The 119,937-nt window shown below is 40.8% G+C and overlaps 1 protein-coding gene, 1 non-coding gene and 1 pseudogene across 2 annotated transcripts; all 3 read left to right on the plus strand.

The window, feature by feature from the left end:
* Positions 1 to 5,137: 5,137 nt before the first annotated feature.
* Positions 5,138 to 114,947, plus strand: LOC119540550 (prolyl endopeptidase). Its single transcript, XM_037844642.1, has 16 exons — positions 5,138 to 5,435; positions 5,467 to 5,864; positions 10,998 to 11,072; positions 30,201 to 30,334; positions 31,624 to 31,754; positions 34,263 to 34,472; positions 36,478 to 36,599; positions 51,316 to 51,421; positions 68,035 to 68,226; positions 71,906 to 72,103; positions 76,143 to 76,246; positions 102,737 to 102,873; positions 105,666 to 105,760; positions 109,207 to 109,338; positions 112,529 to 112,685; positions 114,370 to 114,947. The coding sequence occupies exons 1-16, from the start codon at positions 5,138 to 5,140 to the stop codon at positions 114,662 to 114,664; spliced, it is 2,784 nt and encodes a 927-aa protein (XP_037700570.1). The 3' UTR covers positions 114,665 to 114,947.
* LOC119539592 lies at positions 48,491 to 50,025 on the plus strand (annotated as a pseudogene).
* Positions 70,612 to 70,704, plus strand: LOC119541030. The gene has a single exon (XR_005218166.1). It is a non-coding gene; the product is annotated as a small nucleolar RNA SNORD88 (small nucleolar RNA).
* Positions 114,948 to 119,937: the final 4,990 nt, after the last annotated feature.

The following is a 119,937-nucleotide window of genomic DNA, read 5'->3' on the forward strand; positions in this document are numbered from 1 at the left end:
ATTTATTTAATTAATTTTAACTCGTTTTTCTTTCTTTCATTGGGGGATGTTTTGCTGTCCATTTCTGATTTCATGAAACTATGCATAAATAACTCATTAACCTGCAGCTTTTCTTCTTTTATAATGTAAGTATGTAAGGCTATACATTTCTCTCTAAGATCAGCTTTGCCTACATACCACAAGTTTGGATATAGTTTTTCAATGTTGTTCAGTTCTAAATATTTTTTAACATTCTTTTTTTTTCTTTGATCCATGAGTGTGTAGAATTTTTTTCCTAATTTCTAAAAATGTTGGGCTTTTCTAGTTAAAAACTCCAGCTTAATTTCATTGTGGCAAAAAAAAAGTCTATATTATTTCAGTTCTTTGAGACATTTTGAGACTTGTCTTATCGTCCACATGTTTTAAAAAAATTTCTAGTTGTGCTTAAAAGGAAAATGTAATTTGCAGTTGGTAGGGAGAACCAGTAAATCAAGTTGGTCAGTCATTTTTTTCAACTCTTCCACATTTTTACAGACTTTCTCTTCAATTACTGAGAGATTAATAACTCCTGTGATGATGGTAGATATACCCATACTTTTTTCTTCATAGATAAAGATATTTTTGCTCACTCTTTATTAAGTAGATCCTCATTTCCCACTAATGTGCAATATCACCTCAGTCACATATCAAAGTTTCCTGTATTTGTGAATTTGTCTTTTGGCTGTTATGTTAGTCAATTTTTCTATCCTTGTTCATACCATATATTAATCCTTAATAGGACAAATTAATTCCCTTTCATTCTTCAGAAATGTCTTGACAGTTCGTAGTCTTTTACTGTTCCATATAAATTATAGAATCAGTTTGCCAAATTCCACTTTTTAAAAAAGTGTTGAAATTTTAACTGAGGTTGCCTTGTATCTATAATCAATTTTTGGACACTTGGCATATTTTCAGTATTAAATATCACAATCCATAAATGTGGGATATCTCTCCATTTAGGTTTTATTTAATGTCTTTCAGGAAAGTATTCTAAGCTTCTTTGTTCTGGCCTTGCACATTACTTTTTAGATTTATTCCTAGATACTTTATCTTTTATTGTTATTTTAAATGGGTCTTTTTAAAAATTAGTTTTAAATTGTTTGTTGATGGTGTCTAGAAATGCAATTGACTTTTATATGTTGATCATAGATCTAGCCACCATGTGCAATTGCAACCAAGAACTTAAGAATAATTATCATGACTGAGTCATTATAAAGCATATTACTTTCTAGTATATTGTAGAATAGGCAGAAGGAAATATCTGAAATCACTGAACTATAACCCAACTGTCTTGATCTTTGATAATGATTGTATAACTACATAACCTTTATCTTGTGATTGTATAAACCTTGTGACTAACCCCACCTGTACCCCCTTATCCTGTTTTACAACTTTAGAGTCTTATGATAATAAAAGAAAGCCCCTAATGTTTATTAATGAAGGAACTTGATTCACCCAGAACTAACCCACCCAGATTCCTGAACTATCTTACTAGATGATGCTATATTTAACCAAAATTGGTACACACCTGACATGTGCAGTAGCTTAAACTTTAACCTGTAAGTGACCTATACCTCTATAGGTATATACATATTTTATAATACTAAAAATCGTGTTCATCATCATATTAAGTCTGCCATTTTCTTACATAGGTTCTGTGACTAAGCATGTAATCAATACGCAATGCTCAATAATTAGATTATCTCTAACTTTGCCATCTCAAGCCATTAAACTCATTATCCTAAAACCTGCCCATCTTGTGATATATAAAACTATCAGAGTTATAGCAGTTCGGGAAGACAGATTTTAGGCCTATAAGATATATCTGTTCTTGCTTCGCATTGCAATAAACTCTTTCTCCCTTTGAAATCCCAACATCATAGATTGGCTGTTACATATTTCAGGCTGAGAACCCTGGGTTTGATCAGTATCACTAATAAGTGAGTTATCTATGACAGGGAAAAAAGATTCCTCTATGACAGGGAAAAAAGATTCCTCTTTCCTTATCTAGAAACACTCATAACTAGGGAACTTCATTAAAAATGGTAAAAATAAGTTCCATGAGCTGAGGCGAAAAACACTCCAGATGCATTCTCTATCTACTTGCTCTATTCAAATTCCTTCTTATCTGGATTGAATTAGTTCTGTCCTCTTGCTCCAGTTTTTAATTCAACCAGTCGGAATTAAGTTGATGGGAAGGAGGAGGTGGAGACCTAGATTTCACAGCTGTAATTCCAGACACTTCACATATCCTTTTAACCATATGCCTATAGTGAGAGATGGGTATTAGAATTCAGATCTATGAATTCAGTATGCATAAGACAACAGACCCAGAAATGGCTGTGAGGGCCCATCTGCCCTTGTAGATGGTTTGAAAACAGAAGAACAGTAGGAAAAAGTCCTTACAGTTGACAATCACCCCCTACATTCATATCTGTCTGTCTATCTCCTTCCTTCATCACTATCTGTCGATTGCCCTGAGGATAGCACTCCCCAGGGCAATTTCATTCTTAATACCAGAGTCAGTTGTGAGGCTGTTTACTAACACTTCCACTTTAGTTCTCACTTAGGACAAAAGAATCTTAGAGTTCCCTGAACTCACGATCCAACTCTCATTTGATAGTTTCAAATACTGATGATGTAATGGATTCATTCAAAGTTAGGGAATCAGTTAGTAGAAGAGCCAGGAAGAGAACCTCACTCTTATTTCAGGTGCTATTTCACACTTCCTGATGCTTCTCAGAGACCAAAATACAGAAATAAGTTAAGAATTTTGATGAAAAAAAAAAAAAGTCACACTGGAAAAATATAAGTCTTGGGAGAAAGTAGTCTGAAATGACTGTTCTCCAGAAGTTAGTCAGTAGGTTAACTGGCTATCTGAAAATCTAATTGAAATTAAAGGTGGATTATACAGAAGCAGCACCAAAGGGATCAATCTCTAAGGGGAGCCAACAAGTTGGCACTTTTGTGTGAATTACAGAAATATACCTCTTCTGGGCAGAGGCAGCCCCACCCAATGTAGGATTTGGCAGTGGACAAGGCAAAGACACCCCTTCTTCCAGATAGATGCAGCCAATGTCCCTGTGCAGTGTTACAGGTAGACAGTGGAATGGATTTCTGTCCCTGCTTGCTTCCATAGCTGAGCATCCCTGCGCATTTAACAGAAATCGTCTCCCTTACAACAGGGGTTGAGACAGCCAAAAAGCAGTAAACGATCACAAGCCTGCTTCCTTAGGAGATTACTCTGATTAACTAAATTAGTGTACAGTTTGAAATCACTGCAATAGAGGAGAGGTTGTAGGCTGCCCTGGAGGTCCTTCTGTGTCCCTCCCACCCACTGTCCCAAAGTTCTAGGAGTGGGTTGTTCTAAATTAGAGCAGGAGATCTCACAGTGCTAATACTATAATTCCCCTGGAAATAGTCTGCTGTGACAGAGGTCAAAGAGCCCTCTGGTGTTTATTCCAGAGGTTGCATTCCCATTTTGGAGATGGTTCAAATATGTGCACAAGGTAGAGAATGGGCTTTGGATCAACTGATGAGTTTGAATCTTGGCTCTGTCACTTATTACCTGACTTTGTGCAAATTCTATAAGGTCACAGGGATTCCTCATTTATAAAATGGGCTTTGTTATGAGGATTAAAGGAGACCAAGAATATCAACTACTTGGCAAACACAGGAAGTGCACAGTTACCGTGGCCAGAGGGAAGGGAATGGGTACTATCTTAGTTTTCCTCCCCACTAATCCTCAGGCCCAGTTGTGGACAATCTATTGCGAGTAGCCTATTACAGTGTCTGTGTCACATACATTGCTTTGGCTTTTAGGGCCAAAAAGAGCAGGACACCAGGTCTGACTAAAGAGGAACACAGGATGGTACCTGAGGTTTGTTTTGTACTGTGGGTACAACGCCCATAATTTCTTCTCAGGTCCTGCTAAAATCGAGTCCTGAGGAAGTTCCAACAACTAATGGGTACCCTTGTAGACCATAGAGTCCCCTGACTTTTCTATGAGGAGGCTGACTGTCAGAGTGGTTAAGAATGAGCATTGGCATCAGAGAGATCTGGGTTTCAATTGTTGCTCTATTTTTCACTAGTTGTGCAGTTTTGGGCATGAGTCTCTTTAAGTCCCAGTTTTCCTTACCTGCAAAATGGGGATAATTTTAGTTCTTATCTCAGAGTGTAAATAGGAAACTTTCCTGGCACATAATATGCACTTAATAAACATTAACTATTCTTATTATTAGGAGGTCTGCTGGATCAAGTGTCCAGGGTTGCTCTTAAAGAAACCCCCACAAGTGGCAGAAGGAGGAAGCAATGTCTGGCAATCCCTGTGGCAGGTGATGGCCAGGCAAGACAGGAGGGTGGCTGAGATCAGGAATGCTGGGCTGCAGTGTAACATGTCCCTGTGTTTGTTTGCACCAAGTGTGGCACCAGTATGGGTAGCTCTCCTAGAACTGAGGATTCTCAGGTGGCCCAAGGAGGGTGATCCAGGGACAGATGTGCAAAATGATCATCAAACATCTCACCATGAACAGAAACACTGGACCAAATGTGGGACATGGGTTTGGGACAATAAAAAACAAGAGAAGACACACGTTTACAATAGTTACTGTGTCCACTTAAAATTCAGGACAAAAAGGACTTTCTGGCCACACCCATGCCGTCTCCCAAGACTTTTAAGAGGCCAGAGGTAAGAAACATTCTGAGCACACACTACAGCTCTGATGATGGGACTATATATAAAGCCTCTTTCAGATGGTCCCAGAAAGCAAGACTAGAACACATACTACCACTGGCTCTCGGATGAAGTCGCATTACTATCAAATTTTCATGAGCTTAAGGTCAAGCATCTTGTCTAATATCTTTATTACCCACAGGCACAAGAGTAGATACTCAATAAACAAACATGCTGACAGGAGGGTAAAACGAAAGAGGCAGGGTAAATAAAAGACACTAAACTATTTCCAGCCCACCCGATTTAGCAGTTGATAAATCGCAAATAAGGACGTATTCATTATCCTATCGACACTCCAAAGCACCTTCAAAATCTGGATGCTGAACCACCCGATGCCCACTAGGGGTGTTGGGTGAAGGGAGATGGTTTCCTTCATCGCCGGTCAGCATGACCCATTATTTCTTCCCTTCCAAGTCCAGAGGCGCAGGCAGTGGAAATGGGGCCACCTCAAGCTTCCTGCTCCTAGAACTAGAGAGAGGCAAGGTCTCTCGTTGCCGCCCGTACCCAGCACCGCAGCAGCAAGGCTGGACAAGATGGAGAAATCAATTAATAGGCAACCCTCCAATGTTACTTCTGGAGGGCGGCCCCTGGAGCGCGGCGGTGGCGAGGCGGTCCGTGGAAGGGCTCGGGGGAGAGCGGGAGGGAGGAGGCGTGGTGGCCCTGGCCGGCTTGACTCGGGTCTCCGGTGTATACCGGGCGCTGGGACGCGGCTCCAGCGTGGGTGCGGCGCCTGTGCGGCCTGGCCCACGTGTGCCCGGCCGGCGCGGGCGGAACCGGCGCTCCTGCAGAGGGAGCTGTGCGCCCAGGCTGGCGCACGCAAGGCGCCGCCCGCTCCCTCTTGCCGCCGCCGCGGCCGCTGGGCCCGCCCGCCGGGGAGGGGCTCCCGGCTTCGCCGACAGCTGCTTCCTGCTTCCCGCACGTCCTCGCCGCGGCGCCGCCGGTCCAGTCGTGCGAGCCTTGCTTTCCCGAGAGCCGCCAGCCGCCGCCGCACGCTCGGCCCCTGCGCGCCCGCTCACATCCGTACCCGGAGCCCCGCGCCCTTACGTTTCTCCCTGCCCGCCGTGGCCATGCTGTCGTTCCAGTACCCCGACGTGTTACCGCGACGAGGACCGCCGTGAGTACCCCTCCCGTGCCCACCCCGGCTTCACGCCGCGGGCACCACGCCTGCCTCGCCGGTCGCCGCCTACAGTTCCTCTTCCCGCAGCCCCTCGCCCCCCCGCGCTGCCTCCCTTCCCCCCCACCCCGGCCTTTGTTTGCGAGAAACGGGCCGGGGTCGCGGGGGCTCCTCCCCAGCCGCGGGGCTCCCGGGGGCCGTCACTGCCTCTGCTAGTTGGAGCCTGTGGTCAGCTGTCCCTTGGCCGCTGTTTAATATCAATGAGGTCAAGGGCAGACGCCCTGGTAAGAATGGGCATCTTAAGGGAGTGGGAAGACGGAATGTGTCACTGCTTTTTGACTAGCAGTGGTGGAGGCTCATGCTTAAATATAGTGGTAGGAGAAAGTATGCCTGCTGGTATGTGCAATTGTAGGTGATGTAAAATTTAAAAACACAAGCAAACTTTTAAAACTTCCAATTTTAAAGCCCTTAGGATTCAATCTCATTCATTCGTTATGGAAGCGTTAATTGAGCGCCTGCTTTCCCCTAGGCCGGGTGCTGGGCTTGGGGCACGGGGGATGTCGTGATGAAGACAGAGCCGCTACCCTATGGTGTGGGGAGTGCTGATCCAAGTTTTCTTAAAGGAGAAGAGGAGTTGATACGGGGTGAGGGGAGGCCTTCGACGGAAGAGGGGGATAGCCTTTTTCAGAGTGAGTTTTGACTAGGAGGGGTTAACCGTCTTGTACCCAAGCTGCAGATGAACTCTGGGTAACCTTTGAGATCCGCTGGGTGGAATGCTGGGCAAACACCTTTTATGTGTAAAAATTAATTTGGCATCTTAAGAATTGGATTGAATCCAGATATTGCAGGGGCATGATTCTCTTACTAGTAGCCAAATTCTCAGATGACTTGGAATCAGAATAAAAATATTTTTGTATAATGTAGTTTCAGTTTTTCTGTTTACCTTGACCCGATTCATGCCAGAAACTCTGTGCTTTATAAAGCACATCTCACTTTGGGTTAAAGGTGCTGAGGCCTTACTGTAAAGGACATGATGTTTTAAATTAAGACTTCCAAGTGGCACTTCTGCATTCATAGCTTCTTTGACCAGTGGCCATCTGGTAACCACGTTTTCTCAGTCTGTTCAGCTTCTTGCTTGTTAAATTTACCCGAACAGCACAAGAAACCTTATACCTATGTTTCAAAAGGTTGCTTCCTTTATGTATGGGAGTAAAGTGATGTTGCTGGAGTGGAAAAGAGGATAGATTAAGAAGACCTAAGTGCTAGTTGTGGTTTTGCCACTCATTGGCTGGGTGACTTGGTGATCACTTACCTGATATAGGCCTTTTTGCTCATATATGAAATATTAGGGCTGGCTTGGCTGACCATAGACATCCCTACTACAATAAAAATATTTTCATTCATTCATTCACACAACAGTCTAGCTCTGCAGTGTGCCAGGCTTAGTAATGGGGATACATGCAAATATCTTGGTTTGGGCTTGAGAAACTTAGAGCTTTCAGGATAGACAGAATATAAAAATTACCCATTATGTGGTTTGATAAGTGCATATTTCATTTTTGCTTTGTTTTGTTTTTTAGGAGGGGTGCTGCTTGCTTAGCTTTTCCCCACTGGCTACCAAAATTCTGTAGTTCATTTATCTATTTTTAACAGTTCCTGAAAGGAGTTAAGTGGGGATTTTTATGAAGACATCAAAAAGATTAGCAACAATTAACTCTAAAGGGGATACCATGGATTTTCATCTTCTCCAGTTCCTTGTCACCAAAGAACTTGAGCTAGCCCTAAGCCAGGATAGCCAAGGAGATGTAGCCCTGGTCCAGACTGGCTCTTTCTCTGTGGGATCAGTGCACCTACCCCAGCACTGATAGCTAACTGGAGTATTTTTTTCCTGCTCCAAACACCTGATTTCTAGGTCCTAGGCTTGGCTTATGTATTCGCTCAATCCATGGCCTTGGATTTCTGGGAGGGGCTTGTTTCCAGCATGTCCTGAAGATTGCTGTAGCTCTCTGTCTCTCTTGTTTGAGTATCTTTCAGGCACATGCTCAGCAGTCTCCTGCTGAATTGTGAGGTTGGAGCAGAAAACCCTTTTGGTGGATACTGGGCTGAAATTTGGAAGCCATGACACTTATATAACACCATTGACCATCTGCTGAGAGCGTTGTTGTCAGGAAATTCAGGCTGCTTCAGGGAACTCCCCACTCTGACAGAAGGGTTGTATAGGATGAGATGAGAGCACCGAAGAGAAGGGGTTTCATTTCTACCAGGAAGAGATGAAATATGTAAATAAAGCCTGGATATGACCAGTTGAATAAGGGCCTTGTGACTAAATAAAGCCATGATCTGCAGGCTTGGATGGTTGTGGAATTCCATTTGTTTGTAGAATGGCAGGAAGGCCAGTGTGACCAGAGCGTCCTTTGGAGTGAGGCTTGGCTGGGGGCTGGAAAGATGCGGCCCTGCCCGCTGTGTGTAGGTGTCTGTACTTGATCCTGGATGCAAAGGGGCAGCCCTAGAAAAGTACAAGTAAATATTGAACAGTATTAAACAATACAGTGCTGATGAGGGCTCTATTTTTTAAAGGCCCTTGAGGTTGCAAACTTAAATCAGATGGAAGTATTAGGTACTGCATAACTTGAATTCAGGGGATGTCACCATGAGAACACACCATTTGTAGGGCATGGTTCTGTAAAAGGTGGGGGCGGCTCTTGGGATTATCTTTGGGAGACTCAATTTCTTGTCCTGGTTAAAAATGTCTGGTCAGTCTGCTTCAGATGGTTAGTGCCAGTTCTGGAAAGATGGGACTGTTTCCTTGGGGGTGAATGCCATTCAGGAGGTGGCATGGCGAGGACATACTGGATTCTGGAGTCAGAGTGGGGTGCACCAGCTGTGCACCTGCCGTTTTACACCTGGCCCTGCCCGGCTCGGCTGAGTGATCTGATACAAGGTTAAATCCACAGGCTTTGGGATTAGGTAGAAGTGGGTTACAGCTCTACCACTTTTATTAACTTTGTGACCTTTGTCAGTTGCTTTAGCTCTCTCCAGCTTCAATGTCCTCATCTGGAAAATTAGTTAATAATAACCTCAGGGAGAGAGGCAAATGAGCCAAAGTGGATGAAATCTAAACTGCAATGTTTAGCTCCTGGGGCTTTTGGAGTAAAGCAGATCTGTTGGCCTTTACCCTTACTAACCTCTCTGAGCTGCATTTCCTAATCTGTAATAGGGGAATGTCAACAACCTTCTTTAAAGCATCAGGCACCATGTGGATATTCAATAGATGTTCATTGCTTTGAGTTTAGCACCTGGCAATACCGTCACGTATTCATATGATTGCCATGATTTTTGGTTAATCTGCTTCCTTTTGTAAAGTTAAATTTCTGGGTATACCTCTTTGAGTTTTAGTAATAGTACAATCCAGGAGCATTTTTAAAGTGTCTAATCTGTCCCCACTAGAGGACTATTTGGTTTGGAAAGCAATGGGCAGATTCTTTTGAGTCCCAGATCTGGTTCTGAACAAGGTCTGACTGCAGACATAGTATCCAGTCGTGTCCTTGCCATGACTCCTAAAAATGTTGGATTGGGATATCCTTTGCAATTATACATTTTTCTGATCCTTTGTTGCTTGGGAAAGGAAAGTTGTTACTTTAAGCATTTTTATTACCTTCAACGGTGTGTAAAATGTAAAAGACTTACAGGTGAGAAGGAAAAATAAAAAACTTTTATTCAGTGGTGATATTGAGCTGAAACTTAAAGAAGATTTAGGTAAGGATTGAAAAATATTAACTTTATGAAGACCCATCAGGAGAGGCTTTAGTCTGGTTTTATTTACCCTTGTTCTCATCAGCCCATTGTTTAATAACAGCAATTCCCGAATGTTCCACCTTAATTCCCATTTAGCCAGTTGTGCTTTCCAGGTGTTCTCCCACCTAGCACCAGGTACAGACAGATGCAGACCCCTTATGGAATACCTGGTGTTTTCCATACAGGGAGATTGTTCTCACTTGGGCAACAGCCACACTGAAACTCTGACTAGCCCCAGAGGCAATGTTCAGTTTTTCCATTTCCGAGACAGTGTTTTCTTTCCTCAGGGAATAGCCCCCACCTTCTGGTATTATAGAACAAAGCAAGAAGGAGACTTTAAAAATTCATCTGAGGTGGAGGCAGTCTTCCTGACAACCCACAGGAGAAGCCTTAAACTTGGATGATAGTTGCTGTTTGGAGGAGACGATTGATTGGAAAGATGTGTCTATGTGGTTTCCATTAATTATATTAAGCTTGATGGTATAAGATGGACAGGTTTTGTAACATTTCTACTTTGGGATAATTTCTGTAATCACTTGGAGAGTGGTGAAAAACTGGTTCCCAGATCTCTTTCCAGCTCAGTCACCCAGTCTCTAGGTCCGGTGTCCAGGAGTTTGTGCTTTTGAGAAGCTCCCCAGGTATTTTCTGTTGTCACCCTCTCAGCCAGCCTCTGCTTAGCATACACTGAACTATTTTATTTCTTCAAATATCATGTTAGTCCAAAAGGGTGGTGCTTTCATGCCTTCTTATAAAAAGCGAGAGAAAGCATTTCATAGGATGTTCTTTGCATTCAAGTCAACTTTTTCAGCTGGATTCAGTTAGAGTCATTATACTGGACATTAGTGACTTGATTTTTTGGCAGTTTAAACTTAAAAATACAGTTGATCATCTGATATATCGTCGGATTGTTTCCTAATCGTTAAGCTTAGAAAGAACAGGAAAATAAGTATGTGTGTGGTGGGTCCCTCACAAACAGGGCATTCGTGCATCTCCACTGCATTGTGTAATTCTGTGCTTTGTCCTGACAGCACATTTTCAAGTTTCTTTAGCGCAGCAGCAGGTCTTTGTTTTGTGCTGTACAAACAGAACAGTTTCCTCTTCTGACCTTTCATCTTTCTTCGCTCTCCAGCTAAAACATTCTTTTCATGAAGGGTAGCTTAACACCTTTGGGAACCTGCCAACTTTGGTTCATGTGGTAATTTGGATAGATGTGCTGCCAGTGAGCCAATTGCAGTTTTTTTGTCTGTACCTTTCCTATTTTTCCAGCACATGCAGAAAATATTAATTTCGGTTGGAGTTGGACACTAATGGTCTCATGCTTCATTTTGTCTTTTGCAGGTGCAAGATTATCATGGCCATAAAATCTGTGACCCCTACACTTGGCTTGAAGACCCAGACAGTGAGCAGACAAAGGTTTGTGACTTATAATTAAAGTTTAGTCAGCTTTAGTAACTAAGGCCAAGCCCTAGACATCAGTAACTACCTGCAACTTTTCCTCCTTGGTGTCCTCCTTTTCCACCAAATGATGGTGAGTGTACCTGTTGGTGCCACAACTTTTTGCCAAATGACTTATGGGAAAACAGTGAAAATAGTTTAAGTACCGGAGAAGATCAAGTATCTGTTTTTTGTAATGTTTATGGCTTATAGTAAAACTGATGGACCAACTATTGGACATGAAAGTATTAGAAAGAGAGAGGAGGAGAACTGATTTTTACCAAAGAAAAATGAAAATCTAGACAAAATTAATGTAATGGAAAAAATTGCCAAAAGCATTTTTTTCCCAAATAAAAGAAAACTTCATATACTGAACAAATAAATATCAGGTCATGAAAAACAAATGTTGGTTCTAGATTACTTATTGATTTTAAAGGAATAATGAAAAAAACAGCTAAATTATTTTTTAGAAGTAGTGGGGAGAATTTTCTTCTCTGTCTAAAAACCTAAAGCATCCCTGTTCTTTTAGAGAAAAAGTATTTTGAGGACCCAGGTGAAGTCTCATTTCATTTATGGAGCTATCCTTAAGGGCTGTGTCCCTTGGATATTTTTCCCTTTTAGAGTGCCCAGGTCTTTTTTTGACATTTGGGGCTTGTCATTGATATATGCTTGGTGTGGTTGATTAATTTCCCTTGGGAGAAGGAATAGTGTTTCTCAAGTTTACCTTAAGTTCTTTGACTCTTTTATTTATGTAATCATACTTGCATATTACTTAGTCCATAAGAACATACACACATACACATATATATAAAGTTTCTAGTATGCTTACTATTCCAGAAGTTTATTTGAGCATCTTTAGAATCCCAGAGTACATTTTCCATTAAAGAAAAAAAAAAGTTAAATCCATTCTGAGTAGTTTTCCAGGGCAGCCTCCAAAAGCCTGTATCTAATCTCTTTCTGTACCTTGTAGTTCCTTGCTACCATATATGTCAGTGTTTCTTTGGAGAACTGAATTCAGATTTCCAAATTATAATGCCAAGAAAACATTTGCTCCTGATGTGGACTTGGCAAACGGGATTTGGACTCTTACCTCCTCTCCCCCACTTCCTGGTCAGTAGGGTTGCAGATCCTATCACCTTTATATCCTTGGGAAAGAGCTTGACAAGAGAAGAGCTTATCCAGGGCACAATGCTCTATGCAGGAGGGGAACATGGAAGGAGGAGGAGGTCTCCTGCTCAAGTATAATCCTCCGTCCCCACTTGCTGGCTGGCCTGCTTCCTTTCTACCCTCTGTGACCTGCTGTTTTTGGGGTTTCTCTCCTGCAGAAGCGCTTGCAACAGCGTCGTGCCCTATCCTTTAGATCACCTGAAGCAGGCAACAACGCCACCTCTGAGATTTTTTCCCTCATGGCTTTTACTTCTTGCACAGTCCTACTTTTCTCCCTCTTCCTAATTCCCTTCGAGTCAAGACAAAGGTTTCATGGGTGAAAATGATTGGCATTTGAGTTTTCCCTTTTAAGAAGCATTGAGTTATTAAAGTGTATGACGGGTAGAGATTCAAAATGAGAACCATGGGTAGCTTCGGTCGGGAGCAGGCAAAGGCTTATGTAGCACTCCTCAGATAAGGTAGGAGGAGCGAGGCGCTGCCTTCCCTCCTCAAACTCTGCTAACAAGACTGACTTAACAAATCACTCAGCATTGGGACGGAGCTGAGAAATGAGGGATTGAGCCTGGGAGTGGGAAGTCACTAGCAACTGCATAGACTCTAATGGATAAAAAGCACCAGGAAAGGGAATGAAATTCCTGTGCATCTGTTGGAAAAACTGTCTGCAAAGGCGATCTGATGATTACTTTGTCTGAGGTATTGGATGCAACCTGATTTCTTCAGCCTTTGATGGTGATTTTCTGAGTAATACAGCATGTCAAATGACCCAGCTTTGTTGACGTATTAATAAATGGACACTGTGTTGTCGTTGATTGATAATAATTGGTCCCATGGGTGACAAGCCATTTATTAGTGGATGCCAAGCTCCTAGTTAGTGATCTTACAGTTAGCACTTGATAGAAGCTAATAACATTGGCACATATACTATTTTTTCATGGTATACATTTATTAGAGGCTTGCTATGTGCCAGAGAGCTTATTTTAACCAAGAGCTTTGCCTACCGTATCTCATTTAATTCTCAAACTCTGAAATAGGTAGTTTTATATTCACCCCCATTTTACAGATGAAGAAATTGAGGTACTGAGTGATTGAGAACTTATCCGAGGTCACTTAGCTAGTAAGTGCGGAGCCAGGGGTAGAACCCCAGTAGCCCAGGTAGTTATCATCCTCACCGTTAAATATAAATAAAAGAACAAGGACTGCAGTGTAATAGCTTTAGGGATGCAAGCTCTAGGGCGTTATTCATGTCCGTGCTTTCGTGTGACTCTGTAGGCCCTCGTGCATGGACCGTGAGCTGGCCCCCTACTCCTACCCCAGCCTGTTCAGACAACATTCCTCAGCTGTCAGAGGGGGTGTGAAGCTTATGCCTTCCGTCTGCATTCTGGATACATTCCTTTCTTACTCCTTTCTAAACAGGCTTATAATTGACAAGGGCCAGTTTATCATCTAGGAGATAATGAATTAAATTTTGGTCTCATGTTGAAAAGGTAGTGTGTGTTTTTCTAATAAGATGAAAAGCTGCATGAATATTTTCTACTCATATATATAATATACACAAGGGCATATTAATCATACCTTGGTATAGGAAGAGAAGCTTCATGTAGCCTCCAAGAACAAAGAAAATTCTGCTTGTTACACTGTCGATAAAAACCAGTCAAAAAGTAAGAAATATCTGTGGCTCTTTGATACTAAGATCTAAAATGCTATCTTTGATTTAATCTGGTATTTAATATAGGTTATCCAATTCTGACAGTGCCTGGCATTTAAGGTTTTATCCTTTATAAAAGAATGTCAGAGCAGACTTGTAGTTTAGAAAAATCTCAGAAACGCAGATGGAAGAAGAATTGAATCTGGGTGGGTCCTTTCAACCTGTCAAGGTCCATATAACCCTGCTTCATAGCAAATGTTCCAGATTGTAGAAGATCACACATAGCTCAGTTGATTCTCTGAGGTAAATCCATCCCTGATGTGAAAACAGAGATACTGTTGAGCTATCTTCCCAATAGATATATGCTGCAAGCCACGTATGCAATTTAAAATTTTCTAGTTGCCACATTAAGAAAAGGAAACAGGTGAAATTAAATTTAGTAATGTATTTTAAAATCCAATATATTAAAAATTTACTGCCATGTCAAGATGTAACCAACATAAAATATTGTTAAGATATTTTGCATTCTTTTTCTTGAACTAAGTTTTTTGAAATCTAGTGTATATTTTACACTTACAGCACATCTCAATTCAGACCAACCACATTTAAGTTACTCAATAATCGTATGTGGCTAGTGGCTATCTGATTGGACAATGAAGATATGGACCAACCTTTCTTGTGAATATAGACATAAAAAATAGAAATAAATATTAGCAGGGAAAAAAAGCAGAATTTATCACAGGAATTCAAGAACAGTTTAATATTAATAATTAAATACAGCTATATAATTACTCTAGTTGATATTAAAAAGACATCGGAGAAAAATCCAAAACTAAAAGTAGGAATAATGTTTTAATGTCTTGGCACATCTTCAAAACAGCTTAAACACTAGGCTCGAATATTCTCTGTTGCTACGCTACTATTTTTATATCTTTTGCAAAGCTTTGACCAATACAATAAAACATGACTCAAAATTTGGTAGAGAAGAAAATAGCATTATCATTAATTGTAGCTTATTTGATTATGTATCTAGACAACCTAAGGGAAACAAATGAAAACTTATTAAAATTAATGAGTTCAGTGAAGTGACAAGGTACAGAAAAAATGTAAAATCAGTAGCAGCCATTTGTCCTGTCAGTACTGAGATAGGAACTCATTTGGTAGCAACAACAAAAAGAGAATGAAGAGGAGATTTCAAGCCTACTGGGAGATTAATAATGTCACTGTCAGGAATATGGAGGTGTAGAAAAGAAGCAGCATGGAGTATTATTTGTAATAGTGAAAATTGGAAATAATATGCATTTTCAGCAAATATGAAGTGATTAAGCAGAATATGAGTCTGCTTGATGAAATATCGTGTGTCTATTAAAATGATGGATTATAAAGATTGCTTACTAGCATGAAAATCTGCTTATGGTAGAATAGTAAACAAGAGAAGGATCACAGTGCTTCAAATGATTACAACTTGAAAAAAAAAGTCTTTATAGAAACTATTCTGGAAGAATCTTCACTGTATGAAAATTCAAATTGAAAAAAAAAGATTAAGGGAAAGCTCTGGGTTAAAAGCAACTCTAGTTGTCTATTAAGTATGGTAAGGACCAGAGTGAAATCTCACTGATGTACATGGGACATCAGGGTAACTCTGGAAGTTTTTTCAGCATAAAGTGCCTGAGAGGGAGATTTGCAGTCATTAAAAATGACTGTGGAGATGAGGTGTGATGGTTTTAAGCTGTGTGGACCCCAGAAAAGATCATGTTCTTAAATTTAACCCATTTCTGTGGGCGTGGACCCATTGTAAGTAGGATCTTTGGGTGAGTAGAATCCTAAGTTGAGATGCTACCCAACTCATTCAGAGTGAGTCTTAATCTTCTTACTGGAATCCTTTATATGAGGATAAAAGACAAAGAGAGAGAGGAAAAAAAAAAAAACACACCCAGAGAAGCTGAGAGGACACACAGGAAACAGAGAGGAAGCCACTGAAGCCAGAAGCTGGACTCAACAAATTCCCAGGGAAAAGAGAGACCAGCAGATGTCGCCACGTGCCTGGCCATGTGACAGAGGAGCTGAGGCTTGCCAGTAGCCAGTCTTCAGTCAGAAAGCATCGCCTGTTGATGCCTTCATTTGGACATTTTCACCGCCTCAGAACTAAACTTGTAAAGTCATAAATCCCCATTGTAAAAGCCAACCCATTTCTGGGATACTGCATTCCGTCAGCTTCAGCAAACTAAAACACTAGGCAATAAAACAGGCAGGTCCTGACAGCCATTTAGCCCACATTTCCCATTTAGCAAGCATTTCCAGCTTGTCCTTTGCAGAGTTCAGAAGGAAGTTGGCAGCAGTCTGGCTGCACCCCGACATTTTGACATTATGGTAACTTAAGCCTTCAGTCTACTAATAACAAGGCTCTGCCCACCCCACCCCTACTGTATCCCCCACCCATTGGCATTCACCTGTGCATGTAGACTTCCTAATCTCTAGCTTCCTAAATTTCCCTCTAGTGCATGTACCAGTTTCCCATGGCAAACAAACCTGCGAGCCCCAAGTCCCCACGGTATGCCTTATCTCTTCACAGCCTTTTCCCCTCACAGTCTCCTGGCCTCTTCGAAGATTCCCTGCTCAGATCTTATTTTATCATGGCCTCTCCCTTTGCCTGTCGTAAGCCACTCTACGTGACCCTCAACGTAGCTGAAACTTCCTCTCTCTCATATCACCACTCTCCAAAAGAGCTCCCATCTCTGTGAACGGTTCTCTTTGAGATCAGCAGTGCCCAATTGCCAAATCCAGAGACTTTCAAAAATCAGTGTATATTCTTTGTTGGGAAATGGACTCCATGTCCAGAGGGAAACTTTGGTGTTTAGTGGCAAGGGGGCTGCTCTTCCCTCCAGCCCTGCACTGACCCTCAGGTCCTTGGAGTTTGCTTCAATGCTGAGGCAGCAGTGCTCTCACTCAGATCTCTCTGAGAACAGTAATATCAGCATTATTCTTTCCTGGTCTCTTCACCCATTGTGCTGCCAGTCAGCCCACATTATACCAGTTGCCCCCTTCCTGATTGTTTTAGTTTCCTGGCTTCTGAAACAGATAGCATGCAGTGGGTTGGCTTCAGTAACAGGAATTTATTGACTTACAGTTTTGAGGCCAGACGTCTAAAATCAAGGGATGAGTAAGGCCATGCTTTCTCCCTGAAGACTGTGGCGTTCTGGGGCCAGCTGCCGATGGACGGTCATTGACTCTTCTCTCACGTGGTAATGCACATGGAAGCGTCTTCTTTCTCTTCCGGGTTCCACTGATTTCCAGCTTCTGGCTGTTCCCTGTGGCTTCTCTCTCTTTCTGCCCCATTTCCTTTGCTTATGAGGACCTCAGTCATATTGGATTAAGGCCCACCCTCGTTCAGTTTGGGCACATCTTAACTAACAACATCTTCAAAAACCCTGTTTACAAACAAGTTCATACCGTTGGGACCAGGGGTTGGGCCTGAACATGCCTTTTGTGGGGGGCATGATTCAGTCCCCAGTAGTGATAAATTCTCTTTACCTCTCTGAGCTTAGTTTTCCAATCCCAGGGTCCTCCTGTTATAAAGCAATGTCCTTGAGACCTCCTGAAGAATCTCCCCGTGTTATCCTGTCTTATAATGGCTTCAACTTATTAGCTGAATATTCTGGAAGTTGTTACTGAATTACTGAAGGGAAGGAAGATAAAGAAAGGAAAAATTTACACTTTTCATGGGATAGTTGTCTTAATTGTCCTTAGTTTTCAAGTCTGGCTTTCACAAAAGCTCTCTCTCCTGGGGCCTTGGTACATGAGTTAACCAAATACAGACTATCAGCTTCATATGTATCTAATGATTAAATTTATTTCTTTTTTCTGAGCACTTCCCTGGGCAAAATGAGAGTAACAGCAGCTCCATTTTCCCTTTTGAATCTTGAGAGAAGAACTCTAAGAGGAACCAGCAAAAAAAAAAGTATTCTGTGGATGTTCATTCCTTCTAAAATAAACATAAAATCACCATTTCAGAGAGGATCAAAGGAATACATAACAAAGGTATTCTTTTCTAAGGCATTATTTGCCCTCCTTCCCATTCTCCCATTGGCTGCCTGGTTAGAAGTAACCCATTCATTCCACCTGCTGATTAAGGGCTCTAAAGGGTAGAGAGAACAGATGTCCTTCGTTCTCACAGGGCAAGAAACCTAGAAATGTCACATTCCTTTTCTGTCCCAACATTTGACTTCCTTCCTTTGCAGGAAAGATTTAAATCCTAGTCAATTTCTAGCCATTTCTAGGATACTTTAATATCCTAGGATTTCTCTGGAGATATTTTTTTAAATTCATTTTTATTGAGATATATTCACATACCATGCAGTCATACAAAGCGTACATTCAGTTGTTCACAGTACCATTATATGGTTGTGCGTTCATCACCAAAATTAATTTTTGAACATTTCCATTACCACACACACAAAAATAATAAGAATAAAAATGAAAGTGAAAAAGAACAATTAAAGTAAAAAAGAGCACTGGGTGCTTTTTTTTTTTTGCCTCAATTTTTTTACTCACTCATCCATACACTGGACAAAGGGGAGTGTGGTCATATGGCTTTCCCAAACACATCCCTCATAAGCTACATCTTTATACAATCGTCTTCAAGATTCAAGGGTTCTGGGTTGTAGTTTGATAGTTTCAGGTATTTACTGCTAGCTATTCCAATTCATTAGAACCTAAAAAGGGTTGTCTATATTGTGCGTAAGAGTGCCCAGCAGAGTGACCTCTCGGCTCCTTTTGGAATCTCTCAGCCACTGAAGCTTATTTCATTTCCTTTCACATCCCCCTTTTGGTCAAGAAGATGTTCTCCATCCCACAGTGCTGGGTTTAGATTCCCCCTGGGAGTCATATTCCGCGTTGCCAGGGAGATTTATGCCCCTGGATGTCAGATCCCACGTAGGGGGAGGGCAGTGATTTCATCTTTCAAGTTGGCTTAGCTAGAGAGAGAGGGCCACATCTGAGCAACAAAGAGGCATTCAGGGGGAGACTCTCAGGCAAAATTATAGGCAGGCCTAGCCTATGTCTCTGGAGATCTTTTAATGTCACAGTGGTCAGTGGAGAACAAAGTTTGGAGAGTTAAGCACCAGTTTCCCTGGTGCCCTTCCTTGTCTATCTGGAAATCAGATGGTTTGTTTTTGTTTTTTAAGGTTAACCCTAGAAATGTGTAGCATGAGGCGTTTCCACTCCATTCTGGTGTTACCCTGGCCTCGCTCTACCTGAACAATGTACTTTCCCTCATGTGGATCCAGAGCCAACCTCTGGGAGAACTAGTGGGGAGTGAGGTGAGCAGGGGTTCACCTCTCTGCTTGCATGTCCCCAACGGGCCACCATGTTGTTAGGCCAAAGAAGATACAACAGAGGGAAAGCTTGCTCCCAGGACTTGCAGAATCTTGGCATCTAGGCAAATGCCTCTAAGCAAAAAGTCAGCATTTATAACTTACTTCTGGAGCTGAGGAACATCTGGAATAAATTGATGGTATGAAAGGCTGTTTTGGGTTTGTGGTGGTCTGTGAAGACTTTGGGGTAAACTGGGAACATCTTCTTTGTGGGTATTCCCTTCTATGTGTGAGTTCACAGGCACTTCTGATGTGTCTTCCATTGGGAGGCAGCAAGGAGGAATGGGATATTAGCCAAATGAGACTAGAAGTCAGAAGATACAGATTGTCATCCTTGGTCTTCCATTTTCTTGTATGATCATAGCAAACTACCTAGCCCAGGCCTCAACATCTTCATCTATAAAATGAGTAAAATCATACCCAGCTCTTCTAGCTCCAAGGTTGTAATTGCATCCAAGTGAGGAAATGCATGTAAACTTCATTCTACACATATGGCAAAGCTCTATGCAAAGATGATGCAGTTGGGTACTGATGCTTAAATGTATTGGGACACAGGAATTTCAGTTCTAGTCCTTTAAGGAGTACTTAACTTTAAAGGCACTCTTTTCTTTATTTCCATCCACAAACTAAGCAGAATTTCTCTTTTGAACTCTAGGTTGTTTGTTTGTTTGTTTCCTCAGAAAAAGATACATTCTAAACATTGAATTTCAGCAGAACTGTGGCATCTAAGTGGTTTCATTGTTCTAAAGTGCAAGGATTAAACTGGGCCAAAGATTACTTTAAAGCCATTTGGTAGCATCCCTTTTAATTGGTGCCTTGTGAACCTCACTGGTAAAACTGGCCTGGGAAATGACTTTCCACCCATTCATTAATGTTTCATGTAGGGACCTGGCTTGAGAATTAAGACTGTAGGCTATCCCTTCTCTAGGGAAAATGGGAAATGCTTTAACGAAATATATTACCACATATTGACTTAGTCTCTAAGACTGCTGAGGTCTTAAATGTCTCGCTCCTCCTATGGAAATGTTTAGCCTTATTACAGTTTATGGACATACTTCTCATAAAGCCATAATTGAAGTAGGTCTTAAGGAAATGACCTCCTTTTGATCTCTGGATGGGATCAACATCACGAAGTATGAGGAAGTTGCGGGAACCAGGCCACCCCTCTTTTCTAAGTGCCATCTTTCCCTTTTCTTTTTCTACCTCTTTTCTCTTGCTTTCGGTAAAAGTTGGTGTTTTTGATCCAAGCAACAGAAATTGATTCTGGTTAAGTTAAGCAAATAGGGAATTTATGACAAGGATGTCAGGGCAGGACTGCTACCTGGAGTTTCCATCCCACTAAGAAGGGAGGACACTGGGGAGAGAGAAAGGGCTCTGGCTCCCTAAATGCCCAAGACCCACTGTGGTTCTATTCTCTCTTCTCTCTCCATATGTGCCCTTCCCTTCCCTGCCTGCCCTAAGTTTGCCTGGGTGCCCCCTGTGTCAAATAGCAGGTTAAGTGAGGGGACATGTTGTCATAAACAAGGCAGATGTGGTTCCTGCCTGAGGAATTTACATTTCATCGGGGAAGGACCAGAGATTGGAGGTGGGCAAGCCACTTAACCTTTGAGCAGCTAGAGGTCAGGGCCCAAGAGGAGGCTGAGCCACTTGGAGGCTGGGACTTAGCTCCCTCTGTTTACTACTAGAGAAGACTCCGTTTTAGAAAAGAAGAGTCTGTAAACCATTTGAAATGCTTAAGTACTTGTCTACACTTATCATTGAGGTTTAACTTGTCCACAGTTACTCAGCTTTGGTTTCAGTCATCTACAGTTTTTCTATGAGAAATGCCCTGCCAGACGATCCCTGGGGTGTCAACCAAATCTTCCCTGCCCCTGCCAAGAGTGAAACACATATCAAAAGCTTGGCCAATCAAGACTCACTTTCCTGGGACTCAGTCTCCTGAACGAGTGACAGAGGGTTGAATAACCGGAAATCAAAGGTACCATTAGCAGTGCTAGGTGAAACGTGGAAACTCCTGCCATAGAGACCTGACATCAGATATGGTATCTTTGGGAAAAACAGTTGTTAAAGAACTAACAACTGGAGAACTAAGATAACTGAGTTCTCCAAAGCTGTCCCCCCACCCCTTTTTCATACTTTGGTACCTAAAATCTGTTCATCGCCCCCATTCTGCGATATCCAGAGAGAAAGCTCACAGTCAAAAAAACTACCAAGGGCACTTGTTAATTCAAGTTTTGAGGCACTTCTGGATCTCTATTTCCCAAGCACTGCAGGTGATTGTTAAGAACTGGGAGGTTTGGGAAACTTCTCTAGAGAATGCTTAGGCACAATTAGAGAATGATGATAACGGTTTTAATTTATATAAGTCTCACTCTCAGGGAACTTAAGTTCTGCTAGATGCCTCAGTGTTGTTGATAGCACCTTTGTGAATTGGAGGGACAGTATTTGTGGTTCTACTTTTTCTTATTGCAGGAAATCAAGCTACACGTCATCATAAAGGTGTCTGGGACTCGTCTCCATAATCCTGTGTGGTGCTCTGACCATTTAATCCAGTTCTTTATGTACTCAATCATGTACACAATTCCCTGGAACTCCAGTTCTGCTTCTGTAAAATCTCTTATACTTTTCTCTTGGTTTCCATTCCTGCTGATGCTTCCTTGGCTCAGGAATGCATTGGTCACTGAGCTAGACTTTCAGGTACTTCTTAACTTGTCTCCCTTCTTTTGGCCTCTCTTTCTGTCCAATCATCTCCAGCAACTCATGCAACCCCTTAGAGATCTTGGAACCTGTTTATTCACGGGACGTCACTAATATATAGTCAGTTAAATGAGTGGCTTTCAAGTTAGAAATTTAAGTTTGAATCTTGGCTCCCCAATTTTTCTAGATGTGTGACATTGATCATGTTTTTTAACCCCTCTAAACTTCAATTTTCTGATTTGTAATTTGATGAAAACCATCTTATATGGTTGTGGTGAAAATTAATAACTGTTTTTGAACCATTCAGCAAAGTGGTAGGCACACAGTAAGTGCTTAATAAGTACTAGCCGTTGCACTTACTATTGAACAGTTTAAATAGCATGAAAATTACCTGCTTCTTGAGAGTTTGAAAGAACTCATCTTTAGAATTGTCTAGTACAGTTTCATGTTTTGCAATTAATTCTTGAATTCTTTTCCCGTTTTCTTTCATGGCTATTGTTCTGTTCAGAAATTCTCTCTTCATAGATGTTAAAATTTATTAGCATAAGGTTATGTGTAATATGCTCTTATAATGACTTTACTCTTCCTGTCTGTGGTTTTTTTTTTTTAATCATTTCTCATTTTGACTATCTGTATTTTCTCTCTTTTCCTTCATTAGTTTAGCCAGAACTTTGGTTGAATGTGCGCTTTTTTTTTTTTCTTTTAAAGAAGCACTTCTAGGATTTATGTTATACTTTAAAATTTTTCTAGTTTTTTTTTTTTTTTTTTAACTTTAAAACCTTTTCATTTGAACTTGTAGTTTGATTTCACTCCTTGTTATTCAACAATAAAATACCTGCTGGGAAGATACCTTCTTTGGGCTTCCCTGGCTAGCCCTTGAGCAAGCTTCTATCACCTCCTCCTCTTGCCAGCCTGATCATGTTCAACCAACTTCACCTCTTTGCTCAGCAAACTGAAGAAGAGCTGTATTAGTCAGGACTCTTGATTGGTGGTGCCTGAAACTCAACTCAAACTAGTTGATATAAAAGAAGGAGTTGATAGGCTCATGTAATTAAAGCCCAGGGTATGTATGTGTCTCAAGGCACAGCTGAATCCAGGCGTGCACATGGTATTCTTGGGAAGCTCTCTTTTTATCTCTTAGGTCATCTGCTTTTCTCTGTGGGTTTTGTTTTCCAGCAGCTTCTCCCTTTTGGAACTTTATAGACCCAAATCTCCAATGTCACCTTCCAATGTCATCTCTGTCCTTGAAAAAGGATCACCCTACTTGGATACACAACTACTTTGTTGACTATTGCCTATGCATAAGAATCAAGGGAAAGATGCCACTTATGGAAATCAACAGTTTACTTATATTAAGGAGGTTAGAAGGGAGTTAGCATAGCTAGTTTACAGACAGAGGCGTCAATAACATTATCTATGACTGAGGAAGGTGCAATCTACCTGTTTCTAGAATCCTTACTGGGAATGCATGATTATAGAAGATAAAATCTGACTGAGAGAGAGGGTGACCCCAAACTTTCTGAACCCTGTCACTTTCAGACCTACCCTTTTCATTTAGATATAAAGCCCTTCACCTGGGCTAGACATGCTTCATCAGTCCTGGTGTGATTGCTGTCCTTCAGGACATGCCTCTCCCAGGCACCAACATTCAGTCTCCCAAGCTGACATAGCCTTTTCCAGGTGCACTCCTGAACTCAGTGCTGCAGAACTGGAACAGATCAGTTACCCTGGTGTGTGGGAGTCAGGCTAGCAAGTCCTTAGACTGGCCATGGACCACTTTCTGCCCTGGGTCTGGGTGGAGGAGGGGAGATGGAAGGGATGTTCCTATTCCAACTACTGTCACCTGCCCACCCACCCTCTCTCTATCAGTGGCACTTCCCAAAGGTACCAAAAAGAAACAGATGTCAACTCCCAACAGTTTTGTCACATCCCGTAAATTTTAGTGGATAATTTGTCTTGTTTTTCTTATTTTCTAAATATTCTTGTTGTCATTCGGATTCTCCCATTGATGTAAGAGTTATTCGGGAGAGGGTGTGTGTGCGTTTGATTTCTGCATGGTTGGGTTTTTGACTGGGTTTGGATTTGAGATGCAAATCATCCCTCTCCTCCCTAGGTTTCCGGTCAGTAGGGTGGACACCAGAGAACTGAGCCAAATGGGGTTAAAGTTTTAGTTTTGTACAGGCTCTCTGATAATGACTAGATTTGAGAGCAAGGCTCGAATCTAAGGTAAAATGTGGTTTCTGCTTTTTTCCCCTTTGGGTAACCATATAACCAGCCCCAGTGAGGACCCAAGTTGATTTACCCATACAAGGGCTGGCAGGTGTCTGGCTGGGCCTCTAGAAGGCTCTGCTTGATTGTGCACACAAACAGGGATATGTCTACAATTCCTTAGCTTCCACTGAGCAGTCACTCTTTGCTAGGAAAATATGTTCAGATTAAAATCTAAAGTGTTGATCCTCTTTAAAGGCTCAGTTTCGTGTACCATTAATAGACTTTCATGTTTTAGTCATTTTAATAACACCCTGCCTGGAGTGTCACTCTGGATGCTGAAACTTCTTGAAAAAGAAGAGAATTTGATTTCTCCCCACCCTGCTTCCTTATCATTGTGTAATTCCTCCAGTGTTTTGTTTTGTTTTGTTTTGTTTTTCTCTGTCTTTGCCTCTCTTCTCCCTTTGTCCAAAATCTGTTCTAAATTTTAGGCCAAGAAGCCAGAGCTGGTAAATCCATAAATGATCAAAAAAGTATTTTCTGGGGTAAAATATCATAAACATTATTGGCATTCTGCCAAAACCTAAATTCAACAAAGCCTCTCTACAGAAAATTTACCACCCACTTTCATGAAAAGAATTTTCTCAAGTTACTAAGATGTGTGTTACAAAAGAACTTGAGACTTTTAGGAATTTGAATATTTTTGGTATTTGCATCTCAATATTTGACTTGGAAGGGTGCAGTCCTTCAGTATTGCTCTATTTGAAGTAATTCACTAACAGTTCTCAGGTGGGAGGTGACAACATTGGATGTATATTAGTCCTAGAATTATTTAGTAGCGTTATTAGGCCTGGGGTTTTATGAACATTTTAAATGAGGAAAGCCAGTTGTGTCTGCTTTAGTGTGAGATAGATTCTGCTGTGGGTAGTTGTGATTGCACCATGAGAAATCTAATAGAAGCAAAGCAAAATAGAAAAACAATTAGAGGACACAATTCTACCTCTTTATAAGAAGAGTGAATTGAGCAATCTGTTGAGCAAACTGTAATGCTTGAGCCCACCATGGGCCTCCTAGAACCAACATAAGGCCTCAGTAAAGAATTTATTCTGATACAAATCAGAAGGATTATGGAAGTGAAGTCTTCACAGTGAACTCCTGAAAAATACAAAAAATAAATAAACTAAAAAGAAAACAAAGTGACCTCCTGAGAAGGACCACCCAGTGGAAAGGAAGAGACCAGCCAAAACCCTCAGCATGCTGGGGTCTCAGGCTGGGAACCCCTACTAGCTAGAAATAGTAGTGAGGCCCTTCTGGGAAATTGCCATCAAATCTGCAAACTAACACACACCATACCCATTTTCTCTACTCCCACTACCATGGACGTGTCCCTGCTCCCTGTAGAGGCCAACCACTCCCCTGGTGGCCACCTGGTAAAGCCTCCACTGCTGCAGTTTCTGCAGTTACCAGCTTTGATTAGTTCTTCACAGGTATCTTCCTCAGCTGGCTGGTTCTCATCAGCTTCCAGCCCACGGCTTCCTTTACCATATTCCTCCAGAGGCCATCACTCTGCTTCTCTCTTCCTTTGGCTTTAAAGAAAGAGTAGCCCATGCTCATTGCCCCCATTTCCTCACCTCACTCTCAACCCCACTCCTGGCTGGTGTTTGGCCCAGCCCATCACCAATATCCTTCTTCAAAAAGGCACAGATAATTTGCATGTTTTCAAATCTTGTGCTGTTTCTTTGTCCTCATCTCACGCATTTCTCAGTGCAGTCTCATCACTAACATTTGACACATTTTCTTTCTCTTTCTAGAAACATTTCTTTCCTGGCTCCTCTGATACCACACATTTCTGGTGTCTCTCCTGCCTGCTGGCCTCCTCAGGCTTCTTTTCTTCTCTTCTTTTCCTGTTGAGCTCAGTTACAGTTTTCCTTTGCTGGCTGTGAAACAAATTACCATCAAATTAGCAGCTTAACACACACAAACTCTGTCGCACTGTCTCTGGGAGCACACCTTAGCTGGGTCGTCTGCTTAGGGTCTCACCAGGCTTTAGTCTCAGCATCTGCTGACTGTGTTCTCATGTGGAGGCTCAACTGGGGAAGCATCTGCTTCCAAGCTCATTCAGGTTGTTGGCAGAATTCATTTCCTTGTTGCTGTATGAACTGAAGACCCAGCTTCTTGCTGGCTGGAGGCCACCCTCAGCTCTTTGCCATGTGGACCTCTCAATATGGCCACTTATGTTTCAAAGCCACCCAGAGTCTCGAGCATGAATCTAGCTCTACCAACCATATTCTTGTGGTTAGAAGCAAGTCACAGGCCCATCCTCAAAAAAAGGGAATGGTATGTGGGTGTGAATCCAGAAGGCAAGAATCATGTACCACTCCAGGGTAGTTGGAGGGCTTGAGCTTGAGCCCCCATCTCATCTTTATCAACACTTTTCCCATAGGCAGTTTCATCCAGGCTCTGGCTCCAAATGTCTGTATGATGGTGACTACCACATTGCCAACACTGACCCTTCTAGTTTCCTGTGTATCCATCTGCTTGTCCAACTTAACAGGTTCAAAATGGAACTCTTCATTTCCTCCTTCCCCCTACCCTCATTCCAACTTGTTCCTTTCCTTCTATTTCCTGTGTGATAAATGGCATCAGCATTTATCCAGTTGTGCAAATGAAAACCTAGGAATCTTCCTTCCTTCTTCCTTTTAACTCATCCCCCACATGTACCATATAGTCAATCAACAAGCCTTTTTGATCAGTTCTTTCCCCAAAATACACCTTGTCTCCACCCCCCCCTTTTTTAATGAAAGATTATATGAGTATATTAATCTTAGGAAGCAAAAATGGTAGGTATTTAATGGAACATACTTAAAGGCTCAATCCACAGTTTCAAATTTTAAAATCCCCAGTTTCTGTAACCATTTATATCCTTGGAATTTAACATTGATCAAGTATACAATTTCTGAAATATCACAAAATCTGAATTAATAGAGACTGTATTTTCAAGTATGTTTTAAAGGTTTAAGTCAAGCCCAGGTCCTGCACTCAGTTTTCCATCATGTGATTAAAGCATTGTCTGTTTCCTGATATCCCCACTGCCACGTGTGGCCCCATCTCTTGCCTGGACCACTGGCCTCCCTGCTTTCATTTTTGCTCCCCTACTCTCCATTCTCTGCCCAAAGCAAGAGTAATCTTTTAAAAACTTAAATGAGATCATATAATTGTCTCCTTATCCAGTCATTTCTTATTTGCACCTAGAATAAAGATTCAAGCTTCCTATCTGCCTAGCTGGTGCTGTAGCCTGATTCTCCAACTTCAGCTGGTGCTTCTTCCTAATCATTCCCGGCCACACTGACCTCTTTACTCTTCTTCAGTCCTGTGGAGCTCCTACCCCTACCCAGGCCCCAGTGCTGGTTGTTTTCTCTGCCTGGAATACTCTTCCCTGGTCTTTGCCTGGCTGCTCCCTCTCAGCTCTCAGGCTTCTGCTGAAAACCTCAGAAGGACGCCTCCCTGACCATCCTACTTAAAGTGAGGTCCTCTATCCCAGAGCTTTCCAGGATCTGTGGCAAATAACCAGTTTTACATTACATTCACAGTCCACACCAGAATGGATTGATATTTTGGGAAAATATATTAAAAGTGGTCGTGGCAATGTGAAATTGCCATAAAGGTTTTAGACCCTGACTCTCAGTTTTTGTACTTGTGTCATCATGAGCTGGTAGCAAACAGTTTGGGGACCAGCACTGGTTGGCAAATGCTACCTTGAGTAGCATCACTGCTCCAGCCGATTATCCTGTGCTCATCCTCAGCACTAATCTCTCTGCAATCCTCTGGTGTGTCTCCTCGTTTTGTTTTTGGTCTCCCGCTGTAGGATGTTAACTCCATGGGGGCAGGGATTTTTGTCATGGCCTATTCCCCTCTCTAGCCACAATGCCATGGCCAATGACTAACGTACACCAGGTTCTTATTAAATCTGTTTTGATGCCCCAGCCACCTGACTTGCCTGACCTGCTCAGCCCAAGCTGGAGGAAATCAAAGAGGCCCCCAATTGCCCACATTTCTCCTCCAGGTGGATCCAGTTTGTCTCCATGTTTACTATCAGGCATGGAGCCAGCCCTCAGTCAGGTTGCAATGACTGAATAAAGTAATTGCATTCTCAGTGTTATTACCACCCCATTGCATTATCTTGATCAGGTGATGTTCCCACCGTTTCCATATCTGGAAAGTGGGTGTGGTGTTACCTTCAACCCCAGAATGACATCAAGCTCTTGGACACAGTTGGTGATTTCCGGAATGCTGCTCTGGATAGCTTCTAGACATGCGTCAATTTTCTAACTAAAAATCAAAAGCCAGTTGCCTCGTTGACCATTCTTTTTAACTTTTAGGTAGAGTAGGGTCAGCAAACTTTCTGTAAAGGGCCTGTATAGTAAATACTTTAGGTTTTGCAAGCCACATAGGTCTATGTTTCTCCCCCCACACTTTAAGAATGTAAAAACTATTTTTAGCTTCAGGACTGTAGGAAAACAGACCAGGGTGAAGTTTGCCAACCCCTAGAGCTAGGCAGTTGGAATTGTATTTCTGTGGGATTCAAATTTTATTTTCTGTTTGAATGAAATAAGAATGTGACTCATACCAGTTTTATTTTCTTGAATTGGTCCTCTTAGAAAAAAGGCTGTTCATTGCTGTCTTCATATGTTATACTCTTGTTTGCTTGTTTTCAAGTATGTTATACACATTATTGAGTTGTAGAACAGCTTCCTCTTTAACACAAAATCATAGTTCTCCAGAGCAGGGTTGGAGGTTGGGGTATAGGGGAGGCCAAAGCATATGACATCTTACCCATTTAAAAACCATTCTTAAGCTTCATGGGCCCTTAGACTTGATGATACATCCATAAGTAAACTCTGACAGTAATGCATCTTTATCTGCCCTTCAAAATATATTATGTCCTTCATTTCCTGACATTTTCCCTGAGATTTCACCTGCATGTACATATCTGATTAAATCTTTGATTGAATTTAGAGCTGGATTAAATCTTTGATTTACCCACACAAGGGCTGGCTGGTGTCTGGCTGGGCTTCTCGAAGGCTCCACTTGATCACGCACACAAACAGGGATTAAGAGTACAATTCCTTAGTTCCCGCTGAGCAGCCACTCGTTGCTGGAAAATGTGTTCAGATTAAAGTCTAGACTGTTGATCTTCTTTAGAGGATTGAATTTAGAGCTGATACACTTATTCTTGTTTCATTACTTACTAATAGCCAGATGTGAATTACCATGAGGCCAAGTTTTTCTAACTGCTTTGTTATAAATAGGGTGTGTTTGGATACAGCTGATCTTTCGTTAAAAAATGTCCCTTTCCCTGCCTGTGCTACCAAGCCCTCCTGACTCCCTGCAAGCCATCTCTTGGCCTTCCTGATCAGCTACTCTTGATGTTCTTATTCATTGCCATCCTTGTTCCAAATTTTTTTTATCTTTTTTAATTCCAAAGTTTAGCAGAATTCTCTGAACTGAAATTGACAAGATGATAGGTGTTAGAAAGATAAGAAATCTTAGAAAGATAACAAGTCAAAAAACAAATTGACAAAATATTGCCTAGGTATTTTTAACTTTATTTCTTTAAGCCTGACATCCTTTGGGACCACTAGCTACTGGATAAGAAGCCTAGAACCTTGGCACTATAGATGACTAACGTTGCTTGATTGGAGTGGCAGTGGAATGTGTTTGCTAAAAGCATAGATTTGGGAGCCAGCTCTACAACTTACTAAGCTGTATGCTGGGCAGATTTTAACTACTCTGTGCCTCGGTTTACCCATCTTTAAAGTTGGGCTAATAAAAGAACCTTCTCATACAGTTATTCTGAGTTTTAAACAAATTAATACTTGCCTAGTACACAGTGCCACATATACATTAGTTTTTATTTATTAAAGGAAAATATGCTTTCCTGATACATATTAGCAAGTGACATTTCTCGTGGAAAATTCTATATTTGACTTGCTTTTTCCATTTTAATTTTCTGCACAGGCTTTCGTGGAGGCACAGAACAAGATCACTGTGCCATTTCTTGAGCAGTGTCCTATTCGAGGTTTATACAAGGAGAGAATGACTGAACTGTACGACTATCCCAAGTATAGTTGCCACTTCAAGAAAGGGAAACGGTATGTGAGTTTACTTTCATTTACTTGTCTTTTTACTTTTTAAATGAAATACTTTCTTAAATTATACAAATTCTAGCTAACTTGGTTTATAAAATTGATTCATTACAAGATTAATTCATTTCTTTGCTTAACTATGTACAATAGTATTTTTTGGTCTTATTGACTATTATCCAAATTCTTAAATAAGTGTTGAGAAATATGATAGCGTGATATAGCTGATGAAGAAATCTAGATCTGTAGGATGTCATTGACTTATGGCTAGTAATTGGCAAGCTAGGATGATTCCTAGACAGCTGTGGAGATCTGTTTGGCTCTAAAATGCATTATCTTTGGCTTATACTACTTGAAAACGTTTCGATATATGCATATCTTCCATCCAAGAATGGAAATGGGCAGGAAGTGACTTCTGTGGATTCACCTCTCACTTTAACGTCCACTTAAACATTTTTTTCATCTTTTCTTCCTTTTAAAAAGTCTCTTTGAAGCCACTATCACAAATTTATTTTAGAATTTCACAGATTTCCTAACACAGGGATGAGCAGACTGCAGTCTGTGGGCCAAATTGCTTGCTGCCTGGTTTTTGTTTATAGTTTTTTGTTTTTTTGTTTTTTTTTTTACTTTTCAAAAATAATTTTTAATGAGAAATTTGAACTTGTTTTCATGAACTTTTCTTTTTAATATCAGATTTTCTATTTGAAAAGAATGCATATCCTTTTTTTTCCTTTCCTTGCCTGTTTTTGTTAGCACACAGCCACACCCATTCATTTACATATTGTCCATGGCTGCTTTCCTGCTACAAAGGCAGAATTGGGTAGTTGCAATAGAAACTGTATGACCTGCAAAGCCTAAAATATTTGCAGTCTGGCTTTCTGCTGAGAAAGTTTTTTGACCCCTTGCCCTAGCAGCCTGGCAAGGAGAGGAAACCAGCATTTTGTGTTAGAAAATTTGCTTTCTTCATTTAAAAGAAAAAGTTACAGCTTGATTTGAATATCGGCTTTAATTTTAGCAAGCAAAACTATCTCTATTTGTCTTTATTTAAAGCCAATGTGCATAATTACAGTAAATTATTCGAAGACAGAAGACAAATCCAGTAGCAAACTCTAGGTACCTTGCTCCCTAAACAGACAGCTGGCAGGACCTGACCCTCCACCCTACTCCTCTGTCCCTGTCGGGGCCTGATTGTTGTACCATTGTTTGGCTTTTTTTCCTTTCTGCTTATATATGTTTGGTTTTACTCCACAAATTAAAAAAAACTCCACAGCTAAATTAAGACCATCTCTGTTCTCCAGGTATTTTTATTTTTACAATACAGGTTTGCAGAACCAACGAGTATTATATGTACAGGATTCCTTAGAGGGTGAGGCCAGAGTGTTCCTTGACCCCAACCTACTCTCTGACGATGGCACAGTGGCACTGCGGGGTGAGTGTTACACACCCACGGGGGTCCCAAGGCCCTCACTCAGAGCTCTGAACTTGGTGACCACCACCTCTGACACCTCTGAACTGCCGGGCAAGGCGTGGACCATATTGTAAAACAGATGCACATGCAAGATCAGGAAAGCTAATTTTTGCACTGTATAATTAGAGCACATGCATAGTCACATCCCTCTTCTACTCAGATGGCATGAAGCAGAACTGGAGAATAATTCACACTGGATCCAAATTAGCTTCTAGGGCTTCTGGAATCTCGAAGTATCATCATCATTCCCTGGTAACATCCCTGAGACCTATCTGTGATTGGGGGGAAAAAAAAGTCCTCTTCTAAAAGATATTTAAGCTGTACAAAGAATGTTCCAACTATGAATATAAAACAGGAAAGAATGTTTATGAAATCTATTTTTTCCTGGGGGGAAAAAAAAAGATCAGAGTTTTAAAATCCAATTAATTGTCTGTATATTATAATTAAAAGTACAAAGCAGAAACAATCCTGTAGAAGTTGGGTAACTGGATACCTTGTCCACTGGGGATGCAGGTTTAAAAGTTGAATACGTTTTGCCTGCAGTTGCCATACATCTCTTAAATAATGCTGTCCCCAAGATAACTTCCTCTGCAGGCCATAGAGAAGATTATCCCAGGCTTGTACCATAAGAACCAGTTCTAGGTTAAGGCAGTAAGTTCTTCTCCAGTTTTATGGGTTAATAATTGTGTACTCTGAGAATTATCTCTTGACAACATCCTGGATGTTCCTTGGGAAGCTGGGACATCATTTTCTGTTTTGTAGAGTAAGCACAGACATAGGTTTGGTGCTCCAGAATTAGGACTTGGAACACTGAAATTCTCTAATTGATTAGCTGGGCATTAAAGAGCCCTGTTCAATCAGATCTATGCACAGTCATCTCCCTGCCCCCCATAAGCTGTGCAGATATGTACGGGATGATCCTTTATTTACCAGTCAGTATTGGAAGTAAGGTCCCAGCCAGCTTGATAAGAGCACTCTTCCTTGAATTTGAGCCCAGAGTTTTCATGAATTTAATGCATTGTTTCTGTGCAAAAACATACCCTGTTGTAGTAATGCACTTAGTTTTAATAGCGATCTATCATGCAACCCATTCAGAAGGTCTTCATTATAACATGGTCTCACCTCTCATCCTGATAATTCATTCCAGTGACTTCTTTATGGAATGCTTACCCTTATACAAGGCCCTGATGGATGAAAAGGTTAGTTAGGTATGGAACTGGGCCTCCGATAGTCCTTGGATTTTCTGAGAATTTTTGTATAGGGAAAATACAATAAGGTAAACATTCAGCTTCTTTTGATGGTTATAATTTTTTAAAATAAATATTTCCGATCAAAATGGTTTATTTAATGTTTTCCTGAAATAATTCTAATTTTATATAAACAATCCAAATACTACAGTTCCATATAGAGTAAAAAGTGAATATCTTTCTTCCTGTCACCTTCCCGACTCTTTTTCTGCATTTATACACATATCAGCCTGGATATGTTATAGGAGTTACAAGTGGTTAATAAGTAGGTTTTGTGCAAATTTAAACTATTTTCCCATTAATAGAAATTCCATGTGAAATAGCAGAAAGTCTCTGAAAATAATGAGATTTCTTAGGATATTTTTCAACTTCCAGTAGACTTTAGCAAACCTTTTAAGAGGAGATCTGTGTTATCAGAGCTCTAATGAGAGGTATGGTGTCAAATGTTCTGCATACTTCATATTTATAAAAGCCAAAATTCAGTATGTAAATTTTTGTCAAGAAATTCCATAGTGATTAGAACATTCTATCTGTCATGACCCTAAAGAATTGGATGTCATATAACAGTCTATAGATAATGTTACTTTATTTTCTTTTTCGTGGTCACTTTTGGTTTGCACACTCTGTGAGCATTCATTGTAAACCTTCAGGCTTTACCTTGGGCCTGTGGTGGTCAATGAATGTCAATCCTTGAGTGCCAGTAATGCTCTGAAAATGAGTTTGCAACAAGGGATTTCAAATAGTTTGGAATCCATTCAAGAAATTACTTAATGACTATCATTTCTTTCTGTTGCTTGGTATGTGTCATAATTCAGTCATTACTCTAAAAGCCATTTCCTTACTTCTTCTTCCCCTTATTCCCTTTAGAATATAAATAAAATATGTCAAAAGTCCCAGATGAGCTCTGCTTTTAACCGAACTGCCTGTTGAATCATAGAAATTTCAAAAGGGAAGCATCTTGGTGGTCATATAATCCAATACTACATATTACAGATGAAGCAATTGAGGCCTAGAGAGAAGAGGACATTTGTTCAAGGTCTTAGGACTAGTTCCTATAAGATGTGGGCTGAGCTTCCAGGGTTCCTCACTCCTGCTCCGTCTGTTGCCACACTCTGCCTCCATGTATGAACAGAGCTCTGTCAGTCAGCACAGACGGCAGTGGGCAAGGCTGGGAGTTGTGTCCCCATGTTCATTTGTTGACAGTTTCTCTGTGGGCCCATAGGCTATGCATTCAGTGAAGATGGTGAATATTTTGCTTATGGTCTGAGTGCCAGTGGCTCAGACTGGGTGACGATCAAGTTCATGAAAGTTGATGGTGCCAAAGATCTTCCAGATGTGCTTGAAAGAGTCAAGTTCAGCTGTATGGCTTGGACCCATGATGGGAAGGGAATTTTCTACAACTCATATCCCCAACAGGATGGAAAAAGTGATGGTAAGTTAAGACTTCAGAAGAAGCACTTCTTTCACAAAAGGAGGTATGACTTTACATGCCTAGAGAGAGAAGCTAAATCCTACATAGAGGTTGTTTGATCCAGAACCAGGGTTCCTCAAAGAGTGTTGTAACAGTTAGCTCTGCTGTGTAACAGGCTACCCCAAAATGTAGTGACTTAAAATAATAACCATCTGCTTTTTTCTTATGGGTCTTTGGGTTGCAGTTGTTTTGGACTTAACTGGGCTCTGTCACATGTTTGTGATCAGCTGTGGATCGGTTGATTGATCATGGCTTGGCGCTCTCACATGTCTGGGGCCTCGATTGGGACAGCTATGCTGTCTCAGCCCTGCTCCACATGGTCTCTCATCTTCAAGGAAGCTAGCCTGGGCTTGCTCACGTGGCAGCTCAGCCGAGTTCCACACCTCTTTGAAGCCTAGGCTTGTTACTGGCACAATATCTTTTCACTGCGTTGTTCATCAAAGCAAGTCACAAGGCCAGTCCCAATTCAGAGCTGGGGGAATAGATTCTGTGAAAAATTGGGGCCATTACTGCCCATGTGTTGTGCCTCCAAAGGTAATCATGGGGAAGATGGATTTTTTTACAAAACCAACCTATTTGCTGATGGTGTCAAGTGACCCCACTTTCCTACTGCAGTAATCACATCTCATCCCCTGATCAGAAGTTACAGGTGACCTATTGTTCGCAGTTAACTTGTCACTTTTCTCCTTGTTCCTCCCTGGACACATCTTTGTTCTTTTCCCTTTCACATGCATGAAGCTCCTGTTGTCTTCAAGTGGTCCCCTTTTTCCCCTCTTTACCCTCCATCCTCCCAAACAGGAAGGGCCATGGCTTTGTCCCCTTACTGTGTTTCTGGCATCTTCAGCATCTTCCTCTGCCTCCCCATTTTCCCACAGGGTGTATATAGCATTTTCATGTTATCATGTTCAGTATTCACAGGCTGGTTTTCACTATCCCTGGGTTAGAGATGAGGAACTGGCATGCAGAAGAGAGTCTTGGTAACCTGCTGGAGGGCCTGGGGTTGGCAAGAAGCAAAGCTCCTCCAGTGCTTTTACTGCACATGCTGTCTCATCATGACTTGCTGTACCTTTGTTGTCTTTAGATGTTCTTTCTTTTCTGCCTCCCTCTCCCCGCTCATTTGTGTTGGGAGTAAAGCTGTAATGTTTTTGATAGCTTTTGTCTTTATTTAGCTTTTGCTGCCCTTTGATTAGACTACTGCAATGCCTTTTTCTTAAGTCACCAATGAACTATGAGAGGAGCTGATGGTAGGATTTTCATTCAAAGATATTGGCTAAAAAAATACATCCATGCTCTGTACATTTAAATAGCTGCCTGTGTTAAAAAGTACACCAGCATTAGAAAATGTTGGCTGATTTCAAGTTCTGGGAGATAAAAAACTGTATGATGGGTCAATTCTTGTTAAAAAACAGTGTTATTAATTATTAAGTTAACTTGTGAAAAATATGAGTTATTGTTTACCACCAGCTTTAAGTGATAGAAGTAGTAATGATTAGTAATTGTGATTGATTGATTTAAGAAAGCCAGTATCTCCCAGCCATAATTATGCTGCCCTCTTCTTGAAAAGACCTCAGCGGTCTCTCAGGTGTGTGATGGAGGGCTTATGAACTAAGCTAAGCAATTCAGACAGTATGCTTTTTACCCATGTTTCTGGAAGCCTCAGTAAAGATCAACAAGGGTTGTAAAACTTTTTACATCATGGCATTATCTTTTTTCCTTCATTGTCCTGAAAACTTGGTATTTTTTCATAATTAAAAAAATTGAATCAGCTCAATCTCATAACAATCTCCAAAACCAGGAGATATATGTGAATTATTTCTAGGGTGATAACCTGTTACTAGCTTTTCAAATGTTTCCAACATTGTACACTATGGGTGGAATGGTTTGGGGTTTTCTTGTTTGTTTGTTTTTTGTTTTGTTTTTTTTCATTTTCAACTGCATTTCAGTATAAATTTTTTAACTCCTTCAGGCACGGAGACATCCACCAATCTCCACCAAAAGCTCTGCTACCATGTCTTGGGGACTGATCAGTCAGAGGATGTTTTGTGTGCTGAGTTTCCTGATGAACCTAAGTGGATGGGTGGAGCTGAGGTATTGTACAACTGTGAAATTTTACCCACAAAGACTGTGTCTCATGGGTAGAGTACACAAATATTCTTATGTTATATGATGATCTTTATGGGTGGTAGGAGTCCTTTGAGTGAATATTCTTGCATGAAAAGTACCAGTTTTTAAATTGACTCATAATAATGAGGGTGATAAACTGCAACCTCAACATACAATTTTTTAATACTAAAAACAACACATACTTATGGTAAAAGAAAATGTAGAAATATATAGAATAATATAAAGTAAAACGTGAGCACTGCAAAACTCTTGAGAACTACTTCTCAGAGCTAAGAACTGAGTGTCCTTCCAGAAATTTTCTTTGTATATACAAATGAGAATGTGGAGAGAGCAGTATGTGTGTGTGTGTCTTCTTTTCCTTTTTTACACAAATGTGCTCTTTTCATATATATTGTTCACTTGTTTTTTTGCATTAAAATAAGTATCTTTTATACATTTTCCCCATCTTATAATTCATACATTCCTTAGGGGTTTTGTAAATAACCAACCTCTGCTGAAGTAATGCTTCTTTGAACTTATTGACCCAAATTTTCTTCTGTGTCCTGATAATCAATTTTCTTTACAGGTTCTTGGAGTAAGAATTTGACTCTTGCTAGTTCATTTCTGGCTACTAAAAAATATTTTTTTTAGAGAGAAACATTTGAATGTTTTAACATAGGTGAAATTTCATCCTGTTTTTAGTGGGAATGGGGGGAATCTAATTAGAAACTTTGTATCTCATTGAGCCAATTACCTTTTCTCTGAGAGACTTTGTAGAAAAGGAACGTTTGTTATTTTAAATTTTGTTCATGGGTCTGGTTCATTAAGGGGCAGAACAGGAATCCATGGTCTATTAGTCCATGTGCATTGACACACCCTATTCCGATTGTCCTTTTATTTATTTATTTTGTTTCTCTAGACCAGAGGTCAGCAAACTATAGCCCTCAGACCAAATCCAGCCTGCTGCCTGTTTTTGTAAATAGAGTTTTATTGGAACTCGGCCACACTCATCTGTTTACATACAGACTGTAACTGCTTTCCTTCAACGACAGCAGATCGTATGACCCACAAAGCTAAAAATACCTACTTTCTGGCCCTTTATAGAAAAAGTTTGCCAGCCCCTGGTCTACTCCTTACTAGAGTGTGTCTAAAATGAATGTATAGGCCTTATATTTTATTACCTGACAATGTGGCTGTTTTCATGTTTTCCCTCCTCCTAACTCCTCACCCTGCTTACTATTATCATTTTCCTCACATAACCTGTTTTTTGATGGTTTTTCTCACTCTATAGTTTGCGTTTTGTAGATTATTTCTACTAAGTTTTCCTCCTAGGTCAGCTTCTCCTCATACCTAGTGCTTATAGGTGTTTATATCTAAAGTAATATACAATTTTACCTTTACCTGAATGGAATATAATTAGGGAGATAAAAACGTTACTGGTAAAACCCAAAACAGTCACTTCTTTATACCTTTTTATTGGGGGAGGGGAGTTGTGGATGGGGAAAGCCTAAAATAGTACATTTTAATAATCAAATTTTATTCCCTCTGGATTCTTCATAAAACCAAAGACATTTTCTCATAGAGAAACGTTTATGCTTCAAAAGCTAATAATTTTGTTGGAGCAGACTTATTTTAATCAAGGCAAAATTATTTAGATGAGAGAATGACATATATACTGAAAATATATACCAGAATATCAATACATTTTAGCATTTAGGTGTAAAAGAAAGACAGCTTCGTCCGGACTTTTTCAGCTCTGAAAGTGTCTGGATGGAGGATTTATCACAGCATCTTGTAGCTCCCGAAGCAGGCTTCCAGGGTGAGGACACATTTGCTGGAAGTGAGGGAAGTGGAACGTGGAGTTTAGATCTGAGAGAGGATATGGTTGGAGGGGCACAGTGGGGGCGAGCACCTGGATATGTTTGGGTCTGTTTCCCTGCTTGCTGCTGTCCTCCACCCCTTCGGTTGCCACATGTCCAAATTCACCAAAGACTTCCCTTTATATCCTAGATGCTATCTCCTTGTGACTCATCTCTTTCCTTCACTGATCCTTCCTCTGCCTTCCTGCATGAACAGGTCTTTCTTGCCTTGGTTTTTGGAATAGCAGAGCTCAGTAGGTTACAGTCAGGAAGCAACTGTAGTTTTCCTACCATCACGTTGAGCTGTGCCTGCCAATGAGAGCACCGGTTCCTACCCAGTAGAACTTATAGCTGTTTGGACTTTTTGCAGTGTTAAAACTGTTATTAAATGTCCTTTTCAGTCCTAAGCAAAATATCAGTCTCTCTGATTCACGCCGTCTTTCTTCTCCCCAGCTGAACTTTGGCGAGTGCCTGGAGAGCCAACAGGTGGGGTGGGGACTCTGTTCACTCCCCCTCCTTGGTCATTCTGCCATTTTGGTTTCTCCAGTGGCCATGCAGGGGGAGAAGCCGGAGAAGGGGTAAGGGATTTTTCTTCATCTAGAGCTGTTTGTCCTTCTCTCCTGGATACCTGCAGTCATGGTGTGTGCCCAGATGCCAGCTCTCTTGTGGTATCCCTTTGTAGTGAGGCCCCCCCTCCACTGGGAACCTCTGCCCTGTGTTGCTTCCTGATGTGGAACATGAATTCTCTAGCTGACCTTTTTCACTCTCCTTCTGCCCCAGAGCTTCCCAGCAGCACTCTCTTGAGATCCAGTCCCCTCCCTGCACCCCATCTCCTCCTTTTTCGGTAGGGACCTTTCGAGATAATTCAAGGGCAGCTACCTTCCTAGTGCCTCTCGGCCCAGGGGACACCACATCATTGGGTTGCCACATCCTGGAAGTACAGGCTTTGTTCACCACTGCCCTTCTCACCTGCCACCCAAGCGTGTCGGGCCAGCCTCCTGCCCTCAGTCCCTCCCATGCACCTCCAAACTACTGGGCTTACAAGAGCAAAAGAGCTGTCTCATTTTCCTGGGTGTAGCATGAGACAGAGCTCTGCCTTTGGCTTGGATGGTCAAAGATGATAATTATCATTTCATATAAACAGTTAGACTTCAGTTGAAGGGTAGGATTGTCAGAGAACAGAAATCACCATGCTCTAGAAAGTACTATTGCTCCGATAGACAAAAAAACACCTCACAAAACTCTTTATTTTAAAGTGAATTGTAGAGCATTTGAATGAAACCCACAAAGCAACATTTTGAGGCACTTTTCCCAGCAGAGGGTGCTCTAGAATGAAGAAACTGAACATGTATCAAGTCCGTTTATAAAGGATTGAAGAGGAAATGCTCAACCACTTCTAGCTGAATCCAATATTGAGAATGTCATTTTACTATACCTAATTCTTTACAAAAGGATTTTTTACAAAGGTAATCCTAAATCTTAAAATTTATCACATATCTCTATGAGCCATTTTTCTGATTTCATTTGAGATCCCTAGTAATGATATACTTACATCTCTGTGTATGTATATATACAATGTAAATGCATTGCCTGAGGCTTGACTCACAGTCGAGCAATAAATGTGACTTTCCTCCCTCTCCCACCTTGCACGGCTGAAGTTCACACACATGAGCACCAGCAAGGCCTCAGATGCGTGCCCCCTCACCTCACAGAACACATACAGTCGCTCACGTCCAGTGTCGTTCCCGAAGGAACTCTGCCTCATCTGCCCCTTCCTTGTTGGATATTTTTGAGTTGGCACAGTTATTACTCACAGCCCTCTTCCTGGTAAGCACAGTTCATGCATCCATGTGTCAGACTCTGACCCTTACGGAGGATGTTTCTTGTCACAGTAAACTATCCTATCTAAATATTTCTAAATGATACATAGAGGCGTGAGGCTCATGACAGAATCTCCCTCGTTCACTTTGCCTGTCATTTTTAAGATGCTGTCGTCCTCTAGAGCTTTCCTTCAGTAATTAGCCCGAGGCTGCCGGCATTCGTTCCGCTTGGTGGCCTTCAGTTCCTTGTGCTGTCCAAGTGAGGCCTGCATTTTCCACTGGCTCCTGGAGACTGATACCCTCTGTTCATCACGGAAGTGGCCTAGTGGCTTTCTCTACAGTGATCCTGGAGGACCCATTGGCATTGATTGCCCAGAGCTCATCGCGTGTGACTTCTCCTTCCTTAGCACTGCATGAAGTGATAATACTCATCATGCTAATTAGCATCCAGGAAAATCTCCAAGTGAAAAACTGCCTGGCTGGGAAGGCAGAAAAGTCAGGGAGGCAACGTAGAGACCCGGATGTGAGTAAAGCCAGGAGGCTGTGCTGCTCTTTGCACAGAAAACAGCTCCTGGCTGGGGAGCGTTGTTCTTGAAGTCGTAATGATGGATTTACTGATCAACCACATAGCTCATCTGACCCTTCTCATTGCTCAGCAGAGGAGAAAGGAAAACAAACAGCTATTTGAATAACCAAGTTTATCAGCCACAGAAGGAGCCTGGTAGAGTAGGAGCAGTAGTTGTTACATCATGTAAAGAGCTACATTATTTATTTTACTTTGAATGGGTTTTCTTTTCCTAAATTTTTTTATTATATCTGTTTCTGGCATACCAAGCAATACATCATATAGTGTTTGGATTGATTTCTTTTTTCCTTCCGTTGCTGAGGTACAATGCTATATTGGGAAAGCTGCGTAGTTTGATTTAATGGCTGCCTGTTAGAAATGCTTATGTTCACGCATGCTATTACATATGCTTATGGCTACCCTCTCCTTGTGTTACTGAAACTGTCTCTTATTTTAATCACAAACCCATGAATGAGTCCCATAAATGAAAAAAGCCACCATTGTAGGTGATTAGTTTGACATTTAAAAGTTTTCCTAAATTAACTTTTTGCAGTGTACCCAATATTAAGGAACATTGTTATGATTCACAACAGTTATGAAAGAAATCCAAAGAAGTATATGAAATACATTTGATAACACTTCCTGCTCCGAGAGTAACATGATTAACTCGCAAAGCAATTAAAATTCATTTTTGCTCCTTTTGTTAATAATCAGGACAACTTCAAGTGCCACTGGTCTTTTCATAGACATTTTTATACACAGTTAATTCTTTTGTCCTAATGTGTAAAAGGAAATACTTTCTTTACTTTGGAGAAATGCATGTAGATTCAAATTACGAAGAAATTTCCTCTGCCCTCTTCTTTTTGGTTTAGAAGTGAAAAAAATTATATATATATATATGAGGTTTCATGCCTGGGAAGTTTTGTTTATTAGCAGAAGACCCTCTGGCTCTGCATTTCATTAGCTCTGGCATAAAACAGCTTATGGAATTTTCATTGAAAATGATAATATCCCTGATGAAAGTTCTTTATTCTATGTACATATAAGTATGGATTATGTATCCTGTCATTTTAAAAGACATGTATCTATGTAGATAGTTACAAATGATTGGGAGTTTTAAAATTTAATAAACATTGTTAATTTTCTCAATATGATATTCATGAATAGAGTCTGCTTATTTAGGTCATTTGGAATGCCTAGCTATCCTTATCAGTATTGAGACTGAGAATTGCCAAAGTGATGTGCTTTCAAATTTTTATTATGCTGGTAATAATAAATATAATGTTATGTTAGTAATAATAATAATATAGGTTTATTGTTAAAAGTAAAATCAAATGCAAAATTCCCAATCTCCAGAAGAACTGCTGTTGTTAACATGTTAGCATCTATTTCACACTCACTTATTTTTGTAGATTTATATATTCTTTAAAACATCAAATGAACTGATGGTAGAGCTGACAATCTTTTGGCAAATGGAGTAGCTTGGCCAAAACTCTGCTCTGAATGGATCACCCTCACACCTACCTGTGCTGTTAACTGGAGACATTTTATAAAAAATGTATTATTTGGAACTGCATCCCTTGAGATGTTCTCTGGTTGCTACTTATCTCATAAAATTTTGAGATAAGTTTTTATGGTTTTTGAGATAAGTTTTATGGTTTTATAAGTTTTATGGTTCCTGGGTTCCTAGGTGTAATATTCCAGAATATGCTATGTCACATGAATTATGTATTTGCTGGACAAGCATGTGAACACAATAGAATAAATATAAAATATACACACAGTATAATACTTTAACATCTATGCAATTTCTGTATAAATATCATCTCGTAGCTTAATAATGCAATATGCACAGTTTAATTTGTTATGAATTAATATGGCTTCTTTAATGAAAGTATAAAATACGATACCCCCATACCTTATACCCTACCTTTGATAAATGTAAATGAGTATGGTAGCTGCTTTTGGGTGCCCTCTTCAAAAATAGAAGCCATCACTTACAAAGGTTTTTCAGGTTAGTATAAAATATGCCAAGGTAAGAAACCACGAAGGTTACAGGAAGCACTTCTTCCCCACTCCTCTCGTCTCCCTGGGAAGGAATTTTCCACACTCGGGGTTCCTCAGTGGTTAGACACAGGGGAGACTGGGAGTCCACAAGCCAGCCTAGAAATGAACTCGTGCTTCATTTCTATTTTTCTCAGTGCTCGGGCAAGGAGAAATACTATTTCTTGGGTTCTCTCAGAAGACTGAGTGGAAGAACCATAGCCGTGGGCTGTGCCATTCAGTACACTGCATATTTGCCAGGCATTTTTGGCAGCTGGAGTGCTGTCACAGATCGGGTTCCCTGGGAAGCTGTCTCTGAGATAGAAATTTGTGTTTAGGAAGTGTGATGGGAACGCCTTCCAAATCTCCACCCTGCGGTGGGGAGTGAAGGAAGGAGGCTCAGAAGTTAACCTTGATGCCATCACTACCAAAGCCTCAGCCAGTTGTACAGGGCACTCTCAAGCTAGGATAACCCTTCAGAGCTGTCTTAACTGGGAGTGAGGGTTCCAGACTGTGGATGTGCCATGACCTCAAAAGAATAGGTGACTTGGGGGCTCGTGGCTCTCTTCAGCTTGAGGATACAGCCCCAGGAGGGACTCAGCTGAGAGCAGTCTACTGCCAACACCCAGCAGCTGGGGGAGTGAGTGCTTCAGTCCTATAGGACAGTACACCACAGTCTCCACTGCACATGCTGGTGAGCTGCATACATAAGATTGAATATATTAGTTTGAGTTTATGTTAGACATAGCTCTCTATACCAGATACCCATACTAACACAGCAGTTTTAAGAATGGAAATATTCATGTAACTATTTTTTGAGGAATTCTACTTCTTTAAGAATCAGTTAGGGGCCATCTCTTCCCAAAAGCTTTCTGAGATCTCATTCTTTCTCCTGGCTTCCCTCCCATTTAGAGGACCCTCTCTGGCACTCCTATCACACTTTGTACTTCTTGCTGTTAATGTTCTACAATATTGCTTTATCTGTGTATGTGTGCTTGTGTGCATCTGTCTCTCTCCCACCTCAGGACGAGCTCCTGAGGGCTCTGTCTGTGACAATCTATGTGTTTCAGAACCTAGTTCAGCAAGAGGCACTTGCCCCTCAGTAAATGTTGGTTGAATAAATAGCCTCAGCTCTGACTCCCCCCAAATAGTGAACATCTGTCTTTGGTGACACATGGTAAGTCAAGTCTTCATTTGAGAATTTGGAGAGTTTGCTGGCATCTACATTCTCCTGTTACAGCCAGCCACTTTGGTGGCAGTAGCCGTCCTCAACCTCATGCACCCCAAGGGAAAGGAATGCACTTCATTATTGAAAGGCTTTTGCCCCAGAGCCTATGGTAGTTACTTCTTCTGGTGGACTAGGCTGTACTGCCTAGAGGATCCATTTTGCCAGGACTGGTGGCAGGCCCAAGTAGCCTTGACTAAAGCAAGCTGAGCAGCCTTTCCCTTTGCACTCTGGACCCTCACCCAAATGCCCAGATGGAGATGGAAGAAAAGCTTGCTGAAGGAGAGAGAAGACTGGATTACTCCCTAAACTCTGGAGATGAGCACTCTGCCCCTTTCACACCCCAAGGAAACAGGCCTTTTTGGCAGCCATGACAGGAGCACGGCGGGGAGGAGGGGACCTCTGGCTTTGTTTTTTGTTTTTTTTAATCTATATCCAGATTGGTTGTGGATAATGAAAAACTAAGTACCAGTGAATTACCAAATGTTATCTAGCTCATCTGTAGAATAAGACATTCTTTGTACATCTACATTTCTTCTGTTCCAGAATACTTTCTGTCCCTTTAATTAACAGTTTCCAATTAATATCTATCAGCAAATGATTTCACTGAATTAAACTGTCAAAGTAACCTGTATCTAAAGGGAAATACTTTTTTTTTTTAAACGCATAATAATAATAATGGTAAAAAGTTTTAGCTTTCATCCCTGTTGGTATTATTAGAAATGCAAGTAATGGATTTCACATCAGGAAATTTAGATGTTTCATTTACAGTAATTCTTCAAATTTAATTAATGTTTATTTACATGAATAGATTTTCATCAAGTCAACTCATTTTGACTTGAGGAATATTTGTTTGAAATAATAGAGGCATAAAGTAGAAGGAAGCTGTGAAAAGCAGATTTAGGAATTACATATTTCATTATTGGTCAGATTGATGTTATTGCAGTGCTGGCACAAAAAGTCGGGGCTTTTGATTCAGATTAATTGCTTCCGGAGAGCACAGTTATTCCAGCTGATGTCATGTTGCCTAAAGGAAAAACAACAGTATTTTGCAAACTGGAATTTATACTGTTTCATGAAGGCCTGATGGGCCCTTGGCTCTCCTGCTTTCCTGTTTTCCTTTTGTCTGGCTTCCAGGAGATTCAAATGTCATCATCATCAATAGGATATTTGTCCTCACCTCCCAGTGATTTTCAAAATTCATCTTTAAAATTGCCTTTTAATCTGAGTATGAGGCTGTGGTTAAATATGTGTTGTTATTGGTTACATTTTCATGAGAAAAGGTGTGTTTCTAATTTATTTGGGGGGGGGTGTGTGATGACTTATAAGTGATTTTGAGATTTGACACCATGAGCGCTTGAAAATTCAGAGTTGTTTCCAGTATAGCAATTTTTGTTTCATGGCTATGGAATATCTCTGGGTTTTGATGAAGAGAATTATAGTGAAACAGACTGACTTAATTGGCTTCCCAACAGTAATGGATCTTGGGAATTCCTGCCTTAGATTAAATAGAAACTGCTACAACTCTTCAGTCCAGCCAGAAGTGCTGAGAAAAACTCATTAGATTTGCTTGAGACAGCTGTCATCAAAGGTTTGGTGTGACTCTTGCAGTACATGTTACTGCCTTATCTTTCTGTTGGCTGAATCACTACAACTGAATTAACCATCATTTATGATTGACGTGGCATGACTTTAAACACTGAACTGTAAAGATTCTGTCTTTGTTTAAAAGAGAAGAGAACAAAAGTATAAGGGATTACTAATGAGATTGCTTCCTATTATATTTAATGAAATTATAATTTTGAGGTTGCTAATGGTACTCTTAATTTTAGAAGATTTAAAAATAGGGTAGAATTAGAATTCTAAACATTGATTTATTAGATATGTATATTAAAAGTTTAGGGAAAATATAAAAGAAGACTAGAGATAAAATGGATAACTGCCAAATCAGTCAAAAAAGAAAAAAAGGTTATAAGGAAAATTAAATTAATACAATACAAAAAGGAAAGTAGAAGGAAAAAGCAAGGTGAGTAGAAAATTGTAAATTAAGAAGGTAGAAGCCAGTATATCAGCAATAACAATTAACGAAAATGAGACAGAGACTCGGATTGGATTTAAAAAACTAAATCAAGTTATGTTTGTTTGCAAGAGACCCATGTACACTTTAAAACATAATGATAGATTTCTGCCTCTGGCCATGATGGCACATCTGGTACTGGACAAGCTCTCCTGCCATAAACAACTAGAAAATTGTACAAAATAGATGGGGCAACTATTTTCAGACATTGGTCAACAGGTGGTGCAGGACTCTGATCCCTCAGAGAGATGAGTCCTACGGTTGTCCCAGCTTCCTTCCTGGAGGTATTTACTGGACCTGGCATGTAAAGGATCCAAAAGAGCTAAGGATCCAAAGACCAGAATTCAGGGAGGCCCAAACAGCTGGAATTTACTGGGCAGAATATCAAAAGGAGGGAACTACATGCAGGAAGCGTTCTGGAAATCTGCGTTAGGATTCCCTTGAGTCATTGGCTCACTGTTAAGCAGTGCATGCATTGGGTGAGACTCCATGATTTCTGCAAAAAACTACCAGGAAGCTGTAAACTGACAACCACCAGAGGTTTAACAAGGCTGGGAGACTCATTTTCTGATCAGTATGGAAAGACCTTATTAGGTTATCAGTAGAGACTTCAGAAAGGCCATGCCCTAGCAGAGGGCTGTAGATATGACTTAACAAAACTTTAAAATAGCTTTTGAATGGGACAAGCTGATCCACCAATAAATTAACTGCCTGACAGAATAAAACTCAGAACATTTTAAAGGAAGATACAAGCAAAAAACACGAGACAATGTACAAAATGCCAAGAATCAAATAAAAAAAAATTACTAGATGTGTAAAGAAGCAGGAAAACGTAACGTAAGTATGAGAAAAAGTAGTCAACAGAAACAGATCCAGAAATGATAGAGATAGTATAATTAGCAGACAAGGACTTTTAAAAAGCTATAATGATTCTAAAGGGTTAGAAAACATTAATGAGCAAGAAACAGAAGCTATAAAAATATACTGAATATTTTTCTAGAGCTAAAAAATATACTCTCTGAAATGAAAAAATTCCCTGCATGCATTTAACAGCAGTTTAGACTCTGTAAAAGAAAGGATCAGCAAACTTGAAAACAAGGGAATAAAAACTATCCAGACTCAATAGAAACTATCCATCCTGCTGAAGCACAAAGAGAAAAATTAAAAGCTGAAACAGTAATGAAGACAGTCTTGTTGAACTGTGGGACAATACCAAGTGATCTAACATGTATTTGGAGTCTGGGATAGAGAATGAGGGAACAAAATCATAGATATAAGGAAAAACAATGACCAAAAATGTTACAACTTTGATAAAGTCTTTAAGCCCACAGATGCAAGAAGCTGAAGTGGGCTAAACACAAAACAACACCAAAGCCCATTATAATCAATTTTCAGAAAGATAGCAAACCAAAGATAACAAGAGAGTCTTAAAAGCAGCCGGAGAAGAAAACACATTAGCTATAGGGAGACAAAGATGAGTAATGGTGCCAACTTCTAATCCAAAACAATGCATGTCAGAAGACACTGAAAACACACCTTCTTTATAGGGTCCACCTTGAATGCCCCATTTAAAATTATAGTCCCTCCCCATACATCCTGTCTCTCTTACCCAGGCATGTTTATTTTCCCCATGGCATTTTCACCTTCTAATATATTATGTCATTCCATACTTAAAAGTCCACTAGATTTTTTTCCCCTGATTTGTTCATTGATGTACCTTCAACACCCAGAAAAATGTCTTGTGTATCATGGCTGTTCAGCAAATATTTATTGAATGAACAAATGAAAGAAGAACAGTGAGAATGCAGAAGAACAGGAACCTTCATACACTGTTGCTGTGTAAGAGTGTAAATTGGTGCAACCACTTTGGAGAACAATTTGGCAACATCTAATAAAGCTGATTATGAGCATATCATACCACCCAGCAATTTTGCTTCTAATTATATATCCTAGGTATGTCTTACATAATGTTACAAGTAAATATGTTCAAGAATGTTTACTGAAGTGTTTGTTATAGAAAAAAAATGGTAACAATCTAAATTTTGGGGGGGAGGAAAATGGATAAATTAATTGTGGTATATTGCTAGACTGGAATACTGTACAGCAGTTTAAATGAATGAACTAGATTTATATGTATCAACATGGATTAATTTTTAAAATATTGATTAAAAAATCAGTAAAGGATACATATGGTTTGATAATATTTATATAAATTTTGACAACTGAAAACAAGTTATTGGTCTCCAGAGACCTACTCTAGTCATGCCTTGCAGGGGTTCAAGTGGAACTGCCTTAACTTCATTGCCCCCTCCCCCACAAATCTCCATCCTCACCCTCCTCCTGGACCAGGGGGCCATTGCCATCCTTGGCTGGAGTGGCCCCTTTTCTCAGAAGAGTGGCTGCTGGGAGGAGTGGAAGGTGGCTCTCTGATATCCGAGGTGGGGCTTTGGAGGGTAGTAGGGAGGGGGTGGTGGGAGGATGGGCTCCTCAGATGCCCGAGAGTTCAGGAAAAAGCCTGTAGTACCTGTGGACCATCTGCTGAGCGTCGTGGAGACTAAACTGCAGGTGGGCAGCGAGAAGGGGTATCCCCACAGAGTGTGAGCTGCATGTCAGCCTGGCAGAGAGTGATCTGTGACCGTGCTTCAAAGGAGCTCACTAGTGAGATGATCGTCACCAAGAAAGGCTGGAAGATGCGCCCAGTGCTGAAGGTGAATGTGTCTGGCTTGGACCCCAACACCGTGTATTCCTTCCTCCTGGACTTCATGGCGGCTGACAGCTGCCGCAGGAAGTTCATAAATGGGGTGGGGTGCTGGGGGACAATCCCGAGCCACAGGTGCCCAGCTATGTCTACATTACTCCGACTCGCCTAACTTCACACTGGATGAAGGCCCCTGTCTCCTTCAGCAAAGTTGAACTCACCAACAGTCTCGACGGTGGGGGCCAGATCATGTTGACCTCCTTGCCTAAATATGAACCCCACATTCATATAGTGAGGGTTGGGGGTCCACAGCAGATGATCACCAGCCATTGCTTTCCCAAGACCCGGTTCATAGCAATGATAGCTTACAAGAACGAGGAGATCACAGCTCTTGAAATTAAATATAGTCCATTTGCAAACTCTTCCCTTGATGCAAAGGAAAGAATTTTGTCACAAATGTGTGCTGAAGAACCTGGATATTCTCAATCAAGGGGTTGGCTTATTCCTGGAACCGGTCCGCTCCAAACCACCTGTCAGCCCCCACCCTCAGTTCGGAGGTTCTCTCACACTCCTCCTCACATGGCTGTGTAAGACACCCCACCCTAAGGAACAACCTCTCACCACCCTACCTCGGTCCAGTCCATATTCTCATCAGAACAACTCCCCTCAACTTATTCTGACAGTTCATCTGCATGTTTATCCATGCTCCAATCTCATGTTAATTGGTCCAGCCTCGGGATGCCTGCCCATACCAGCAGGCTACCTGTGAGTCATAACCTGGGTCCACTGCTGGTTCTCGTCATTTCTCCAGCCTGTGGTCTGTGGGTGACAGCAGTGTCACTCCTGGCTGCCAGACGCCAGGATGACCAGTGGCTGGGAGCCCAGTTCTTTCGAGATGCCACTGTACAGTATGCACCCCTCACCCACACAGAGTCAACTTCCTCCTTCTTGGGGTCTGCACTGTATGAAGGGGGTGCCACAGCCACAGACATTCCTGACAGCCAGTACAATGCGTCAGCACAAGTTCCCCTCATAACCTCACAGATGCCCATGTCGCCACCTTCCATGTAAATTATGGCCCTTTTCTTAAAAGATGCACTGACATTTTTTTTTGCAGTGGCAACCAACTATTGATTTGATTGATCTAGTGAGGTACAAAACGGCAGTCTCATGGGCAAGGGAAGGAAATAAAGCTTTTTAACTCAGCTTCAATAAGTGGAGGAATACACGCTCTATTTATCAAACACAACAGAACAAAAACCACCACCACCACCAATTTCTCCATCATCTGCAATCTCAGTTTAGTCCTGAGTTGTTTATATGCTACAGGTGAATTTAGGTTTGAAAACAATATAGTTGACCTAATTCACCATAATTCATAATAAAATAAATTGTTTGCTAGGTTCCAGAAACTTAATTTTTGTTTCATACAGCATATAGATGACTGTGGCACACCCGAATTTATAAACTCCTCTGATCCTACTTTAGGGAGATAAAAAGCACACTTTCAGTTCTCTTCCTTGTTGCTTTGGAGTCGTTTTCAGATTCCCTTTTGTGGAATTTACCATAGTTAGAGGTGAGCTGTTATAAGTAGAACAAATCTGAAGACAACAGGTATTAGTTGAAATGACAATTTGCTCTGTCTACTAGAAAGTGTGCCACTTTAAATAGTTGTGGTTATTTTCTTGTGTTGTTAGACATAGAACTGTTCATATTTTTTTCGGACAAAGTAGCCAAAGATAATCAGCAGAAAGCATTTTCTGAAAAATCAAGGCAATATGAAAAATGTAAAAAAAAACAACAACAACAATTTATTGCATTTGTTTCTTTACATCAGTTAGGATTCTTTTTGCTGTCCAAGATTCTACTCTTTAATACTGAAAAAGAAATCCACAAAAGCACACACCTCTCCTCTCTAATACTTTTTGGTAGAGATGAAGATATGAATGAAGAGGTTTTCAATAAATACTTGTTAATGCGACCACTGGGAACCACAAGGAACTTCCTTTCATCCACGTCCATTTTACTAATTCTTATTCATCATTTATAACAACCATTAAAAAATGTGACCCATGAAGAAATTCTAAAGTCAAGGATATTAATTTTCAAAATGACGGATTGTGTGTATAGACTAGAAATCATGTTGAAGTTATGATGACATTCATTAACATCTGCTGCATTTTCTAATTAAATGTTTCACAATGTTCTGTTAAAATAAACTGCTTTTGAGAGTGAAATAGGCAAGGCAATTAAAATTGATGTTCCTCTTCTGTTAACTTTCTGATCAGATCTTAAGTTTGGTGCAAAGATACTGCACTTGAGGTTCGTCTTTATCTTTCACTTAATAGTTAACAGTACTCTCACAAAGAATATGTTCTAATCAGCCCCTTGCCCTGTTTTTATTTCCTCCATAGTTATCTGACGATGGTCGCTATGTCTTGTTATCAATAAGGGAGGGCTGTGATCCAGTAAATCGACTCTGGTACTGTGACTTACAGCAGGAATCAAATGGCATCACTGGTAAGTTATCTTTCAAACATAGATAATTATTCCAGGAAGCTCCATTAAAAAGCAATTATTTTGGTCTTCTAATTGATTTCCCAAGAAACCTCCTTCTATCCTACCACATCATCTCACTTCATGTGATTTCTTTTTCAGTTCTATTCCATGCAATGAAGGAAAGTTGAATGAAGCTAATTGTAGGCTTTAGCATTTTCTTTGTAGACTAAGGTTAACCAAATTTTTTGCGCACAGATATGAAAATATCCTGTGAATGTTGCAGATGAATGTTAAAGAAAAGCTGGACCTTTGGTCTGTAAGCATTATAATGATTTAGATGTAGTGGAGCACACTGCCATTTGAAAGGGTTATTAGGCCAGTGAGAATTTACCAGATTAATGGGTGCCTGTACAACAGCTCCTCATTACTGAGCCATGTGCACAAGAGCTGATTTTGCTTTCTGAAGCCTTATAATATATCGTGAAGGTAAGCAAAGAATCAGCCAGTTAAAAATTCTGCAGATGGCTCATTTTAAATGCTGTTTTATTCCAGTGCTTGGATTATACCAGTTCAAGAGTACTTCTTTGTTTAAAAAAAGTACTCATCACCATCATCCAGCATTAGAGCTATACAGCTGCACAATTCCTTATGTTAAAAATCCCCAAGCCCAAAAACTATCAGAGATCTGCTGGCACCCAGATAAGAACAATGAAGTAAATATACCATGATCTGGTTAGTATAAAATAAGTATATTTTAGAGACTGTTGGCACAGGTTTACAGAATATACAGTATCAAATGCAATTTTCTAATAATTAATATACCTTGTTAGATGGTTATGAAAATGTCTGAATGGGAGTTACATCAATTTTAAACGTTTCTGAGCAAAGTCCACATCCTAGCATTCTTAGATACTACAAGCACCACCAATTTTTATTCTGGTATAAATATATATCCATTTAATGAAGTTTTGTGGGGTTTTTGTTTTGTTTTGTTTTGTTTTTTCTGTTTATAAAAAAGAAAAGCACCCATTTTGGTCTCAGGAAAACTGCACCAACCACATCAGTGTTTATCTTCTCTGACAGGAGTAAACCACCACCCAGTTAACTTTGAGTTGCAGCTCTAGATGTATGTAGAACTGAGCAAACCCCTTAAAATTCCATCTGAAATCAACAGTGACAGCAGTTGTCATGGTGCTCTGATCACGCACACTTGGCCCTTTGTCTTTCTAAGATGGTGGAAATCACTTTTTTTTCAAGTTTATTAAAAATTCCAATTACAGTGTCTTTCCTAAAGAGAGTGCTATTTTCATTTTTCTATTTGTTGCCTCATTGTGTATTTAAATTATTAGGTAGGCTTCTCTTACTCAGGTTTTATTTTGCTTAATTCAATCCAAAGATAGAGAAGAAAATTTCATTCACATATTCATATACTGAACTGTTATTGCGTGTGTCCACTTTAATAATAGATAGTCACACTTTGAATAAGACTCACAAGTGCCAGCAGAACTCGAGAAAACTTCTCTGCTTTCTCCCTAACCTCTTGGTCCTCATCTTTCCTTTTGTCCCCCCAATTTACATTTCATTGTCAGTGAGCAATGGAGAAGAGGGTATGATTCTCAGAGGTTGGGATTCCAAAAGGAAGAGTTTACTAGGCCTTCAAAAAAACAAAATTCTGAGTAGCACAGCCATGAATAAATATGAAGAAGAAAAAAAAGGAAAGCATCTAAGAAACCCTCATTTGCTATGATAAGTTCAGATTATAAAATTATTTACAAAATAAGCCAGGTCCTGGCCTGCCTTCCCAACTTGATCTTTCCTTGAGTTACTTGACTCTTGTCTTCACGTCCCTCTGCTGTCAAACTCTGGCGTCTGCCTCCCAGAGCCATGGTTGTGCATCTCAAGTGTTAAGAGCCAGGCACGGAGTAAGCACTCAGTAAGTGTTAATTATTATTTTCCAAAATGTTCTCTTCTTTTCAATATTTATTCTCCAAGAGGAACTGAAAAATATCCAACTGTACATTTGACCAGGACTTTGTGGAAATCTAAACATTTATTTGGGACACTATCTCAGAGTCATACAGTTTCCACACATTTCTAATTAAAGTTACTCCTAGGTGTTTTATGTTTGACAAAAATATTAAACTGATGGTTTGTGAGTATATCAGTTCAGATTTTAACCAGAGAATCAGTAGGAGATATATGTATATATTAAGAGATTTATTGCAAGGAACTGGCTTTCGTGATTATGAGTGCTGGCTAGGCAAGTCCAAAAGCCATTGGGCAGGCCACCTGTAAGGGCAGATTGGAATGTTTCATCATGAGTGGAAGGTGCGGTTCTCAGGTTCTTAGCTTTGCCCTAAGGCCTTTTAACTGATTGAGTCAGGTCCACTCACATGATGGAGCATAATTTCCCTTACTTGAACTCACCTGATTAAGGACTTTAATTGTATTCGCAACATGCTGCGACAGCAAAACCTAGATTAGTATTTGATTGAATAATGGAGCCTGTTGACATATCCAGAAGGCCATCACAGTGAGCTCATGGAAAGCCATATGGAGATCAATAGAGCAAACAAGTCTTAAACTCTACTAACTAATTTCATTGTCTCATATGTTTACTAAACCGATCAGTGTCTGGAAATCATTCAAGCCTTAGGAAAAGTATGTCATCGTATCACGTGGACAAGAGAGCAGAATGTGCAGTAAATGACTGGATAGGTAGATTGGAAGCTGTTGAGCTTAGATTCAAGGCCCTGAGGGATTGGGATCAGCCTGGAGAGCCTCCTCCTGGTGTTGCTGCTGGGTGGAGCACTGGGCCTGTCATCTTTTTATTAATCATTGTTTTTCTGGTGTTAGTAAATCTGTGGATTACAAAAACCTCAGAGTAGCTATTCTTTTGAACAGCAGTCCTAGGATTCTGAAAGTTCTTGACAATTGTGGTGACTGACCAGTACTAAAAAGATGAAATGGATATTAATTTCCACCCTTGGGTTCAAAAGTCAGATGCATAGGACAAGATTATAGAGATCTTGTTTTTCTTTAATTGATCACAGATTCATTGTGAGCCAATAATATGATACGGCCACTTGAAGAAATGAGTATTGTGTGTGAGTTTAACTGTTGAGGATGTTGAGTATATTTAGTGTCCCAAAGGAGAGGGACATAGCAGATTGAAACGGTTATTTTTAAAGTTTTTAGAACGGTTCCTAATAACTAATTGCAGTTGGTTATGATGAGAAAATAACCATGAGACTTTCAAACAGATTGGAATTGTAATTTCAGCTCCATCACTAGAAATAACTGGTGACCCTGAGAAAATTATTTTCTAATATCACCACATCTCAAAATGGGAAAATAATATCTACTTCACAGGGAATTGTGAGGAATAATGAAAATGTGTGGAAAAGGGCTTAGCAGAATCCCTAGCATAGCATGGGTTTTCAGAAGTATTTATTGCTTTTTTCTTTTTTCCTTTGTTTCTTGACTGAGAGAGGAATATTTTGAATCACCACACTTTGGTAGCATAGAAAAGCAGATTCAGGGCATGCTAAATATTTATCTTCAGAGTCAAAGCTGTTTAAACATAAATTTTGGTATTGGCTTGTTTTCTGGAAAATCAGATTCATAATCAGAAAAAGAGCCCTTTCACTGAAGAAAACATAAACTTGTGCCTTGAGTGGTAGACTTGAAGAAAAAATGTTAATTCTGCTGGTTAATAATAGAAAATTCAGGGGCTTGTATGTCCAATTGGTGACCATGACTCCTTCATCCTATGTTTATTCTTTTTAAACAAATGGGAAGAATAATTAAATGTACTAGTTAGCTTAAATGTTAGATGAGTTAGACCTGAATACCTGGCCACTAGGAAATTAAATACAATGTTATGAAACCTCTCATTTTTTGTTACTGAAATGTAAACCCCTTTCTTTCTGCTAGTTTTAATCTTTCTTTCCCTTGAAGGTAGAGAAAATTATCAGCATTTTTCATATAAATGAATTCTTTGTTTATATAGGCACCACTAAATTGCCTTCCTTGAGAAATAATTTCACCCAGGAGGCTCTCTTTTCTAACATTTCTGTCATCTTTGTCTCTCAAGAAAACCTGCCTGTGTGTGTTTTGAAATGAAAAGCACAAAAAAGTGGCCAATGGCAATTTAATATAGTAGAAAAAGAAAGAAAGTGCATGGGGAAACAAAACTACAGAAATACAGGATGGAAAAAAGTCTTAAGAATCTCGTGAGTTGAAAGAGATCGCCACAAAACTTGATTCTTTTGTCATTTAAGTGTGAATTTCTGTTCTCTGACTTGCTGACCTCTTCCTACTTACTGCTTCTTGAGCATGATATCTCTCCCTTTATCCTTTTTCTCTTTTTGGAGAACCTCAATTCCTCCATTTACATTTGCACCATTTTTACTTAAGAATAACTTGAAACACTTTTGTTACAAATTACCCAATTACAGACCAAACACCGTCCTCCCGCCCCATAACTGCAGTCAGAGCTGGTGGTTGCTTCTTTTCCTTACTCTCCCTTACCTTTTGGGAACATGACTCACCACCGTGGAGAAGAGGCGTATCATCTGTGCCTTAGAAGTTTGTATAAAACTGTTCAACTGTTCGAAATAGCTAAGCAGGCCCTCTCCAAAGAACATCACACCCTCCTCTCCACTGGCTACCGGAGAAACAGGCTCAGAGTCCCCTCTACTTACCGGGAGAAGAGGAATTTCTTCCCCACCTGTGACATTTCCTGCTTCTTTTCTACAGTTGCCCTTTCTGCTCCTTTCCTCTATTCTCATTTCTTTTTCTCTCTATGCAAAAAGCAACAACACTTTGTGTGAGGATTTGTATGCTGCCTGTGGGTGGAGACCTTGTCTGTCTTGGTCTCTGCTGAGTCCCCATTACCAGCTTGTCTTGAATGACTTCCAAACTTCATAGATCCTCGTGCCCACGTGGCCCTGCTTGATAAGCCATACTTGTGGGCATTGCACACCTTTTCCCTCCTCTGGGCCCTAACCTTTCTAAATTAAATTTTTATCCTTTATAAAACACTGAGATTCATAAATGATTACCATCTTTCTTCTGGCCTCTATATTGTATGAGCAGAAGATTGCTGCTTCTCTTTTTGTATTCCATCTTTAAAATTGAAAATGAAAAGATGTGGGGTTATCATTAAGGACACCAGGCTAGCATGACATTTTATTAGTTCTCCTGTAGAAAAGACAGCTGCGTCTAGAAGCCTGTGATTCTTATATGTGATTCATGCCTGCAGATTAGTTGAAAGTAACCATCCTGAACCTTGCAAGAAAATGATTTACGCATAGATATTTTTAGTTACATTTTCTAAACTTTTCTAAATCAAAACTATGTCTTTTGAATTATATGTATATATACTTTGTTTCATAAGTTTGCTGTACATAACCCCGTTTTGAAGATATGTAAATTTGCTTCATATAGTTAGACTACATTTTGATTAAATGTTCATATATTTTCTGCATTATAGTTAAATATCAGGCTTGAGAGCTGACTCTTTTCTCTCAAATATGGGGACTTCGAAAACTTTACCTGAAAACTTAAGTGAGTTTATATCCTAAAACATGTAAACAATGGACTTCAACATATATTTATGCATATTCATTTAGTGATACGTTTCTAAATTTTTCTATTGCCAAAGTAGAGGTGACCTCCCATTTTTATATATTCTGAGTCAAATTTTAATTTGGTTTCTTTGGTTGTGAAGATATTTAAGGCTCAGTTTAAAATGTAGGATTACGTAAAGTTTATATTCGATTATGTAAAGTTTATATTCAGCTATGAAGTGGACATGCATTGGTGCCCTGCTCTGGCCTAGGCACTGGTCGGGTGACAGAGGTGAAGACAGCCTGCTGCCCCTGCCCACAGTGTGTGCCTAGCCTGTTGGACGATAGACATGGAGATTAACAGTGCATGACCCAGGACAGTGGCCCAGTGCTGGGACAGAGCACGCAGACCCTGGCTCAGAACGTCTGTCGAGTTTGACAGTTCTCAACTCTGAATTCCCTCCCTCTCCTTTCTGTTTCCTTCATTGGTTTCCTTCCCTTTTCTCTTTATTTCTTTCATTTTCTGTAGAAGTTCAGATATATTATTCCCTCCTTTACAGGATAATCAGTAGCAAAAGAGAAACTAACTGCTCGGCTTATTCTGAATAAATTTAAATTTATGTCAGAGGTTTTAAAAATAGAACTCTTAAAGTTATTTTTAGTCCAGGGAAAAGAACTATAAACAAGTCTACAGTCCTTGTTGTTAGTAACTTGACATCTTTCTTCTTCAGTGTAGCCAGCCTTGAAACGGGCCTGAAGGGTGTCTCAGCTCCTGTCACGGCCTTGGGGGAAATTTTAAGTGGGTAGTGCTGATGTATTGATTTTTTTAAGGGACTGTCAGCTTACCCTGTACCTCACCCATACTAACATACATGTACATGTCTTTGTATGTTTTCCTTTTTTTTTTTAAATTCAATTTTACTGAGATTATTCACATACCATACAGTCATCCAAAGTGTACAGTTGGTTCACAGTACTATTATATATTTGTGCATTCATCACCAAAATTAATTTTTTTTCAATTTTAGAACATTTTCAGTACTCCAGAAAAGAAATAAAAAGAGAAAAGAAAACTCAAATCCTCCCGTACCCCAACCTCACCCCACCCTCGTTATTGACTCATAGTATTGGTATAGTACATTTGTTACTGTTGATGAAAGAATATTAAAATATTACTAACTGTAGTACATAGTTGGCAATAGGTCCATTTTCCCCCATATACCCCTCTATTCTTAACTAATAGTAATAGTGTCATACATTTGTTCTAGTTCATGAAAGAAATTTCTAATATTTGTATAGTTAATGACAGACATTGTCCACCACAAGATTCACTGTGTTATACATTCCCATGTTTTAACTTCCATCTTTCCTTCTGGTGACATACATGACTCTAAGCTTCCCCTTTCCACCACATTCACACACCATTCAGCACTGTTAGTTATTCTCAGAATAACATGCTACTGTCACCTCTGTCCACTTCTAAATGCGAAAGTTCAACCTACTTAAACATTCTGCACATATTAAGCAACCACTCCCATTCTTTACCCTATTCTATATCCTGGTAATCTGTATTTCATGTCTATGAGTTTACATATTATGATTAGTTCATATCAGTGAGATCATACAATATTTGTCCTTTTGTGTCTGACTTACTTCACTTAACATAATGTCCTCAAGGTTCATCTATCAACCCTTTTTTTTTAAGATGGTTTTATTCATCCACAATACATTCTGTCCTAAGTAAACAATTAATGGTTCCCTGTATAATCACGTAGTTATGCATTCCCCCCACCACCACTATCTATACAAGGACATTTCCGTTTCTTCCACAAAGAAAGAGGAAGAGTCAAAAAAAAATAGAAAGACAAAAGAAAAAGAAAAAAATGACAGCTAAAAAGCAACAAAAGAAATGATAAAATTAAAATAAAGTACAATAAAAAAATCAGACATCACCAATGCCAATAATCCCTTACCCCTCCCTTATATCCACTTCTAATAGGCATTTAGCTTTGGTATATTGCCTTTGTTACATTAAAGGAAGCATAATACAATGTTTCTGTTAACTATAGACTCTAGTTTGCATTGATTGTATTTTTTCCCCAATACCACCCCATTTTTAACACCTTGCAAGGTTGACGACATTCATTTGCTCTCCCTCATGTAAAAATTTATTTGTTCATTTTATCACAGTTGCTGAATACACTACGTTTTACTGAGTTATACAGTCCCAGTCTTTATCTTCCCTCTTCTGGTGTCCCATATGCCCGTGACCTTCCTCTTTCAACGATACTCACGGTCATCTTTGTTCAGTGTACTTACATTATTGTGCTACTGTCACCCAAAATTGTGCTCCAAACCTCTCCTGTCTATTCCTATCTGTCTGTAGTGCTCCCTTTAATATTTCCTGTAGAGCAGGTATCTTGTTCACAAACTCTCTCATTGTCTGTTTGTCAGAGAATATTTTAAAATCTACCTCATATTTGAAGGACAGTTTTGCCAGATATAAGATTCTTGGTTGGCGGTTTTTCTCTTTCAGTATCTTAAATATCTCACACCAGTGCCTTCTTGGCCTCCATGGTTTCCACTGAGAGAGCTGCACATGGTCTTATCCAGTTTCCCTTGTATGTGATGGATCACTTTTCCCTTGCTGCTTTCAAGATTCTCTCTTTGTCTTGATGTTTGATAATCTGTCTATTAAGTTTCTTGATGTAGGTCCATTTGGATCTATTCTGTTTGGGGTACACTGCACTTCTTGGATCTGTAATTTTACGTCTTTCATAAGGGATGGGAAATTTTCAGTGATTATTTCCTCCATTATTCTTTCTGCTCCTTTCCCCTTCCTTCTAGGACACCCATGACATGTACATTCACACGCTTCATGTTGTCATTTATTTCCCCAAAATGTTGCTCATATTTTTCCATTCTTTTCCCTATCTGTTCTTTTATGTGTGCAATTTCAGGTGTCTTGTTCTCCAGTTCCTGAATGTTTTCTTCTGCCTCTTGAATTCTGCTGTTGTATGTCTCCATTGTGTTTTTCATCTCTTGTGTTGTGCCTTTCATTTCCATAGGTTCTGCCAGTTGTTTTTTCAAACTTTCGAGTTCTTCCTTATGTTTGCCAATGTTTCCTTTATATCCTTCATCTCTTTTGCCATATCTTCCCTCAGCTCGTTGAATTGGTTTTTTAATTGATTTAGCATATTTATTTGAAGATCTTAATTAGTTGTTTGATTTCTGTATCTCAGTTGAAGTGTAGGTTTGTTTGTTTGACTGGGCCATATCTTCATTCTTCCTAATGAACCATAGGTTTCTGTTGTTTAGGCATCTGGTTTCCTTGATTACCCCAGTCAGATTTTCCCAAACCAGAATGGGCTCATGTCTCAGGAGGAGGCTGTATTCAGTATCAGGTTTCCCTGAGGGTGTGTCCTAAAAGATTGACAGACAGACTTTCCCGTGAGGCCTCTAGATGCTGTGCTTTTCCTAACCTGCCCAGCAGGTGGTGCCTGTCAGCCCATCGTGCCCCACTGGTGTAAAGAGTTGCTGTCCTTTAAATTCTCAGCAGACCTTGTCCTGGCCAGAGACCAAGGGTGTCAGAAGCCAAGCTTAAGTTGTTTCTGGTTTGATTGTTTCCCCCTAGGCCCTGGGGTCTGAGTTCTGAAGGGAAGGCAGCCACTTGAGCTGGGCCCTGCCCCCATCCTCTTAGGAAAGACACACCTCCTAGGGAGTTATCTTCTGCACTTGAATTATCCTTTGTCTTTCTGACTCTATTAATTCTACCCCTGCCTGGATCAGCACTGAGAACTGAAAATGGCTTAGGCTTTCTCCACTGAGCCACTCAGATTGAGAGAGACAAAAAGGAGAAAGAGAGAAAGCCCTTTTCCACAGCCAGTCCCTGGCCCCCCGGTTTCACCTTTCAACCAGAGATAGTACCCAGTTCTCTGTGCTCCTTTTCTTGGGACACAGCCATTTTCCAGTATTCTAAGCTCAGTCGTCTCCAAATCCTCTGCATTTTTTTCTGTCAGCCCTACCTCCTCTCCTCTGGGAGCGACCTCAGGGTACTTTGCTGCTTGTTAGGGGTTATCTGTACTTGTAGCTGGTATTCAGCAGTCCACATTTGTTAATTAAAACCCCAGCTGGAGTTTGATTGAGCTGTATTTGCTTGCTCCCAGCAGGGACTGCTTCTTCTCCCAGAGTGAAGTTTTGCAGCTCAGGCTACCATGGGGGGAGGGGCTCCGGTTCCATAGTTTTAACTTACAGCTTTTATGCTGCAATCTCAGCCATTCCACCCACTCCAGGCTGGGGTACGATGTTTGGACAGTCACGGTTGTCTCCCAGCAGTTGTTACAGACTACTTACTGGTTGTTCCTGGCTATTTACTAGCTGCTCTAGAGGACTAACTAAATTCCACACCTCTTTATGCTGCCATCTTGCCCCGCCTCCTCCACGTTTTCCTTTTTTGCTGACAGTTAAATCATTTTAGGTTGATGTTGTTTTCATTGCTCACTGTGTCTTCATTTTAATGCTTTTATGTCATTAAGGAAAATTGGTTTTCTCCTGCATGAGAAATTAATCTATACTATATAATAGCATATAACTATAAAAGGAAACTCAGTATTTTTTTGGATACTTAAATTGTTCATTCATCCATCTCTGGCTAATGTAAAGGGAATAATCTCTTATTTCTGAGTAGCTGAGACCATGTTCACGTGGGGTGGGGTGGGGAGGGCGGTGCAGGAAGAGATAAACATTTGAGAAACTTCCAGCAAATGAGTTGCCTCCAAATTAGCAAAGCCATCAGAGTATTTAAAGCCAGGCCAAGAAGGGAGGGAGTCATTAGAAAATAGTGAAGAATGCAAAGGAAAAAACCAAAACAAAGGAATTAGAACATCAAAATGTAATATAGAAAATAAGAAGCAAGAAAATTAGTTTTGAATTAAAATTAAAAGTGGCAGTGATAAAATTAGTACTTATACTAATTTTAAAATTAGTGATCATAAAGGCTTATTCTGGAAAATGGTCATATACCATGAGGATGAAAATTAGTTATTTTTAAAGTCCACTAAATCTTACTCTTCGGAGGCCACGTTTGGTTTGTGATTTGAAGAACTCTGAAATTCTTTGAAATAATAATAAGGATGGTTTATTTAGCATCTGCTGGGTGCCACTTTCTAAGTATGAATGTAATAATTTCATTCACCCTTCTCCACAGACTCTGAGGTGCACATGTTGTTATCCCCAGGAAACCAAAGCTGGTGAGGTCAGTTAGCTCTCCAAATGCCATTTAAAGATTCACATCAGTTTACCTCCCAAGCCTGGGTTCCAGCTCTGATTCTGCAGCAGAATGGGATGAAAAGAAGCCGTTCAGGCCAAATGGAGCAACCGCCTCTGCCCCTTCAATGTTGGAGCTTGGCGTGCACCTCACAGTCCTCATCCTTGTAAAGCCCTTAGTGTTTTGTAAAGTATAAAAATACTTTAACACCTATTATTAGAGTGCTTATGAAACAGTTTCTATGAAACGTGTTAATATTAATGATTTTCAAAGAAAGCCATGTCTTGGTTCTAGCGAAAGCGTAAAATGACTTATTTTAATCTCATTTTTATTCTATAAACAAATCATTCCCCACCAAGTAGCAAGTTTTTATAAAAAGTAATTTAAACGTCAATGTGGAATTGAATTCTGTTGGCTTTATAGTAAATAATGCCCCTTTCAGACAAAAGAATCTCAGAAAAGGTGGGCAAAAACCAAAATGATTAATGCATTTGGCAATGTTTCTTTTTTAAAAGTAGTTTCCTTGCTTTGCAGTTGAATCAACATAATTCTCATTTATGAATAGCAAAAATGAAGGAGCCTGCTGTACAAGTGAAATGTCTTTTCTCTTGAATTGTTTCTTGACCATAGCCCTGAAGAGCAGAAGGAGTTTATGGGCTCCCTATTTTAAACAGGCTGCCCTGCAAGGGCCTGTACTTTGAACTGGTTTTCAGAGTTTTCAGGTGGATTTGTACAAATCCAGCCTCATTCCTTATCCTGAATGAACTTATGAGTTATAGTATGTATTTATATAGTATGTATTATAAAGATTAATGCTTTAGCACTGAATGAAATTTCTACTGAGTTTGGCTTTGGTGGCTACTTCAGTGACTTTCTTTTTTTGATCATAATAAATACCACCAGCTGCAGAACCCTTTCAGGCAGAAACCATAAGATGGTTACATTGAGAAATAAAGGTTTCACATCAGGAAATGCTTTATTGCCAGGAGGACATTTAAGGAGTTTGACATTTCGCCAAACCAAGATTTTGAATCTACAAATGTCATAGTCCAGAAATTGTGTTTCAACCTTCTTATAATAGACAGATGGACCTTTCTGGGTACTTTATTTCTGATTATCCAAAAATTTTGCATTGCCAGCTAATTTTTAACTTATTCCTGTCTAAGGAATGGTTATTTTTATTGTTGTTGCTACTGTTTTCCTATTAAAGTATTGTTTTATGTAAACTAAGATACAATTACCTTTGAATGGATCACCTGCTGACTAGTCTATTGGGGTTAGCAGTTTATTGCTATAGGAAAAAGAAACCTTAATAGTAACTCAGATGAAGAGCCTAACCTTTTATGAAAATTAATTTTAAGGACTTCTATTTCTGGATATTATATACACTGAAGCATCTGAAATTCTGTAAAAATTTATAAAGCATGTTTGTAAATACATTGCTAAGGCACAAAATAAGGGTAACAGAGGCCAAAGACAAAATGAAGCAGTAATGTAAGCTGGATTGTCCCTGAATGTTTCTGCTGAATCTTGAATTCTGAGCTTCTTGTTCATGGTTGCCTGGGGCAAGGGGCATGAAGATAAAGCCTAGGGTTCCCCAAATAAGAAGACACCCTCAGTATAAGGGTGACTGAGAAATAAAACTACCAACGGTGGGGGCAGACAGAGGGGTACATCGAGGAAACCTGCCTTTTTATCTTGGCATTGGTGAGGGTTGGGGGGAGGCAGTCTGTGAATTCCCCTCCTGGAGCACGAGAAAAGCTGAACACAGGAGTGCAGGTTGAATTAATTATACCTATGAAGTCCCAAAATCCTCATGCCAAGGATTGAATTTATATGGCTCCCAGGTTGGTTGTATCCCAGGAGGCAAACAGAAACAAATACACATCCTCTCTGAAAGAATGCAACCTCAAACCAGTCCTCAGGGAACGCCCACAGATGAAATTTCCAAGGAGATCATCGGCCCACAGTCAAAAATCATAAGGCAGGTGAAGAAATTCACCAGCATGAGAAATAGAGCCAGCAGAAACATCAGAGTGGAATTATCAGACTCCTAATGTAGAATAAGTATGTTTAATATACTTTTTTTTAAAGGTTACCATGATGCTGCTTTAAAAAAAAAAAATGAGAAGCTTGAAAACATAAGTAAGAAATAAGATACTGTAAAGAATGACCAAACAGGTTTGGAGAAGGACTAAGTAGAACTACTAGAAATCAAAAATGTACTTATTAACATTAAAAATTCAGTTAAGTTAAAGAGGAGATTAGACACAGCTGTAAAGAGAATTGGTGAAATATAATGTAGATACAGGAAATTACCTAGAATCCCACCCACCAAAAGATGGAAAATATGTGAGAAGAGACATGGAGAAGAATAAACTTTTTCCAGAAAGGATAAACTACATAATTAGGACCAACTCCTCTTCAGGGAACAACTAGAAAAGCTGGGAAAGATATCTACTTGAAGGCATCACAGAGCTAATAAGGAAGTAAATAGTAACTGTTCTAAGATATTACCACGAAAATATGATGTAGCTATCTTAATATCAAAATTGACTTTAAAGCAAAATACATTGCTAGAGACAAAACTTCATAATCATAAAAGGCTCAATTCACTTTTATGTAGACATCAGAATTCTAAATTTGTTTGTATCTAATAACAAGATTTCAAAATATAGGAAATAAAAATTAACAGAAATACAAGGAAAAATAGACAAACCTCAGATCATAGAGGAACATTTCAACATACCTGTCTGTAACTGACAGAACAAGTGACCAAAAAATTCAGTAAAGATACAGAAGTTTGAATACGATGATTAAATAACGACCTAATGGACATATTTAGTATAGCACACCCAACAGCTGCAGAATACACATTCTTTTCAGTCACATCCAGGAGCACTGAAAAAAAAAATTTTTTATTGGGCCATAAAGCTTGTCTCAACAAATTTAAAAGGATTGAAATCATGCAGCGCATGGCATTTGAGCACAACACAATTTATCTAGAAGATGTGAATAACCCCACATCATGTCAAGTGAAGCCAGGCACAAAAGACAATGTTTTGTATGATATCATTTATATAAAGTTTAAAAATCAGGCAAAAGTAGACTAATGTTTATGAATGCTTATTAAGGCAGAAAAAGTAAAAAGAAAAACAAGGAAGTGATTACCATAAAAGTCTTACTAGTGATTTACCCTCGGGATGAAGTGGGGCTTGTTCAGAGCGTATTAGGGCAAGAAGTTCCTTCTTACTCTTTTATCAAACACGTATTGGCTTTCCTTATGCGGTTGTCTTTCCTGAATGAACTTTAGAGTGATTCTGTCAAATTCCCAAAAAATCTCATTTGAATTTTGATTGGAATTGTGTTAAATTTATAGATTGTTTGCATTTTTGAAATATTGTGGCTTCCCAATATAGTATATGTTTCCAGTTATTTGGGTTTTGTTTTGTTTTTTAGGTTCCTTAAAAAAATTTTAGAGTTTTCTTCATATTAGGCTCCACATTTCGTGTTGAATGAATTCTGAAGTATTTTATTATTTTTGCTTCTCTTATGAATGAGAGTTTTTTCCCCTTTTCTAACTGCACATTATTGGGATGTAGGAAAACTATTGATTCTTTTTAACTGTTTATCGTATCAGTTTTCATTCCAGTCATTTATTTTAAAACAGTATTTTGCAAATTTTTGTTGTGGGCGAGACTAGTGGGCATTTTATAATAATTTTCACATTTATTTATTCCTAGTTTACAAATGAGAAAATGAGGCTTAGGGAATATAAAACACTTGCTCCCAGTCACATAATTAAACAGTGATGGAGCTGGGGTTTTAATCCACATAGATCTGACCACAAAACTCACTCTCTTCTACCATGGGATTATATTTTCCCTAACAAATTTAATTCAGCAACAAATTATATAAGGACATGCTATGAAGATGAATGAGTCACAATGAATGCAAACTACTTTAAAAGAGTCAAGGAATATAAATGAACTACCCAAATTCATGTAGCAATTTCTCTGTGAAATTGATAGTAGATGATTGGAGAATAGTTAATACCTGGTGTTGCCTTTCAGTAGTGTGGAAGTCATAGACCTGTCTTATTTATAAAACTTTTGAACTTTTCTCAGAATACATTGTGAAAAAGATGTCTTCCCGGTTTTGTTACGTTTTGTTTTTAATATTTAAAATGTGCGTTTGTGAGCCATTTAAATGATAATGGGGAACATATTTAAGATTTTTTAAGTGATGACCATCTTCAGGCTAATTCTTAGGACTAAAGGACTGGAAAGAGTTCCTTTTTTTCATTCAACACACTTATTTTACACATTCGAAGTACCTGACACTCGGTTTAGGTGTTATGTATGAAACAGTGAGTAAAACAGACAAATGACAAACAAATAAATATGTAATTGTATCTTGAGAGAAGTGATGTGAGGAAATGAACTGGGTGCTGATTAAAAGTGGCTAGCCATTGGAGAGTGGGTTAGGAAGAGGACGCAGCCTGTGTCAGACCCTACAGCATGTTTTAAGGAAGCTCATGGAGGCCAGGGCTGCACAAGAACAGGTAGTGAGCCAAGAGGAACAGCTGAAGTTGCTTAAATGGAAAATGGCTGTAACATGCCAGGCCTTGGATGCCATGGAAAGGAATGTAGATTTTATTCAACGTGTAATGGAAAAATCATTGAAGGTCTCTAAGACGAGCACTTACATGGACCAGCAAAGTATATTAAAACATTGTGGTGGCGACTTGTCTTAGTCTGCCAACTGCTATGACCAATGGCACACACAGGGTTGGCTTATCAATAGAAATTCATTGGCTCACAATTCGCAAGGCTAGACGTTCAAAATCTAAGCATCTTCAAGGCCATGCTTTCTCCCCAGAGTCTGTAACATTCTGGTTCTGGCTTGTCACAATCCTTGGCTTGCATCTCTGTCTCTCATCACATGGAGATTTCTCTCTCATTGGGTTGGCTCTTCTGGTTTCTGCCTACTTCTGGCTTCTTCTTTTGTGACCTTCTTCAACAATTGGCTTCTGGTTTCTTCTCCTTGAAAGTCCTCCAGTAATCTGAATTAAGCCCCAGCCTCATTCATTTGGGCCATACCTGAACTAAAAATAATACCTTATGAGGTCCTATTCATAATGGGTTCACACAGGAATGCAGATTAAGCTTAAAGACATGTCTATATTAGGGTCCATAATTAATCTACCATACTGATCTACTGAGATTAAGAGTGGGGTAGTGCAGGTCAGAAGCTGATGCTGTTTCTCACTCTCGTCATTATTGGCATTTGGAACCAGATAATTCATTATTGTGGGATGTTTAGCAGCATCCCTGGCATCTACCCACTCAGTGTTAGTAGCACCGAACATCTCCAGACATTGCCAAATGTCCCCTGCAGGGGAAAGAATTGCCCCCAGTTGAGAGCTGCTGCTCAGGAAGCACCAAGGTGGATGACATCATGGAGGTAGTGGTGGTGAAAGATATGCTCAGATGTAAGTCAGGCTCAGGTGTAAGAGGCTTTACCAGAATAGATGCGGCTGTGGGTCAGGAAGAAGAGATCCTTCACCTTCCCCTCATTGTCAGGGTTTTTCAGGGCTCCTTAGCATTCTTTAAAAATCTTTTAATTCACCCACACTGTCCTTCTTGTATACTTTCTTATGTCTCGGATCTTCCAAATGCAGTGTCTGCTCTATGTTCTATAAATTGAAAAGATCCTCCCTACCTCTCCCTACCCACAAACCAGTGCCACTTTGAACACTGGAGAAGTGACAAGCATACTTGTTCTCTTACCAGGAATCCTGAAGTGGGTAAAGCTGATTGACAACTTTGAAGGAGAATATGACTACGTAACCAACGAGGGGACAGTGTTCACGTTCAAGACAAATCGCCATTCCCCCAATTATCGCCTGATCAACATTGACTTCATGGATCCTGATGAGTCTAAATGGAAAGTGCTTGTTCCGGAGCACGAGAAAGACGTCCTAGGTAAGATTACATGTTACTTGAAAACTGTGCTTTTGTTTTTGGTGAGAACATCAGTAAGTTGGTACATCTCTCATTCTGTGATGACCAGTTTAAACTGCTGCATGAGGTCAAGAACCTTCAACCTCTGTTCATCAGGAGTGAAGTGTCCAAATAGTGCAACTGAGTATTTACTGCATGACATCATTGTAGCTTAGTGTGATATCATGTAGAAATGCAGGATCTTCTCAAAAATTGGGGAGGTATGACTTCAGACTTTCAAAGGTACTACTTTTTGATATATCTGTCATCTTTGTGCAGTTATTGCCTGATAATCACCAACATTTAATTTGTTAAATTGCTTAGACTCAGAATCCTTAACATTAGGTTTTCGAATAACTTTGGCTGTTTGCATTATACCTATTGTAGATCTTAGGATGGATTTTTGGTCTTCTTATTAGAAAAGAGAGTAGACTATTGTCAAATTTAATTGAAAGCCTCTGCAATTGCCACAGTGTGCACTGACTGCATTAACCTCTTGAGAATCTAACTCCCATATCAGTTGTGTTTCAGAGGGCCTTTAAGTTCCGTTTTATTCATTTCTCAGTAATTCTTCCAAAAATGTTATGCTGCTTTATACATTATTTATTGCCTGAACATTTTTTTTTTTTTATTAGAATAGGACCCATTAATTTTGCTACAGGATTTTACACAATAGAAGAGTTTAGACCTTCAAGCCAATGAAGAGTTTACTTGTCAGAGGTGAACTTCTGCTGATGGGTTGCATCAGACACCAGTACTAGTCTCTCTCAGGCTGGGGTCAGAGGGTAACAGCCCTGTCATCCTCTCCCAGTAGGGAGGGAGTTTACAGCGTGCCAGGAGCTCTTTCCAAGGAAATCTCTTCACCTGTTATTCTAGTTTGCTAATGCTGCCGGAATGCAAAACACCAGAGATGGATTGGCTTTTATAAAAGGGGGTTTATTTGGTTACACAGTTACAGTCTTAAGGCCAGAAAGTGTCCAAGGTAACACATCAGCAATCGGGTACCTTCATTGGAGGATGGCCAATGGTGTCCGGAAAACCTGTTAGCTGGGAAGGCACATGGCTGGCATCTGCTCCAAAATTCTGGTTTCAAAATCGCTTTCTCCCAGGATGTTCCTCTCTAGGCTGCAGTTCCTCAAAAATGTCACTCTTAGTTGCTCTTGGGGCCTTTATCCTCTCTTAGCTTCTCTGGAGCAAGAGTGTGCTTTCAACGGCCGTCTTCAAACTGTCTCTCATCTGCAGCTCCTGTGCTTTCTTCAAAGTGTCCCTCTTGGCTGTTTCTCCTCTTCAAAACGTCACTCACAGCTGCACTGAGTTCCTTCTGTTTGTCAGCTCATTTATATGGCTCCACTGATCAAGACCCACCCTGAATGGGCGGGGCCATGCCTCCATGGAAATATCTCATCAGAGTTATCACCTACAGTTGGGTGGGACACACCTCCATGCAAACAACCCAATCCAAATGTTCCAACTTAGTACCCATTAGCATGTCCGCCCCACAAGATTGCTTCAAAGAACATGGCCTTTTCTGGGGGACATAATACATTCAAACCAGCACGCCTGTCCTCTCACAACCTTCCCTTTACCCTTTGACTCTTATTTCTATCTTAATGAAGGGTCCACGGTCATTTCCTTAGAACATCTTCATGCCAGGAATCTGTTTCGTAGTCACTTGGGTAGCATGATGGAATCTGTCCAAACTGAGTCAAAAACGTCCCTCCTTGGGGTGGAAGTAGCCAGCACTGAGTGACTGCTTCCTACTTTGGTGTGGCCAAGTGAGACTTGAGTAGCATAAGTCTTCATGTGGGGTTAACCTGGGTGTTTTTCAGGCAAAAGTCAGGACAGAACAGTGATTCTCCTATGGAACCATCATGGATAGTGTAAATATTTCCCAAGGCAGAGTGAATTTCCTGCCTTTTAAAGTCAGAAAAATGTTAGTTTTAATGATTCCTTAAGGTGACACGTCTTATCTCTTTCGTAGATCTAATGAAATTCAAAGAGATGCTTGGAGATTTGGGGGAGTGATCTATTTTTTTAACCTTGCTTCTGAAAGGTGCTTTAGAATGAAAAGGGGAAACCTTCAAAATTCACTAGAACTCATCAATTTAAAGAGAAGCACACTTGAATTTGCCATAAATCATTGGCACAGAGTGCCATATTGAGAATAAAAACCAAGGATGACTCAGAAAATATGGCTATAAAGTCAGAGCTTTTATTAATGAGTCTACATATCACCTTGTCCTTTTCCTATTCATTGTTTCTGTTTGATAATTCTGATGTACTCACAGTTAACGTAAATTGAGTATTCTTTGACAGGAATAATTTACTTCATTTTTCCCCACTCTATCTCTCTTTAAAACATTAAGCCAGCCCCATGATATCCAGACTGGGCTTCCGTCTCCCATGCGGATATGGTGCCCCTCCCTGGGGACTTTTGACATCCCAGGTTCTGAGGGGCCTCAGCCTTGGGGAGGGTTTGCAAGAGTGTGTATGGCTGTCCTCCCTGATGTAAACAAACAAACACACAAAACAAAACATTGAGCCAGGTGAAATCTATTGCTTGATGGAGGAGCTTTTATAACAGCAAATTAGTTTAGTATGTACGAGTTTTTTATTTCCTCACTTGACAAGTTTGCTGTGATATTCTAAACAACCCAAGGAGATTGAGGCCCTGGGTGAGGGTGATCCTCGGCGTTCCTTCTGGCTGATTCAGTGTTGTGCCAGGTTTGTGGCGAGTGGCAGTCAGTGGTTCTCTTGTCAGTCTCCCCCCAAGAGCTCCGCAGTCAGCTGCAGATACTCGCATCCTTCAATAAGGTTGTCTTTGTTCACGTCGCCCTTCGGTTCAGACTGTACTAAACCCCTGCCTGGCCTCACCCACTCCTCATCAGACCACCACACCCTCTCCATTCCTCAACCGAACAACTGTTTTTCTTAAAAATGGATCTCTCACTTGTTCTCTTTACCATTCTCCTTCTGTGCCTTACTTTCTGCTGTTCGTTGTTCATTCCTTCACACTCCCTTTCTTTCTGCCCCCTCCCTTCCCTGGTCTTCATTCCTTCAGTTGCCCCTCATCCCACCACCTCTGTCTTGTCCCTGATGGAGCCCCGCACCTCCCCCATCCCCCATTCCTGGACTCAAGACACAAAGCAGGGGCCCCAACCAGTCAAAGAGTAACCTTTGTTTGCATTTTACTACTTGTATTTTAACATGATGTGTCTCAAGGCCGTCTTCCTACTTATCTCACCAGCACTGCAGAGTATCTGGCACATACCCAGTACTTAATACATTTTTGTGGAATAAATAGCCTTGACAGACATGGATCATGATTTGGTTTTGGCTGTTTTCCTCCTTGTATCTCCTGTAGTGTGGTACACAAGGTAGGCAGGGGTGTTCGTATTACACATGCCATCAAGGTCATCAAAAGCCACTGGCCCAAGGTGAAGAATATTGGGTTTCCTCTGGACATGACAATAATTTATTAAAGGAATATGCTGAAAGCTAGATGAATGATGAAAACCGATTATGAAATCACTTTGCAAGCCTCATTTCTGCAAAGCACAGTGCATGGCTGATGTTCAATAGCTATTGTTCAATGAAATAAATAATGTGTTTTTCACTAACTTTCCAAACTACGTTAGATTTATCTCTCTTACCTTTGTAGAATGGGTAGCTTGCGTCAGGTCCAACTTTTTGGTCTTATGCTACCTCCATGATGTGAAGAACATTCTACAGCTTCACGACCTTGCCACGGGCGCCCTTCTGAAGACCTTCCTGCTCGAGGTCGGCAGCATCGTGGGATACAGCGGTCAGAAGAAGGACACTGAGATCTTCTATCAGTTTACTTCCTTTTTATCTCCAGGTGAGAGTCTTTACACTGTTATCTCTCACTGTAAACATCACATAATGTCTGGGGTTCTTCTGGGAAATAGAAATAGAATGTTATGTTATTGAAAATCACATATGATCTATTACAGCCAAGATAACTTAATGGGAATAAAGCAGTTGCTCAGAATAAAGAGAAGTATAAAAGCTTAGGAACTGTACTCTCATTACTCTTACGTTCTGAGTCTCTGTTCTTCTGGGGACAGGAACAGCTGTTGTTCTAGATTGCTTAAAGAAAATTAGTATGAACAAGTACAACCTTACATTCAGCCTTTTATCTCTGTATACAAGGACACATACAGTGAGGTAATTAAAAGCATAAAATAAAATCTGTAGCCACAATCTGACATTAAAAAACATTTTCTAGAACAAACTGCTGTTAGGTCTTCTGCTATAGTTAAACAATTAAAACATAGTCTTATGCCAGTTAGAAAAAAAAAAATGTGTTTGTTACTTGGTTCTAGTAGAAAAGGAAACAAAGCTTATAAGTTCTGATTTTGAGCCTCATGGTATTTTCCCCAAAGTAAACACAGTTCTCTTTTTAACGTTGTTTTTTGTGTGTGTGTTTTTTTAAGTTGGTCACATTCATTTTGCCTTTTTTTTCTCTACTTTTCCATTTGGCTGCATTTGTGATAGTATTGGACATATTCATCCACTGATTTGTCCCAAGAGGATGGCCCAGTTGGAAGTTTGAGGTTGACCGGGCAGACCCTGTCCTAAAGCAATCTGTCTGAAAAATGTCCTGTGCTTTTTCTTGTTGTTCATTTGTCAAGTTCCTCTTTAGCGCTTTCTGTTCCACCCAGTTGTGGTGCAACAGTTTAGTCATTGGACAAAAAAACGGTCCTAGGAGAGTTAGGCAGGTGCCAAAGTGGGTCTGTCCTCTGCCAGGGCTTTGACCAGATGGCAGGGCTGCTCCATCCACTTTTCTTCTGGGCCTCTGAGTCACAGAGCAGGCGATCCATTAGAACCTTGTGCCGTGACAGGTTGCTGTCAGGGTTATTAAAACCGGAAGAATGATGCTCTGTAGGCAGGATTCAGGATGTACCTGGAAAACCCGCAGGCTTTATTTTCCCAAGCACTTTACAGATGCTTTAAAGGACTAAGAAAAGCACCCCCAAGTAAGTGGAAACCAGAGCCAGGAGTCAGGGTGTCCTGCACCTCACCCCCTTTCTTCCGTGGCCTGGAATACAGCAGCAGCCAGTGGAGAGGAATTTCCTCAAACTTACACTCATTCCAGAAATGTTACTTTGGAAAATTTCATAGCTTAAGCTGGAATGAAGACAAAAGGCTCCTCTCTTGTTTTAGAAAATTACGTTTTCAAAGCCTAAGATAATTTGTAAGTGAATTTGGTGATCCCAATGAACACAGGTATCTGCCATTTAGTTTGAGAGGAAACTTACAGCACATGAAACTGAAAATTACTCTCTGGGGAATTAGTTTTAAAATGATGTATTTAAATAACTCTTCATTCACCAAATAATTCTGTATTTGGTGGATAAAGGACAAAGGAAAAAAGAGTGGGGTGACTCACCTGCCCTCAGTAAAAGCCAGAGTTCCTAAAAAGTTTGTTCTCTCTCAGCGACCCCACGTGGCCATTTATCTCAGGAACAAGCTCATCATTACTTGAGAAGACAGGGCTCATTGTCCTACTATAAAATGATAGCTTCTGTGCCAAGCAGTGAAATATTATTCAAGACTGTGACGTTTGAAAAGAGAAGTATGCTCTGTATCTATAAGACAGCTTCCAAACAAGCTTTAATTTGTTACTATAATGCTTTGCAAGTCTCTTTTGTTGAATCCATTTTTCTCTTCTCCCCTCCTTAATATAATTTGATATCTAAAAATCAGAGAACAGGGCTTTTCAAGGTTAGGTCTTTAGGTCCAAATGTAAAAATAGCCAATAGAGACTTAAATATTTTTAAAACAGGAATTGTCATTAGTGTATGCATGAGTATGTGTCTGTGTGTATGTGCACATACATACACATACATCAACTTAAAAACTACCTTGCTTTGGTGTCTGAGGGTTAGCTATCTACTACTACAGAAAGCAACAGAGGCACTAAATTATAAGTAAGGCCCCAGGGCCAAAAATAACTGCAGCTCCAACTTTTTGCTATCAACATGTAGGTATGTCTGCAGGTGCACGCCAGATAATTGTGTTTCCCATGGAGGTACATGCTGAAGAGACATCTAGATCCCAAACTGTTTAGGACTTTTGCACGCCAAGTCACACTTGTGAGAAAACAGGCAGCCAGGGCAATTTAAGCTCAGTGCACTGTTATTCCCTGTGGCTCAAGCCACTTATAGAGGTTGAGCCGATTAATTCTGTACTAGTGGAATCTTGGAGAGTTGTCAAAAGTTAGCTCATTGTCTTTCACTAGGGAAATTTGTACTCTAGTACTTGGGTAACTTGTCTAAGGCCACTGAGCTAGTAACTGGCAGAGCTGGGAATTCTGACTCCCAAGACCTGTGTCATTCACACCACTGCAGGTAGCACAGGTAGCAGGGACTCAAGGGTGGGTCAGGTGCTCAGATGGTACTTGCTTAGTTTGCCCCTTTTTTTTAGGACTCAGATTTGCTTTTTGTGGTTTTTGTTTTTTTATTTTTTGGTGGGGGTTATTGATCAAGAAATGCTTCAAAAATTAAAATATATCTGAAGATAGCCTTTGCCCTCAAGGTTGCTTTCATAAGGGCAAGTACAGTATTCAGTGTACCTGGCAAATTAGAATGCATATTCACTGAGCTTATTTTGGAAGAGACTAACAAATATTCCAACAAATATCCAAGTGTAACTTAAACTTGGAAAGCCAATACTTAAGTCTCATCACACACCTCCCACTGCCAAGGGCAATCGTATACCCTGTTGTCGTAATCTTAAAACAATTTGTAAGCATGAGAATTGAAATAACATTCATAGAGACTAACAGACATGCTTTTAAAGACTCTAGATGTATTGCTCTTTGCTGCTTGTGGGCAGAGTATTATTCTCAACTGCTAGTGAATTACATACACAGAAGAGTTGAGAAGAAGGAACAGTTGCCATTTTAGTACATGATCAGTCCATTTAAATGTTCTCCGTGGTAGTACTGTTTGGTTTCTGGTTTTCCAGCAAATATTGGGGTCACTAAATCGATTTTTCGTATACTTGACAGCATATATTTAATGTATTATGTGGGGAGGTACTGCTTCCACACCAGCCATTCTGGATGACTAATTCTGTTTTATAAACCACAGTATTGTCATTGTTTCCGAACAGTAATGGCTGGCTTTACTTATTGTTTCTTTCACTGAGTTCCTACATGTTAGAAGATAGTATCATTAAATTCAGGAAATGAAATTTTAATGAGTGGTTAAATAAGCTAAAATTCTTAGTGTGTATTTCATCATTTTGTGTTTGTGTTCACAATTACTGGGATAACCCAAATTTTGAAAAGCAATTCTAAACGGCTACCTGATCACCTTTGGTCCCTGACCGCTGACCTGTGTCCACAGACAAGTAGGTGGCTGGTGGCAGGAGCCCAGGGGAACCAGGGAGAGACCTCCTGCTGGTCACTGGGCTTGGGCAAGTCCCTCGAGTTTTCTGTCTTACTCACCTCTCGTGTCAAATGGCCCTAGTGAACTTTACCATTTACTTTGACCTGCTGGGTGACCTAGATTAGGGAAGACCTATTAAGATTCTGCAATAGGTTTTTTCCCTCTTCTCAGACTCACAGAATGCACAAAACTCTTCTAAAATTTATACACAGATGGTGATTGCTAAAACGAAGGCTGTACGCGATGGTGGGGATGAAGAGCGGACACTTGGCATAGCTCTCCCCGCACCCGCCACTGTTCTAAGTGCTGTGCATGCAGTGACATTTGCACAGCACTGACAGTTAATTACTGATTAATTACATTCCTGACTAATGCACCTCGCTGGCCATTCGGGGCATCTGGTGGTGCTTTGTAATCTTTGCCCCTCTTTGTGTCTCTGGAGCCTGGCAGACTAAACTAAGAATTCCACTCTTTTTTTAGGTATCATTTATCACTGTGATCTTACCAAAGAGGAACTGGAACCAAGGGTTTTCCGAGAGGTGACTGTGAAAGGAATCGATGCTTCCGATTACCAGACAATCCAGGTATCGAGAAGTTGATCTTGTTAACACAACAGTTAGCAGAGGGCTAGGAAGTCTGACTTTCAGTCTGGCCCCTTCACATTTCAACTTGTCCGGAGCTGCAGAGGTAATCCACGGTAAAGTAGACAGGAAATATTTATGGAGCGCCTGCTGTGTTCTGGGCATTGTACCAGGGACTCAGGACTCAGCAGTGAACCAGGCCTGTTCCCTGCTCTCCCAGAGCTTGCAGGTTGCGCTCCATGGCTGTGACTCTTGACACAAGGCCAGAGTTCTTTGTCTTGGGGCTCTCACTGTGGTATCTATCAAAGCAACACAGTTTGTGTCAATCTGGCTTCTTGGAAGTGGGTTGTGTTCTAACTCAGGTCTTTGCTGTCATAAATAAGAGCCTGGATTTGTTCTCTGTAGAGTATGTATTGAAGTGCTATAAGGTCAGAAGTTTATTCGTATTACTGCCTGGCATTGAATAGACACTTGATAAAATATTTTAATGAATGGATTAGCCAGTTAATTCTCGTGTCACCACAGGCTCAGGCCCTGGCCACCATCTTGTCGGTTAAGAATCTCCGTTTTCAGTTTTTCAGCTTCCCAAGGGTACTGAGTCTCTCAGAAACTGAATTGTGGTTGATTGATTGGTGACGCAAATGCCTGTGTTCCTTTGCACTGAAAGCTCACCTGCGGGGCACCTGGATTTATCAGGGCTCTCTGACCTGGAAGGCTGGACCTCTCAGGCCACAGATCAGGAATCAGAACATTGGTTTTGAAGGAAGTTTAGAACAAAGAACCCTGGATACCCTCAAGAATGTTTCTCTGAAACTAGAGCATCATCACAGCTTGGTGAGTTACCTGTCTAGAAATAATCTAGATCAGAGGCTAGAGCTAGATCACGCATAAATAAAACTTTGTTTACAAAAACAGGTGGTAGGCTGGATTTGTTGACCAAGGGCCATAGTTTGCCAACCCTTGGTATATATCAGGAGTCGGCCAACTTGCCTCCTTTTTGATTGGAGCACAGCCATGGCAGTTTCTTGTCATAATGACAGAGCTGAGTAATTGCAGCAGATTCTCCTTGACCCACAGAGTCCAAAGTATTTACTATCTGGCCATTTAAGAAAAAGTTTGCCAGCCTTTGGTCTATATAAGCAATGTTTAAAGTCAGAATGTTCTAGTTGATGCACAGGGCTTCTGTGAAGAAGTATGATATCCTAATGTCAGGCCCAGAACTCGCCATATACTCACTGTGTGACACTGAGCAAGTCATTTAACCTTTCTGCCACCAGTTTTTTAGCTGTGAAATAGAGATATACCTGTTTTGGTGTATTCTTGTAGGCTTATATGAGATGATATATTGAAGTGTCTGGCACATGAATATAATCAAGTATTAGAAATAAATATAACAGACCTTCAGTTTTCCTTATCTCTTTTAGCTTGCTTCTTGTTAGTTTCATTTTCAAGGTGAGCCAGTCCCTGGAAATATATCCTGTAAAGGCCTGCAGCTCCTGTCTCGTACTTCCACAGTTCATTAATTCACCCAAATCCTATACTAGACTTTTTTAATCTGTTCTGTTTTAGGCCATCATTCTTTGCTGTTTTCCCTTTTCTCCATGTGTAGAAAATGTGTTCTTGTCATCTGTCACATTTGGCATTCTTGGTAGGTACCCCCAGTTGGGAGGAGGGCATGCACCAGCTCCTGTCCCATCACTTTGCCAAGGACACCTCGGGCATCCTGCTACCCCAAAATCGGCAGTTGGCTATGAGAGGCCACCCTTTCTTCCCCTCCTCATCACTACTCCATATAAAAAGACTTTCCTCTCTTTTCTGCCTTCCCACAAACAGCTGGTGCCCAAGTGCACACCTCCCTCAGATTTGGGGGATGGGAGCTGTAGTAACAGCTGCCTGAGGGGTAGCTTCTTTCCAGGGAGTAATTCTTATTTCTCCATGAGGATGTTTCCCTGATTCTGCAGCTGTTCTTTTTTTTCTATTCTGATAGTACTAATATTCTTTACAGATGATAGAAAAAGAAACCAGTTACCACCTAATACGTATTGTTTTCATTTATAATGAAAAGATAATATTGGACAGCTGAGCAAGTGCTTGTATCAAATGGAAATCTATCAGCTTTATGCACAGTGGCCTGAAATTTCTGGATCGATCTGTGCAGGAAATGCACTTGGGCACTGCCAGTTGCCCATTTCATAGGAAAACACTTAATTCTTCTTTGCCTGACTCTCCGTCTCCCAAAGAAAACTTGGCCAGACTTTGGGCTACTTAAATACTTATAACATTTTATTTGTATTGCTGCAATAGGGGAATAAAGAGTCATGGTAAATATTTATGGTATTCAGAGGTAGTGCATTGGCTAGAACACATTGGCTTGCATATCTTAATATGCTTCTCCCCAGTTTTCATGTTTTGGAAAATGGAGTTGTGCCTGTAGGCAGGATATAGCCTCTGTGTATAGTGTCAACAGATCTTATCTCTTCTGTTTATGCACATTGTACGTAGTGTGTTGAATTATTAATACAGAATTCCTTCATTTCTGTTTGAAGTTACCTTTGAAATGCACTATGTCAACAGTGCCATGGACTTTTACCACTTAAATTCTGTTTTGCAGTGGTTTAGATTCAAGTGCCTGCTGCAGAGCTTTGACATGAAATGTGCATGTGACAGATGTTCTCATATTTTGATTAGGCGTTCAGCAGTGTTGCCAACAGAGACCTCCCATTGTTTAAAGCAGGTCCTGGAGAGGGATCTGTGCATGAATGGAAAGCATCCTCACAGTGTGTAATGGAAACCATAACATTTTGGGGGAAAAAACAAGATATTCTATTTTAATTTCAGTTACTTTAGGGTAGCATCACTCTGGATTCCACTTGACCCTGGTGTTTATATTTATTCTGTGTGCAATTTAAAAAGAATATCCCCTGGGCCATTTGTCATTTTCTTCTTGCATTCTGTGAGACGATTACCATTTTAAAGCATGTGCTGCAGCTCAGATTCCCCTGCATCGTTGGTCATTCCTAAATGATCATGCACACCTTTTAATCTTTTTCTCTACGTAGTATTGTAACTGGTAAAATGGACTGAGCCAAGGAGAAAGAAAGAAAGGCTGAAGAATCAGACATACGGCTAAACAAGCCACAGAGGTCTTTTCTTTGTTTTATCTGCCATTCGCTCAAGACCTGAACACCATCTTGAATGGAAAGATGAAAGATTTGGTATTGTATTTTGTTGTGACAGATGCAGAACAAAGCTGCTGTCTGTGCTTTGTTCAAACCTGATTAAAGCTATGGGTAAGAAATTGCTCTGTATTGGAAAAATAATTTTGAAAATCAGATCCTGGAAAAACTTCATTTTTCTTCCAATCTGGAGTACGTGTAAGAATTTAGTTTTAGCGAGGTTTATCAAATCCCTAAGTGATTAATCTTTTCATTTTCCCGCTTTTTATTGTGAAAGACCTGACCACATAATATTGATTGGAACCTCAGTCAATGCCCATGAATTTGAAAAGAAGTTGAAATACTAAGCATTTGAAATTACATTTGTAAAAGAGGTTTGGTGATAAGCGATTACCTGAAAAACCTGTCTACATCTATAATCAGTAGTGTGTTTCATTTTAAACAAAGTGAATAGGGAAATGGTAGTTAAATTTAGTCCATCAACAACTGTTTATGGCATGACCTCTACAAGCAGTGCCAAGAACTGTTTGGATGTAGAGAAATTCCAGACACAGGTCCTTATAGCCAGCCGGGAAAGTTGAGACATTCAGATCTGAAAAGATCGCAGACAACCCGAGGACACGCTAAGGGAAACGTGCAGGTTTCAGTCAGGTCTAGAGTGCAGGGACCAGCCAGGCTGGGATCCAGCTGGAAGTCTTCGCAGGAGAGGGTGAAAGTTGGCCGGGCTTTGAGGGGTAGGTATTTCCATGATAACTTGGTTCCCCACTGAGATTCCCAGGCACTTTTCACATCACGTTTTGTTCAGAGGGTCTCTGCCTCTTTGTTGGAGTGTAACTTCATAATCTCACAGTAAATTCCAAAAAGATAGGAACCCTAAGTATCCTGTGCAGTAGGGGTGCCTCTGGCAACTGTCTTTTGTGGGTAGAATAATGTTTGCATTGTGTTTGAATGTGATATAACAAAGGAAAGGAAAATAATGAAGCAAAAACAAGCTTTTCGGTTTCTCAGTATCTCGTTTTTGTTCAGCTAGTTAAGAGATTGGCTTTTCCCCTCCTGAAATGAAAGACAAAATTTATAGACCTGAAAAAGAGCAGTGAACTAGGTATGCTATGCATAAACTCCAGTAACAGTTTCCTCATGTTATAAATGACAAAATCAGTTGGAAAGAGAATCCAAGAGCTAACTTAAATTAAAAAATAGTAAGGAAATAGTAAGGAATATAAGTATTTAACATAGACTTTATTATATTTTTTCTTGTTTATAATTTTCGCTTTTTCAAGGATTACCTACAGTAATGCATATGAACCATCAAGAACATCCCTGAAAAGGTGATTTGTTTTATAGCTGAACAGAAATGTTAAAATCAGTTGATTCTTTAAGTTTCTCAGGCTGCCTTGGGTGGGGGGTGAGGGGTGAAGGGTGGGGTTCTTTCCTTTAATTTTAGACAATCTAATTTTTTTTTAACCTTGGTGATATCTGATTTGTGGTTGCTAGTATACTGGCTTTACCATTCTGAGAACATGTTCTCAGAACATTAATTAGTGTTTTAATACTCATTAACTTCAGTGCCTAGCACATGGCAGATGGAGTTTTTGAGACTTGACTCATCCGTTCACAGCCTTGGTGAGCTGTCGCTTGAACCAATGATGATATTTTCCTATAGTCCTGTGTTCTTGCAGTTAGGTACAGGTCAGAAATCTGAAGAAAGTTTTAGTGGAGAGTAAATGGGGGAATGTCTACAAAAAGAACTTTATGAGGAATCTCTGTGCATCCACGTACTTTGGAAACTGCTTTGAATTAAATCAGTTTTTCTTGACAATGTTCTGCCTAAGTGTTCGTGTTATTTTTGATATTATGCTTCACAGTGATGTATTGTGGCATAAACAGATTCCCACTCTGCGTTAGAATTCTCTTTCCCATGCTGGCATTGTATATTAAAGATGTATTGTTCATATTCAGAGAGTATCTGCTTGTGTCCCTTTCCTCCTTAGATATCTGCTGCGTTAAAATAATCTGACTGTACAAGAGAAGAGTCTTTGTTTTCTTGCTGTCTAATAATAGAGAAATAAGTTGTGGTCTCCATACCAGTATACATCCATGTTTTAGACATCTGTTTGCAGCAACCTGAGACTATGTAACCCACTTTCATTAAAAGTCACAAAGCAGCCTCAAGAATTGAGCAAACTGTTCCTGAGTGGTTGGGTAAAATTTCCACAGTGATAGGCCCCTGGAGAACTTTCTTGAGCCTTCTAGGGGCTTCCATATGGCAAGGTGGAGGAAAGCCCAATCCTTTGCTGAGCTTCCTCTGAGTCTCTCTGCACCTTTCTCTGAGGAATTAGGTTCTGTTTATATTGAGGTGGGAACCTGGAAGGCTGGACCTCTGCCTGGGGAGGGCGGCCAGGAAAGGAGGCACGTTGTCTGGTTCTCTTGGGGAAGGTGGCACAGTGTCTGCCGTTGCAGGAATTTGCTCAGCTTGCTTTGCCAAGATGTTAGTGAATAGGGCAGATGTTGATTTAATTGGAATGGCTTAGGTTCACTTTTAGAAAACCGCTTAGGTTTATTTTTCTTTAATAATGTATTAGTGGCCAAAACTGGCAGAGATCAGGCTATACATAAATTTAGTGCCATAGGTGACAACTTTTCCTCATTGGAGATTTGATCACCCACAGTATATTCAAAAATTTAATGTTTCATATGTCTACCGATAAGTTTGCTGTTATGTGTAATAAAGCCACTTAAGTGGGTTTACGTTTTGTTTACATTGTTCTGAGAGTTACAGCTTTTGAAATTCATAAATGTTGCAGGTTTGCAACTTTTAATGATGCTGAGGTCTGTAGATTTCGGGTTACCCACCACTAACAAGTAGCTGCCAACTGCTTGCAAGAAAACTATCTTGGAAAAAGAATAGTAGATTTCATTTTCCTGTCAAAGCAAAGTGGAAAATCACACCATTCTTATTAGAACAGAATCAATGGAGGTGTGTTTACTGTAGTATCATCTGTAAATAGTGTTGGTTAGTGGTACTTGTCTTTTGCCATTTTAGTCATTAATTCTATTTTTAAAAATGAATCTGAATCTCAAGGTATGTTATTCAAATTAAGTCCAGCTGTGAACAATAGGAAAAAAAAATCAAAATAACTGTGGCTTAAAGAAGATAGAAGTTTGTTTCTCTCCCACATAGTGCAGAGGGTGTCCAAGGTGTTAGGAAAATCCAAGTTCCTTATCTCTTGTTGCTTTATTACCCACTGCTCCTATTCTCAGCATCACCCGGTGGTCCCAGATGGCTACTGGCATTTCAGCCATATCCTGTCCACTTTGCAGCCAGCAGGAAGGCAGCAGTAGGGAAGACAGGGGAAGTAGTGCACGCAAGCTGCCTTATAAGGAGATTTGCTGGAAGCTGCCAGGCATCATGCCTGCTTACACCTTCTTAGCCAAAGCTTATTCACATGGCCACACCCAATTGCAAGCAGGTTGTTAGATGTAGTCTTTATTCCCAGAAGAAGAAAAAAATGTGCACAAATAAAAATTGGGGCCCTATTAGTAGGGAAATGGGGAAATAGGGATTGGAGAACAACTACTGGTTTGTCACACAAGGCAAAATAGGCCTTCAGCAAAAGCTTATGGGTGCCGATCTTGAGAACATGGAAATTTAATGCTGCCTGATGGCTAGGGGCCTCTATCTCAGGATCAGGGTCTCACAAATGAAGACTCCTAAAAAGTTGAATTTTCAAATATATGATTGTGGACAGCAAAAATCACACACTACCAAGATAAAAGTGACTTCTAAAATGGCTCTTCCCCCATGGGGAAAGAAAAGCAGTATTCTAGAATATGAGTGTATATTGTTCCTAAACTCTTGTCTTGACTCTAGCAAAACTAATGCAAGAGTAGGTGGGAATATTTGAGTATTAAGATTAAAATGAACACTGGGGTTATCTCTGGCACAGTAAGGAAGCAACGCAAGCAGAGGGTTCTTCAGGTGTTTGATTCTGTGCCCCAGTCTATTTCTTGTCCAACCTCCAAACTCCCTCTCCCCCCAACCACCTTGCCCCTTGTGGAGGAGGTGGCACAGTCCATCCTTCAGAGACCTGCCATTTGGAATAGAAGCCGGGCACAAAGTGGCCTGCAGAGAACTCTTTCAGTGGCTCATTCCATTCCATAGTGGCTGCTGCTCCTTTCTCCCAGGCACTATGGTTTTCTGCTAACATAGTTTTGGATTCAAGACAAAGTCATATACCTTCCAAATACCTATACTTTAGAGTTCATCTAGTTGAGCCTTCTCTTTGTACAGATGAGGAAACTAAAATTCAGTGGGTATGCGTGTCCTAACCAAGGTCACACCATGAATACTTGACAGAACTGAGCAACTGGTACCATCTATGGAGGACTCGGCAGTAGGTTGGGGACAATGGGTTAGGGAGAGAAAGTGGTTTGGACGTGTTAAGTTTGTGGCGCATCTTAAATTCTCCTGCAAATAGAGATGTGAAGTTTAGGCTTGGATATTGGAGTCTTAAACTCAAAGGAGAGATCCAAGCTGGAGCTATAAATAGTGTAGGAATCATCAGCACAAATACATTCTCTAAATCTAAGGGCAAGAACAAAATCACTTGGGGGAGAATGGAAAGAGTGGAGAAGGCTCAGGACTGAGCCCCAAGGAGCCCCACATCCAGGATGGAGGAGGGCTGGAGGAAGAAGAGCCCACAAAGGAGCCTCAGGGGAAGCACCAGAGAGGAGGAAGGAAAACCAGCAAACCATGGCCCGTGTATTCATTGGTGACCTCAACAAGAGCACCTGCAGTGAGAGTGGGGGCAGACTCCAGTGGCTGGACAGGGTAGACTGAGACAGATGGGAGAGGATGTGCACACTGGCTTCTTACTCACGGGGCCTGATGGAGGGATGGGTAGGATTAGCTTTGCTTTCCTAATTGCATTGCATTATTTTCCTGTTACCATTAGTTGTGTTTTAATGCTGTAATCTCAAAAATTCAAATTAAAAATGTAGACAAAAATTGTAAAGAGAAAATCCCTCCCAGGTTAACTGGGCACCTCTGACTTTTAACAGCTGTGGTTTCTATGGGATATCTTCTTCCCACTCTCCCACTTTCTCCATTCTTCTCCAAAGTACTTTGCATAATTTGTCACTTTCTTCCTGTAGAATGGCTTGTACAGCCATGCTTTAAAAACCAATCAATTTTTAAAAATCAAGAATTTTATCGTCACTAAAGGGTCCTCCATGTAGCTTTCATGGCAATAAATGCAGGAGCAGGGAAAGGGTCTGAGAGGGGGAGGGAAATGGAGACCACATGTGTAGACAGTCTATTGGGAGGTTTATTTGTCTGATGTGGGCTGGTGTATGAGGTCAGCAGTGCGTCTTATTAGGGTGGAAGAAACCAGATTATTTTGGTGCATTGATGGGATGGTTCCAATAGGGAGGCCGGAGGTGGGGGAGATGGAAAGCCCCAGTGGAGGGACTGGCCTTTGTCGGAGGAGGGACGTTGCTCCCAAGTTGTGAATCCACAAACCAGCCTCCTTAGCATCCTCCTCTGAGACATCTCAGGCCTGGAATTCTCTAACTTTTTACCTATTTTTCCCCCCCAAAAATTTTGAGTTTCAGCTAAAAATCAAAAAGTAGTTTTGAAATTCTGAAATATTTCACTTTTTTGGGTAAAGTGTTCAGTTCAGGAGTGGGAGGACTCAAATACCAAACATCAAAATTTTATGCCTCTTAAAACAGATCTGCCTTGTTCTTTTCTGTATCAGTCAGTGTCAGCTGGGGCACTGCGGTTTACAAGCAGCTCCAAATTCTCAGGGATTTCTAACCGGAAGAGCTTACCTCCCGTTCCGGTGTCTGTCTGTCCCATTGGCCTGAGCTCTGCTCCACTTCCCTGCACTCCAGGACCTGCCCAAGGAGCCGCCCGCCCCGAGCATCACCCTTGGTGTCCTAGAAGTAATACCCCCTACCCCGGCCACATGGCCAGTGCCACGCTCTGAGGACAAATCGCCGTTGGAGCACACGGGGAGTGCAATGTCCATCCCCCTTGTATCTGGAAGGAGGGAGAACTGCGGACGCCACAGAGCAGGCTGAATAGGCAGCAGCGGCCTGGGTGGGGCTTTTACCACAGCACCTAAAATTCTGTTGACGGAAACAACTCTAGAAAACCTATTGACTAGTAATGTTTTTCCTCCAGGCACCTTATAATTTTCCCTGGTGAACTCAAAATTTGGGGACAGTTTGTGTCTTGAACATACTGCTTTTGATTAAGAAATGTTTATGTTCCCACTTTGCTTAATTAAGAACATATGGAACTGCCAATCAGAGCATCTGCTCAGCCCGAGCTGAGATAATGATAACCTTAGGTAAAAGCGGAGCTGGTCTGGGTCTTACGTCTTACAAATGTATCTGCTCCTCCGTGGGCTGTTTGGAGTTCTGCCCTTAGTTCTCAGGCTGCCACCGTCTTCTGGCTCATTTGGATCCAGGAACCTCCAGTTGGGCCCCACTCGTTCTTTAAATGCCTAGGGTCTGTGAGAGGAGGGGCAGGAGACCCTGGAGGCAGGGAAGAGGAACTGGGTGCTTGGTGGCCACTGGTGGTGACACCTCGGCTCACTGCAGTGAAGCCAGGCACTGCCTGTTTCCGTTCTCTGATTTTCCATCCACTTGCTCCCGTCCCTCCCTTGTGCCACCCCCACCCCTCCACCCCCCGCAGCAGAACTCCTGGAGAGCGGTGGTCCACTCCAGGTTTGCTCTCTCCTCCGCAGCCCACCGGGTTTGCCCTGAGCTAGAACGGGGCTGCTAACAGAGTCAGTTTATACGGTAGCAGTGAAACTGCTCTCTGCTTAGACTGATTTAATATGGTACCATCTACCTAGAATCTTCCCTTGTGGTGACGTTAGTGGATTACAGTCTCCCATAAACATTACTCCACAGCATCGAGAGTTTGTGGTGGTGTCAGTGCAGGTGAGTGGTTTATGTTGTTAATGGTCCATCAGCAGGCAGACCTCCTGGCTGGGGTCAGTGTCAGCAAGCAGGGCAGCCAGTCCTGAGACCACCGATGAGAAGGAGTTGGCCATTTGTGACTGCTTCATAAGATAATGTGGCTCCTTAATAAATAGCATATCCCTTATGATTATGTTGGTGTGCTCAGTTTAAAGCCCACAGTCTGGCCCCTGCTCCCTCCCCAACCTCATCTCCTGCCACTCTCTGCTCTCCCCCTGGAGTGCCCACCCCCATCCCTGGCCCCCACCTGCACCACATTGATCCGAGACCCTCTCCTGACCATCCTGTGTAAAACAGCAGTGCTTTCCCATCCCCCCTCCGCATCCAACTTTATTGTTCTCTCCACTGCACTCACCACCACCTGACATTATATTTTCATTTCTTTATGTTTGTCTCCCCTTTAGAATGCAGTTTTGCCCTGCTGTTTCCCCACAGCCCAGAACCCGGGGTAGATACATATAAATACTTGATGAATGAATGAGAGAGGCCCTGAAAGACAGTGGACTCTGCTAATCTAGTTGTCATTGCCAGAAACCTATCAACATGGAAATTTTCCTTTCCGTGGTATTTCTGGATTTTACCATTTACCCCTCTTCTGCTATAGTAATTGGTCCTGTCCACTTGAAACAAAGATAATCAGAAAATGTATGTTTACTACTGCTTTTACTCCTGTGAAATTTTTTGTGTTATCTAGTCTTTAAGAGAATGTTAGTCATCGTCTAATGACCAAAGCAGAAAATAATTCTATTCCCTCCTTTTAGAGAAAGTACATTTTTCTTTATATTTTTCTAGCACATATTTATTGTATCGTTGCCTCCAATTCTGGGTTGTTGCAAACTTACAGATGGTGGGAACCTTTTGGGCAAGCTGAGCAATAAAAATAGCAATTCTACTAACATGTAAATTTAATTGACCAATTCCTTGTTACGTTTTATGAGAATTTGCAATTATTACTTTGAATACTTTTTTAATTACTTTTTCAGACTTAAGAAACTTAATCTTTTTTCCTTTCTAAGTGAATTTTGGCTGTTCTAATCATGTTTTCTAAAACTGCCTCTGATTTCATTCACTCAATTTCCTTTTCTTCTTAAACTCTCAATATTTTTATTGATTTGTATAGTTTTGTTTGTGTTTCTCATAATGTCTTTTCACAAGTATTAAAGTCAGAGTGCCCATCGAGAAAAGCCAACAGTGCCAACAGATGCTTGAGACAATGATGGTTGTACTGACAAATAACAAAATCAATAAAATTTAATAAATGAAATTTTAAAATAACATTTTCAAGTGAGAAATCATAGTGAGTATCCAGGTATGACCGGGTGAAAAGATTGTTTAAGGAAATAAAAGCAATTGTTTTGCCAGCATTTGTGAAGCTACTACCTTGAATCCGCCAGTGTGGACAGAGCTGGGAATACAAGGAAGGATAGAGTTTACCAGTGGATATAGGAAGGTACTCACACTGTCAGGAGTTTGATGGGGGGCGGCAGGAGTGGGACCATTGTTAAAGTTGACCACGAGTCTTCTGAGAGCCCAGGAGAGCTCCTATCTAAGACTGAGAAAGAAGGTTCCTGGAGGAGGAGCTCAGTTTCAAAGGATGACCAGGAGGTCTTCAGGCATGGTTGGGAGAATTCAGCTGTACAAAGGCAGGGTGTACCCATCAGGCAGATATGCTGGCAGCATGGCCAGAGCCAAAGCTGCAGGAGCTGAGCTAGAAAGGGAAGCAGGTCGAGACCCTAAGGGCCACCCAAATGCAGTGAGACTTGATCCCATGTATACTGGGCAGCCCTTCAAAGGGCCTGTGCAGGATGCATGCGCTCAGAAATTAGGGTCAGTCATGAAGGCTGGTGATGGTGGTGGTCAAGAAACCCATGAGCACAGCTGACAACTCCAAAGTATGTAGAGGCTGAAGAGAACCAGAGTCTTGAGGGAATGCTAAGGTTTAAAGGATGGGCAGAGGAGGAAGAGCCAGGAAAACATGCATCATAGAAGCCAGAGGAGAAGAATTTCCAAGAGGATGGCGCAGGTGAGGGCCAGGTATTGCAGAGGAGTCACAAAGATTGCAGGCTGGGCCTGAGGATTTTCCCGTGAGAGGAGCTGGTGAACGTCAAGTAGCAGTGGAGGGAAGAGGCCCTGTTAGTGGTTGCAGTGAGGGGGAGCTGCTTCTAATGGAGTGAAGGGGTTTCCTTACAACCCAAGGCTTTCTGTGTTAATTACTAGGTAGTAGAGAAACTCCACGAAATGCATGAAATGAATATTTTGTATTCACTGTGCTGGCTCTGAAGATAGTTCTAGGCACGCCCCTGATGCTGCACAAACGTCAGACATCCCACTTGCACCCTCCCAGACGCCATCAGTCATCAGTCCAGCACATGTTCCTTTCTAGAACTTCCATGAACATGATAATTATTCATCTTAAGCTTTTGTTTTTATTAGGCTTTGGATTTTCCCTACCTTAATACTCCTTGATCCCTGATAATAGAAAGGTATACATATGACTAAAACAATATTATTTTTGTGTTTAAAAAATATGTTTAACAGCCAGAGTCTATCATGATTGTGCTTAGGGTAAAACAAGGTGGTAGGAGACATTTAATGGTCATCTGAACAGAAAAAAATTATATGTGGTTTCACTGATAAGATTTTTGCTACAGGTCTTCTACTGCACAAAGATAAAACAACAGTTCACACGGCCAAGTTTAGAATATAAATCAAAAAGAATTTGTTCTTGTACCTTCACAGCAGGATTTCTGAACTTTGTGATTTGCCTTCCTTTTCCGCCCCCTGGTGAGTTGCTTCCCAGTGACTATTTGTGATGCTGCCTGTAAGCCTCTAGCCCAGTTCCTTCTAATTGACCACCGCTTAGCAACCAGCCCCGGCCAGCAGGAGTCCACTTCTGGCCCCAAGTTTCCCAGCGGGGGTGGTAAAATGCCCCGTGGTCCTCTAGGGCTTCTTAATGATTGTTCTATAAGCAACTTGGAATCATCTGTGATGGGTTTCTTTCTTGTCTCTTACTCACCTGACGGATTTGTTTGGGTGATTTGCATATGTGTTATGCAAACCAGCTTCTAAGTGGAAATGGATCAGAGTGTAATAGCAGCATTAGGTTTGCCCAACAGAAATTCGTATAAATATCTTTGCACCAGATGATTTTACCTCTAAATACACTCAATTCACCTTGCCAGTATTCCGCTCTTTCATTTTTCTGCAATAAAAAGTATTTCCTGTGAATTTTCTTCTCACAATATTTTTCTGCATCTCAGTTGTCCCTTGGAGGTGCAAATGAAAAACAGTAATTGGCCATTGTTGCCACATTCTGGTTCTTGAGTTCTTGTCAATACTGTCCTCACTCCAGGGCAGTCGGGAGCTGCTCGGCTTTATGCGGTTCTTTTTAATGCCCCCACACTGCCATGAACTGCTTTATTGCACAAACACTGCTCCCCTCTCTCCTCACTAACATCTGTCTCTTTTTAATAGTTCACCCTTTTAAGAAGTGAATAACAACTACCAGTCACAAATTAAAGCTGTGCAGTTCTCATCTGTTAACTAACATTCTGGCCAGAGTTTGCCATTTCAGCATATTGGCTATTCATTTTATTTTTCTAACACAATAAAATAAATAAATGGTCTGCCATAGTTTTGAGTTAATGAGGATTTGAAATTGTATTTCAAGTTTCCTAGTCGGGTTTTATTGTGCAGGTGCAATCTCAGGCAGTAAATTACCAAAACTAAACACTTTGAGAGCCTTTGAGAACCATAAAGCTTGTCTGCAGTGGCATTGCCAAATTAATAGATTCATTTGCTAGACATAAGGAAAATATCAGCTGTTGGATATTTTTCATTAGTAGTAAGCTGGACGTTTGTGACCTTAAAAAGCTTATGCAGTCTCGTAAGTGCTTCAACCAGAGTTTAATTTTTATTTTATTACTCTTTAGCTTTCCAGTATTTTGAAGCCACTCTCTATAGGCTGCTCTATTTCTCTGTGATTTTTTTTTAATGAAATGTCTTTTAAAATAATTCTTCTTATATTGTTTGATTAAAGTAAAGGGTTCAGTTTGAGAATTCATCTGTGCATTTATCAGCATATGTTTTCTAAGTGCCTACTGTCCTGCAGACACCAGGCTAGGCACCGAGATAAATAGACACACAGCTCAGGAAGAGAAACCTGTGACAGCACGAGAGCAGTGCCACAGAGCATTCTGGAGGGGCCCCTAGAAGAGGGGGCATTTGAGTTGAAGCTTGAAGGATGAGTTAGATTTGGCAGGGGGGCTTGCTTGATCCCTTGTTGACAGTGGGTAAGAGCATAGTGTCTGGAGCCAGTAGGCCTGGCTTCAAATCCTGATTTCTATCATTTAGGAGACATGTCACTTGGACTAGTTACTTCACCTCTCTAGGTCAAAGTCACCCCAGCTAAAAAATGGGGATATTCATAGTATAGAAATCACATGCAGGCCTGAAATGCGGGAGTACTTCTAAAGCCACTAGAACAGCACTTGGTATCTGGCAGGAGCTGTATAAATGTTTTAAATAAATCAAGCAAAATAAATATCATGTATTTTGACCAAAGTAATGACTAAGGAAAACTCTATTGTGAAAAATATACAAACCAACTGGCAGATATTCTAATATTTGGTTTTAGATGTATGGACACTTTATTTGCTAATTAGCTTGTATGGGAATTGACTATCGCTAGGTTCTGTCTCCAGAGCCGTGGCTAAATTTTTTTGTTTCCCCATGTTTTCAGTTATTTTAATGTTTTTAGGCAAAGAAGAACTTTCTAACAATCAGAGAAGCTGAAAAATGAATTGACTTGTCATTTGTGCTGTTTTACATTTGTTTCTCATTAATAGAAACCTTCAAGCACAGGATGAACCTGCCTGAGAGACAGCTTTGGGGATGTCTGCATTGGGTAGGGGTCAACCAAGTCAGTTCATAGAAGTTCATAGAAGTTATGCATGGGGGGTGTGTATTTTATTTCAGTCATGCTGAAGGCATGAGACGTTGGGAGCAGAGCAGGGCTCTGGAGATGGTGAGATGGCAGTTTCACTGGAGAGGACAGTTCTGGTTGGGAACAATTCACAAAGGTTGGAACTGGAGAGTGGGGAGTTTTAATTGCTGGTCTAAACCGTGGACTTCATCTTGTAGAGAATTGGGAGCCGTGGCAAGTTTTCAGTAGGGTGGTGACCCAGAGTAAAAGAGATTCCAGGCAGATTAACCTGGTAAGATTGGTAGTGGCAGTCCTGCTGGCAGGCAAGGCCATCATGCCACCAGGGAAGGATAAGGCACAGAGTATTGACTTCTGATGGCTATGGGAGATCCAGAAGAATCAGCCAAGATGACTTGGAGCCTCAGGAATGGCAACATGCTGGTATAAGCATTTGGAAATCAAAAAGAGAGCATTTAATGCATAATTCTATTCATTTAGTTTTTTGACAAGTGTTTATTGAATGCAAACAGGGCAAGCTCATAACCACCTGATTATGGACTCATCATGCTCTTCTGGTGCAGGAGTGATACACATGCAGATGCATTCCACGTGGGACCCAAATCCCGCCAGGGTGAGCCTCAGTCCTGGACAATTCCTACCTCCTGCATGAGGGCCCTTAAGAAACAATGCCAGTTACAACGACAAAAGCACCTCTGCACATAGTAGGCCCTTCCTTTTATGAAGATGTCTCATTATGTGTCTGCACTGATGGCAAAGAGATCAAAGCAGTGGAACTAAAAACAGCTTTTCTGTTCTACTATCAAGTAATATTTATCTATCTTAGCCCTTTCTGTCTTACTACCTCAGAATACTGACTCACTCCCTCTAAAATCTGCATAAATTCCTCAAAGTGCCGAGGCACAAAATCCAGTTGTACTTGGACCACTGCCCTTCTTTCCTTGTGTTCAGAGCCTTCCGCTTTCTATAACACTTCTTGCTTCCCATTTTGAGACAAGAGAGCCTCCTTATGCCCAAGCAGAGATGACCAAGCCTTCGAGGGCTGACCAATTTGTGCAAAGACTATTAGCATAGTGCTTAGCGCAGTCTTGGTGCTCAAGTCATGTACCAAACAAAAATAGATTTTTAAACAGACCGCCTTTGCTGTTCTTGAGGTGCCCCAAAGGAGCTTTTAAATCTCGAATGTTACAAAAATGCCCAGCCATCCTTTGAAAAGCAAACGAAAGCAGTCTGGAATAGAAATCTCCCTTTATATTTTCTGCCCAAAGGTGCCTCAAGCTCCTCCCCACTCCCCCAAAGTTAAATGTCTGGAAAGAAAACAGGATACAACCGTCCAATGCCAGGCAAGTATTTTTAACTTAAGTACAGCCAGAAATGTGCAGCACCTCCCTCAAAGTCCTCGGAGGTTCTTCGTGTACTTGTTTTACAAGGTGATTGAGGCACAAAGGTTGCCTTCTGCCCAGTTCGTCGAGTAATTGAATGTCGTGTTCCCTCCTTGCGTTGACCGTGGAATTTCAGAGCAGTTCTGCTCCTTGTCAGATTTATTTGCCACACGTGGCACAGACCACACAAGTGGCCTCTGTCAGCCCTGATAAAAAGGGAAGTGCAGCACCCTTTTATGAACCTTCTCCTTTAAACCTGCCAGGCTCTAAAATTAGGCAGGCGCTGCTATCACCAGACATTCTTCTCCATCAGGGTCGCCCTTTGCAGTTTACCTCAATCTTTGGTATGTGAGCACGTTGCATTACTTGTGATAATGCGAGTCCTGGCATTTGCCTCAGATAGCACCAACCTGAACGCGATCAAATTGCATTGTTGAAGTGTGTTTGGGGGGAACTTGAATTGTTGAGTGTCTTAAAATTGATTTTATTACTCAGTGTGTTAGTCTCAAGAAAAGTAATCATTTCAGTGGAGGTAGCTGATCTTTTCATAGCTAATGTCATTCATTTGAAGAACAGTAATGTTCCCTTGATTTATTGTGTTTACTTGCTCCTCTTGTTTTCTTGAAAGGAAGATGTTTTATTTTGTTTATTTGAAACCAGAGTCACATGTTCTTGTGTGCAGTGACTGCCGTCTTGGGCCAAAACGTGTTTCCAGGGTTAAACCTCTTGATATTTGGTGATGCCTCAGTTGGCAATAGGAATGGGTCATTTCTGAAATTTTAGACTCTGTAGTTTATGTAAATGTAAATCTTCTTGCCTCTCTTTTCTTCACTGGTTTTATAATTTAATGGATTCAGCTCAAGGATCCATGAGCTCTGATCTTTCAAGCAATCATTCACACTCGAATTTAGTTTTAAATGTGCCAAAATTAGAAGCTGCTTTAAATTTAACTGTCTCCTTAGAAAGTTGTGATTGCTTTCTTTTGATTCCCAAGCAGTTTTTCTTTCATTTTGTGAAGTGAATTGTATCATTAAGCTTTTTCAAAAGACTTTTGAAATTGAATTTTTTAGTACGATGGTATGGCACGATATATAGGGATTTTTGTTCTTCTTTAAGTATCCAGTCTCAAGTAGCACCAATGACTGCACTTAGAATTATCTTTCTAGGCAGACTTATTTTGCTTAAAAAAAAAAAAAAATTAACCCCTTACTGCAAAACGGCTTTTGACGTGCTACAATGGGTCTCCTTTTCAAGAGAGTAAAGAACTCAGAGTTGCAAATTAGGCACAGCAGCTCTAGCAAAATTCTGTTCATCCCCTGAATTTCCAAGGGACAGGTGATGACTGACTTGGAAAAAAAAAGAAAGTACTAAATCCATGCCAAAGTTTCTAACATTTACCAAATTTTTCATAATTACACCCAATACAGATATTTTTGAGGAAGTCATGCCTTGAAGTGAATTCATTTGTGATGTATTATGAAAAACTCTGAACTAGGGACTTGGGAGATTGGGGTAATTTACTGGAGGCGGGCTGTGTTATCTTGGCAGGTAGCTAATCTTCCTGGATATTAAGTTTGTCCACAAAAAGAGAGGGTGACAGGGGCTGCATACAGTCCCTTATCATATCTGAAACATTTTAAATCCCCAGAATTTGGGATTATCATCTTAATTCCCCGGTGCTGAGAAAGCACTGACACCAGCGTTGTTTTGCCTGGTGGCACAGTTCTGCTGCTGCTCAGAAAATACCCCTTTCTGTCCTCTACCTAGATATGCCTGGGCTTCACAGACAGCTCCTCATAGCCTGTGCTGCATGTTCTTGGTTTCAGATGTGGACTGACATTGAAACTGCTCTAAGAGTCTCCCACATGAAAAAGTTCCTTGTCAAAGCAGGCTGGGGAGGGGGGAAATGCAATTGAGAAAAAGCTTTCTTAATTCAGTGGTTAACTGGTCAACCTTAGAATTGCTGTTGTGATGAATAAGGTTTTTTGTTTGTTTTTTGTTTGTGGTGTCCCTCAGGAAAGTTCACTATCGATATACTCTATAAAACAGTCTTTCTTAAGAGAGCTCATGGGTGCTTCCAGAGTGTGGTTGGTTGAATTGTGTACTGCAACAAACAGATGTTCTTAGTCTTAATCCCGTCCTCATGGGTCCCTTTATGTAGGACCTTTTGACAATGTTTTTAGTTAACGGTGTGGTGACCTGAACCAGGGTGGGCCTTAGTGCGGATTACTGGAGGTCTTATAAAGAAACTTGGAAGTCACAGAAGCGATAAAGGAGAGGGCTTTGCCATGGGATGAAAGGCAATGATAAGCTAAGGAAACCCAAAGTTTGCCAGCAGCCAGCACCGGAACACTAACATACTTTGGGGAGAAAGCATCACCTTGCTGATGCTTGATTTGGGGCTTCTTGTAGCCTCAGAACCGGGAGCCAATAAATTCCTGTCGTTTAAGCCAAGCTCACTTCATGGTATTTGTGATAGCAGCTCTGGCAAACCAAGACACAAAGAAGCCTGTCATGGATTTTCTGGTGGTGCTTGCAGTCTCTTAAGGTAAGAGAGTGTACCACAACCAGGCCTGGTTGCTGATATCTGTGTCCCAGGCTTCTGGTGGAACTGAATCTAGATCATTATACAGCCCATTTGCTCCACTGCTGACAGGAAGAGGGGGAATGCAGGGCCCCATCAGCCTCACATGACAAACCATTAGCCGTGGATGACAGACAGAATTTTTCTGTTACTTAAGTGGGTACATATTAGATCCCATGTGAGCACTTTGTTTTCATGTCCATTAAGGATCCCATAAAAGTTCTGGCCATCCCATTACAGGGCTGGGCCCATAGTGGACACTCAGGAAGAACAGATGTATATTGTCAGCTTGTTCTCCTTTGGTTACAAGTACAAGAAAAATAAAGTCTATTTGCTTTTTAACTTGAGCCTGAGAATTGTAGTAGCAGTAAATTGTTGGATGATGGAAAAATAACACATGAATTTAAGCATTGGCCGTTGTCTGTCCTTAAGCACTAATGGTTTTTATATTATTTACACTTATAAATACATTATCACTTCTGTATATTATAGAGAGTAGTTGAAAGTTGCTAATATTCCTACCACAAGTCTACTTCAGTGAATGAGAGGAGTCAGGGAGACCAGTTAGGAGGTTAGTAGAATAGAGAACTCGGAGCAGGTTTTTTGGTACAAATGGGAGAGGAGAGAACTGGTTGTGAGGACTGATTGTGGCATTCCTTAGCACAAGTTATGATTCTGAGGGTGGGCAGATGGGTGGCTAAGAAGAAAGAATCTTGTTGCTAGCCCCAAGAAGAGAGGAGCGAGAACATGGGGATGTCTGGGGCATGTTGACTTGGAGATGCAGATGGGCCATCTGTGTGAGCTCAAGAACCTCATCTGGGTGAGATCATGGACCTGCCAACTTGAAGCCACCTGAGGGGCTTTCTAGCCCAGCCCATTACAGGCAACAGTCAGGAGATACAGGTCTGGTGCTATATGGGCCTACAGATGTGGGCTCCTTGGCACAAACTAGTTTGTTGGGGCTCTGTGAGATGGCAGAGAGAGAAGACCAAATATAGAAAATTGCACAATAATAGCATTTGGCAGGAGACAGAAGAGGAGCCAGTAATGAACAGGTTAGGAAGGTTGAAAACGAATCAGAGGAATAAACAAGAGCCAAAGAAATTCTGCACCTAGGGAGCCAAAGAAGTATTTGCCATAGAGGGATTGAGAAGGATGAGGCCTGGGAAGAAACCAATTCAAAAATGGCATTTCTGGACAGTGGAGGAAAGAATAGATTCTTCAATATATGATGATGGAGTAGTTAGCCATTTTGGGAAAAATTGCAAAAATAAACCCTATTTGTATTATAAAATTTAAATGTAAAACTTCAAGCTGAAAATGTAAGCAAATATTTTTATAACTTTCGGGTGGGAAGTCCTTTCTAATTAAGGCAGGAAACCAAAAGGAAAAAACTAAGTATTTGGATATATATATATGAACAGCTTCTTACAGTGCAAGATACCCACAAGATGCAAGCAATAGAATGGGGAAAAAAGTTAACAAAACATATGATAGTATAAAGGTTAATATCTGTCTTAGTTTGCCAGAGCTGCCACGACAAATGCCACAAACTGGTTAGTATAGACAACAGGGAATTGACTCTTGCAAGTTCGGAGGCTGGAAGTCCAAGGTCAGTGCCTTGCCAAGGCCACGCTGTCTCCTGGGGCCTGGGGCCTTCTATGCTGACTTCACCTCTGCCTCTCTTCCGTGGCAATGTCTGCGTCCCCTGGCTTCCACCGCTGCCCAGTCGTCTGTCTCTCTAGATTTCCTCTCCTTAGAAGGACTCCAGCCATGGGTTAAGACCCACGCTGATGCAGTTTGGCCTGATCTGTTCACAAATGAGTCCAAACCCACAGGACCAGGGTTAGGACTTGGATGTGTCTTTATGGGGGACAGGATTCAATCTACTACAATATCCTTAATATAAGAAAGTTTCCGTAAACTCAGCAGAGCAGAAAAGCACCACCATAAAGGAGTAGGTGCACTTTGTTCTCAGAGGAACAAATATAAAATGACCAATAAATAGATGGACAATGTGCGCTCATTAAAAAGCAGGAACCAAAGATACTAATGAGATGACGGTTTTTGCCCAACTTAAAATCCATTTTAATACTCACTGCTGGTGCGAAATGGACACTTCAGTAACCTAACATTGTCACTAGGAGCTTAAGTTGATACACTCTTTTTTAGAGAATTAGTCATAATCCATTGAATTTTTAGATGTACATACACTTTGATCTAGTAGCTTCATGTCTAAGAATATATCATACAGAGACCATAGCATGAGTACATAAAGATTTATCTACAAGGGGTTTATTCCATCATTCTTGATAACAGAAAAATAAAGAGTAGTCTAAATATCCATTAATCAGGAACTGGTTAAATAAATCTGTGTATATCCATACAATGAAATATTATGTGGCCTTTTTTTTTTTTTCTTTAATGAAGTATATCTGGTTGTTTAACCTAGAAAAAAATCCACAATATTTTGCTAAGTGGGAAGGAGGAAGAGTTAGCATGATTCTATTTTTTGCTAAATAATAATCTGTGTGTGTGTGAATGTATATATATTTATGTATATATACATTCACACACCCACATATAAATAGGTGTATTTGTATAAGCTTAGAAAAAGGTTGGGAAGGATGTACAGCATTGGGGTGTAGAGGTAGGGATGGATGGAGGCACAAGGAGAAATACAAAACATTCATTGATGACCTTTGATAGAGCAATGGTGGGGGCAGAGGACTGAACAAGGAAGTATAGTGGTGAGCTATGGGTTTAGGTTATTCTGGGTAACTTTGATCCTAAGGGAACAGGAAGATGGAAATTTAGCTTGAGGGGCAGACAGGGTTATACAAAAGACTTTTTTGTATTGTTATGTTTTTTGTTTTGTATTGTTGATTTTTGTTTTGTTACGTAGTATAGGGGAAATCTGGGTCTGTTTGTATGCCAGTGAAAGGGAGAGAATAAAAATACAACAAAAAGTTGTGGGAATTGGAAGAGTGTGGTAGTGGTGGAGGTGGTAAGGAGTGACTCAGCTGAGGTCTTTCTTTCTCTGCCATTGTAGAGGGTGAGTGAAATTGGCAGATGTGGCCTGTATGGAGATAGGCAAGGCCAGATACAAAGACGATGCAAAGGGGGGGGTTGGGTATAAAGGAAAATGGGAGACATTAGAAACAGGTACTCTGGAATTACTTAGAAAAGAAGAAAAGATGCGTAAGTGTAGGTTGTTCAGAGCCCAGCAGAGTTGAAGTGTTATTAATCTGTAATGAAGCGAATTGGCATTTCTTGAGTGCCCAGCTCCCCAGGGGAGGAGAAGGAATCCAGTAGGTTAGGATTAGAGTGGGACGCAAGGCTTAAGCCAGAGCATTTCAGACATTAGTGACATTGAAAGGGCTGGACAGGAAAGCCCAAAGGAGGCTAGAAGCCAGAGAGAATGTAAGGGACTAAATGTCCTAATAAGAGTTTGTTGTTGTTGTTTAAAAAAGGAGGTACCCCAGGATAAGGAGGTGAACTAGGTGCTGAAAGAACAAATTGGGGTCAGAAGTAGAAATTTCAGGGTTTCTTTTGGAAGAGTTTTGAGCCAAGGTCTAGCCAAGGCGAAGGGCATTGGTGGGGCCTGTTCTTTGTCTGTCACAATAGCCTTTTCTGCCCATGAGGGCAGGGGGTATCCATGTTTTCTTCATCTTTGTTTCTCCAGTGATTGGCACATGATAGACACACAGCAAATATTTGCATGAGCAAGTGGATGGAGTGGGGTGGACACCAGGGTCCTGACGTTGAGGGCTTCAATTCAGGCATCTGTAGGGTCAGGATGCCGAACAGGTCAACAGCTTGATTGTTAAAGTCGCTGAGGACAACACAGGATAACTGGGTAAAGAGAAGTTTAGTGTCCCATATTGAAGTCATCAAGGATTATGGGGAAATATGTGGTTTAGTTTATAGGATGGGGGCCCGGGGATGGTAAAAGCAAGTGGTATAACTGTAATTTTTTGAGCCCCCATCCAACTCCATCAGAGTGTCTAGGTTGCTTCCTAAATCTGCAGGTTTGACGACTCCATCCCAAACCTATGGAATCAGAATCTCTGGGGATGAACCCTGGGAAAACTGTATTTTACTTGTCATAATTTTCTGATGAAGTTCAAGAACCTCTGGTGTAGACTCTGGAGTGGAGCATTTGGGCCAGGTTTGGGAAACAAATGGAAGCAAGCAGTTTGCTAGCTTCTCCTCCTAGCCTGGCAAATCCAGGTCAGTGAGGAAAGAAATACCCCAAAGTATCTGGAAGAGAAATTTTGAAGGAAGTGGCTTCAAGAGGAAACCAGTTTCAGTTAAGTCAAAGTAGAAAGTATATGATGGAAAACATCCGGGCTGTTTAATGGACTATTCTAAAATGCCCACATAGATTTCTGAGTTGGTTGTCAGAATGCTCACAATTCAGTTTGCAGTTTTATCGAAGTGTCAAGTTTAGGTTTAGTGTCAGTTGCCATTCTGTAAATGGAAGTGGCATAGAATACTGTCCCATGCTTGTGCACACACGCATGTGCATAAAGAGAGAGAGAGATTTGATGAACTATGTGTGCACACATAGATGTGGTATGTATGTGTGTTTATTTCAAGGCTGAAACAGCCTTCTCGTAGGTGTTTCCTTACCTACGATAAACTCACCTTCCCAGTGCCCTTTCATTCTTGGACAGTGGCCAGACGGTGGTCAAAATATTGTTTTTTTAACATCAGCACCACATCAGCTTAAAGCTTGACTGTATTTATGCAACTGGACATAAAGAAATCTTTATGCTTCCAATGGCATTAAAAAGGATACCTTTGCCACAGAGCCAGATGGAGAGTTACGGGTAGACTCTCAGACCTTGTAATTTTGCAAGGGGCAGCCAGGAAAGCGGTGTCAGAAGAGGAGGCTAAATTGTCATGGAGCAACAAGAGAAGGAGCCCTTGAGGCACGGACGGAGGGTCTGAAAGTGAGTTTGGTGGGGACGAAGCAGAAGAGCTGGTGCCACGGGGGTGAGGTCAGCCTGGGAGGGTGAGCCGGGTGGGAGGGGCTAGGTGCTGGGGCGGGGATTTGAGAATAGGTGGGAAGTTGGAGGGTGGTCAGAGGCAACACTACTTTTTGAACAGATGATTCAGTTTGCTCATTTGCTCCTTTTATGCTGTGGCCTCTGTGTTTATAGTGCTCCAGATTGTCCCCACCTCTGTACTGAAGGCACAGTATTTTAGCTCACTAGTCTCAGCCAGTCACTGGAAACTTTTCCTCTCACTCTGGAAACTTTTCCTCTCACTCTGCATTTACTTGTATCCACCCACACAGTTACGCTCTATTAGTGGCTGCTGGTGGCATTAAATGACTTTAAATAAAACTCTATCCCCTCTGATAATTTTGAATTCTGCAGAGTGTTTTCCCAGATTTCTAAGCTGCCAAATTCATGTTTCGCTCAGTATTTCTCTCCAAAATCAGAAACAATTTTTTATTCTACTGTTTCTTGGCAGGTTTCAAAAATTCACCAGACTCACACAGGCATTTATCATGGTCCTGGAATGCCCTTTCTCCAAGTCTGCATTGCCTCCCCTTTCTGTCACCCACTGTTTATTTCCAAGGGCTTTGTGGCAACGTTTTACAAAAGAACTGCTACCTTAAAAAGCTTTAGATTGGAGAGCACGCCCCCTCTGCCTGACACATCCTGAGCCCCTGTGTTTTGGCACTCATTTTCACTTTTCTGCCCTCTTTTTGGGGGGAGGCTTTTTTGTGCCCCTTCCGAGTTTCAGAGTCAAACTCTCCCATAGTTTCCGGACCACCCGCCTCCCCTGAGCTTCCTCACAGGGTTCTCCTGCAGGCCAGTCGTGATCCCTGGTTTTCCAGCATTGTCTCCGTCTGGGCCCTCTGGACAGACCTTACCTGACAGAACCAGCTGCGGATTTGTGGCTGGTGAAAGTGAGGGGCCCTGAGAAGAGGGGTTTACCCTGCACAAATTTGGATGACAGATCTAAGGGCATGTTTTGGGATCTGCTTTTGCCTTTCAAAAATTAGGAAGGGGAATGCAAGAACTTTAGAGACTGTCTGATGTTTTACCCTTTTGCAGTTCTGAGACCCAGAGATGTTGACTTGGCCGAGGTTACATGGTAGTTAAAGGGCTCCTCCGTCACATCCTGCTGCCAGTGGGGGACAGAAGAGTTAAGATGGGGAAACAAGTGGAAGATTATGGATACTGCTGCTTTGGGGGTTTTAATACCATGAAGGACTTTAAAGAGCAAGGAGGAGGTGAAAAGGGTTATGGGAAAACTGCTCTTCTGCATAAGTGGCTAAGCCAGAGACGGCTGCTATTATATTACAGCATTCAGATGTTTGTATTCTGCTAAAATTAATCAGATTTGAGATTGTTGGAGTTTTTATACCCGCATAAAACCTAATGCTGTTTAATAAAATTCTGTTTACTTGGGGGGTGGAAGTTTTGGATATAAGTGTACAAATTGTTTGAATGTAAAGGTCATGCCTTTGCCCATAACAGGTGAGGTCAGCAAGATGTTCCAGCCCATCACTTGGGGTAAAGACCCACATGTTTGGCCAAAGAGAAAGCTAGTTACAGCTTTTCTGTTTGAAAGAAGCCATTATCAGCTTTTTGTGACTTATCACTTGAATAGCCTTTAATGGCCTCTACCATATTCTTTTCCTCAGATTCCTTTTATCCAAAAAAGTGATGAAAATGGAATAGTTGACTGTGAACTGGCCTAAGGTTTGTTCAGATTCAGGAACGTTTGATGAGCCCTAATTATCAACTGGAGAAAATGTCTTTGTTTAACCAGGAATAATATAATTTCTATGTTGTTCCCAATTTACTTTCCAAGCTAATATATGTTGGTTGTTGTTATGTTTGTTTAATAGTTGAACATGTATTGCACTGTTTTAATATGTGTTAAGTGTTTTAAGATTTAGAGAGGAAATTGAATGTGAAATTTATTTTCTATGTTACAAAAGGTCTTTCTAGATAGAATCGCTTAGTCTAATGGCCAAATCTGACTTTTTCCTGGTGCTGGGAGGAACGGTTGGCAGCAGAGAACTGAGTGCCTGTTCTCTTCTGTCAGCCTCAGGACTAGTATTGCATCCTTGGAATGGCCCCGAGAGGCTGGCATGAGAGCCACATTTTGGGGATGTGAGGAACTGAGGCTGTTAGGTAGTTAGTTTAATAATGTGAAAGTCAGTTCTCCCTGTTTTCAGACCCATTCTGTTTTGACTACTACACACTGTCTCCATAAAAACGGAAAGATGCTTCACCATCAAGTAGCTGTTTTGTGGTACTCGGCTTTTGTGGTGCTACTCAGCCTCTGGAAAAGAGAATTTGCTACCTTTCTATTTTTTCTATTTAAAAGCATGCAAGTGTTTACTATGTAATGCAAATTTAAGTATGCTGCTCTCTTTTGTTCTAGATTTTCTACCCGAGCAAGGATGGAACAAAGATTCCAATGTTCATTGTGCATAAAAAAGGCATAAAATTGGATGGCTCTCATCCTGCTTTCTTATATGGCTATGGTGGCTTCAACATATCTATTACACCCAACTACAGGTAGGCATGGAACGCTCTTGCAATCTCAGCATGTATTTGCTTTTGTCCACACAGTACTAAGAAACTAGACCGATCTACTTAATCAGGTTTATCCAATACGCTTAACTGCATATTTTGCTTGTTGTTTTCATGGAGGGGCAGGATTATGTGTTAATTACCTGCATTTTTGTTCAGAAATTGTGAGATCGTTACAAGCAAATCTGTTTTGGGTTTTTTTTTGTTTTTTTGTTTTTTGTTTTTTTGGGTTGTTGTTGTTTTAAAAGAAAAAAAGTACACAGTCCTCAGCAGAACGGGTTGTGTGAGAACTCGATGCTGATGGCGACAGAAGGTCAGCATCCATTGAGCTTGTGAAGATGGGAAGTTCCTATCTTCGTGTTTGTCATTTGCTACCACCCCAGACTCCTCAACATTGTCTGCAGAGGGAATTTTGATTTTTTAGCTAATTATATTTTTCACCAGCACAGAGTCATAAAACAAACCATCTTAGCATTTAGCAGCCGTCAGCGTATTTTCTGTTTACTCTATTACTTCTTCCACTTTAAACTGTTCTATGTTCATTGTTTCTGTATTGCCCAGATAACCTATGATCTGAGAAAACAGTCTACATTTATACATTTGCTGCTGTTTGTGCAAATAGCTTCTGTCAGTTATTTGAAAACTTGATTTTAATATCCCATTCCTAGTATGAAATGGAATTTGCTTGGGTATGTTTAGTGAAAGCACAGTGTTAACTGCCAGCAAAACCAGCTTTGAGCCGACTTCTAAATAGAGCCTCATATGAAATCTGATACATGGAGTCATCCAGGATCTTTCCTATTTGGGAAGAAATTCACGGACTGGTGATCCCCAGGACATAAAATGCAGAGGAGATTCAACCAGCTGTCCCAAACTTGAATACAAGAAAACTGTAACAATGTTTTGGGCACTTGATATCTGTAGAGCTCTCTGCTTATAAATTTGGGATTTAATGAAGTATGAAACATGGTCCCTGCTCTCAAGGGGTTTATAGTTTTGAACATCTAGCTGAAGAGTTTGATTTTATCCTTTTGTTAGCAAGGAGATGATGAAGGCTTTTGTGGAATAGCATCATGTAGAGCAATATTTTCAAACATTGGCATGGCCTCATCACATGAGTAAGTCAAAGGGGAACTAGTTAGAGGATATTGTCCTGGTCACCGTTCATTCCTTCCATGATGGTATTGCCATTCTACATTCTATCCTAGGCATGGCCTGAGCACTGGTTAAGAGACCGCAGCCCACATGCAGGCTTCTCACCTCTTTCCAGAGAGTTTCTCAGGTGATGAGATTTGCTGTCTGATTAGTACATCCACGTCTGTCTGTTAAAACCATTTGCCATCTTGCTTCTCTGAGATTATTGGTCTAAGAATGCAGGATGTTAAAACAATAGATGTCATTTTAGATTTCCCTAGTCCTTACAACAAAAAATGTCACTGTTTGCCCCTCTGTCAGCCGGAGTGATGAAATTAACAAGCTTCAGTTTCAAGTCACAGCAATGCTGGAGTGTGGGATCAGTGAACTCGTGCTCCTTCCACCGAACAAGTCAGGGACTCGCACCCCGAGCCCCATTCCCTTGTCCCCAGCAACCACAGTGGGCCCAGGAGCAAAGTCAGCACTGATTCCAGAGCAGATCTGCTGTGCTCAAACTTGTCTCTGTCCGTTCATGTCACAAGTATTTATTGAGCCTGCTCTGTTGGGAATCAGGAGATGAAGAAGAAAGGGCCCCTGCACCATTTCCATCCCAGAACTCAGTGGAAATACTGGTAGTTTGAGTAGAAGACCCAGTGATGGAAAATCACTTCAAGACTGAGTGGTTGGAAACCAGGCCATTTGGGGATGATTGTACGGTCTGATACACCTGGCCCAACTCTTCTTTCCTTCCCTCTTCCTCCTCAGTATCCAGGAAATTAGGACTCAAACCAGCTAGAGTCTCAGGTTCACAGCAGCCCACAGTTTCCCCATTTACTAAAATGTAGCATGACAAAATTCTCAGAAGTAATTCTCAAAGCAAAATTAATTTTAGCCAACAACAAATATAAAAATAATGTCATCAGCATTTTTAGGGTCAGAGTAGAAAGGGGAGGGGAAAAATATAAAATCGAAACTTTCCAAAAGACGTAACTCTTTTGCCTAGAAGGTTTGTGCTATAGTTTCTGCTGTTTATTTCTAGAAAATATTCTCCAGCCCCGAGAGCACGGTTGTTGTTTTCTGGTCTGGATCCTTGATCTCAGCCTCCCTCATACCCTCTGTTGTTGTCTAGTTGACACTGAATTGTCTGTAAAACTGGAAAACCTGTTTAAAATCTGTGCTCCAGAAAGAGCTCAGTTTCACTTTTTCCAACTTGAACAATTTGGAGATCATTTCCCAGAAATGGGGTAGCAGGAGCCAGTATTAGATTCTCCTGTGAACCCAGCACCATTCAAGCCAGGGCTGTGTTACATGGCTGGCAGTTTATTTGCAAAGTTAGTTGTTGAACAAATGGATTCAGTATGAACTAGGGGTCTCTTTTTTTTTCTCGTATTGCATTATGAACTGCTTAGTTCTATTTTGCATAATGTAGTATTTACCAGTACAGAAAAATGAGACTACTGAATGCTCATGAAAATGTATGAGCTTCGTAGTTAAACAATAATCAGAAGTTATATACTTTTGGGCTCCTATTTAGATGATATTACACTTGGAGTTTTCTGCTGATCATTTTTTTTTTTTTCTGAGATGGAGATTCAGTCGCTACTAGGCATAAATGCAAGCTAACTATCTTAACTTCTTCTCAGTGTGTCCAGGCTTATTTTTGTGAGACATATGGGTGGTGTCCTTGCAGTGGCCAACATCAGAGGAGGTGGCGAATACGGAGAGAGGTGGCATAAAGGTGAGGCATTTTCTCTACAGAAACACAAATCTGGTATTGTCAAAGCTAAGATTATACTAATTGTCTTAGTTTGCCAGGCTGCTATGACAAATCCCATACAGTGGGTTGGCTTAAATAACAAGAATTTGTTGTCTCATGGTTTTGGAGGCTAGAAGTCCAAAACGAAGGTCTGGGCAGGCCCTGCTTTCTCCCAGAGGCTGCCTGCGTTCTTTCTGGTGCTGGTTTGCCTCAATCCTTGAGATTCCTTGGCTTGCATCTCTGCCACTCATCAGAGGGTGATCTATCTCCTTGGCCTCCTCTTGTGGCTTTCTCTAACATCTGGCTTCTACTTCCATGTCTTATCAGGGCTTCAGGAATCGAATTAAGGCCCACCCTGATTCAATTTGGCCTTTCCTAATTGACCCCATTCACCAACGAGTCCAGACTTTGCCTCCCCTTAACATATTCAAAGGTACAGTTTACAAAGGGATTCACACCCAAAGGAATGCCAATTAAACTTGAACATGTCTTTCTTTTCAGGGCGTATGTGATTCAATCCCCAACAGTGATCCTTCCTGTTTGAATGAGCTGAGAGGGTTAGAGCAGAAAAGCATTTTAGCTCAAAAATAAGGATACTTTCAAACACTTTGCAGGCCCAACTCCCCTTTAAAAACAGCTCAGTCTTTTCACATCTTATTTTTCTTTGTAGTCTGTTTATTGTAATGAAGTATTTTTCAAGAAGCATTCCCCGTAAGCCATAGTCAGAATTATTTTACTTGTTTCTTGACAGTGCATGCATAGGTGCATTTTTATTTACCACTGTCAGAAGCAAGACTTGAGAGGGCTTTTTGGTATTAGTTTTAACTCGTTAGCATTGCGTTTACAGTTTAGCATTATTTGGCTTTCAGGAAACAGACAGCAAAATAGGTCATTTTCTCTTAAAGGAAAAGACCACTCAAAATAGAGCTCACGTCTTCCCAATGTGGGCACCCTTTTGCTTGTATTCTTTGATCTTCCCAACATTGCTGAGAAATAGCATCCTCCTGATGTTGCTGCTGTGACTCTGTCGTGTGTTGTTTTTAAACACAAAACTCAGTCAATTTTCTTTTCTAAAAGGTTTTAATTATGCCATTCCTTTCTCAGGCCTCCTGAAACATGTACTCTAGTTGATTAAGGCTATTGTTCAGTACTCACTTTCATACCCCATAGTGTCACAATTTTATTTAAAATAGGAAACTTTTCTTTTTAAAGCCCTTACTCTGTTCCATTTCTTTATATATGGAGCACACCCTCTCCCGCAGGCTTTTGTGTATCTGGAATTCTCCCCAGATGAGCCGATGGTCTGAAGAGGATGTTCTTCACTTGCCTAGTCCTGCATCCTTGGGGAGGAGGATGTGGGAATGCACCTTCACTTCCGTCAGCTACATGCCTCTCCCCTCTCTCATCCTCAGCCATCATTTATGAGAAAGCCGTCCTGGGGTGAAGGACCCCCCAGTGCCTGGTTGGTCAGCAGCACCAGCAGAGGGTTCTTCTCCTGCAGTAGGAAGATCACACCACCCTTCACATCTTCACATCTGTATATCCACTTGCTCTTCTCTAACCTCCCAAATCTGAATCCAAAGGCTCTGGTTTTCTGTGTCAGATCAGATCAGCCAAGATGAGGGTAGGCTTCCAAAGAGACTCTCCTAAGGGCCTGTTAGGTTTCAAGATGCAGGAAACGCCAGGTCTGATCCTTGGCCATCCAAGGGCTATCATCAGAGAATAAGCTACTCTAGCATCTAAGCAAGAATGACTGTTCCTGATGAACTAACAAGACAAGTAGGGCTCCTAGCCTACCTGCCTCCAGGTTGCGGTGACTCTAGCCAGTTATGCCCAAAGATTTTTTTCAATTGTTGCCATAATTGGAACCGTCGAATTAATTTTAAATTGTGACCTGATTACACTAAAGTCGTACCACCATGCTGTAATTTTAAAAGATGACTGATAAAAGGAGAATAAGTAAGAATAAAGTCTCCACATACGTGTTTGATTTATGTCCCAAATTCGTACACTATGCCTTGCTCCTTGACTTGCCATGATTTCCAGTTTAAAACAGATGTGGTGCTTGTACTCAAACACATGCCCTGATGCACAGATTCTGATCCTGTGTCTTCTCCTGATAGCCCAGAATTCTCCATAAAGCCCCTCTGCCTAACCACCCCCCCCACCTTGTGCTAATTGGGAAGGGTGCCCTTGGTCCTGGGTGACTCTTTTTCTAATCTATATGTTAATTAGAACTGATGTATTGTCCAAAATTCTTGGGGTGGGGGGAAGGATTGGAGCTTGACTCAGGCTAAAAGTAGACGCAGTGTGTTTAGACTGACTCAGAAACTTTCTCAAAATTTAGGCAGTGGAAGGACTGGAAATGGATTGAACATGTGATAAATCTAAATTCCATTCTGTTGAGTTTAATATAGTCTTATAACCAAAATGATATTATTCCGGGAAACTAAGTAATCCTAGCTGTTCTAATATACTGATAATTTCTTATGAAAATCTTAATAACATTTGTTTTGATATGAAAAATTTTTTTCAGTAGCACTGCTTCATCTTTAATTGAATTTCTGTAGAAGTGGTTAATTTCAAGTATCTAATTAGATCTGTGTCTGCTTTTTGTTCATTTCATAGGGAGCTGCGACAGACATCTGTTCCCTCAAGGGTGTGCCTTTACCCAGTACAGAGTTTTAGGTCTTCCAAGACCCTGTCAGTCTTTCTTTCTTCAGGTTATTTCATTGTTCGATTTCATACATTGGAGTGACTCAGGGATAGGAAAGCGCAGATTCTCTGGGGAGATGTTTGAGATCTTCTTTCATTTAAGAATTGAGAAACCATCAAGTGACACTGCTGCAGCACTCCCTCACTGCCTCATTCCTACTTATTCTTTAAATTAGTAAAGAATTTAAGGGCAAAATTGGAGAACTTAACTTCTCTTCTCCTGCCAAGAGGAGGGGTGCAAGTGCATCTCTGCAAACCATTTCCATCCTCACAGAGAGAAAAGGTGTGGCCAGCCCCCATGGCCAGCTCCAACACTGGGTGCTAGGTAGAACCCAAGGAGGGCTGTCCACTGCTTAAGTTGTTTCTCCAAAGCAGATTCTTTTTGATGACACACTTGCATACTTTCGTTTTCATGCTTCTTTGACTTAACAGGTCATTCATTCCCTTTGGGTCTTTTGCCTTTTAAGTTCTAGAGATTTTTAAAAAGTTACAAATCCAGCATAAGAATTAGAAATTTTGATGGTAACAGTGGATTTCCACAAAGTATAACAAAATTGAGGCTTTAAACAATGTAATTATTAGCTTAAGCTTTTTAAGTTGTTTAGGTTAATAGTTGAAATTATGCCCTGTCATCATTTGAACTTCCTTTAGGTAAAACTGTTATGTTTTGATTTGTTTTTTAATTAACTATTTTTCTCTTTGGCACATCGTAGGTGGTATCTTGGCCAACAAACAAAACTGCTTTGATGATTTTCAGTGTGCTGCCGAATATCTTATAAAGGAAGGTTACACATCTCCCAAAAGGCTGACTATTAATGGAGGTTCAAATGGAGGCCTCTTAGTGGGTAAGAACTGGGTTTTGCTCATTATACTTACCAGTTAAACCTCCTTGGGGTTTTCTGATAATGCTCTCAGCAGCTCTTGATTTACTTCATGGACGGGAGCAGTGGTACAAAGAAGGCAAAACCCATACATATTTAAGCATCTAATAAATGACATTTAAAGAAACAGATACACCCATATCCTACTAACTGAACTCATGATAGCCAGAAAAGCCATCCACACCTCTTGGTGCTATGTCCCTGCTCTGAGCTCTTCTCCTCTCCACTCTAAAGGCTGGACTGAGATTCTCCTCCCATTGGGGCAGGACCTGGGGATGAGCCCTTAACACTCTCAATCGATTGAGTTATTTTGAGACCTAGTAAGATGTGATCATTCTTAGACATTTGTTGAGTACCTAAGCCATGTGATACCAAATGCCATGGAGAGAGAAGGCTGGGTTATGAAGGAAAATGAGGTATACACAAAAATGGATCATTCACAATTTTAATAGTGATGCAAGAGTTCACAGTAACAGTTCACATTTGCCGAGCTTCTGGTGTGCCCAGCCCAGTGCCGAGCCTTGGCACACTCTCTCTTATTTGATGTGCATGCAGACCTGTGAGATGAGACCATTATCCCGTTTTTAGAGAACAGGAAAGTGGGGCACAGAGAGATTAAGCGGTTTGCCCAGTGTTACACAACTGGAAAATGGTGATGCTGGGCTTTGAGCTTGTCAGTGTGATTTTAGATACTGCTCCTTTAGCATATATGAGCTTTTCCTAATTTTTGGTAGTTTTTTTACTCTACTTTTTTTCTTTCTATATCACTTAACATTGTACTGAACATTTATGGTGAGCCTGAACATTGCCTGATGGGTCCTAGCCCAGTGTCATTAGGCTATGAGGAACCATTGTTCATAGGTAGAATAGCACATTTAGACTCAACTTTAAAAGTGTGAGTCTTCAGAGTTGACAACCCACTATTTCTAGGGTCGAGTGGCACTTTCATTCAGTTATCCTGTCTTTGAAACAGGCTGAATCATGGCAAAACCTGAATTCCTGGTCTTACTCCTTATCCCCAGTGAATACAATCTTGAAAAAAAAGACATTTTCCCATGGAGGTAAAATATAGACGTCCGAAATACTTTGTTTAATTTGTAAAGGATATTGATAAAATTCTTAAATACCAAATAATAACAAATTCAATCCATTCGTTCAACAAATATTTATTGAGCACCAAGATGTGCCAAACAATTATTCTAGATACTAGGCATATGTCAGCAAGCAGAACAGATCACATCTCTGCCTTCATGGAGCTTTCATTCTAGTCCAAGGAAGCAGATGATAAACCAAAGGGCTTGGGGCCAGCACAGGGCCAGCACGGGCCCAGCGTCTTCAGTAACTGAGCAGGCAGTATGGCTGGGGCACAGTGAACCAGAGAGAGTATCAGCAGAGGTGACAGGTGACGGCAGGACACTAAACACGCGGGGCCCTGTGGCCAGTCAAGAGGACTTGCTTTCCTCTGGGTGAAATGAGAAGCCTTTGGGGGTTGGGAGGTATTGATCAGAGAAGTGTCATAATTTGACTTCGCCTTGGAAGAGGATCACAGTGGCTACACTGTCAGAGCAGGTGGAAGGGAGGCAGGGGCAGAAGGGCAGGTGACCAGTTAGGTGGCTTCTGCAGGGGTCCCAGTGAGAGACCGGTGGCTTGGACCTGGGTCATGGTAGTGAGCATAGTGAGAAGTGGTTGGATTCTGGATACACCTTGAATTTGAGCCCATTAAATTTGCATATGGATTATATACGAGGTAGAAGAGAAAGAGAAGAGCTAAGGATGAATCCAGATTTGATAGGAAAGGACTTTGAAAATACCATCTGACCTCATTAATGGGAGAATTGTGTGGCAGTTTACCAGTTCATCGGGTAACTCATTTTATATTTTTAGAGTTTAATAATCAGCATTTGGTTTATACCTACTGATGTACCAGGTCCCATAAGAAACCCACAGAGATGGAGTCTCTGTGCTCCTCCGTGGAGACCCCAGTGTTGGCAGCTGCATGCCCAGCCCCAGCTCCTCTGCCTCACTGGCCACCTGGCCTCAGGCCCTCAGGGCTCTTTCCAACACTGCCCAGCTTCCTTGTGCCCACCTTGATCAGGTGAAACGTAGGTGGAAAGAGAAGGAATAGGGAGAGTGAATGAGGCTGGAGAAGAAAAATAAGGCTAAATACATAATGAGAGCAACATTTCTCAAAGTTTTCTGACTCATCTGCACAAGAGGCACCTGGTGCTTAATTTTAAAAGTGCAGAACCCAGATTCCTGCCGCTCCCATCCCTGAGCAAGGGAATCAGGCTCTGCAGGGGCAGAGATCAAGAGTCAGTATTATCAATAACGTCTGAAATCAGAATGAGGGGTAGGGGGCTATGTTTTTTGCCAGAGGCGGAAAAAGCCCAGATTCCTTGGCTAACTCCTCGTTGTGCTAGGTTTGGTGTCCCTTCCTCTCAAAGCCTGCCTTACTGCTCTGCCTGGGGTTGGCCGTCCCTACTCCCCAGTTCTGCAGACCTGAACTGTCTCAACAGTAGCAGTGGCAACCTTACTTACAATTAGTTGCTCACTTCTTTATCTCCCCCATTCAGTTTAGTGTTCCTCACTGATATATTCCCAAACCTAAAGCCATGCACATCACAGATGGTTAATAAACATTTTTGAATGATCAAAAAGAAAAGTTTAATTATACAAAGAAGAGAATTAAAAAAAATAATAATAATAACAGGGTAAGATGTTCCGATATTGTTAGGAACCCTGAGCTGGGTTTAAACCCTGTTCTGCCTTGGGCTGGTCCTGAGATCATCCTAAACAAGTCCCTTAACTTGCCTTATCACCTGTGAAAGCAGATGGGGAGAGGAGTGGGGTGGAGGTGCACAAGTGTTTTTCCAAAAGACCGTGGAGCTTTTCAAATAACACTCTTCCGTTGAGATTCATGCTGAGGAGTAAATCTCTATGACAGATGAGAATATCCCACACATTGGATATATTAAAAGGGAAGAAACTTGTGGACCACAGGGCAGGTGATTTCTGATGATTCCTTGCTGTACTTTAAGGAAAAAGGCAACCAGGATTCCGGAAATATTTGCATGGTTTTTTTGTTTTGTTTAGCTTGTTTCTTTAGCTGTTTCATGATGGACTGCTTCCCTTTTTCCTTCTCTTGGTTTTTTAGCTGCTTGTGCAAATCAGCGTCCTGACCTCTTTGGTTGTGTCATTGCCCAAGTTGGAGTAATGGACATGCTGAAGTTCCATAAATATACCATTGGTCACGCCTGGACCACTGATTATGGGTGCTCGGACAGCAGGCAACACTTTGAATGGCTTATCAAGTAAGGTTTTCATTCGTATCGCTATAGATATATTATTAATGATTTGATTTCCTAATATTGAACACAGTCAGTAAGCAATATAAGTGATTCTGATCTCTGGGGGAAAAGGTTCACTTTGAAAGCTATTACTTTTACGTGTACCAATAGTCCTTACACATACTAGTAAAAGTTGAATTTTTGAAGAAACTGTAGTTCAAATTAACTTAGAGAATATCTTTGCACTTGGGGAGATATGTCCTATTTATAATTCATTTGAAAATACTGGGTTAAGCATATCCCAGGCCTGTGATGGTTGTAGGCCTGCTACTCCTAGTAGGAGAATAGACTGCCCCTAAATGAGCAGAGAGCTCAGCCCCACCTGTTAGAGCTAGAAAGGGCCTTTTGGAGAGCTCCTCAAACCTAGCAGCCCTGGAGTATGTTCCATCATGAATATTAAAAGATGTCCCCTTCTCCATTCCCAAAAAACAAGAGAGACCTGGATTTCCAAGTTTGGAAATGTCTGGGTTAAATGTAACCCAGCAGACTTCTTTCTACAAAGTGTCTCTGAATCTTTAATGTATAAATGTGGCACATGAATCCTCAAGGGTGAGTATTATTGGTAGGCAGAGTTTTCCAAACTTGTTTCCCCACAGAACCAACCCTTATTTTGCAGAGCGTCTTAAGGACTGGGGTTAATCAGGTAACACTTTGAAATGAGAGGAGGAAAGAAATTCATCATAATCCCCTGTTTTATATGTTGGGAAACCAAATCCCAGAAGGTTACTGCCTTGGCTTAGTTAACGGAGCAAAATTTTTACTGTTTTTTTCTCTATTTATCCTTCAAAATAAAACTACTAAAATATTTTTTCATTTTCATTAATACTGAATACTTGGAAAAGCGTGATATCACCCATATTAGTAAAATGTAAAGAAAAAATTTCCAGCGATTTCTCTCACTTACTTATCATCCATCAGTGTTCAGTTTGACTCTGCTTTTATTCTTGAAACCCTTTTTGCTAACTTACCCTGGAAACTTACCAGGTACTTCAGAAGGTGTCTCCTAAGCTAACTCTCTCTCCATTGGCCAAAGGAAAGGCAGTTTCTTTCACTGCTGGACTGTGAGAGCCAGTGGAGGCTCAGCCGCCCAGCCAGCGCTCCCCAATTTATGGACAAGCACACTGAGACCCAGGGAGGATGCCTACTCTTTGTCAAATTGCAAAGTTGAGTGTGGAATAAAGATGTTAAAAAGCAAAAAGCTGCTGTACAGTGATGTTAAGTTCTTCAACAAAAGAAAGGCTGACACAAGTAGTAGCTTACAAAGACAATCAAGTCCATTTGTTGCCAGGTGAAAAAGTAAGTCTAGATGTTATGAAAATATTCAGCTCAACACAGTAAGCGTGCATGTAGTTTTGCTTATTTCAAGAGCCTTGTGAGTTTCTTTCTTACCCAGTTTTTCAAAGTTGGAACTGAATAAGTTGCCCAGCCCCCCAGTTTCCGGTATCCCTTGCTAGTTATAGTCTAAACCATAGTATGGGCATAGTCTGTAGTGGTTGCTCGATACTAGTTAGCTGCGATCTTTGTTCCCAGTGGAGTTAGGCTGGTAAACCACATAGGTCACTGTGCCACACACTGCTCCCGACCGTCTTAGCTGATGCCTCTGCTTTTGGTATCCATCCAGCCTCACGAAAGCACCTCTGCCTTTCAGATATTCTCCACTGCATAATGTCAAGTTACCGGAAGCAGACGACACCCAGTACCCGTCCATGCTTCTCCTCACAGCCGACCATGATGACCGCGTGGTCCCGCTCCACTCCCTGAAGTTCATTGCCACCCTTCAGTACACCGTGGGCCGGAGCCAGAAGCAGCTCAACCCCCTGCTCATCCACGTGGACACCAAGGCAGGCCACGGGGCCGGGAAGCCCACAGCCAAAGTGATAGAAGAAGTCTCAGATATGTTTGCGTTCATAGCACGGTGTCTGAACATCGACTGGATTCAATAAATGGAATTCCCTGTTCCCTCCTGACAGCCACAGAAAACCTCAAGGGCTTTGTCTCCGTTAAAACCTAGAAACCACTGGGCATAATGCTTACCCACATGAACACTGCACTCACAGACTGCGGTTAAAGAGAACTGCTGTGGGAATTTTATCTTTTTTAGACTTCTCCTTTTTAGCAAGCCCTTGGAGTTACTTTTTCCACCTGTCCAGGCACATGTTAAAAAAAAAAAAGGCATGTTCGGATAAATACCTAAGTGGCAGCCAACATGTTGTGAATGCTAGATTGTTGAATTAAAAGTCATAGTCAGGCAAACTTCATATATATATAACACCTCAATGAAATTTGCTTCTATAACCATAATCAATATATCTTTAAATGTGAGAACTGTTCTCATTTAAAAAAAAAAATAGATTTCTTTGCAAAAATAATAAATGTTATTTAAGAATGGGAGGCTTTATTTCTGGTTCCTTTGCATTGAGGGGCAACTCTAGAAGTGTAGTCATTCTGGATCATGCCACTTTTCTGTGGAAAAATAGCATTCCTTCATTACACAGCAGGTTAGCTTCCAAACAGTTAAGTCGTAGAATGTTAGCACTGAAAAGCAATTGACTTCATTCATTACAGCTCCTTTGTTTCTGAATGATGATGCTGTCCCAGGTGATTCACTGTCCTATACATTAACAGCTCAGTCAGGTGATAATCTGATCTGGGGCTCTTTGGTTTGGATGCCTCCTTTTAGAATGCTGTAGACTGGAAAATTCAGACTATTCACCTGTTTGTCTATTGATTTGGTTACAAAGTATTCCTGGAAATCAGAGTACCTTGGATATGAAACTAAGAGACTATTTACTGGGATAAGTAAACTATCCAAACAGATAAATTTATCCAAACTTTCATGATCAGCATTCCCCAAGCTGTTTTCCCATAGACCACTTCTGGAAATAGATATAGGCATGCTTTTAAAAAAAAGTTCTGGGTTTCATAAGTTTTAGCAATCAGTGGGTTAAGCAAAAGGTTGAAGGAGGAGAAATGTTTTGTTTTGTTTTTTCAATTTCAGCCACTGGACTTTTCCAGCATTCCTTTGAAATGCCAATATATTTATGGATGTTTCAGAGGAAGATATATCATTCCTAAAACTTTCATCCCTGAAATGCTCTTTTGTCAAGGTATATGAAACAGTGTTCCTTTGGGCATCAAATTTGGAAATGCTGATCTAATTTACAGGAAGAAAATAGTGTCCTCTGCTTTTTGCTTCATCAGCTATGATGAATAATAATTAATCTATTTTATATAAAATAGCTTAGAAGTTTACTTCATCCAGGAACTCATACTTTTCCAGATAGATCCTATTTCCCAAACCTTATATGCATGTACTTTTCTTTAGAGCTTCCTCTCTTCCCTTCAAGTTGTGGCCCAGAATTAGACAAATCATTTTCTATCAAGCATATCACTACATACTAAGCACAACCAAGTGGTGGCTACATGGTTTGGTTTTATCCTCTAGAATCATGCTTTCTATTAAAGCACTGTATGTAATAACGTACTGTCATTGAATAGGTGATTCGCTATAATCCCTCTCGAGTCAAAAGTACACCACCAGCCAGCAGTGCATTCAGAAACTGTCGTGTAAGTTCATCACCACCTACCCACAGAGGTGCCAACTAGAGCTGTCATGTAACCACTGATCGGTACGGTAGGAAACCAACAACAATAAAATGCGTTAAGCCAAAAGGCACCTCTTTCCTAGATCAGCTGGTTCATTTGGCATATAGACAAGCCAAGTTGTACCCACTCCGTCTGGGGCATTTCAACATTGCACAGAATTCAACCATACTTTCCTACCGAGGTCTTCTTAGCAGAAAGTAGAATTAGAATATATAGGGTCTGAGCTTCAGGCAGAGGTTGGTCAGGCCTTGGGTTCAAATCGCAACCCTGTCATTTATTAGCTGGTGATTATGAGAAATAAAAGAAAATGTATTTATATTTGCCTAGCATATAATTGGCCTCCAATTGTGAGTTCCTTTCCCCAAGCTAATTTTCATATCTAGATTTTAGCAGGGCAACTGATCCCGCAAACTAAAGGTAGCTTTAAACATTGAAAGTAAGACTTGGGGTTGGACTCCTTCCCAGATCTCCCAGGGAGTCTTCTCCACTGGGTACCACTTTTCTCTGTTTCCTGTGCCCTTCCCCCTCTGCCCTAAGAAATGTCTTCTGTCCAACTGTGGTGTTTGAAAAACAAGAAAAGTTGTACACATTACACAATCACCTTGTCACTGGGCCTTGCTGAATACAACACAGAGCATTTGTTACCTTATTAAGAAGAAGTTAGTCAGATTTATGACATTTAATATGTACATACCTAGAATATTGTAATTCTTTGCAATTAGTCATGTTTTATAATTACTCCCACTAAAACTTAGGCTGTTACACATAACTGGTGCTACTAGTTTGCAAGGCCTGAATTTCAATTAAGGAAGCCCATCACCAGTTTCTTCATGCTTATCAGTTTCACTAGCCACAGGAGTTCCCTAAGAAGACCACATGGCTGATTCCCTGGCGCAGGGGCAAAGACTGGGCTAAGGACAGGCTGGAAAGCTGAAACATATTCTGCTAAGTGAAAGAAGCTAGACACAGATGATCACATGCTATAGGATTCCATTTATATGACATGTCCAGAAATGGCATGTCTGTAGGAAGGCAAACAAAGGTCGAACTGTAAAGAGATGTTTAGGTGAGTGCAATGAGAACTGTGAGGCAGACAAATGAGAAACATTCAGCCATCCGAAGCATCCATTCATATTCCAGGGGCTAGAGATGCAGAGAGAAAAAGAGCCTGCTGTCCTGAAGTTTAACACTCCAAGGAAGAAACAGATGACAAATCTTCTTGTCCAGTGCTAACATGTGCCACCCTGTTTTAAGTGCTCTGTGTGCATGAATGTGTTTGTCCTCACATCTTTATGAAGCACAAGCTACCATTACCCCATCTGGCAGTGACCCAAGGTGACCCAGCCAGGAAGGGAGCAGTGCGTGTGGTAACCCTGGCAGCTGGTGACCCCAGAGACTGCACTCCTACCCACAAATCCATAATGAAGACAATAAACAGAAAATACAGTTTCAGGAATTCATAAATGCTATGAAGAAACATAAATCAGGGCAAGTCAATAGTCCATGGCAGGAGATGCTATTTTAGTTGAGGTCAGAGAGGGCCTCTGAGGAAGCATTTGAGCAAAGACAGCCTAATGAGACAAACATTGGGTGGAGAGCTGCAGCGGGGAGCTCTGGGCAGGTGGGAGCCAGCTGGTGCATTGGAGGAAGAGCAGGAAGGCCAGGCTGGCTGGAGCAGTGGAGCAAGGCAGAGCATGGTGGGACAGGACTGCGAGGACAGTGCCGCCAGCTAAGACGAAGCCACCTGAGGTGCTGAGCAGGGAAAGAGCATGGCCACGTGGAAAACGACTAGTGGAGCATGAGAAGGAGGATCATTTAAAGAGCAGGTGGTCTGAGCACCTTTAAAGAATTTGGGGGCTAGGGACAGCAGGAACCCACCATCACAAAAATAACTGAAATGCTACAACACAGAAAAACCTCAAAAACATTCTGCTAGTGAAAGAAGCTAGACACAGATGATCACATGCTGTAGGACTCCATTTATATGACATGTCCAGAAATGGCAACTCCATAAAGACAGAACATAGATTTGTGCTTACCTGGAGTTTGGGGTGATTAACTGGAATGGGGCATGAGGGATTTTGCTGGGGTGCTGAAAACGTTCTAAAATTGGAGGATATTGATGCTTGCACAATTCAGTAAAATTACAAAACATTGAGTCATACACTTAAAATGAGTGACATTTATGGTAATTTTAATAAAGTAATCACAATAAATTCCTATAGCAAAACAAAGAGAAAAAGGAGAAATTCATCTCTTTAGAGGAACACCATCCAAGAATAGACACCTGGAGAATTGCAGTATCAAGTAGGAAAGGCGGGTGACAGAAATTGAGATAAAAGCATGTGTATCTGGCTTGGGCAAGAAGGACAGGGCTATTTTGAGCAGCGATCCTTATGTCAAGAGTTCATATCACAGGGCAGAGCTGTCCCTCTCCCTCTCTGAGTCTGCTCCTGTAAATCTGACATCAGAGCTACTGATACCACGTCCTGAGAAGAACGCCTTGAATCCATTTCCATGGGCTTCTCTCAGCTCAGGAGCTCAGGGGCTTCTGCGGACTGGTTACTGCCACGCCTGTAAGGCAGAGAGAGGCACATGCAATGCTGGGTAAATGATGAAGTATTTTCTCTACTGAGCAAGAGAAAATAATTGCATGTATAACTTGTCTCTGGCCATTTATGGGAGTAAGTAATGTCAAATAATCCTGAGAATTGTAAACAAAATATCTTAATTGTAATTAAGTGATTTTGAAAATTATTTACAATAGCTGGCAATTTAGGCTTAAAAGGTAATTCAGTCTTCTAGTTCCAAAGTATTGAAAGCTTTAGGAAGTATGGGAAGAAAGAGCTTCCAGCCATTTTGAAAAGGAAGTCAAACTGAGGTTTGCAAGAAAAAGCAAAGCCAAAAAAGAAGAAAAGTATGTTTCCCAGAGGGAGGTTAAATGAAAGACAATCTGGCAGACTATGGTGGTTATGATGGAGGATATGTATAAGACAACAAAGACTTCATGTGACGTTTTATCTTTTCCTGGTGTCTTCTTTCTGTTGCCCAAAATCCCTTTGACAAGCAGCACAATTTCCTTTCCTCTCAGGTCTGCCAAATTCTGCAATCAGAAGTGCAGTATCTTTGTGTTGGTTATTTAACCCCTTGACACTTAGGTGCTAATGTGTGTAGGAGGGAACTTGGGTCTTGCTGCCAAAGGGTTAAAAGCCAGAACCTCACCTACTACTAATTCATAGTTAAAAAATAAAAAAAATAAAAAAATAAAAATTCCTAATAATGTTGTCATGTTGCTATCTGATTCCATAGCAGCACTCATGAAATTGGAAAACAAAAGTTGCAACATGACTAAAAATTGTGTAGTATTTACCAGCACCATTCAGTAATCCAGCCTTACTCATACCTCCTTGAACTACTTCATAACTTATCAAGAGAAGCAGTTTATAGCAAGGGCATGTGGTATGCACCTAGTTTTAAGATTGGTCCTAAAGTTAAGTGTGAGGATATTAAAAATACATTGTGAAGAAGACTGCTTATCTCAGAGTGAAAATACTGAAAAGCCACTACCAGTTTGACCTTTAAAAATTAAATTACCAAAACCCTCCAAATC

This window comes from Choloepus didactylus, chromosome 7 (assembly GCF_015220235.1).
Source record: "Choloepus didactylus isolate mChoDid1 chromosome 7, mChoDid1.pri, whole genome shotgun sequence".
NCBI classification, from domain to species: domain Eukaryota; kingdom Metazoa; phylum Chordata; class Mammalia; order Pilosa; family Megalonychidae; genus Choloepus; species Choloepus didactylus.

Excerpts from the sequence above, each read along its gene's own strand:
- LOC119540550 (XM_037844642.1), top strand. The coding sequence starts at position 5,138 with ATGACCCATTATTTCTTCCCTTCCAAGTCCAGAGGCGCAGGCAGTGGA. Across the intron at positions 31,755-34,262 it reads TGGCACAGTGGCACTGCGGG|GCTATGCATTCAGTGAAGAT; the intron begins GTGAGTGTTACA and ends GTGGGCCCATAG. Across the intron at positions 105,761-109,206 it reads CGGAGAGAGGTGGCATAAAG|GTGGTATCTTGGCCAACAAA; the intron begins GTGAGGCATTTT and ends GGCACATCGTAG.